This window comes from Podarcis liolepis (assembly GCF_965112155.1).
Source record: "Podarcis liolepis genome assembly, chromosome: Z".
Taxonomy (NCBI): Eukaryota; Metazoa; Chordata; class Lepidosauria; order Squamata; family Lacertidae; genus Podarcis; species Podarcis liolepis.
In genome coordinates, this window is record NC_139570.1 from 10,736,959 (window position 1) to 10,866,103 (window position 129,145).

Below are 129,145 nucleotides of genomic sequence, written 5' to 3' on the forward strand. Positions count from 1 at the left end.
TGAGCACTGCAGCATGCACAGATCTACACACATAAAACAAATTCACGCACAATGCCCCCTAACCCCCACCAATTGTAAAGAATTCAGCCCACACTTGATCAAAAGCCACCTCAACTCATATGAGCAAATAAAAGGGAATTCTAGAGGGAATTTCCCAGGGAGGACAGCAAAACCTTCATATGTTCTACTGGAGCTACACCCGGCCATGAGAAGTGTAAAAATCAACATCAATCAATTGTCCGTTTGTGTTCTACCACTGAACTACTGCCCTCGGTACATGACAGCTCTATATTAAAAACAGAGTGTAGTAATACTGAATAACCGTTATTTCAAATAAAACTATTCCTGGAGTGCTCCTTGCCTTGTTTTTATTTTCTACCTCTCCTATGTTTTTAGACTACAGGATTGGCAGCAAAGGAATGTACAGTATGTCTGTAAAAATTAAAAAGAGGCTGTTTTCTTTTTTGATTGCCCCTTGGTTTGGTCTCACGAGAGTTATATTCCTAATCATCTGGAAGTCACCAGGTTGGCAAAGGCTGCCCTCATGTATGGTTTTTGTTCATGCATGGAGCTGGGTTGTAGTTGTTTGGATGAGGGGAGTATTCTAATATGTAGCCCACCTCATCCCTACACTCCCAAAGTGGTACAAATTTTGCTGAGCACACCTGAGTCTCTGAGCGCTAAGAGATCTCAGGAGTCCCAGCAAATATATTGGGTTTCGTATCCTTGGAGTGAAGGTCACTGGAAGCCTGCCAGTATTGTTTTTTCTGTGATGTAAGGCTTAATTAGTCATATATATGGGCTGAGTGCAGCATGGGAGGCTCACAATATTAACACTGCTGTATTTGACTAACTTCGGCTTAGACTAGGCCCTTTGAAGTTAATGGACCTCAGTTGGTCATGGCCATTGACTTCAACTTACTACTCTGAGCAAAAGTGAGTTGAATGCAACCCCAGGTTTCTAGGAGCACCTGGGCCAGACTTCAGGGGGCTTCCAGCATGGTGCCCCCCCTCTGTGTGTGTGTGTGTGTGTGTGAGAGAGAGAGAGAGAGAGAGAGAGAGAGAGAGAGAGCTTATATTCCTTACTGAAAAATAAAAAGTACAAAATTACAAGTGTGCAGAGTAAGATAAGACACAAAAAAGAAGAAACAAGAAATAGTACCCATGTAGAAAACAAAACAGAACAACAAGAAGAAGATATTGCTTACATTACCCCCCCCCCAAAAAAGGGTGAGACTTGTTATTGTAGTCAACCAGACCTTTATCTAGTATGGTATTTATAAAAATGAATTCCAAATATCATTAAATTTGTCCATGGCAAGTTTACATTTGTACACAACTTGTTCATGTGTAGCGAGTTTGGTGCCTGTGATTAAATCTCACATGCTGAACACCTTGCCACTCACCATGCAGCAACCATACCAACGTGTCTCCTGACTGTGGGGGCTGGCAGCCATCTTAATTCCTCCAAGATGTAATGCCCTCGTCTATTGAAGGTTGGGCTCCCATTCAAAAGTAGTACTACTGTCCACCCAGTTCACCACTACAACAACCATCTGGGAGCCTGGCAGGGAGGGCAGGGAGCGGCAACACAGCCAGGTTGGACCAGTGAGGGACCTTTCTGAGCCCCACAGAGACACTTGGCCAATGCCCAGCCTGACCAGCTGCTACCTCACCTGACATAACACTCAGTAACAGTGAGTAGGGCCTCTGTGTCTCTTTTCAGCTCCAGTCCCAAGCCTGACTGCCCTCTTTCAGGCGGACACACCTTTCTGGCATTTCATCCAGCCAGATGTGGCAGAGGGGAGAAGGGAGGTCTTTCCCCTTCTGCTCATCTTCCACTAGAGTCTCCAGCTATTTCTTCCCATGACCACTCATTGTCCAGAGCTCACATTACAAAGCATATACTTAATAGACAAGGAACTGTCCCCTCTCCTTCCTGCACAGAAACCAATTTTGCAGGTATAAAACATGGGACTAGAGAGGACTCAGAAAAACATCCCGAATTCATTGCAGTGTAATTGGTCAGAGATTCAGGCAAAGAGTGACACCTCCCTGCTACCAGTGTATGTGTGGAAAAAATAGCTGAGCCTGTCAGAGACTGCAGATCAAGCATTCTGCAGCAACTGAATGAAGACTTTTGACTTCCACGGTTGTGAGAATGACCTTCAGCAGCAGAAAAGTGCTTATTTCCCCCTCCCCTTTCTCTTTTGCCCTTTAATTGTCACCTGACTGAAGGTCACCCATGGGCCATGACAGTGTCCCCTCCCTCCCTGCTGCTGCGTTTCCTTTTAAGGATATTCAAGATGCCAGGAAGTGTTTTTTACTTGATTAACTAAAGCTCCACCTTTGCTTATGTCATCATCAGAACGCCTGTCTGGGAAACTCTCTCTGAGGAGGCCTGCTGAGGCTTTTGCCAAGTGAAGGAGCTGGGAACCGCTCAGTGGCCACACTCTTAAGATTAACATCCAAACCATTTTCAAAAGCAGAGTTGCCTTGCATCCTAAACTTGCCAACGATTCCTAAAGCAGGCAACACAGCGCTGCATCAGTTTGCATACAAGCTAGCCACATGTTGCAGGACTAAAATTCCCATAATCTCTGACCGTTGGGTACGGGGAAGGGGCTGATGGGAGCTGAAGTCCAGCAATCTCTGAATGATCGCAATTGGCCCAGCCTGAAATAAATATTCAACCCAGTCTTTTGTTAAATGCCTGCAGTGACCTGGTTCCCTGGATTCAATGCTGTTTCTTTTCACCCAGAAGGCAGAGACCTGTTCTGACTCTAAACTACTGCCATTTGTTATGAATCCTCTGTAGCCCGCTAAAAGATAACCTATCTGCCAAAGCGTGTGTTAGAGAAGCTACTACAAATATTTTGCATTTAATTTCCTCTGCTGCGGTCTAATTTTCTTTGGTGTTTTGCTAGCAAGCCTTCTGTTTTGGTTAAACAAGGTGATATGTTCTAATTTGGAAGGCTCCTGACTGCTAGTATCTCCACACTGTTTTAACAACTCCCTTTGGCTTTGCTGCCGCAACAGCATAACAGTAGCGGAGCTGGATAGTTAAAGGACGGAAGGAGGCAGAATTGTAACAGGAGACCTGTTGGATCACTTCCCACTTCACAAGTGGGAGTCCTGCCCTTTTATCTCAGTAGGTGCGGGGCAGCAATGAATTATTTAGATATAATTAGGTTGAATCTTGTTCCAGCGATAAAGCTAGAGCAATTAGATGACCACAAAGTTTGTCTTATCAGGAGGGGGAGTAAGAATTTTACTAAAGAGTTTGGAACTAGAGGCTATTCCACTAGAATAAATGGAGCACTACCCCAACAGAAGTCCCTACCTGCCTATTCTCTTAGAATTGTAGAGTTGGAAAGGGCATGAGGGTCATCTAGTCCAACCCCCTGCAATGCAGGAGTCTTTTGCCCAATGTGAGGCTCGAACCCATGACCCTAAGATGAAGAGTCTCATGCTCTACCAACTGAGCCATCCCAGCTGGGAATTTATATCCAGTCCAGGTCTAGCAAGGGCTATTTTTCCTCTCTTCCTTAGTCTCAGTGTTGTCCCTTGCAGAACTCTGCACAGAAGTAGTTGGAGACAAAACCATTGGCTCTGGTTTCACCTTCTGTTGGGCTCTCAGCCCCATCAGTTGCATTTGGGTACCTGCCACCACTGCAGCTCAGAGACACTGACCCAGTCTGTTTCTCATCCTAAGCTTCCTTACAGGTCATTGCGAAGATAAAGGGGTGGAGGAGAACAACACACATCAACACCACAAACCCCCTGGAGGAACAGGTAGGTAGCCGTGTTGGTCTGCCATAGTCAAAACAATATTAAAAAATTCCTTCCATTAGCACCTTAGAGACCAACTAAGTTTGTTACTAGTATGAGCTTTCGTGTGCTGAAAAAGTGTGCATGCACACAAAAGCTCATACCAATAACAAAGTTAGTTGGTCTCTAAGGTGCTAATGGAAGGAATTTTTTAATTTTGTTTCCCCTGGAGGAAGGGTGGGATAAGACCACATTAGCCCTATTCTGGCATTGGAGTGTATGGGATGCTAGGGGAGGGGTAGTACTTCCGGCGAGTGTCACATCATGCAACTTATTGGGGAGTTTGTCTGCCTTTGATCCCCACCCTGCACTCAGCTCTCAACTGTGGCTATCAGCATGCAACAGCAGCCACCACTCAGAAAACTGCTTCAATTGGCTGGCTAAATCCAGGGAGGCTAGTCAATGGGTCTCAAACCTTCAGTGAGTTAGGTGTTTCCCCTGCATATGAAGACAGGCTCCAGAGGATTGAGCGGATGAGACCAGTAGTGGGTCCAACAGTCAAGAGGGAAGCTTCTGCATGTGATGGTGGAGAGAGGTGAGGGGCAGGTGGGGCTTGTCAACCTGGGAAGGTAGCCCATCTAGAAGGAAAACTCTGATCCTAAACCTCTGCTGCCTTGCAGCCATACAGTGGTACCTCTGGTTGCGAACGGGATCCGTTCCAGAGCCCTGTTCGCAATATGAGCAGAATGCTACCCGCGTCTGCGGGTCGTGATTCGCTGCCTCTGCGCGTGTGCATGATGTCATTTTGAGCATCTGAGCATGCAGGAGCGTCAGAACCTGGAAGTAACCCTTTCTGGTACTTCCAGATCGCCATGGGACACAACCTGAAAGGATGTAACCTGAACCGAACGTAACAAGAGGTATGACTGTACTCATTTGTGAGAAAGGCTTCAGGAGTAAACCTTGAGGCAAAATCTGTACCCACTGCATTGCAAGACATCTTTAGGGAAAGAAAAGTCTAAGTAGTATACCCTACACAAATTCAGAGTGGAGTCCCTAAACCGGTTGGGTGGCGCCTTGTACTCCTCCTTCCGGCAACTCCTGCAGCCAAACTGGTGCCAAATGTATTGATCTGCTTCCCTTTGGATCACAACAGCGATGCAAAAGGGGGAGTCTTTGTCATCTAAGCAGCCCAGGACCTCAACACACACTGCCCATGCTTGTGCCTCAGAGAGGAAGCTTACTCCATTGTTTCTTGAGGCATTGTTTCAGATGCCAACAACAATTTTGCCGCTGTATTCATAAATATGCAGAACACACAAGTGGGGACAATAACACTTGTCCCATCAGCAGCCCAGTGCCCTCCCTGAGTTGCGATGTCCTCACGCTTCCCACACCGTGTAGAACCAGTGTAAAAAACTGAGGCCCAGACTCACCCAGCCCTACTGAAGAGGCTCCTCATGAGGCCGGAGGAACATCACCCGGTTAGTGTTTTATTGACTTACTGGTTTAATATGCTGTAAACCACTTTGAGATTTTTATTAAAAATCTAAAGCAGTAAGTAAGTAAGTAAGTAAGTAAGTAAGTAAGTAAGTAAATAGAGGCACCTTAAACCTAGGTTATGGGTGCTGCAACGACATGTCTAGGCACACTTTTTTAATAACAAAAATATAAAGCTGAAAATAAATGAAGTGCAGCTGAAATATTATGTTCATTTTTCACATGGTCTAGTCCTTCCCCTGCCCACCCCCATAATATACCGTATTTTTCTCTCTATAACACGCACCAGACTATAACACGCACGTAGTTTTTAGAGGAAAACAAGAAAAAAAATATTCTAAACGAAATAGTAGATATATGATTTTTGTGGTTCATGCTGTGGCCACAGACATGTGATCTGACAGTGAGTTTGGAGTAGCCCAATGCAAAAATCCTGAGGATCCATGCTTTGTAACCACGGAGGAGGGAAGGAAGGGGAACCATGGATCCTCTGCTCACGACTGCAGCAGATCCCCCCCGCCACCTGCAGGCATTCGCTCCATAACACGCACAGACATTTCCCCTTACTTTCTAGGAGGAAAAAAGTGAGTGTTATGGTGCAAAAAATACGGTACTTAAGAGGGTCTCTTCTTTAGTCTTCAGAGAGTAGCTAGAAGTGGGGAGGCAGAAAAAGGTCCATCTTTCCTTCCATACACACTGCAGTTTTAATATGAAATCTTAGGTGCAGTACTGTTCCCAGAGCTCAGAAACTGCTTGCGCTAACGAAATTCCCTGTCGCAAAATGCGCCTACCAAACTCTTTGTAGAACCCCAATTTCTAATCAACTTGTAATCCTAACAGGAGCAGAGCTGGCTCCCAGCCACAGATGGCCACTTTCCAGGAGTGTTGGAGGGGGCAAAGCTTTCATGTTTGTTCCCATTCTCCCTGATCATATGATGGTCTCATGATAACAAAATCATTACTATTAATAACAATAAAAAACGTAAAGGACCCCTGACAGTTAAGTCCAGTCGCAAACAACTCTGGGGTTGCGGCACTCATCTCGCTTTACTGGCCGAGGGCACTGACGTTTGTCCACAGACAGTTCTTCCATGTGGCCAGCATAACTAAGCCGCTTCTGGCGAAACCAGAGCAGTGCACGGAAACGCCGTTTACCTTCCCGCCAGAGCGGTACCTATTTATCTACTTGCACTTTGGGGGGGGGGCTTTCGAACTGCTAGGTGGGCAGAAGCTGGGACTGAGCAATGGGAGCTCACCCCGCCGCAGGGATTTGGACTGCCGACCTTCCGACCGGCAAGCCCTAGGCTCAGTGGTTTAGACCACAGCGCCACCCATTTCCTTTGCAAGAAACTTACACAGGGCTTTTAAAAAAACAACCCTAGAGTCTATTCAGCAATCATTTTGATTTGTTTGCCCATTCACAGGAGCCCTCCCATGAGTGGGACTCTCCTTCCATTCATGGAACACACACTTTTGATTGCTCCCTAGTTAACAACCTAGGTGAACCCAATCACTTCCTGCTTGGCTTGGCTATTCGGTTTGAATTTTGCCAGCACTGTGCTATAGTTTCAGGCCAAGCATTGTTACTACAACAAAATCACTCTCTCTTGCTTAATGAAAACTTGGATTTTATACAAAAGCTCCAGAGAAACACTGCATCTCCACCTCTATTACACCAGGGTGCTGTTCCTAGACTACAACTCCCATCTTCCTTGACCACTAGCCATGCTGGTTGGGGCTGATGGAAATTGAGCTCCCAAAATCCGGAGGGCATCAGACCTGCACGGTTTCTCTTTTTCCCTCCCCTACAAAGGTAGATTGAATCAGCTATAGAGGGGAGGATCAAAGGAGGTACAGAGAAGGGCTTTTGTGCTTTTCTTCCACTATTGCAGCATTGCACTGTTATTTGCTTTGGGGTGAAAGGGGAATTCCCCATTTGCATGACAGGGAGATTTCCTCCAAAGCAAATATTGTGGTAACGGAGGGGAAATGGTTAAATTGCCTCCCCATGCATTTTTTAAAACCTGCACGATAAATGTTGAGTCACATTTGATGCCACCTTTAGTATGGCTTTTAGTGTGATCAATATCTGGGTGGAAGACAGGCAGAGAGCTCCAGATTACCCCCTCTGATCTCTCCAGGGAACGGTGGAATACACATGTGAAAAAGAAATTTAACTTTATGTCAAGAGACATGGGTGGGTGGGAAATGATAAGCCACATAAAAACAACCTGTTAGGGGTTTATTTCTCTGGACACATTGTTTCTGCCTTGGCAACACAATGTTTACAATATGTAAAATTTCTACATACATATGAAGATTATAAAAATTTTAAAAAACTGCACAACAGAGGCAAACTAATACCTCTCAGCTCTGCAGTGGAAGAAGTAAAATTCAATGGAAGTAAAATTCAATGGAAGTAAAATTCAATGGAAGTAAAATTCAATGGAAGTATAACTCAAAAAGTTTCCGAATACATTAAAAACATGGTGTGCAGAAGAAAATGCAAAATCCATAAAAACAATGGAGCAGTTCCATCTTCCATGGTAGAATCAACGAAGCAAATTAGTGATTTCATAGGGCGGATTAAAAAAGGACGAAGGGGTATTGTGTTTTCCCCTGTCCCTGCTTCCTAAATGACATTTCTTGGCTAGTCCTCTATATCGATGCTCCTTATTTGAACTGGTTATCAATAAGAGTTCCTTTCATTTTGGCCTTCTTCGCTTCCAGCTCAGCCTGATTAAAACAAAATTTTAAAAAAATTAAAGGGTAAAATTTTATTAAATATTCTTGGAATATCCCTAAATCCAGTATTAATTACTATGTTGGTGCTTCAGAAACACAGACAAAAGACTAGAGGAATGTTACCTCCTGCTTTGCTAGTTTTCAAATTGTATTCCAGGGAATAGCAAGTTTCTCAGCAGCTTAACCAAGTATCCCTTGTGTTCCTGAATATGCACTTCACTGGCCACTAATCACATTTCTTCACAATCTGACATACCGCCATGCCTGGATATACCACGAGCAATTCCAGACATTTCATGCCTCTCTATCTAGGTCTCAAGAGCTCCCTCCAGACACGCTCCCCCCACCCCCTCACTGGCCCTTGAGATGAAACATGTTTCCCTAAACCTGCTGTAATGGTCTGAATATTACCCAGCCCAGACAGCTAGCTGCAGGAAGGCACTATTCCAGACCTTTCTTGATAAAACAGTTCAGTGCTTTTCTAGAACAAATGCTTCACAACATACTGGTGGCACAAAAATATCTGTAGAGTTCATCATGCCTGTCTGCCTGTCTGCCCTTGTAAGATGTGCTGTTAAAAGAGGGGAAATGTGCTTATTTGGATGACTATATCTCAGCTTAATAAGCTTTGTGGGAGCACACACAGCTCCCTCACTCGTCCCTGTGCAGAAGGAGAGAATATATCAGGAAATATTCAATTAATCGCAGTTTCCCTTTTTTCTGCCTAGACTAGGAAAATGTCTTTGACAGCACTGGAACAGGACAACTTGCTAATGTGGAATTCTGTGCTGCAGCTGACCCCTGCTGGAAGCCAGTACCTATGAGCTGATTAGCAATGATTTCAAGCCCTGCTCAGATCAACAGGGAACTTCCTTTGTAGGAAGTGACTTCAACTCAAGCCACACTACAATAGAACACTGGGTCACCTGATGTCATTGTGACATGGAGGTGGTTACTCCAGGATCCAGTCTGCTGGTTGGAAATGTTTCCCCACCCCTGAGTCTGGACTGGGAGGGATTCTAACAGTTTTCTCACTTGTGCAGTCAGAAGGCTTGTTCCTGGCTTAGCTAACTAAGGGATTATCCCCTCTTACCTTTTGCCCTGCACTTTCCAGGCACATGTCCACGCTTTAACGCTCCGTGTCTGAGCATCTTATTTTTCCTTTTGCCCCAAGTTTCCCACAGAAAAATCTGCTCTTTAAAGCTGAATCGGAGCAAATGTCAATTTGGGTTTTCCACAGATTGACGTTTGCTCCAATTGAACTTTAAAGAGCAGTTTTTCACATGGAAAGTTCTGGATCAAAAAAAAACACCCCAAAGCAGGGTGTGTGTTTGCTTGCATGTGAAGCTTTAAATTGTGGATCATTACTGAGAAAAGCAGAGAAAGGTAAGTGTGGATAAGCCCTAAGCTAAAATGTGATTGTCTGAAAGTAGCCAGTGAGCTGAATCTTACTAGCATATAAAGAAAATGATTGCATCTAGCCCAGGGGTCTGCAACCCGCGGCTCCGGAGCCGCATGCGGCTCTTTTACATCTTTGCTGCGGCTCCGGGGTGGATACTAGCGAGGGGAGGAGGCGCATTGTGCGCCCCGACACTCCTCACTGTGGCGGGCACTGTACTGGCTGTGACGTCGCATGGGGGCAGTGCGTGCGTTAGTCACGCACCGTCCTGACGTCACCTTCCCACCCGCTGTCAGATCGTGGCTCCGGAGATATATTTGTTTTAAATATCGCAATGGTTTTGCGGCTCCCAGTTGTTGTTTTTTCTTCGGAAACGGGTCCAAGTGGCTCTTTTTGTCTTAAAGGTTGCAGACCCCTGATCTAGGCCATCCATGAAATGGGAAGGAAGGAAGGAGAGAGAGAGAGAGAGAGAGAGAGAGAGAGAGAGAGAGAGAGAGGGAGGGAGGGAGGAGACAACTCACCAGCTCCTGCAGCCTTCTCTTGCTCATGCCCTTCCGCTCCAGCTGCTTCTCAATCACCTTGGCGTTCTGTGCATACGAATCGGCAATTTCTCGCTGGAAAAACACACGAGAGTTAGGGAAGTTAACACAAAGTCCAACACTTAGTAGTACTCTGCACCAGAAAAAGTCATTAAAAAGACATTGCAAGTTAAGGAAGTGGCATTACACTTTTCTCCCTACCCCACCATCTATTTTGGGAAGGTATTTAAACTCCTCAACTGCTAACTCAACAATCCCTTTCTGGTGCCTTGATTTCCATTGGAAGCCGATACATATACCCTCAGGGTCCTTTCCAACTCCCTCCCTACCCCATAATAAAAAATGTTTACTCAGCAGTATAACGTGGTACAGCTTTTGTTTGGCTGTACCATTTGAGGCTACAGAGGATGAGACTTGAATGCTCAGCCTATGAGAAACCACCCTCTGCAGAGAGCAGCCCAAGATAGTGGAACAGTCTCCCTTGGGAGGTGGGTGGACTCTCCTTCCTTGGAGGTTTTTAAGCAGAGGTTGGACGGCCATCTGTTGTGGATGCTTTAGCTGAGATTCCTGCACTGCAGGGGGTTGGACTGGATGACCCTTGGGGTCCCTTCCAACTCTATGATTCAGTGATATCTATTTCTATTTTTTGCTCACTGATCTATATTAAGAATAGTTCCATGGGCTTGTGGCTCTTCAAGAGATGCTTCCTTACCCCTCCTCACCAGCTGCAAAGTGGCTTTCATGTGTATATACTATGACACCAGCCTTATATTAAACAGCTCGCCTCCTTGCCATAAGTGACCAAGAATTCTATGCATGAGAACGAGTGGGCTTCATGGTGGAGGGATTGTTCGCCTTGTTACTCTTCTGGCAGCCCACGCAGTAGAAGGCAGTTTCTTTCGCAAAAGATTACCATTAATTTATAGTGCTTATGTCACTCTTTCTATCCAAGACGCTCTCGGGGCAGATCGCATAAAGTTATCACAGCAAAAAGCTCAGTGGCATCAGGAAGAGAAACATCATGATGCACTTGGTATTTCCAGACCTCATCCTTGGCCTTCCCCTAGTGTTTCCTTTTGGTCTCCACCTACTAGGTGTTGGAAGCGCAAAGCAGGGTTCATTCAGTTTGCAACAAGGGTTAATTCTGTTATTGTTAAAGCAACCAGCCAAGGGGAGGACAGGTAAAGCCATTGCTTAGCAACCAGACAGAGTGGCATGATCTTCACAGGGATAGAAAGGGGCCTGATTGGCTGTGTAGTTCTGAGGGAGCTTTTCCTCTGCATGTTTAGTTGAATGTCTCCCAGCTATGTACAAAGCGTCAGCAAAGGAAAGACAAAACCTCCCTATTCCTTTCTCCTTGGAGTATGCACTGTTTTTGCTCAGTTTCCCCAGTAACGTGTTTATCAAGACTTTTTTCTCTGGAGGCCATCTGGGTTATTTAAGTCACTTTGCTAATGCCAGGCAACAGCTCCCACTGCTGTCCTCTGAGGCAAAGGAGTGGGGCTAGTACCTGGAATTCAGCCCACTTTGCTGGCAGTTGCACCTGCAACAGCTTCCCTTTCTCTGCAGCCAGCATGGAAACATAGGCTAGTAGTCTTTCAGGACACCATAAAAAAATTCCTTCCGGTAGCACCTTAAAGACCAACTAAGTTAGTTCTTGGTATGAGCTTTCGTGTGCATGCACACTTCTTCAGATGCATGCACACGAAAGCTCATACCAAGAACTAACTTAGTTGGTCTTTAAGGTGCTACTGGAAGGAATTTTTTTATTTTGACTATGGCAGACCAACACGGCTACCTATCTGTTTCAGGACACCAGTTACTGTTGCAGGCTTATTTGCAAGGGTGTATGACATGCACGTTATGTATTCATGGTGCCTCTTTTCTCTACCCCTCAAAGGCAGCTGAGACTAAGAGGCAGCAGCACATCCATGCCGACATGATAAGCTTTGTGGCAGAGTGGGAGGTTTCAAATGCAGTTCTCCCTGGCCAAAATCTTTGCTGAGGCGCTCCCTGCTGCTAGCTGCCAATGCTGGTGGGTGTACCAGAGACAGAAATGGCCAGTAAAAGGAGGCCAGCCTTGAATAAAGCCATCACCATGTGTGCAGGTGCAGCAACCAATTGGCGTGAACTTCTGGGAGATAGTCAGCAACAAGCACAGCATTGGCCCCACAGACAGCTACCACAGAGAAAGAAACCTGCAGCTGGAGAGGATCAGTGAATACTACAATGGGGGGCACTGTGGTCTAAACCACTTGGGCTTGCCGATCAGAAGGTTGGTGGTTCGGTTCCCTGCAACGGGATGAGCTCCTGTTGCTCTGCCCCAGCTCCTGCCAACCTAACACTACGAAAGCAGGTTAGTGCAAGTAGATAAATAGGTACTGCTCCAGCGGGAAGGTAAACGGCGTTTCCATGCACTCTGGCTTCCGTCATGGTGTACCGTTACACCAGAAGCGGTTTAGTCCTGCTGGCCACATGACCCGGAAAGCTGTCTGCGGACAAACGCCGGCTCCCTTGGCCTGAAAGCGAGATGAGCGCCACAACTCCATAGTTGCCTTTGACTGGACTAAACTGTCCAGGGGTCCTTTACCTTTTACCTTTACTACAATGAAGCATCTGGTAACAAGTACATCTCCCATGCAATCCTTGTTGACTTGAAACCTGGCGCAACAGACTCAAGTCAGGTCTGGACTTTTGGGCCAGATCTTCAGACCTTACATGTATGCACACAGACCTGTGTCTTTGGCCACAGTGGTGCTGTAAACAACTATGCCGAGGGCCACTGCACAGAGGGAGCCAAGCTAGTGGACTCTGTGTTTGATTTGGTAAGGAAGGAGTCCAAAAGCTGTGACTGCCTGGGCGGTGGCACTGACTCTGGGATGGGGATGAGCAACATCAGCAATATCAGTGTAGCATGAGTGTAGTGCGAGTGTTTTGGGGGACAGTCTGTTCCACTCTAGTGATATATGCATTTTCTGTTCTCCTTGGCTCTTTCCCTGTTGACTTTGCAACCAGATTTACTCATTGTGTCCTTGTAGTTGCAAATGACATATGAAGAAGTCCCTGTCTAAACATCTGATTCAAGCATAAAACACTTTTTTTGTGTTTCACAAATAATAATAATCCTACATTCTAACCAGTTAACCATACTGGAGCTCTTCCCAAAAGGGAAAAAGTCAATTTACAGGGCCAGCAACTGCAGAGGCCAGCTCACGCACCAATCTGAACTAGCTTGCCAAATAAGATGGCTACAGAAAGGCAGCCTAAATTTTGCCTACTACCACAGGGAAGGAGAGATAAAACTCACCGCTTCAATCTCCTCCTCCTCTTCATCAATGGTGGAGACTGTGACCGAACTGAATTTGCCCATGTCTTTCGTCCGTTTGGTCATCATCACCTTGAAAACAAAGGCATGTATATTTTTAATTAAGTGTGCATCAGCTTGGAGCTTAGAACAGTGGCAAGGAACCTGGAGCCTTCCCTATATTGCTGGACTCCAAGCTCCTATCTGCCCTAGCCAGCATGACTAGCACTCAGGGATTATGGTATTTGTAGTACAGCAGCATTTGAAGGGCCACATATTCCTCATCCATGGCTTAGAATATGGAGAAGCAACTGTGTTCACAGCACCAGAACAGCCTCTTCTAAAGTGTAGCAGTAACAGGAAGAGAAAATAATTCACTTTTGGTGGAACTAGAGCAGAACAAAGGGCTGCCTAGCCCAGGCATGGGTCATCCCTGGTCCTCCAGGTGCTTCTGTCTGGACCTTGGAATTCTCCCCAGGTTACACAGCCCTCCTTGAGCATTTTTGCTTCACTAGAAAGTATATTTGAACTCTGATCATACTTCTTGATTGCCTGGATAGAGAAAGAGGGGGATTTGCAAGTTTGCATAGAAATGAGCCTACTGTTCGCCTTTGTTGCCTCTGGCCCTGCCCACCACTAGTATGCTGTCCCCAGAAGGTGGCCAACCCTAAGCTTGAAGGCCACAGCCATCTCCTACTGTTCAAGCTGAGCAACAGCCAGGCAATCAGAGCCACAGTCTCAGTTTTGAGCTCCCAGCATGGAAGCAGCCATGATTCCACAGACTCCTCGTCCCTACCTTCTTGGGTGGCTCTTGCTTCTGGGTGTAGATGTTCGTTTTTCCAAAGCCCTGTCCAAATTTGACCACAGCACCATCAACAATGAATGTTACTGGGGCGTTCTTCTGCTGGTGGTGGTAGAAGAGAAGAAGTCCACACCTAACAAGTAGGGGGATGGGGAGAAAAATAAAATAAAAAGAATGAATGATCTGCTAATTCATTGGACATTAAATAGAATCACATTGGCTGGTCAAGTATTGCTCAAGTTGTGACAAAGTTATAAAAGCTTCTGAATGGAAGCTAAAATGTCGAGGTTTTTAGGGGGGGAAAGGGGGTTTACAGCTGTAAAAGATTAAGTAAAAGAAAAGAATAAGGGATAAATCTGATAAAATTAAGTGCTAGGATTTGCTGAAATAATTTTGGGAATTGGGATGTAGAAAGGGGAGGTTTGGGGGAGTCGACGAAGTAAGGTTTATGGAAAAAAAGCACATGAAATTATACATGTTTGTTTCTTTTTTTTGTTTGTGTTGTCTATAATTTTTTTTTGTAAAACCAATAAAAAATTCTATTAAAAAAACAACAACAAAGTTATAAAAGCTTGAATCTCTCTCTCCCTTTGTGTGTGTGAGAGAGAGAGTGAGAGTGTGAGAGAGAATGTACCTTTATGTGTGTGTGTACAAATAATATTTTAATTACTTATTTAGGAGTTTCATATAATGCTTAATCGAAGAACTTTCCAAGCAGTTTACAAATAAAATTGTAAATAAGACACTGCTAAAATTCCCAAAATACCTATGACGTCATACTCACTTTCCACACTTTTTTCTGTACTGCCGTTCAATGCCTTCCGGCCTGGGGGAGGAAGAGAGATAGTGTTGACTGTATGAACAGAAGACCCTAACCACACATACTCTGCGCTGAAGAACTGAACACAAAACCCTAACAATGGCAAGAAAGAAGATCACTGGCTTGGGGTGAAAAACATTCCTCTCTCCTGCTATATATTAACAGCGAACTGGTTTCTCCAGTGTCAATCTTTCTGTAATTATAATGGCCCCGTCTACACTAAATAAGGAGGTATCAGCAGCCAAGGGAGACCCCAAGGTTTATACAAGTAAGAAAACAAACCTTTAGCAAGGACACCCAACTTCTGAGTAAACCATTTTCAGTTCTGTTCTGTCCATATGCAGGCTAGTAGAGTAAAAAATGGCAGCCAAGGAACCACAAGGGTGATTAGGCGTTATGCTTGCACAGCGACTTTGTGGAAGAGGCTGGATTTTCCTACCTGCGGAGATAAACGTTTTCCTCCTCTTCGGTGTTGCAGAATTTGTGGGCGTGTTTGGCCGCATCAATCACCCGGGCCCTGTCTCGAGGTCTCATGGGCAGCTTCTCCAGCTGACAATCTGCAGAAACACAGAGACGAGGGGTAGTTTTTCACCACATAAGGACAAAATTCTGTCCTGTTAAAGGTCCCTGGGGTCATCTGTTTTTAGTAAACTAACTGGGAAGAAAATACAAATTTCCATATATTTAAAATGTACTTTCACCCTCACAGCATGTTATAAAGTAGGTCTTTATTATTCCTTTCCCCGCAATTTTATTATTATTATTTTTAAAAACATGCAAATGTTTACCCAACAGTGAAGGCAGAACATTGTTGCAGATGCTGTGGGTTGTTAGGAGGCCTTCCCAGAGCTACAATTCCCAAGTTCCCTGGGAAGAGGGATTCATTATTAAACCATTCTGGGAACTGTAGTACTGTAAATAGGGGAATAGGTGTCTTCTAACAACTCAGTACCTTTGGGAAACTACAGTTTCCAGGATTCCTTGGGGAAATACGACTGTTTAAAATGGCATGATACTGCTTTAAATATAAAGCTCCTAGGCGACCTAAGTCCCACTGAACTCAATGAACAATAAAAGAGAAGTGTATAAAATTGCTCGTGGTGTAGAAAATACAGATAGAAAGGTCCCCCCCCCTCTCATAGAACAAATAGGCCTGTTCACACCAAATGTGTGCAATGTTATCTCTGCAAATGTACAAGTGTTTGTATGACGTTTTTATTAGTTTTAAAAGTACACGTTTCTATTAGTTCAGCTGCTGAACTTTACATGTGAATAACTATAAATAAACAGACTGACTATTTGTAAACACAGGGACAGAGATTGAACACGCAGAACCCCTGAGTTGGAAGGGAGCCTGTGGGTCATCTAGTCCAACCCTCTGCAATTAGAAAATCTCAACTAAAGCATCCATGACAGACAACCACCCAGCCCCTGGGGCAGCTCAGTTGGTGGAGCATGAGACTCGTAACATCAGGGTTGTGGGTTCAAGCCCCATGTTGGGCGAAAGATTCCTGCATTGCAGGGGATTAGACTAGATTACCCTTGGGGGTCCAAGACTCTATGATTTATTGGGGCACGAAAGCAGAAAATAGGGTCTGCCTCCTGGTGGTGGGGTATATTTACCAAACCATTCCTTGGTCCATGTTTTGCATTTTTATGTCGTAAACCGCCCTGTGATCTTTGGATGAAGGGTGGTGTGAATGAGCTAAATAAATATATGATTATAGCACCAAGAGGGGAACGGGCCTCGTGAGATGTCTCAGCGGCGCCCAAATCAATCCAAATATTGAGGTTTTGCTCCCCGCACCCCCACCCGATGGCAGCGCCTTGAACAAACTGCAGTTCCCGGAACCCCTTGGTGGGGGTGGAGAAGAAGGAAGTCCGCGGCCGTTGACACAGCAGCATCGCTGAAATTTAAGCCTGCCTGCCTTTGCCTAGCCTACCTCGCAGGGTGGTCGTCGCGGGAAAGGACCGCGCCGGCTAAACCCAGAGCCCCGGGTAGGTGCAAGGCGTGGGATTGAAATGGAGGAAGCGGAGAAGGGAAGCGCTGCCTGCGGGATCGGGGCCGCCCCTACCCGGGTTCTCTATGCTCACCCAAAACCAGCACCATCTGCCCGCACAGGCAGTAATAGACGTGCAGGGGCTTCTCGCCGTCGTCGTACTCCTCCCGGTCGCGGGTGTCGGAGCAAACCACGGAGCGGGACACCACCTTGGGCATGGCAGCGGAGGAGGAGGGGATCGGGCCCCTGCTAACCTCCTATGCCAGCTGCTCTTGCTCGCGAGGAAGTGCGTTTAGGGTTTTACGACTTTTTTACAAAGGCCCATAGGGCTATCTTAGCTCTGAACGAAGCCTGCACCTACACTTCCGGTTCCCAATCGACGATACACGAGGGTGCCAGCAGGAATAAAATATATTGGCGGTGGGAGCGGGCTAGCGAAATAAGCCTCTCCCCACATGATCGAACTCATTACACATCATTTGAATAGTGAGGCCCATTAACTTGGGGTGGGGTGGCCCCTCAAATATGTTGGGGGCGGGGGGGAAATGAAGAGACCTCATCCCCTAGGAGTTGGCTCCTATACCGATGCAAAAGGCATGGGGGAGGAAACATTCTCTAGGAGAAGGGAGGCGCAGCGAAGCTCCCAAGCCCTCTTCGTATTGTCTTTCTGCCCCGCATTCTTCGGGCTTCGCATATGAACCGGAAGCGAGGGTTTTGTGCAATGCTTATAGGGATTCCCCATCCCCCTACTTTTAAACCTCTATAGCTTAGTGGCGTCACTGCGTTCTCTCTCCGCCAGGGGACTCTCCGCCTTCAAACCGATGGGAAGGGCTTCAAGCCAATCCCTCGTTCTGATTGGTTCTCCTCCCGGCCAATCCCAAAACGGCCCGAACGCCTTGTGCAGTTTTCGAGGGATGCTCCTAAAACATTGAAACTTTTTCCTGCTAAGTCATATCGGATGCTGGATGTTCCTGCGACTTCGTTGCCAGCCATGGTTGAGGCAGCATCCGCAGAGTTGTCAGTAGTCGGCATTTAAGGGCGTTTGGGAAACATTCTTCTAAGCATTTTCTTAAGTTGGTTATACACCATCTCCCAAAATTATTTTATTATTCTCCAAGACTTCCATGAATGATAAAATGTGCCTGTTTTTTCTTTGCACTTCCAGCATAGGTCATCTTTAGACCGTCCTGGGTGATGTATTGATATATTGTCCAGGCACATTTCTCTTTTAGTGCATAACTAGCTGTGATTTTAAAGTTTATTTTCCACAATTGTTCCCACAGGTTCAAATCAACATTATGACCCACATCTTGTGCCCATTTAATCATAGATTTCACAAATTCTTCTTTCGTTTCCCAATTGAGTAATATTCTGTACATTTTAGATTAATTTTTAACTCTAGATCTTAATATTTCTTCTTTGAATTGTGATGGTATACTTTTATGCAAATCCCAATTTCTTGTCTACCTTAAATTTTGAATTGATTTGGTTATAATATAGCCAGTGCAACACATATTCTTTAATCCCTTCAATTTATTTCATTTTTTTGTTCTTTTGAAAAGTCTTAACAATTCATTATAGGCACCCAAATTATTCCTTGTGTCAGCTTCTGTTGGGGATAACCATGTTGGTGTTTTGTTATCTAATAAATTTTTGTATTTTCCCCATACCCTAATTAAGTTTTTTTTTTATAATAACATGGTTGGCAAAGCTTTTATGTATTCCAGCTTTTCCATACCGAATACAAGTGTGCCAACAGTATTTGATGACATGGCCCTCCAAGTCTAGCAACTGTGTATTTTCTAGCAGCAGTACCCAATATTGTATCCAGCACAGGGAAGCAGTTTCAAAATACAATTCTAAGTCAGGGAGTGCGAAAACTTCTCTATCTTTTATGTCAATAAGAATCCTAGGCTTTATCCTAGGCTTCTTCCCTGCCAAATAAACTTAAGACAGATCTTTTCGCCACTCTTTCAGACATTGTTTGGAAAAGAAATAGCATTTTTTGGGAGAGTATTCATTTTTATTGCCAAGATTCTCCCCAATAATGATAATTGCATTTTGCCCAATATATCTAAATCTTTTTAAACTTCTTTCCAAGTCCTTGCATTGTATCTTTATAGATGTTATTTATTAATAGCGACACTCCTATGTACTTAACTTTATCTTCCATCTGGTAATTTCCCCTGATTGGGTTGGTTATCCATGTTCTTAACTAACATTTTGGTATTATCTTTATTTTGAAGCCCACCAATTTTCCAAATTTGATTATCTCCTTTAATAGTTCTAGTACACTTTCTAAGGGTTGTTCCAGAGTTAAGACAATATCATCCATGAAAGCTTTTATTTTGTAGTTTGCCCACTCTTATTCCTCTAATTTTATCATTATTCCTTATATTTTGCAATAAAACTTCTAGGGTGAGAATAATAGCGGAGAGAGTGGGCACCTTTGTCTTGTTCCTTTCATGGTACTGCATTTTTCTGAGATGATGTTGTTTACTATAATATTTGCCAATTATTCCTTATGTAAAGTGTTGATACCTCTTAAGAAGGCATCACCTGGTTCCATTTTTTCAAACACTTCTTTCATAAATAACCAGATGATGTCATGCTTTTTCTGCACTGAGAAAAATCAGGGCAGCCGTTTTTTCACTGTGTACCTTCAGATATTCTATTATGTTGTTAACTTTCCTTACGTTATTTTTCAGTTGCCTACCTTGGAGAAATCCCACTTGATCCATATGGATCAACTCATTCAACACTTTTTAAAGCAATCCCACCCCGCAAATAGTTTTGGAGCCTTCTTGCCTCTAGCCTAGCCCTCACCCCTTTTCCTGTTCCCACTGGAGTCTTCTTTTGCTTGCCACGCCTGCGGGCTCTCTTCCGGCCAATGCTGCCAATGACAGATCTTAAAAACTTGGGGTCGGTGAGATTCGGTTGTGTCTTGCTCCTCGTGAAGTAGGGTGAAATGTGAGGAGTGTTGCAAGCCGGTGCAGAGGCAGAAGGTCTGGCCGAGATGGTAGAGAACGGCTTCTCTGTCAGGGGCTTCTTCCTAACCCAGTGGAACACCAGTATCATACGCCTCTTGGACATGCTGAAGAAGGTGCTGGAGGCCCAAAGACCAGGGTGACTTCAAAGCGGAGGACGCAGCAGTCAGTTCCCTATCAATGGTGCCAAATCCAAGCAAATGTTAGCTCCAGTCCTGTTAAATCAATCCAGCAATTATGAACGTTAAATAAGGGATTAATTCCTCAGGCAGCATGAAAAGACTTTCTGTGGCTTTTGAATAGATGGGAGCCCCCAACTACTGCCACTGTTGACAGCCTGTTGCCCCTTATATCTGCTTGAATGGGTTATGTCACAATGGTTCCTTCATCAGGTGTTTGTGAGCATGAAAATGCTGTTGGGAGTTTCAGCAATGAAGGCTCAGGCATAACATACTGTTTGAAAGTCTGAACATTTCCTCTTTTTTATTTAACAAAATTTATATACCACTTTTATAATTTATATACAAATTATTAGGAGAGTAAGTTAAAAATATACTGTAGTTTATTCACTTATAGGCTAGTTAACATACTTTATTCCTTCTTATACTTCTATCCCACCTTTCCTCCACAGAGCATACACACTTCAGCCTCCACCTTCTCCATTTTATCCGGACAGCAATATTGTGAGCTAGGGCCATAGCTCAGTGGTAGAACAGCTGCTTAGCATGCAGAAGGCATCAGGTTCAGTCCCCAGCATCTCCTGGTGGGACTGGGAGCGCTCTCTCTGCGCTTCGGAGGCTTTGCGTTGCTATTGCTGAAGCCAAGGAGCCTGCATTCGCTCCATAGGAACATTTCCCTTTAATTTGGGAGGGAGAAAAGTGCGTCCTATAGAGCGAAAAATACGGTAACTCTACAGAATAGGCACCTGAATGTAGAAGCAAATCCAAAGGGGTGTGTATGTGGAAATAGTAACTGGGATCTGTAAGTCCTTGGCGAGACCTTGAAGTGCTTGCCAGTCAACTAATAAAAGAGTTCACTGCTTCCAGGCCCTTCTTCCCAGGGCTCGCCTGGCATTGTCCAAACAATAAAGTCTCTACCCGGAACTTCAGTCCTGCAGCAGGAATCCCTGAAGTTCTCTGCTCCAGTCCCTAGTTTCCCTTTACCAGCTTACCACCAGCCTGTTTCTCCTCCGCCTGTTCTTCCTGCAAACCACATCAGTTAACAAACATGGCTACATACGCTATAATGTTATTGTACTAGTTAAATACATTGTTTAAATTGTTATTAAGGAAGTGAATATTTTTCTCCTTCCAATAAAGTACAGGAGAAAAGTTGTCCAAATATAAACTGTTAACTTATTAAACCTCACAATAATTTCATAATTATCCGTCTATGTATGTATGTGCTTTGCTTTTATTTAGTTTATGGGAAATGTTACTGAATATTGCCGTTGCATTTTTATTGTGCATTGTTCCATTATTGTTTTTTATTGTTTATATTGTTAAACAGTGGGTTTTATTTCAGTTGGGCGGGTGGGGCAGCCAACATGATACCCTGCAGGTGATTGTTGGAATAAAGCTCCCATTAGCCCCAGCAGCATGACCAGTGGGCATGCATGATGGAAGTTATAGTGGAACATCATCCAGAGGGCACGAGTGAGAACACAGAGTGAGCTGAACCATTGCAACACCTGTGTGTAGGTACCAGTGGCACGATGTTATCTCAGATAGCCTCTTGCCATTGTTATAGCTTCTCTCAATTCCGGAAGGAATATTGGAAGTCAGCCCGTATAAACTGGGCAGAAAGCCTTACCACAGTTTCTTTCAGTGTTACATACACCAGCATTCATCTCAGAGCGGTCTAAAGGCATGTGATGCTGCCACGTTATTGTTGTTTTAATTGGGTTTTGTTTTGTTTTTTAAATGCTGCAACATTGTTAAAGCTACATAAGGGTCAGACTCATCATCACTTCAATAGTAGATTGCCTGGGAATTCTCTATAAATGGTTGAGCTTCCTGAAGGAAGAACGCAGAACACAGCATGTTAAATAAAAGAAGCCACAAGCAACAAACTCTTCTCCCCCCCCCCGTGTTGTTGGTTCTCCTCCCCCCCAGAGTAAATCCCTTCTGGTTGGCATGACTGAATGCAGCTGAATGGGAGCCAAGCAAGAGATAGAGTAGGGGGCCAAATGACTAAACTGCTAATATTAGCCTTACTCTGTCATTTCACCTGGAGCTTAAATGCACATGCAAGGAAGTGAGAGGATGCACAGGTGTGCCAGGTCTGAGTCATACACACATAAACATATCCCTGTCACCCTTAGTGTGTTCATCGCCTGCAGTGGGGATGTCAAATTCAGATTCATTAATAAGGCAACAAAATACAGGTTGCAGTCAAAGTTTATACATAAGAATTATACAAAATGATAAAAATGGAAATCTATGCAATAATAAAAAGTACCTAAAAACCAGAACTGACCTCCTTTGAGGTACATGCCAAAGTTTCTCTCTGTCCCCACTGCTCTTTGCAGTGTTTATAGAGGCACTTTCCTTAAAACTTTGTGGGAACACTTAGTAAAAGAGATTAGGGAGAGATGCGTAGAACACAGCATGAAAATGTTTGTGGATGACACTCTCTTGATGCTCCAGAACCCCCAGGTGGGCTTCCCCTATATATTAGAGCAACTCAATAAATTCCACAAAGTGACATGTTTGCAAAGTAATTACAGTATTCAAAATCCACCATCCTTTTGGTCGACCTGAACACAGAGGATCACAACTGGCTTCTCTCTAACTCATGGTTTCTCTAACTTGAGTCTTCAGCTGTTTTTTTTGAACTACAACTCCCATCATCCCTGACTGCTAGTCCGGCTACCCAGGGATGATGGGAGTTGTAGTCCACAAACAGTCGAAGACGCAAGTTAGGGAAACCCTGCTCTAAACCTCCTGCCATAGTCCTGTGCACGATTAGGAAATGTTATGCTCCTGCAATTTGATTAGGTAAATGACAAAGTAAGTTATAACAGAGGAAAATAAGACAATTTGAAACAAATATATTATGTTTATTATAAAGGTACTAAAATTGAACTACAATTTTCTTTTGAAAGTGGTTACATAATAATTGAAAGGTACAGTAAGTTGTGAACTAAGGTAACAAATTGCTGACAATGTGAGTTCAAAGAATGCAATGTTGGGAGGACGTGAGGAGGTCCACAGGAGAGTAACTTTTGGAAAGATAATATGAAAGATCTTTAATTCTTTCTTTCTTTCTTTCTTTCTTTCTTTCTTCTTTTTTCTTATCTCTGTCTACTTATAAAATTTGTTTCTTGCTCACTGTTTTGTAACTGATGCTGTGAACTAATGGAAAGAAACACAATAAAAAATTTTAAAAAAATAAATAAACCTCCTGCCATAGTCCTAAGAATAGCTCTCACACCTGATATTAAACAGTTCCCTGAAGGAACTACAGGGAACTACCATTTTGCACATGGCCAAGGCATGATAATGTTGGTAGTAAGCAAGTGAGAGCCCAAGAGACAAATGGCAGCACCATTCTTTATTACGCACACCTATTTTACAGCACATGCCCCTTGATCACTTGTGTGGCTTACCTCCCAGCAGCACTGCACAGGATCAGGCCCTTAATGCTGTAATCTTAAGCAAGGGCCCTGCCCAGAGGAGAAGCTCCCAGTCCCTTGCACACCAATGAGAGGAAGCAAAGCATAGCATTATAGCATAGCATAGCATAGCATAGCATAGCATAGCATAGCATAGCATAGCATAGCATAGCATTCAATCATATATCATTCTCTCATAACATTGGAAGTAATGGGCATGGTTAACTTGGGCCCGCTAGGTCTACCACACCCTGGGAACAGCTTCAACTGGCTGGCTAAACCAAGAGAGGTAGCCAATGGGTCTCAAACCTTTGGTGAGTTAGGGACTTCCTCTGCATGTTGAAAAGAACCAAAATGCTCACCAGCTGGTCTCCAGTTCTTAGGGGATTCCGTGAGCCCACTAGGTGAAAGGATTCCCTGCGGTCGGAGGGTTTCAAGAAAACAGGCAAGACCCAGGCAAAACTTAAAGCAGAGTGGCTAAGAAGCCTGACCTTTATTTGTAAGCAAAACTGCTATAGCAGGATCTGCACTCCCCTTGCAAAGAGAAGAGTCAAACCACACCCAGAAGGTGCTCCCAACTTTTATTAGTTCCCCCATTTCCAGCTTTCATCATCACTACATCATTTCTACATCATCAGAAGGGGAGGTGCATGGGCAGAGCCTGGGTGTCAGGTAGCTATCCTTCGCGCCTTTTACCCATCACCTGACACCCAATAAAAACAAGATAATAAAACTACACTTCCTGACCCAACTGGTCAAGTTGCTCACTATCCTCTGTTCTCTGGAGTCAGAATCCATTCCTGGGCTGCAGCTCTTTGTGATCTTGATGGCTACCTGTCTGGCACTTGGGTTAGGTAAATGGCCATCTAGAGTCTCTTTTTCCTTATGCCAAACAGGACTAACCAGATACTTTGAGTGGATTCCATTTGGCTGCAGTAACTGTGTTACATGCTCTAGGTGGCACTGTTTGATAACATTCATTTGCTGGAGCTCGACAAGTCATTAAATACAGACAATTCTAAACACTCAGTTCTTTCATGTAATAGTGCCGTTCTCTCGTTCTTTTTTTTAGCTGTCTTTATTTACAGAGGCTGTCCACTTTATTTGGGGGCTTTAGGTAAGTACACACTGTTATGTAGTGTAGTTTCACCCTGGGCCAACAGGGGGATACTGTATATAGTTTTCACTCAGGTCTGTAGATAGTTTTCACTCAGGTCCGCGGCAGTTATTTTAGGCGGGAACTCTGGGCTGTGGTGGTTACAATGTTGACAGCCGGCTGCCTATAAATACAGGCCGGCTGAGCTGTTCTCAGCCAGTTCTATTCCAGCTTACCACAATAAAGAGCTACTTGAAGAAATCGCTGTGCCGGCTGCTATGTCAACCCACGACTTAACACTGGCGACGAGGATGGGATTGATGGACATCAGAGCACAGCCAGATGCGGCCAGCCTCTGAACTGAGCTGAATCACTGAGCTGAATCACAGAGCGAAATCACTGAGCGAAATCACTGGGCAGAACCAATTCAGAGCTGACTGTTCTGGCTAGAGCACTGGGTTCCATCCATCGCCCTTCACGCCGGCATCGGAATCATGGCTTCACTTGTGCCTCTACCGCCGTTTGCGCCAGCCTCTGAATCATGGGACTCCTACCTCGCTCGGTTCGACTGCTACCTCCAAGCCAACGAGCTGACAGCAGTATCAAAGGATCGGAAGCGGGGCCTATTCCTCAGCCTCTGTGGGCCTGAGGTGTTTGAGACGGCCCGAGCGTTGGTTGCGCCTGAAGCAGTCCAGGCAACACCATGGGACACGATCCAAGAGAAGCTCCGCAACCACTACGCACCAAAGCCGTCCAAGATTGCTGCCCGCCATGCGTTCTACCACCGGAACCAGGCAGAGGGGGAGTCAATCAACAACTACACCACCGCCCTGCGACAGGCTGCAATGCACTGTGAGTTCCGAGACTTAGACGATGCCCTGATGGATCGAATCGTCTGCGGGGTCCGGGACATCCATCTGCAACGGCGCCTCCTAGCCAAGCCAGACCTCACGCTACAGAAAGCCATTGAGGAGGCTGTGGCCTCAGAAGCTGCTGAACGCTCCGCCCAGGAGATCCGCAAGTCCAGCAGCCCGCGTCTTGCTAGGGAGCCAGTTCCGGTGCATCATGAAGAGGCCAGCAGTGAGGAGGCATCCTCCAGTGAAGACGATGACGTGCACCAGACAAAGCGGGAGCGCAGGAAGTTCCAACAGAAGTCCAAGGGCCAACCGGAATGTGCTGGCTGCGGAGGCAACCATTCCCGTGCCAAGTGTCGATTCAGAGACGCCATCTGTAGGAAGTGTTCCAGAAGGGGCCACATCGCTAAGGTCTGCCGATCGGCTCCGTCTGACACCCCCCCTTCATCGACTCGCAAGTCCAAGTCTTCACTCCAGTCTGCCAAGGAAAGTTGTTTCGCTCTCACCAACTGCCGCTGCCCGTCTGGAACCACGATTGGCCAAACCGACTCGACTACGCGACGCAAGCTGAACGTCACGGTGCTCATTGAAGGAGCTCCATGTGACATGGAGATCGACACCGGGTCTGCCCTGTCCATCGTGTCATGGAGCACCATCAAAAGACTGGTACCCAGAGTGTCCAAAAGGCAACTCGACTCTCACCGCGTACACCTGAGAGACTACCAGGGAAACGACATTCCCGTGGTAGGCGTTGGCCGGTTCCGGATCGCCTTCAAGGATTTTTCGGGCCTGCTCCGGTTGGTGGTGGTCGAAGGTCAGCGGCCAAGCCTCCTAGGGCTAGACTGGTTTGATGCCCTCGGCCTGGAAGTCACCGGCATCAACTGCATCTCTAACGCAGAGACTGAGGGTCTGGTCAAAGACTTTGCCGAGGTTTTTGACGGCACCTTGGGCCAATATACAGGTACGCCCATCTCCTTTAGCCTTGATCCACAAGTCGCCCCCATCAAGCTAAAGCCACGCCGGGTTCCCTTTGCTCTCAAGGCTAAGGTGGACGAACAACTGGACAAACTGATTGCCCAAGGAGTTTTGGAGCCGGTTGACCACGCAAAGTGGGAAACCCCCATCGTCACGCCTGTCAAGCCAGATGGGTCGGTGAGAATCTGCGCTGACTACAAGTGCACGATCAACAAGGCACTTCAGCAGCATGCTTATCCGGTTCCTGTTGTCCAACACCTGCTGCATTCCCTGGGTGAGGGTAAGGTCTTCGCTAAGCTGGACCTTGCCCAAGCCTATCAACAACTGCCAGTCGATGATGCCACTGCTGAAGCCCAGACGATCGTCACCCACCGGGGGGCATTCCGTTGCCGCCGGTTGCAGTTCGGGGTGAGTGTGGCTCCTGGCATCTTCCAAAGCCTTATGGAGCGTCTCCTGCAAGGGCTTCCGGGCGTGGTACCATATTTTGATGACGTCTTGGTGTCTGCAGACTCACACCAGCAGCTGTTCGAGCGCCTCCGTGCCGTGCTGACCAGGTTCCAGGAGGCCGGGCTCAAGGTAAAGAGGGAGAAGTGCCAGATCGCCGTTCCACAGGTAGAGTTCCTGGGCTATCTTATTGATGCCTCCGGTCTTCGTCCAACCACATCCAAGATCCGCGCTATCCAGCAGGCCCCCACCCCAAAGAACAAAACGGAGTTGCAGGCATTCCTGGGGCTGCTGAACTTTTATAACATGTTCCTGCCCCACAAAGCCACAGTGGCTGAGCCTCTTCACCGACTCCTTAGCACTAAGACGCCTTGGGCCTGGGGTCATCGGGAGACGGCGGCCTTCAACGCAGTCAAGGCTCTCCTTTCTTCAGACAGTGTGCTGGTACAGTACAGTGAATCCAGGCCGCTGGTCCTTGCCTGCGACGCCTCACCTTTTGGCATCGGTGCTGTCCTTAGTCACCGTTTTCCAGATGGAAGAGAAGCACCGCTCGCCTACTTTTCCAGGACACTATCTCCGACGGAACGGAATTACAGCCAGCTCGACAAGGAGGCATTGGCACTTGTGGCTGGAGTGAAGAGGTTCCATGAATACCTCTATGGCAGGACTTTTGACCTCATCACTGACCACAAGCCACTCCTGGGCCTCCTCGCCGGTGATCGTCCAACTCCACCGGTCCTCTCACCACGCATGCTGCGATGGACTGTTTTCCTGGCTGCCTACCACTACCGGCTCATCCATCGCCCGGGGAAATCGATGGGCCATGCCGACGCCCTCAGCCGTTGCCCTCTTCCAGCATTTGTGGAAGACCCGGCTCCAGCTTCATCGCTCCTTCTGATTGAGGATCTTCCGGCAGCGCCTGTATCGGCTGCCACTGTGGCCTCCGCATCTGCCCAGGATCGCACCATCAGCCGGGTGCTCAACTGGGTGTGGAGGGGGTGGCCACAAGGGCCTTTTGCATCGGAGTTCCAGCCCTTCGCAACCAGACAACATGAACTCTCAGCTCATCGCGGCTGCCTGCTGTGGGGAGACCGCGTCGTGATTCCCCAGGGACTCCGTCAGCGCGTCCTGGAGGCTCTGCACGTTGGCCACCCGGGAATTGTCAAAATGAAGGCGTTGGCTCGGTGTTACGTCTGGTGGCCTAATATGGACGATGCCATCACTGCCTGGGTGTCCGCCTGTCAAGCGTGCCAGGAGTCGAGGCCTGCACCACCGGCAGCTAAGGGACACACCTGGGAGACGCCAAAGACACCCTGGTCGAGGGTGCACATCGATCTGGCTGGCCCCTTTCACGGCCGGACCTTTATGGTAGTGGTGGACGCCTATTCCAAATGGCTGGAGGTCGCCCTAATGCCCTCCACCACTACCGAAGCTGTCATCCGGGTGCTGCGAGGCCTGTTTGCAACGCATGGGTGTCCTGATGTCCTTGTCTCTGACAACGGACCGCAGTTCACGTCAGGCACGTTTGAGCGGTATCTTTTGGGACTGGGCATCCGCCATGCCCTAACGGCACCCTTTCATCCATCCAGCAACGGGCAAGCGGAAAGAATGGTGCGCTCGACAAAAGAGGCACTGGCGCGCCTGGACCGGGGAGACTGGCATGAGCGGGTCGCCGAATACTTGTTCGTGCAACACATCACCCCTCATGCGGCCACAGGGAGGAGTCCTGCTGAACTGCTTATGGGCCGCCGCCTCAGGTCACCGCTCGACCGGCTACACCCAGACTTTGCCGTGGCTGAACCCCCAGGCTGTGCCAACGCACCACGGTCATTTGTCCCAGGAAACCAGGTCTTTGCCCGGAACTATGTGGGGGACATCCCTTGGGTGCCAGCCACAGTAGTGGGAGTCACTGGACCTCGCTCGTACCAGGTGGCACTCGAAGACGGACGCTTGTGGCGACGGCACATAGACCAGCTTAGGCGCAGGGTTGGGGACTTGGACACTACCGAGGTGCCCCCAACTGCGCTTGCGGCTCCAGAAGAGACACGTACAGATGGCGAGGCCCCACCTACACCTCCCTCGCAAACTGCCAGCGTGGAGCCGAACCAAGCCGTTTCAGAACAGACTCAGACCACTCCACTTGCGGAGGCTCCACCCACAGCAGCGGATCCAGGGGAGTTGGTTCCAACGCCACCTAGGGTCGCACCACAGCCTCAGCGAGAACTGTGTGGCCCTCCGGACTTGGCTACCAGTCCCCGGCGGTCTGGCAGAGTTTCCAAGCGCCCAACGTATTTAAAGGACTATGTTGTTGGACAGGTATCACTGTTGGTCTAAGTATGGGAAATGTAACCGATATGCTTTTGTGCTTATTTGAACCATTACGCGTAGTGCTGTATATAAGGAAACCATTACGATTGTAACTAACGCCTTATCTCGGTGGGGAGGGGTGTTATGTAGTGTAGTTTCACCCTGGGCCAACAGGGGGATACTGTATATGGTTTTCACTCAGGTCTGTAGATAGTTTTCACTCAGGTCCGCGGCAGTTATTTTAGGCGGGAACTCTGGGCTGTGGTGGTTACAATGTTGACAGCCGGCTGCCTATAAATACAGGCCGGCTGAGCTGTTCTCAGCCAGTTCTATTCCAGCTTACCACAATAAAGAGCTACTTGAAGAAATCGCTGTGCCGGCTGCTATGTCAACCCACGACTTAACACACACGATATAATCAAGAACAAAAAAACTGTTCTTGTTTTTTCTGTTGTTCAGATCTGCCCCCAGCCATGGGGGTCTTCTGGAGTTTGGGCATATGCATAATTGCTGGCTAATCTGTCTGCTTCCCTCTCCCCCACAGGAATAGCTTTGCAAAAAGAATGTAACAGCTACTTGACTCAGGACATCTATGGATATCTGCTGGAAGGTTTGTGGCCCCCCCATGCACATTTCCTAGTAGTCTCAGTGTCTGCATCTAATGAATAAACTGTGAATCTATTGTCAGTTACCCTGCCTGGTGTAATTTGTTTCACTGAATGTGCGAAGTATGTCAGTGTAGTGTATCAGAAGGCTTGTGGAGTAACCTTTCTGCAATTGTGGTGTTTCCCCCCCTCAGGAATAAAGTACAGTTTATGATGCACAGGATTCCTTCATAGTAACATTTCATATAAACATACAAGGTTGCCCCCCCCCCTTCACTGCGTTTAGCACAATGTGAAGCCAGGCTCCAGTAGATTGCAAGGACAAGACCAACAGTGTGGGTCCAGTGGTCAAGAAGGTGGTTTCTGCACATGCTGCGGGAAGGGAGCCCATCTAGGAGAAGGAAAACTCTGGTCCTAACCCTCCATTGCAGGAGATCTTCAGGAGAAGAAAAGGCGAAGGAGTAAACCCTACACAAATCCAGAGTGGAGTCCCTAAGGCGGTTGGATGGTGCCTTGTATGCCACCGTTTGGCAATTTTGGCAAACTGGTGCTGAACGTATTGCTTGGATTTACTTTGGACCACATCAGCAAGGCCGGGGGGGGGGGGGGCAATCTTTATGTTTGGGCAACCGAGGACCTCCATACACATTGCCCAGTATTGCACCCCAAAACAGCGGTTTGACTTCATCCCAGTAAGCACACTCCATTGTCACTCGAGGCAGACGGATGCCAACAACAATTGTTCCTGCACTGCAAGGGATTGGATTAGCTTTTGGGGATCCCTTCCAACTCCACAAATCTGTCCTGAACCTTCCAATATTCAGCTTCACTGGATGTCTACAAGTTCTAGTTAGGGTGGGGAGAAGCGGGTGGCAGTGGCGTAGCGTGGGTTGTCAGCACCCGGGGCAAGGCAAGTAATTTGGGCCCCTAACCCGTGGATTTGCGCCCCCTAACCCGTGGATTTGCACCCCCTAACCCCCAGATGTTGCGCCCGGTGCGGCCGGCCCCCCCTGCACCCCCCACGCTACGCCACTGGCGGGTGGCATTTTTCTATCCACTTTCCCCATGGCAATGCATCATTTTATCAACTTCTATCATGTCCCCTCTTTTTAGTGCAGAGAAAAGGTGAGCAGAAGGTGGCATGACCGAAGTACCTTCTTCATAAGGGAGTTGCTCCATCCCCTTGATCATTTCGATTGCCCTTTTCTGGACATTTCCCCAGCTTGCGTTGTTTATTAAATAGGCTGTGTTATTTCTTTGGAAGGCCCGCTGCAGGGAAACTGCATACACACCCTAAGAAATTTAAAGCACATGACTTCCACTCCCGAGGGAATCTTTGAAAGGAGTCTGTAAAGGGTGCTGTGAACAGTTTCCCATCGTTTGGTCGAGATATCCAACTCTTTATTCCATTCCTCCTTTAAGAACTGTGCATCAAACTGGTTTGCTACTAATAAACATTTATATAAGGTTATAGTGGGTTGTTTGTTGTAGTTACATAAGAGTTAATCAGCTGTTTTAATATCTCTGAGGTCTCTTGAGCCTGTAAAAGCTGCTGGAGGAGGAGAAGAGGACTCTTGTGCCCAGAGCCTGTCTGAAGGTTTCCCCACGTTGTCACCCCTGAGAACGGGGCACTGGACTAGAAAGGTTCCTTTTCACCTGACCCAGCAGGCTCTTCTTAATGCTTCTTCTGACCATAGTGACAGTGGTGACAATGAGCTAGTGAGAACCCGAGCCACCAGTGGCGTAGCGTGGGTTGTCAGCACCCGGGGCAAGGCAAGTAATTTGCGCCCCCTAACCAGTGGATTTGCGCCCCCTAACCCGTGGATTTGCGCCCCCTAACCCCCAGATGTTGCGCGCGGTGCGGCCGGCCCCCCTGCACCCCCCACGCTACGCCACTGCGAGCGACATATGGCAGCACAAATGCTCCATTCCTTAGTCACCTTTCCTTATTCGAGAACATGTTCCCTCGAACAATTGTGGCGCTTACATCCCAGCGGCCGTGTGCAGGATCAGACCCCCTAATGCTGTAATCCTAAACAACTGCCCCGCCCAGAGGCGCGGCTCCCAGTCCCTTGCGCACCAATGAGGAAGAGAGGGAGCCTACACAGGTTGGCTTATGCTGCACACCGGGGCGGCTTCCACCCCCGCCTGCCTCTTCCATTTGGTATCGCCCAGAATCCTTCGCTTTACGTCACCGCCCACTCTTTCTTTCATCCTCCCTCTGGTGGTATCGCCCCCGCGCCACAAGCCGCAGCATCCCAGCTCAACCCCTCGCTCCCCCTGTTGCCGGCGCAGTGGTACAGCCCGAGCTGACTCGGCCCCGCGGAGCGCCGCCCCTCGCAACGGCAGTGGTGCTGCCCGGTATTGCCCGGCAGCCTCCGCCGCCGTAGTTAGGGCCGCGCTGTTTGTGTGTGTCTCTCTCTCCCCCCTGCGCTTTGTTGAAGTGGTAGAGGCGGCTACCGCTCGGAGTCTCGCCAGCCGCCGCCCTCGCCCCGCTCTCTCGCCTCCGCCGTCCCGCCTTCCCTGGGGGGCCGGTGGGGCTGGTGTGTATGAGTGATTTATAACCGCGACCCCGCGATGTCCACGCCCGCCCGGAGGCGCCTCATGCGGGACTTCAAGAGGTAAGCGCGGCGGAGGGACGGTTTCCCGAAGTGGGGGAGCGGGCAGGAGAGCGAGGAAGGTGGTGAGGTGATCAAACATGGCGGCGGCGGAGGGAGCGCTGCGCCGCTAGCGTAGTGGGCAGTGTTGCGCTACTTGCGCAAGGCGGGCAGGCGAGCGAAGGGCGCCCGTAGAACGGGGGGGGGGGGAGCGCTACGCAGTTTGCGCAGGCTGGGTGGGAAGGCGGCGCTGTCACTCCTGCCACTTAGCTACTGTTGTCCCTTTCGCTCCGAAAACAGGCTTCAGGAGGACCCCCCGGCGGGAGTCAGCGGGGCTCCCTCTGAGAACAACATCATGGTGTGGAACGCGGTTATTTTCGGGTGAGTAGGCAGACCCTCTCCTCCCACCTGCAAGTGGCCTCCCCCCCCCCCTTTCAGGGTAAACATTGGGGAGAGGGACCAGGACGGGCAGAAGAAGAAAAAATAGAGCTAGAAATTTAACCTGTCCTCCCTTTCTCTGAAGATGGTTTCTGAAGACAGCTGGTGCAGAATTCAAGGGCCAGGTTGCAAAAGGGTTTGAGCCTATGACACCGATCCTGGTCTGACTCTTCGCTGCCAGTTGGTTTCATTCAAATTGCTGGTTTTGACCTATAGAACCTTAAAATGGTTCAGGACCACAATATCCCTGTAAGGGGCAGGTGCATATTCCTGCATTGCATAGCGTTGGACTACATGGTCCTCAAGGTTCCTCCCAACTCTTATTATTCTGTGAGATAACTGAGATACTTCCAGTTCTGCCTCTCCCCATGTGAACTGATCTGGACTCTGCAGTCATCCATCACCTGAGGTCCTTCTTCATGTGCCCACCTCTAGGAAAAGTCCGGAGGGTGGAAACATGCGAACGAGCCTTTTCTGTGGTGGCCTCACTTTTGTGGATTGCTCTCTCTAGGGAGGCTTGCCTGGCGCTTTTGTTCCACATCTTTAGGTGCCAGGCAAAAATATTCCTCTTTTCCCAGCCCTTTGGATAATTAAGCAGTCTGTGGCCTTTTAAATTGCTTATGTGAGTGGGTTTTTTGGGAGGTGTGTGTTATTGTTATTGTTTGTCGCTATGTTATTATGTTTATATTTTATATTGTAAACAGCTCTGTGTGCCTCAGATGATGGATGATATAGAAATTGAATAAATAAATACTAATAATACAGTTTACTACTAGTAGTACTTATTCATGTTAACTCCCAAGCCTTGCTGCACCTTCAAGGGATCAAGATGTCACTGATCTGTTTTTCACAAACATAGGCATATGCATAAATTTATTCCCAAACATAGGAATAATAGCTGTAATTATTATTATATTAGAACACAACAGCTTGTATCCCATGAAGAAGAGAAAGATGATGATGATGATGATAGTATCATCATCATCTCCTTCTTTATACCCCACCCATTTGGCTGGATTTCCACAGCCACTCTGGGCGGCTTACAGCATAAATCAAAATGCAAGTGTAGGAATTGTAATTGCTATTATTGTGCTGGTAGTTGCATCTTGCTCCTCTCCTTCCAATATGCTGAGGGTGGGGTGTTTGTGTTGCTATAGTTATTGCTTTAATGATTATCATTGTCATATCTTGCTCTTTTTCCAAGGAGGTTAGGGTTCTGTGTGGTTCTGCAGGGATGACAATTTAGCGGCTATTTTTCTTAATCGTATTTTGCTCTTTGTACAAGGAGGGCAGGTGGTGTTGGTTTTTAATCTGCACAACAGTGCTAAAAGGCTATATATCCAGGCTGAGAGGTATGTGAGAGAGTTTCCAAATACTAGATCTGGCGTTAGCCATATTTTTTTAAAAAAATCTCTTCCTGTAAGGCAGTGATCACCAACCTTTCTGGGCCTGTGGACAAATAGACTTGAAAAAAGCATTCCGTTCTGCCCAATAGAATAGGCTGTGATGTGTGTGGTGCTCACAACCATTTCATCCATTTGCACAATTTCTGCTGGAGGCAGAAGAGGACCTTGTGGGCTCCAGTGGAGGCCTCTGCAGGCACATGTGTGCTCATGAGCACCATGTTGGCACCCCCTGCTCTAAGGAGCTTTAGAATGTACACATGGTTGTCATTCCATCGCTCTCCCTATTATCCTTGTGACAGACCTGTAAGTAGATTACTTGGGGTTGGTGTGGAAATATTGTTGCCAGTGGTAACCAGGAATCTTAATTTTGTTGACAAGCAAAGCAAAACTCCCTATATACCCCACCAGGCGCAATGTTTTTATTTTTAAAAAGCTGCTGGCAGTGCAGGGTCACAAGACTGCAGGTTTCATGTTTATATTGGAGCACTTTCAGTGCCTTGGTCTGGGAAAGGAATGGGAAACCTGTGCTCCTCTAGCCAGTGTTAGAAACGAAATATGAAAGCTGGGAGCTAAATGGCACCTTAAACCTAGGTTATAGGTGCTGCAATGGAACTTCTAGGTGTGCATTTTTATAACAAAAATACAAAGCTGAAAATGAATGAACTGCAACTAAAATAATATGTTCATTTCCCCATGGTCTAGTCCTTCCTCTGCCCACCCCCTTAATATTCTTAAGAGGGTCTTTTCTCCAGTCTTCGGAGAGTAGCTGGAAGTGGGAAGGCAGTTTTAATCTGCAGTTTTAATCTGAAATCTTAGGCGCAGTTCTGCTCCCAGAGCTCAGAAACTGCTAGCGCTAATGAAGTTCCCTGTCGCAAAATGTGCTTAGAATAATGGGAGTTTCGAACACTGCCTCTAGCTGTTGCTGGACTACAACTCCCATCATACCTGAATATGGGCCACGTTGGCTGGGGCTAATGGAGTCTCACAACATCTGGAGGGATGTTCCCACCTTGGTATAGAAATAAAGGGTTGTTAAAAGCATGCAGTAGAAACATTGCTCCTCCCTATAGCCCTATTTTCTGTTATACAATTCCAATCTGTTACCCCCGAGGATGTGGACAGGCTGCTTGGACGAGTGAAACCAACCACTTGTCTCCTTGATCCTTGCCCATCCTGGCTTATAAAAGCTAGCCTGGGCGATGGGCTTCGTGGGGTGGTGAATGCTTCCCTCCGTGAGGGAGCCTTCCCAGACTCACTGAAAGAGGCGGTTATTAAACCGCTTCTTAAAAAACCATCTTTAGATGCGGCCACAATAGCCAACTATCGCCCAGTCTCAAATCTTCCATTCTTGGGCAAGGTGATTGAGCGAGTGGTTGCTGAACAACTCCAGGCACGCCTGGAAGAAGCGGACCATTTGGATTCCTTCCAGTCAGGATTCAGGCCTCATCATGGGACTGAAACTGCCTTGGTCGCACTGGTTGATGATCTCCGGCGGGCTAGGGACAAAGGTGAGAGCTGTTTCCTAGTTCTGCTGGATCTCTCAGCAGCGTTTGATACCATCGACCATAATATCCTTCTGGACCGTCTTGAGGGGCTGGGAGCTGGGGGCACTGTTATACAGTGGTTCCGCTCCTTCCTCCTGGGCCGTGTTCAGAAAGTGGTGCTGGGGGATGAGTGTTCAGACCCCTGAGCCCTCACTTGTGGGGTGCCTCAGGGTTCTGTCCTCTCCCCCATGCTTTTTAACATCTACATGAAGCCTCTGGGAGAGATCATCAGGGGATTTGGGCTGGGTGTTCATCAGTATGCGGATGATACCCAGCTCTACCTCTCTTTCAAATCAGAACCAGTGAAGGCAGTGAAGGTCCTGTGTGAGTGCCTGGAGGCGGTTGGAGGTTGGATGGCGGCTAACAGATTGAGGTTGAATCCTGACAAGACAGAAGTACTGTTTTTGGGGGACAGGAGGCGGGCAGGTGTAGAGGATTCCCTGGTCCTGAATGGGGTAACTGCCCCTGAAGGACCAGGTGTGCAGCCTGGGAGTCATTTTGGACTCACAGCTGTCCATGGAGGCACAGGTCAAATCTGTATCCAGGGCAGCTGTTTACCAGCTCCATCTGGTACGCAGGCTGAGACCCTATCTGCCCGCGGACTGCCTCGCCAGAGTGGTGCATGCTCTGGTTATCTCCCGCTTGGATTACTGCAATGCGCTCTACGTGGGGCTACCTTTGAAGGTGACCCGGAAACTACAACTAATCCAGAACGCGGCAGCTAGACTGGTGACTGGGAGCGGCCGCAGAGACCACATAACACCGGTCTTGAAAGACCTACATTGGCTCCCAGTACGTTTCCGAGCACAATTCAAAATGTTGGTGCTGACCTTTAAAGCCCTAAACGGCTTTGGTCCAGTATATCTGAAAGAGCGTCTCCACCCCCATCGTTCTACCCGGACACTGAGGTCCAGCACCGAGGGCCTTCTGGCGGTTCCCTCACTGCGAGAAGCCAAGTTACAGGGAACCAGGCAGAGGGCCTTCTCGGTAGTGGCGCCTTCCCTGTGGAACACCCTCCCACCAGATGTCAAAGAGAACAACAACTACTAGGCTTTTAGAAGACATCTGAAGGCAGCCCTGTTTCGGGAAGCTTTTAATGTTTGATGTATTATAGTATTTTAATATTCTTTTGGAAGCCGCCCAGAGTAGCTGGGGAAGCCCAGCCAGATGGGCGGGGTATAAATAATAAATTATTATTATTATTATTATTATTATTATTATTATTATTATTATTATTATACAAGGGATATACATTACTTTTTGTGGTGCAGAAAGCAAGCAAGCCAGGCTACTAGAAACAACTGTTGGCTATCATGTCTTGCTAGCTTGTAGTGAACTTTTGTAAGTTAGGGTGAGAGTAGCTGTAACTGGCCTAAGAAATATGGGGTGGTGGTTGTTATTTTTGTTTGTTTCTGTGTAGGCATTTTATATTGTAAACCACCCAGTGATCCTCGGATGAAGGGTGGTATAGAAATTTAATAAATAAAATTAGTAAACATCCTCTGTGAGTTTTGTGGCTGAGGAACAATTTGACATCTAGTTCAGGTCCTTGCCCCCAGCAGCATTCAGAGGGATACTTTTCTGCTAAGGAACTGCTGTTCACTGTAGAGGATTCTAGAGTTTGCTTTAGGTTGGAGACTCAAATCAACAAAGCACTGACTGAACTTTACTGTTCCCATATACTGAGAGTAAACTGAGGAGTGTAATGAATGTGCTTCCTTGGCTGCACTTTGCAGGGAAAAGTCAGTAGTGCTGGGCAAACCTTCTGAGCGCAGTTTCTATGTCATTACTGATCTTTTAATTGAGAAACTCCACAACAAGCTTCTGAGGAATTGTTCCCTCTGCTAGATAAAAAAACACTGCCACCTCTGTATCCAACCCTATTATGCAAGTTTGCAAAGCTGCAGTGAAACTCTCCCCCTTCAGCCTGTTTTTGTGGTGGTGGAGCTGATTCCTGCCCCAAATTTTCAGCAAGTATTCTTTTCTTCTCATATCCAGGGAACTTCCTTGCTCACTCACTCCTATTTAGCAACCACCACATGCTGTAAGATTGTCCAAGGAGTAGGTGCTGTTTCTGCCTTCTGAAGTAACAAAGCCACTTAGGTAGAGCCTGTGCCAAAGCTCCTCAAGTGACCTCCATCGAGGGTAGTCAAGAGCTGGTTGAATGATTTCCTCCCCCCCTCCAATACACATCCTTATTTTCTGCATGGGATACTAAGCTTGCCTTGCCTTAAAGGCTAGGGAAACACTTTATTGGGGTAGGAAGTATCTTTCATGCCTTTGGAAGTATTGTTCTTTCATTTTATTCCCTGCAGAAACTATGCTTCAGTAGTGCATAGCTCAGTTGGTTAGAGCATGGTGCTGATAATGTGAGGGTTGCAGGTTCAATCCCCACAAGGGAAAGCTGCATATTCCTGCATTGCAGGGGGTAGAACTAGATGATACTCAGGGTCCCTTCCAGCTCTACAATTTTGTGATTCTATGTGGGACTGTTTTGTTCATATTCTTCTCGTTTCATTTATCTCTGCCTTCCCCAAAAGAATTTAGGCTGCATTCCTCAGGGCAGGGATCTTTCTCTTTTATGTTGCTCTGTAATGTGTTATATATATTAACAATAGCTAGAAATCTTCAGGTTGGTCAGCAAATTGAGCAAAAACCCAAAATCCACTGAGCATTGTGTTCTTTTATTCAGGGGAGGAAGTATTTTCTGAGTATATGTCCAGTTACCTGTGGCAAATTGGTTGCCATCAGCTCCGAGCCATGCACAACCCTTGCGCTGCTGCTATATTGAATTTAAAAATACCAGCAAAACTGGAGTTGGGGACAGTGAGCAGCGGCAAGCGTGCAGCATCCTTAGCTCTGCCATTTTAAAATGAAACAGTGCTATGGAGACTTTGGGTATGGCACCCCCACAATTTGTCCTGGATAGTTTCTAGGTTGAGAATAGAATTAGAGGTGGCAGCAGCATGGGAATGGGTGTCAGTTTTACTTTACACAAGTAAAACTACCCAGGTGTAGAAATTGTGAAACTGCTAAAACTTTGTTTCTTGTTCTAAAGCCCTTAAGCCTTGCTCATTCTGACTCCTGTTTCTGTTCTGGGCACGGATTAAACTACATGTCATTTTGTAAAGGCTGAGTGCCAGTTTAATAATGAACTAACTTCACTAAGCCAAATGTAAGGTGCTGACATTCTCTCTCCTCTTTCAGGCCTGAGGGAACCCCATTTGAAGATGGTAAGTATTAAAACAAAACAAAACATTTTCAGTGGGCAGAAGGGTGATGTGATCAAATTGTTAATCAGTTTTAGGATTGAACATCAGAATTTCATGGATCAGTGTAGCTCAGAAGCCAAGATTCAACTGTTTGCAATCTCTCCCTGGCCTCTCAGTATGATTTAAATGTTTCAGAGAGAGAATGATGCCAAGTCCTCCTCCTCCCCCCCATCAACCACCCTTTCTAGAAAGGGGATAGGTGTGTGGGAGAAGAAAAACTTTGGTTGGAAGATAAGACAGCTGCAGTTAAGCACTTTGCTTTGAAGTGGTGACTAGGCTTACTGTGTAAATAGTACCCTTTACTTAAGAACATTCTTGAAGCTACTCGTATAAACAAAGTCTTTTTAGGGTACATGTTCAGAAGCATCATATCTTTCATAACCCGTGTATTGGGGTACATGAAAGATGGCTGTCTCCATAAATAGGGAATGTTACAAATATATCCCTTGGATGAAAACTGTATCATGCCTTTTCACCTTGACTATTGTGGCCTTCTCAGTCCTCTTTCTAGCACTTTTCTACCAGCAGCATTCACATCCCTAGTTATTCTGATCACATAGTGGTCTTTCTTAAATTTGCACATTGTTTTCTTGCCCTTCCCTTGATCCAACATACCTTCCACATCGGAACCCTTCATGGCCTTGCCTTCTCTTAACACCCCAACATATTCCTGCTCTTTTCTACTCCACCTCCCTGCTCTCAGCCATCTCAAGATCTGTAGCTTCCTTTGACCCACTCTATCCTTGGTGCCGCTTATGCTTAGAATTGCCATCTAGAACTCCTGTCTTCCTTCAAATCCCTCAGAACCCACCTTTTCCTTGATGGCTTTGGCACAACTCCTTAGGTCCCATGTCTTACTGTAACTAGGCCTGTGTACACTTAACTGAAATAAACAAAATCTTCCTCTTTTTAGCGCTGCTGCTTTCTCCGTGTCAGATCATATAAGCCGTGGGGCAGGAGCCTTTCTAATTGTATTCTGTAATGTGCTGTTCACATTTGCGGTGGTACATAAACAGTAACGCTTTGGCTGTGAGCTTCCTAAAGCCATTTGGCTGAGGAAAGGTGGACTAATCTTTGAATCTCATGTACCAAGAGAATTCTGTGAAATGGTTGGTGCTTCTGCACTTGAGATCAATGGGAACAGGGAGTTTCCATTTGTGAACAAGATACTTATAACTTGCCTCTCCCCATTGCAGGAACTTTCAAGCTTACCATAGAATTCACAGAAGAATATCCAAACAAGCCACCTACTGTTAGATTTGTGTCTAAAATGTTTCATCCAAATGGTATGTACCACCTAAAATGAAGTGATTTGTTTCTTAACTGCAGTAGTGGTCACAGAGGTGGACCTGATACTGATAGTTGCAGGGAATTTTGGACTGTGTGTGTGTGTGTGTGTGTGTGTCCATATGCTAATTGTTGCTGAGTTCAATCCTACCTGGCCTCTCAAGTTTCTAGTGCAATCAGATTATTTCCCTCAGTGACTTCCTTGATCACAAAGGTGTAGGGTTCTTTAATTTTTAAAGGCAAGGGTAACATATTTAAATAAAACCAGATCTACTTCATAGCAATACTTGCTCAGTTTTAGGATTCCTTATAATCCTAGTTCTTGTCTGCTGATTCTGTTTTGGTTATATGACTTCTGATGGAAGCATGAAGAAACTTTTCTTGTGGTCACTAACCAAGTGCACCCAATTTAAATTTGTAGCACTCCTACAGCTGCTGATGCTTTTGTAAATGAGTTTTAATGGCTTTTTTTAACATGATTTTGTCATCTTGCATTTATATCTTCCCCACTTTATGAAGAATTTTAAATCCTACGTTGGAAAGTTCACATTAGGCAATGGGGTACATGCTGTCACTAGGGTGACTTGCATAGATCTTTGAAAGGAGACACATTACTGCTCTTTAAATCTTTTCTTGAAATGCCATGCTGTGAACTTTTTAATAATCAGAGTTGTGAGGTTATAAAGGAGGAAGTGTTGGTGGAAACAAGGTGAACTTTAAAAATTCATTTCACCAGGGGCCTGTTCCATAACTTGTTGAAATCAGGTATTTGAGGCACAAGCTGCCAGATGCTTGTTCTATGGGCAGCTTAAGATAGTTATGCAGGAAATGTTGATAATTAGCTGGGAGTGACAACATAGCAAGAGAAACTTGAAGGCACTGAATCTTGTTATGAAACTCATTAATTTCCTTTTGCAGTCTATGCAGATGGTAGTATATGTCTGGATATTCTTCAGAACCGTTGGAGTCCTACCTATGATGTGTCATCCATCTTAACATCCATACAGGTAACATCAGGGCTACTGATGACCTTGCTAATACAGTTTGAAGAAGTGTAATAACTAAGGTGGAAACCTCTATCTGCCATGGGATTCCATCATCATTATTTATGACCCATCTTTTTATTTCTGTAAATTGGTTTGTGAAAGTATGGAAATGCGTATTTATTTCTCAGTGATTATTATCCACTGTATTCACAAGTGTACTTAAAAAGATCAATAAAATGGTTTCACAAACTGAAACAGCTATACATTTAAAAAGCATTGCATCTTTTTCTAGTGGTGGTAATTATATTTAGTCTATTTTTGTACCATTGTGTTTTTAGGTGTATTTGGTGTAGCAGAGCTGTATTATTACAGTTCAGAACGTACTTTCTTCTCCCTTTGCTTTTTACACTTCTGTCATTCACCATCAAAGTCTTGCCTGAAGCCAATGCAAGATGACTGCTGGCAGACCAAAAGCCCTGTCCCCCCATTCTCCATTAGAATGATGGAAGAGCAGTCCATCGGAGTTGATTCTGAGTCTAGTCCTGCTTAAAGAAGTGGCTCGCTGTGCACATTAAGCTTTGCTGTTGAAACAAAGATAATTGTTAATCATGCAAGTAGTACCTGTGCAGAGTCCATGTTATTGTGTTAAAAGCAATGGGATAGGTGCAAGCTAAGCAGCGGGCTTGAAATAGTCAAGAGATGTTCCTAATATGCACGGCATCTTTTGCTACATTGATCACTTTGCTTGCATTGTGTGAAACCTCATTATGACGCCTGATTCATCTTTTCTTTTCTCTCCCCCCACAAACAGTCTTTACTGGATGAGCCTAATCCAAACAGTCCAGCAAACAGCCAGGCAGCTCAACTATACCAAGAGAATAAGCGGGAATATGAAAAACGGGTTTCTGCAATAGTAGAACAAAGTTGGCGTGACTGTTGACCCTGGATGATGCAAATGAACACTCTGATGAGGAAAATATATGTATGAAGTGTCTGAGTCATCCTCCTCCTCCTCCTAGCATCACTGCATTTACTTTGAAAAGCAAAATAGCTGTTGTGCTGTTGCCACCCACCCTTGCTGAAGCTTCTTTCTCCTTGGACATCAGAAAGCACCCCCTCCCCTCCCTCTTGAGGTCAAATGTACCGTACTTGGGTTACTTGTGAAAGAATTACTTAAGGCTGAATTCCACTGTCTGTGATCTACCATCTCCAGTCTTAGGGCAGCATTGTGCATTTCTGTAGTGGACACTAAGCTTTTAAGTGTAATTGTGTTATACACAGTGATGCTTACGTGTAGCTTGATTTAAAAAAAGGGATATTTATATACAGTATACATTTTTAAGTATGATTCAAGTGCTAGCATTTTAACTGCTGCTATCAGCTTCAGTGCATCTGTAAGTACTGTGTGAAGAACTAGATTTCCCTGCTGCTTTATCTTCCCCCTGGGTTTTTTTTTTCCCATTTAGCAATGTGATGAAAGTATTTGGAATTGAGATGAAATTGAGAAATGGACTATTATGTCAAGCTCGGGAGCGGGAGGAGAGAAGGGGATTGCAGTCTGCTCTATGGGTCATGTGCAAAGCGATCTATCATTGTGTGTGGTAACATATTCAAGGTTAAGTGCTAGGTATCCTTTCTGTAGGGCTCTGTTTAGTTGTTTTTCGAAGCTTTTGAACATGGTTATGGAACAGGGGCGGACAATAACTTTACTAATGGTAAAAGCGGACAGAGAATGAGGAAAAACCAAAGTGCTTCAAAAAAACTTTTATTTCCCTTAAATAATTTTCATTCAAACTGCTCTTGAGAAGATATCAAGAAGCTACTGTTGTTGTTGAAAAAAGTAGCAAGGTCAAAAGTGCTACTACTGTATGCTTCATTTTTTCTTTCCCCACCCCTGTGCAGTTTTACAAGTTCTGCCTTTGCAAATCATTTTTGTAAAGCAAAGCTCAAATCAAACATTTTGGCTACCCTAGGCAGCAGTGTGGGAGGAGGCTGTCAGTGTGCTTGTCTGCTCTACCAGTGTCTTCTGTGTACATTGATCTGTTCAACTTTGCACAAGTAACCCATGTAAGAAACTGTACATTTTTCAATTACTTGTAAATAAATTATTGAAGGGAAGATACCTATCACTATTTTTATTATGGCAAATTCTTCTGGGGGTAGTTAATCCTCCTCAATCAAGCTGTCTTAATCCACTGTGGATGGTTACATCTTGTAGAAACAGTCTTGGAACACTAACCTCATCTTCCTATCAGCAGTGGGGAGCCTATATTCCTGGGTGTTGAGATACGACAGCTCCCATTTTCTCTGACCTTGCTGGCTGGGGTGGAAGGATTTTTGCCTTACATGGTATCTTGATGGTAAATTAGTATTATATACAGTTGTCATAAGGCATCCCTCTTTGTTAATGTCTACATGAAGGGAGAGCTCATCGCACTTCTGCCACAAGTGGTACCCCACATGCTATTTTATAAAGTAAAGCAGTTTAAAACCCAATGGACAGTATAAGGTTTCTGGCAAAGTGTTTCTCACGACTTAACTTGCTACCCTTCCCTGAAACTTGCAGGGGCCAGTTGTCAGCTGTCGCATTCCATTTACACTCACATTGGTTTCTGAGAGCATTCTGTGTCATATTCAGCAGCTGCCTGGGGGCTGTGCATTTCCCAGCATCCTTTTTGTAAACACCACAGTTACTTTTTGTATTGGCGACTGATAAGCAAAACAGAAAACCAAGAGCAGGTAAGCTTGCATGCTAGGGAACAGCTTGCAGCATAGGAATAAGCTACTCTTAAATGGAGGCTGGTAAGCTAGCATACCAAACCAACTCTATAGAGCCCCCCTTTTGTTTTCAATTAGCTTTGCTATCACTGCTTTAATTTGGTTTCCTCACTTAGGTCATGGGTACATTCTTTTCATATAAGCCAGCCTTGTCTGGAGAAGTTTATCCCCACCAAGTAAATCTTATGTTTTCTTTCTTGGATGCTCATGCTGTGTTTCAGGAGTGGTTACCATTTTTGGTCGAAGGGGTGCATTTACCCTTGGAGAGGGGGGTGGAGCATTGCCAGTGGTGGGTGTATCACCGCACACATATAGGCACTGAGCTTCCCCTCTCAGCTGATCTGTGCACTTAATGGTCCCTCTGTGCTTCTCAAACCAGCCATCAGTATGGGGAAGCTGGTAATTTGTACAGCCATCCGGTTGCCGGGCTGGACAGTGACATTTTAACTTTTCTGCCTCCCTTATTGCTGCCTACTTCCTTTTTGCCACTACTACCAAAATTATTGGGAGGCTTGGAGCAGCCTGAAAAATATGGGGGTTTGGATCAGGTCTCTGGGTTGGGGGCTACCCATCCACCCCTGCTCTATCATTGATTGATTGATTGATGGATTGATTGATTGTATATACTCCCCTATACCCGGAGGTCTCAGGGCAGTTCACAGAATAAAATCAAAACAAGCCAATAGCCACCCCCCAAATTTTAAAAGGACATGGGATGTCAATCAAATCAACTACCATTTGTAGTAGTAGCAGTACTATTTCTGTTCCCTTCTGAGCTAGGAAAGAGATTTTGCTGGCACACAGTAGCTAGCTATCTCCAGTATTACCTCTCTTTTTTTAGTTCTCATGATTGGCAAGAGAAGCTATGGGTTGTTACATGCTTCAGTACCTTTCCTAGGTGGCAAAGGTCCAAGAGAGTAACCATTAAATAATTAGTTAATTCTTCAAGGTGGTCCCAGGTAGCCCAAGTAATATCTAATTTATTAATTTTGAAAGCCTTCCTGTTGATGGAAATGGTGCTTCTGATTAAATTTGGGCAATGGGTTAAAACTCTCGGTACAAGTCTCAGAAGAGGTATTCCACCTTACCTCATCCATTAAGGGTGCCTCTTCTTGGTTGGAACCTGCAATGATCTGTGTGCATAAGCTAAACTTGTTTTTATGCATAAAACAAAGTTACACAGGCTTAGTAAATCAACCAGATTTACTCATGGCATCCTCTACTTATTGTTTCTAGCTATGGATGACGGTTCCCAGAAAGACAAGTAGATTGAAAAGGTAGTTGATTTTTGCATCCTTAACAAGGCTGCATTTTCTTTAAAGGCTCCTGGAACTGGGAGGGAGGTGTGCCTTCAAAAAAGCTTAGTTTTTGCATAGGAAATAAGGGGAAGTAAGAGAATTACGCACACACTAATCAAACGCCCTACAGAGAGAACCTTTTACTTGTTTCTCTCCATATTTTATACGAGCACATGTACACAAAAAATGCAGTGGAAGGAAATGAAAAGTGGAAGCAGCACACATAGAAACAAATGGACCTGAACCAAGAGTGTTTATTTTTTTAAAAATACTTCACTGAACAATAGTTGTAGGAGAAATCCACTCCACCAGAGTTCATCTTTCTGTTAAGGTGATAGAAAACGCTTTAATTTATTCACTAACATCATCAGATTTGGAAAGCAAAAGCATGGCCACTTGAGGCAAAACCCAGAACCTTGTATGTTCTGCAGCATGCACAATAAATCAATTTTATGTCAAAGAATTACAGATTCTGGCTCTTATGACGGAGGGGGGGAACCTGTGGCCTTGAACCAGATTTTGCAAGGCAACAATTCTCATCGCCCAAGGACTCTTGGGAATTGAAGTCTAACAACATCTGGGTTCCCTATCCCCTGCTCTATGAAATAACAAAAATTAGACCAAGCTTGCGTGTGTTTACATAATCTCACACATACAGAACTGTGACATACTCCTCAGGCGTCCTCCCCAAGAGGAAGCAGAAGGCATTGCCTCAAACTCTGAAAGCTATCTTAGAAACCGTATGCAACTTGCCACAGTTGAACGCACTTAAGGCCCACTGATTTCAGTGGGAGTTTTATGCCTTTGTGCTCCTACTAAAATCAAAACAACTCAAAATTAAAACAACTCCCACCCACTTATGAACTTTGGCTTATAAATATAGATTTTAAATAAAAATCTGAGACTTGGGCTTTTGTGACTATCCCCCATTCTGGGTTTATATCAGGGATGGAGAACCTGTGGACCAGATGGTGACAGGCTCCTAATTCCCCTCAGCCCCAGCCAGCATGACCAATGGCCAGGGATTGTGGTAGTTGTAATTCTGCAGCATCTGAAGAGCCACAGCTTCCTCATCCTTGGCTTTTAGGGTACAAATGAAGAAGGCAGTCTTGGGTAAACCAAATCACTAATTACGGTAATGATGCTGCATTTTGAATAAACTGAAAAGCAAGTTCCCCATCCTTCCCACAATAAAATCCAACATTTTAAATACAAAACATGCAATTCTTTGCATGTCCAGAAATAAAAATCTATTTATTATTAATACCAACTTTACATAGTTTTCTACATATTGCCACCTTCTTTATTTTTGTATTTTTTATTTTTTTTAAGTCAAAAAATAGAGAAGGAAATCATCCTACCCTTTTGCTTTAAAGTGGTGTGCAAACTTTCCCTGTCACACAAAGTGTTCCTGCTATTACAAAACTAGGAAAATGTGAAGGAAACAAGCCTTTTCCAAGAGATTTCATAAAACAGTTAAACTGCTTATATAAAGCTCTTATTTTTTCCCCTAAGAAAGTTTTAGAAAATTAATGAACAAGTAAAACAGGTTTCAATCATTCCCACATCCATGTGCAACTTTCGCTCGGTTTAATGGAGAATTCAGCCTCATCTGAACATCCCCAGAAGAAATGGATGGCCCTCAAGCCTTATTTATCCTGTGGCATAATGAGTTCATAATGGCCAACCTGACCATCTTGCTTTAGCTGGTGTAACAAGTCTTCTTTACGCCTCTTTCGGCTAACCACTAAGTATCTATCACGGCCCTGTCCATGGGATTTACTCTTAAGCCCGTATTGTTGGGCTATCTGATGAATCTGTTTGCGCTCATCGTTGGTCAGTTCCGTTGAGAACGTCAGATCAACTTTGCTGTCTGAGAAGGCATAATTCTGGATGATCTGTTCAACATCTTTCTTTGCAATTTTTGACCCCCTTTCATTGTCCAACCCAAGCCCTTCCCTTTTGAACTGTTCCTTCACGGCAATCGGTTCTCGGATCCCTTCCCCACTTTTCCCCAAGCCACCGCCTGTCCAGCCCATTTTCCTTAGAATCTGATTCCCAATGTTGTCTTCCTTGATCTGCTGCTTCGTTGCTTCTTCTGCTGAACGCCCGCAGATCTCGTTCCTTGAGATGACGTCTTCGACGGTGCCTTTTTTCAGGTTGTTGATGACTGTTGGTTGGGTTCTTTTCAGGACTCTGACAGCCTCTTCTGCCGCTGCGTGCTTGACACTCTTCTTGACCCCAATTGCTTCAGCGATTAATTCCTTTTCCAGCATCACCTTGCACTTCCACCGGATCCCCATCACCCTTTCAAAGATGTACTCCACTGTCATCTTGTTGAACTGAGCAGTGTCGTTCAGAGTGCACACAGGGTTCATGGAGTTCTCATACACAACAAGTTCCTTCAGACTCTTCTTCTTGGGGGGAATACGAGTGGCCCCGCTAAATTTGCGAACCTGGACTGCTTTGGTGGGCCCAGTACTGGACTGGGTCTTCTGGAGAACTTTCAGCGCTTCGTCTGCTGCAGCATGCTTGCTTGTTTTTTTCGTGCCATACCCTTCGGCTAAAAAGTGGTCCTGCAAATAGACACGGCAGCGCCACAATCTATTTGGCATCATGGCATATTTGTATTCAATTGTCATTTTGTTAAAGGAGGCTGAATTGTTCAAAATCCCAATGGCATCACTGGCGTTTTCTGTGAGGACAAAGTTAGTCCAATGTTTAGCTGAACTGGAGCCCTGCTGGGGGTTAAAGGTCAGCTGTCCAGGTGACCATTCTTTCGTGGAAGTGACAGTGTCATCCAAATGCTTGAGCACTGGAGGGAATTCAGGAGGAGATTTGCCCTTCTGACACAGCACTAAATCCTCCAGGGTGGTGTTCTTGTACTTTCGCTGGGCAACCTTAACCTCCACAGGCTTTTGCAGCAGAATCATTGCCAGTTCCGTCGCTCGGTCCCTCGATCCATTTTTGCTGCCGGCATAACCTGTGGCCAAATATATATCCTGACACCTCACCTCACAAGCAAAACCATCTTTTAGGAGCTTCTTGTTATCGGGAAGGTCCTCAGGGGAAAAATATTTCAAGTGGGAATAAATATACTCAGGGTTTGTCCTGCAAGCCTGTATGGATCGTGTCAACAGAAAAGTGTAGTTAATTTTGTCTGGCTCGCAACTAGCTTCAGGGCTAGCAAGATTATTGCGGACTGCCACTGCAAGTTTGTTAATGAAATACTGCTTGGCTACTACAACCGATTTGGGAAATGTTTCAGAGGCAGCCTGGAGAAGAGAAGGCCCCCACAAATCTGCTGCAACACCACTGGCAGAAGAATCTTCGTTTTTGGAAACCACTTCAGCTTCCATCTGGTTTCCCTGGGTACTTCCATAACCTAAACCTACTGTTCTGGAAAACTGTGTGTCCTCATCCTGGGTACTGAAGCTGCTGAAAACCCGATCAGCGTAGTTTTGGATTTGCTGGCTTATGTTCTCACTGGCCTCCTCTGCTTCATTTTCTGAAGCAGGCTTTTTTCCTTCATCTGGAGTATTGCTGGCTACAAAGTGTATAGGTTCAAAACGAGGCCTGACATGGTATTTGGCAGTCTGCTTCCTTGGAGGTTCGAGACCTATGCAATGTAAGAAGTTAAAAGAGGATTTTTAAAATGAAAAATGAAACATGGGTGAAATATAACTTTTCTCTGCAGGCATGAGAAATTGTAACTTTGGGCCGGGGGGGGGGGGGCAGAAGTGGAAGGCAGATTTTCAAAATATTATATTCCATAGCTGTGTGATTAAAGCTATGGCTGAAAACGCATACAGTCCTCGGAAGATCCACTTATTTAATGGAACTTATTCTCAATTAAGCATACATAGGACTGCAACTTCAATATTCCAGTGTCAGTCAGTTTTATTTAGTGTCTTGGGGGGGGATTGTAAAGTGGCAAGACTTTGCAATTTGAAAGAGGAAGCACTTTTGCTTTGGGAACTACAACTATATGTTGCAGTGTGGAGGTGTATCTGAGGATCAATTTAATAATCCAACAATGGGGCAACAAAGAACTGCTGTTGCCTATATTAGGTTCTGGTAGTGATGAACCTTCCACAGAAATCCTGTTTTGCTGTTGACAGTAGGAGGCGGAAGAGTTACAGAGAGGTGAATTAAAGGGGCAGAGGAGGTGAAATGAAGTGAGCAGAGTTAAAAAAAGGAAAGTGAAGGAGACATAGAAAGGTAATACCAGCAGATAAAAAGGAAGCAAAAGAAGGTGAGAGAGAAAGAAATAAATTTTTGAGAAGGTAAAGAAAATGTGGAAGACATGAGCTGAGAGAAAGAGGAGATAGGCAGAGACCTAGTGATAGAGAAAGAAGGTAAGACAAAAGTAAATGACAAGAGATAAAGGACTGAGAGGGTGCAAGGAGGAGGCAAAGAGAGGGAGGGAGGTGTAGAGGAGAACAACAGAGGCAAGACGGGTGATGTGAGTCCAAAAGTGCAAGGTAGGCAGAGAAAAAGGCACCAGCAGTTGACAGAGAAAAGTTATGGAAAGCTAAAAAAAGTGACAGAAAGCCTTTTGGAGGGGAATATAACACAAATATGACTTGCCCTCTTGCTCAGTGTTAACCATGGAGTAAAGATAAAATATAAAAGAGGACACATCTACTAAAAGCGTACAAAATTTGACCGACGATATATTAAATATTGGCTCACATGCTTTTTTAAAAAATAGTGTGCGACGTGTGCTGAGATGTCAGCACAATTAAGTATAAATCAAAAGTGAAAATCTGAATGTGGGTCCCATGTTGCTGGTTGGGATTTAGAGGTGGGTCTCAGGTCTAGATTGGCTGAAGACCACCGTGCTGGTGCAACTGTTGTAGCGCTGGATTTCTCAGCTGCACAACATTTAAAACTCACTCGTCCACTAGTGCATGAGGCCTTGGGCTAGTGGACAAAGAATATTAGATACAGCCCTTGGTCTTTTCATGCCTGACATTGCTGATTCATTAAAGAGCCAATTCTGCTGTGAATGGAATGGAGGGAAATGGAGACACTCACTACGAGATGGAGAATAGTCCGGCGGGGAGCGTGGCCTTTTAGTTGCCTTGGCATCAGGCACCAATTCAAATGACGGCATCTCGCCAATGTCAATCCCTTCGGCCATATGGAGGACTTTCTCCATAACTTCAGGGCTATACCTGCATTTAAACAAAGGAAGCTTTAAGTTATAGACTGCCATTACACCCCCCCCCTTGCAGCTCTACTCCTACCTCTGCCCACCAGAGGACTACCTAAGTGGGTGTCCTGTTGGACCAAGAGATGTGTGGTTACAACACCTTTTCACACTTTTGCCCAGCGAAACATAATACAAGATACAGGAACACAGGAAGCTGTTTTATTCAGAGTCAGGCCACAGATCCAGGTAACTCAGTACTGTTTATGCTTGGAATAGTCCATGTGGCTCCCTCCATATATTGTTGGACACTAGCTCCATCATCCTTGCCAAGTTGTATCCTGGCTGGGGCTCATGAGAGCTGGGAGTCCAGTAACATCTGGGGGTTACAGGTTGGGGTAAGCTGCTTTTGGCAAAAGGAAAACTTTCTGGAAACTCACAGCTATACTAAAGAAAACTGTGGATGCAAAACTTTCCATCATGATATCTAACTGGCAACTATCTCCAGTTCAAATGTAAACAATGGACAAGATAAAGGAATATGCTGGCGTTGATCTTTGGCACAAGGGGTGCTATGGAGAGACACATGGCATTTCCAGCAGCAGGGTATGAGAAAAGAACCCAAACATTGTGAGGGCAACTGTTGTGACAGAACAGACAACGCTGAGTTCGAAGGACTAATAGTCTGGCCTGGTACAAGACTCTTTCCTATGTTCCTAAACCTTGTTGATTTCTGACCCAGTTAAGTGAATGGAGAAGGCAGCCACTGGTCAAGGACAGCTTGATTCTTAGCATGTGCAATCTCTCTTTTTTTAAGGCTGGTAGCCAAAACAGGGAATACTGCACTGAATACTTGAAGGTCTGTTTTCAGTGGCTGCTATGTCATAATGGCGAAGGCCACACCATACATTTAAAGCACTACTGTACCACTTTAGACAGTCATGGCTTCCCCAAAGCATCCTGGGAATTGTCATTTGTTAAGGGGGCTGAGAGATGTTAGGAGAATCCTTTTTCCCTTTGAGAGCTACAAACAACCCCTCTTCCCATAGAACTATGTAAACTTTGGCTCTCAGAGGGAAATAGGGGCCTCCTATCAACTCTCAGAACCCTGAATAAACTACAGTTCCCGGGATTCTTTGAGGGAACCCATGGCTGTTTAAAGTGACACAATGTATGGTGCAAGTGTGGCCCCAGTGGTAAAAAAAGACAGGGCTTCCATGCCCTCTGATCTGCCTATAACTTTCTTGTTTTGGGGGGAAAGAGAGAAGAATGGGTGATAGTTATTCTGGGGAGAAATAAAGGTATTTGGCTCAAAATGAAGTAAAGTTAAGGAAATGAGGGCTGCCTACCAGAGCAAACCCAAACAGGGTACAACAGTGAACATGGCAGACTGTTAAAGATCCCCACAAATATACAAGGCCTTAAAATATTTGGAGAAATATTGCTTATGAAATAGAAGATTTGTCAAGGACTGGTTTTGACCCACGACAGTGATGCCAAGCCAATAAGCAAAGTTCTTTTGAAGAAGACCTGTACAGTCTCAAGGGTGTTGGGAACTTGCAATTGTTTTGTGAGTCAATAAAGAAGCTAAACAGAAATGTTAATATTCTGCCTTCCACTGGCATTGCTCTCAGCCTCTGTTGCTGCTCTATAATGGCAATCAGACAGATATCAATGAGGTGCTCCCATGAGGGCTGGGGAGATGGAGGCTAGCACCACCACCTATTGTTGTACTACCCCTTCCTTATTCCTGATGAACCCTTATACGGAGAACAGGGCGAATAGGGGGCTTTGCAAATTGCCCTTGCAAAAAGAAACTTTGGAATATTCTTCCTGCAGAGATTTGTCCAGTTTCCTCTCTGTTGCCTTTTGAACCACATGTGAAAGAGTTTTTATTCAGTAAGTCTTTTCATGGTTAGTTCTACTGCTGTTTTCCCAAAATATTTTATTTACTGTGCAGTTGATGTTTTTAAATGGGTGGTTTTAGTGCAGCATGCCCTTGTTAATTGCACTGCTACTGGTTTTCTGTTTGCAAACTGTCCGTAGTATTTACCGTATTTTTCGCTCTATAACATGCACCCAACCATAACACGCACATAGTTTTTAGAGGAGCAAAATCCGTAGGCATGCCACCCGTAGGCATTTCCTCCATAACACGCACAGACTTTTCCCCTTACTTTCTAGGAGGAAAAAAGTGAGTGTTATGGTGCAAAAAATACGGTAATTGCTAGAAGAGCATGACTAAAATATTACATACCAAACACTAATAATCACTGCATGGAAAGGAAAATGAGTTGTGAACAGAGAGTAATGGGAAGAGAAAGGGGAAGGGTCAAAGGTGAGTGGTAGAGCATGCATCTGCTTGGCATGGAGGTCACAGGTTTATTTCTTGACATCTCCAGACAGGGCTGGGAGAGATCCCTGCCAGATATTCTTGAGAGCCACTGCCAGTCGTTGTACAGGATGGGGAGTGGGCAGCGGCGTAGCTATTTATTAACAATTAATTAATTAATTAATTAATTAATAATACCTAGGGATGGAGAGCCAGTGGGCCTTTAGACCTTGTTGGAGTCCAGCTCCCATCACCCCTGGTTAATAATAACAGCACTGGCCAAGCTTAGTGGAGCTGGTGGAAGTTGCAGGCACAAATTCCCCACTGCTCTTGTGAATTAGAAGAAAATCTTCCTCTTGTGAACTTCTGAACTAGGCACACCAGTGGCTGGCGCTGGACAAGGCAGCGTTTTGTACCTAAAACCACTGTAGGGAAGGGCTGAAAATCAGTGGCAGAGCAGCTACTTTGTTGGCAGGAGATCTCCCAGGTTTATTTTCCTTGAAACCCTGGACAGCCGCAGCCGGTTAGTACAGAAGACAGCACGGAGCTGCATGGACCGGTATAATAGTTGCGCTGAGTCCCTAAGCAAAACAACCGGAAACAGCTTAACGGCTGAATCAGTGAAAGTATGCTCAAGGCCAGGCGTGCGTGGGTGGGTGGGATCACAGAGTTGTAGAGTTGGAAAGGATCCTGAGGGTTGTCTAGCCCAACCCCTTGCAAATAAGGAATCTTTTGTCCCGCACAAGGGCTCGAACCCACAACCCTGAGATGAACAGTCTCATGCTCTACCGGCTGACTTATCCCAGCAGCTCAACAGACCTCTATTAACAACTCAAGCCCCCTCCTCCTCCTCCGTTAACTGCGATACGCACCCAACGTGTCACCAGGGCTGTACACACCACCAGTTTACCCCCCCAAACACGTGTCATTGCGCGCGCGATCGATCGCTGAAGTGGGGAAAAGAAGCAGAGAAGCGCCCCGCGCCTTACCTGCACCCCATGAAGACATGGTTGGCCCAGGCGTGGGAGAGCGCCAGGAGCTTCTGGAAGGAGACGTCTCCCGGGTAGTCCGGCAAGTTGCGGAGAAGGAACTGCCTTCGCACCGCCCAGTGCCGGTCGCTCTCCTGCTTCTCGCGCCAAGGCTCCAGGTCGGGCTCCTCGGGGGGAGTAGCGGCTGACCCCTCGGCAGGAGGCTGCGGCGGCTGAGGAGGAACCGGCTGGGCAGAGGAAGGCGGCCGCGGCGACAAGAAATCCCCGCCGGGCAACGTCCACCCTCCGCCGGCCATGGGCTGGCCTTGTCCGGGCACCAAAGCCAACCGGCGCCGGCGTAAGGCGAGCGGGAAGGGGGGCAGCACTCAGGACGGGGCTCCCCGGCGGACCGATCCCGCCTAACCCCGATCCGGGTGCGGAAAGGAGAGCCAAGAGCAACCGTGTCCGTTCACACGTGCGTGAGACCCCGCTCCTTCTCTCCCTTCAAGTGCGCTCCCCTTTACCCCTCCTCTGTCTTCTTTCCTTCTCGTGAGCATGCGCGAGCGCTTCTTCCTAGCTCCTCCCCCCAGTCCAGCCCGCTGCTTTCTATCTCTTCTTTTTCCGCTTGTTAGACGCTGCTCGCGTGGGCGGGATGGAACGTTCGAGCCGCGCGAGATCTCCGGAGGAGGCGGGGGAGCCTAAGGGAGAGCGAGTGAGGGGGGGCCGGCAAGGAGCGCGCTCCGCTTCTCCCACAGCGCCATCTGGAGGTGGGGAGGAAAAGAGCCCAGGCAAGCGAGCGAGAGCGCTTCGGCCGGCAAGGGGAGGAGGATGGAATCATTATTTGAGTCTGGGGTTCGAGTCCCACGTTGGGTGAGAGTTTCCTGAATTATAAAGGGTTGGACTGGGTGACCCTCGTGACCCCTTCCAACTCTACAATTCTATTAAGACGACAGATGTTTGCTGTTGAGGAAGTTCTGTGAATGCGTTTAATGTTATGGTCCTTCTCTAAAATCTATGCATATTTGGAATCAAGAATATGTTTACCCCCAAGTCATATGAGCACAATGGTTGACATAGATTTTATTCTGAGCTAGAATCACACAACTGTAGTTTTGGGAGGGATTCCAATGATCATCTAGTCCACCCCCTGCAATGCAAGAATCACAGTTAAAGAATCATTGGTGGATGGCTTTCCAATCCATTTAAAAACCTCCGGTGAAGGGGAGTCCACTACCTTTCAATGTAGTTCCTTCCACTGTTGAACAGCTCTTAACATCAGAAAGTTCTCCTAATGTTGAGTCAAAATCTCCTTTATGGTAATCTGAATCCATTGCTTCAAGGTTTCTTACCCCTGGAGTAGCACAAAACAAGCTTTCAATAATCTTAGCTTCAGCAGTTCTTTAGCATCAGGAGGGAGGAGCATAAACACAGATGAGCACAGTAAGCACAGATACAGCATGTTCTTTGCTTGTAAAGGTAAAGGGACCCCTGACCATTAGGTCCAGTCATGACCGACTCTGGGGTTGCGACGCTCATCTTGCTTTATTGGCTGAGGGAGCCAGCGTACAGCTTCCAGGTTATGTGGCCAGCATGACTAAGCCGCTTTTGGCGAACCAGAGCAGCGCACGGAAACGCCATTTACCTTCCTGCCGGAACGGTACCTATTTATCTACTTGCACTTTGATGTGCTTTCGAACTGCTAGGTTGGCAGGAGCAGGGACCGAGCAACAGGAACTCACCCCATTGCGGGGATTCGAACCGCTGACCTTCCGATCAGCAAGTCCTAGTTTAACCCACAGCGCTACCCGCGTCTCTCTTTGCTTGTACAGTATGTTGATTTAATCTCTGGGTTGGGGTGTGTTGTTTGTTATGGATAAAAGCTACCTTGCAACAGCTTTAATAAAGGTATTTCTACATCAGTTTCAAGCCCCATGATGCTATTCAGTGTGTTTATTTCAAATCTGCAATCCATCAACTGACTTAGATTTATAGGAAATGCTGAAAGCTTGAGATAGGTAACAAAATCATACTCACCCCTGTTTTTGTCAAATTCCACCGAAGTATCACCCTCCCTTCCCAACTAAACCCTGATCTGCCCCATCCTAGATTGGCAGAACTTGCTACACTTCTGAAATATGATCTGTCTTGAAGCGTGGGTGGTGGGTTTGTAGAGGGAGTACCAAAACTGGGAGGCAAGCACTGAGAACAGCTCTCTTCACACCTTTGATATTGGAACATGATACACAGATAGTGTTAATCACAGGTGGCTCTTGGTGAATTTCAGATTATAACAAGGCACATGATCAAAGGAGACTATCTCCAAGACACCTTGGGCTTATGTTATTCCTAATTACTGCTGCCAACCATACTTCTGAGTGTGTGTGTAGGTGAATGTGTTGGTGGGGAACAGTTGTATAGTTTCTGTATAAAATTACAGAATAAATTGTAGGCAAGTCAAATGGTTTGTTATGATGAATAATGATGTCATTCAACTTAAATAAATCTTGCACTACAACCTTAGGCATGTTTACTAAGAGATAAGTCTTACAGAACTTAATAGACCATACCCTCTTAAGTTAGCATGTTTAGGGATTGCACTGCAAGACAAGTAGACTTTGAAGCTGATCACGCAATAAAAAGTATTTTCAAACAGGAGTTCTGAAGATGACAAGCATGCTTCTTTTTAAGATGTTGTATGTATATGTCAAAATTATCTTAGAAGAGGCATTCCCTTCTGCATGAGTGAAGGAGAAGGGAATGCCTCTCTAAGATTGTGCCTATCACCTGCTGTTACTATAACCATGCCTATTAAAATTAACATTTTAAATATGTTTTTTTTAAATGTGGAATGCCTTTTTGGTCAATTAAAAAGGGTTGTTTTATTTTTTTAAAAAATCAGCTAATCTAGCTGATGAAACAAATAAATAGTTCTAATAGTTCTAAATAGCTCTAATAGTTTCCAGAGCAGTAATCATGCTTGTGGCAGCCAAAACAACACCTGTACCAAGTTTTACATTGAGCAACCAGCTGAAATCAATGGCCTCAAGTTACTCATGCCCATTAATTTCAATAGGTCTACTCTAAATATGACTGACACTGAAAGAGTTTGGACTTGATATCCTGCCTTTCACTCCCTTTAAGGAGTCTCAAAGTGACTAACAAGCTCCCGTGCTTCCCCACAACAAACACTCTGTGAGGTGAGTAGAGCTGAGAAACTTCAAAGAAGTGTGACTAGCCCAAGGTCATCCAGCAGCTGCATGTGGAGGATCAGGGAAGCAAACAACCCATTGAGTTTTTTTAGCACTTTAAAAAACTAACCAATTTACAGTAGTACCTCGGTTTTTGAACGTCTCTGTTGAACAGTTTGGATTTCAAACACCGTAAGAGCTTCAGTTTTCAAACAAGCCTTGGAAGTCAAACATGCCACGCAGCTTCTGTATCGAGTTTTCTGTACTGAGTTTTCTGTTTTGAGGCTTCCGTTTTGAGATTTTGGTTTTCGAATGTTTCAGAACTCGAAGTCTTGTGGAATGGATTACGTTTGAAAACCGAAGTGCCACTGTATTATGGAACATGATTTCATGGACTAAATCTGCTGAAATGAACTAGAATTCACAAAACATTATAGCAGGAGTACCTGGAGTACCCTTCAGATGCTGTTGGACTGCAGCTGAGATGAGTCCCTGCTTGGCATAGCCAATGGTGAGGGATGCGAACAGTCTTCATCCAGCAACATCTGAAGGGCCACAGCTTCTCCATCTTTGACAACAAGCCATACTGCATTTGCAAGTATTTTAAAACAACAAAGTCTTTGCTGTTTTAGTCCCAATAACATTTGACATACAAATACAATGTAGACTGATCCCACATGTGATGTAATCTATGTGTGCATCAAAAACTACAGCATAATGATATAAAATTAAGCTCAGTGAACACAATTCATTCAATGGATTCCAGAAATAATTACCAGGGGAAAATGTTTCTCTTTTTTGGGAGGGTTACTTTTTATTGAAAATTGACAACATTAGAAAGGTATCAAGCTCAACAGTGCTGGTTCTTTCGTGTGGGTCATGTAAATAGATACTGAGTGCAGCTGTCAAATCACAATTCTTGTTTGTAGAGAGACCAAAAACAAAAAATAGAGAGAAAAGACAAGAGAACAAGGTATTGGGAAACAGACCCCCATGCAGTGAACGTTCCAGAAAAGTTCCAAGAGTGCTCAGAAAATGCATTATTAAGGGCAGTTAACACTTGACTTGCATGATAACTTTTAAAGAAACAGATGACCAATTACAGACAAATTTCTCCACAACCTTGATATCGACAATAGAAAAGTCAGTTTGTAACCCAGAAGACATCTGGGAAGGGCTGAACTACGGGGATTAAATTAATCATGGTTAATAATACTTAAGTTTTTATTAAAATGCTTCCCCCTCCCCCAGTGTTCAGAAAACACTTCACATATTTTACCGTGGTAATCCTTACAACATGACTGCAAGGTGGGCAAGCTTGATTATTTTCAGACTGGAGGAGGGTGGACAGCTGAGGCTGGAAGAATAAGTAGTTTGCTTAAGGCTATCCTTGTAGTGAAAATGTATAAATGGTGTGCTTTCTGGCTCACAGTCCTTCCTCAGCCACTAGGGTCTGTGGAAACTTTAGTGGACCTTTTTAATTTTAAAAAAAAAGTTAAATGAGAAATATTATTCAATCAACCTGATTATTATTTTTTTCCGAAATGGCAGAGGTTATCTATGACCCCAATGAAAAATATACTTCCCCCCAAACCCTCCCGTACTGTCCTTTGCTTCAGTGTTAAAATTAAATATTCCTCAAGAGGTAGCAAAGTCGCGTGTTTCTCTGTTTGCTGTTCATTGCATAAAACTTGTATTTTTAAAGTTTTTGTTTAGTTTTTAATCCAAGCAAACCAACGAATTAGCACATTTTTTTCCACAGATACTTATAAACCACCCATCATATTTATATTGAGGCAAAATAGAAAGGAAATACTTTGCTTTAAAAAAAAAAAGAATCTGTCTCAGTGTCACTTGGCTACATCAATAATTTGCCTGCCACCTTTAGGTTGCTCCTCAAAGCTTTTAACTGATACACAGATGTTTGCCTTTCCAATATTCTCCCTGTCTTGCAGCGAAAACCACAAGACACCCCAGCTTTAAACACACCCCATGCACATCAGAAAAAAACGGGAAAACAAAACCAAGTCTTTCCAGATATCCAAAGACTTATTCATTCCTCCCCCTCCCAAACAGGATGGGAATTCCTAAACTCTTCCTCAAGTGGAAATCTTCTCCATCAGACATAGAGCAGCGGGTGGAGACAGATCAGAAAAAGCTAGAGAAAGAAAGCAAGAGAGAGAGGCGGGGGGGGGAGGAGAAAAAAACACAGATCATCAATTAAATGCAAGGAGGGGTGGAAGAAGCATTCAAAGAACAAGCAGAGAAAAAACAGATCCCACACACAATTAAATTGAGAGACAGAGCAAGACGACAGATGAATGGATCAATGCTTGTGCTACCATTGGGGCCCCAGACAGAGCAGCATTGATGCATCAGAAGAGTTCAAGCATGTTAAATATTTGGGCGCAATGCACGATACACCTTATAGTAGAGTTAGACTGTAACACACTTTTAACAAAATGCGTGGAAGCACAATAAAGTATATATGGAAAGAGAGGGTTTGCTTTTCAGTACAGTGCAAACATTTATAGGATGGTTAAGAAACAGCACAACAGCAGTCCTGTTGGCTCAGGGCACCTAATGCGACTTTCTCTTCCCAAGAGGCACCAACCAGATGCCTCTGAGGTGAAGCCTACAAGCAGGGGCATAAAGCCAAGAGGGCTCCACTGTTTCTTTGTCACTTTCTCCCGCTGCCACAGTCAGTGGCACCCTGCACTTGAACATGGATTCATGGAGGAAGAAATCGTAAACCGCTCCCCCACCATGACATCTCCGTTCTGAAAGGATACCTGGCTTCTGTGGTTGCCTGACCTACCTCACAAGGCTGTCATGAGGGTAAAATGAGTAGGTTGCTTTGAGCTTTTTTGGGAAGAAGAGGTCAATATGTAACTAAAATCAATGGACACAGCCCTTGCTTGTTTTTGTGGAGCAGCAAAAGAGCACCCTCCTACAGCAGGGAAGAGGAACCTGTGACCACAACTATCAGCCTGTACAGGCATGGCTAATAGTAAAAATAGAAATAGAAGTTGAAGTTCAACAATAAATATCTGGAATCCTCCCTAAACTTGGTTGTGACCCATGGATCAAGATCGGCCTACCTTTGACCCTGACTGTGGGGGTTACATCACTTCTCAAGTCAGCCACTTGTAGCTGCAGGTTAATTTTTTGTTTTGTTTAACCTAACCAGGGGAACAACTGATGCTGTTAAGAGTGTTCTCTTGATTTCAACACTTCCATCCATCTGAGGCCACCAGAAAGAGGCCTCACCATGTCACAATATGGGTCTTTTGTTAAGAGTTGCACCCTTCTGTTGCATTTAAATCTCCTAACAAATTTGAAGAATATCAAACATATTTCAACAACTGGCTTAAGGGTAATAATTGTAACTTTGCAACTCCTGTGATTGGCCAATGACAAAAGGAACCTTCTTTCAAATATTAATTGATATTCTAAGAGGTCATCTGCACATCCATACAGAACTTCTCTAAAATGCTTATTGTTCAAAATCTTGTGGAACTTCTGATCTTGCTAGGTGCCTGCCCCATAAATATATAGCTATGTGTGAGCAACACACTTGTGTCTCTGAGTACACAGCAGTTGAGGATCACATCTCAATAAGCTAACCACATCAGGCTAACCACATCAGGTTCTACCTTACCTGTTTTTCCAGGTGGTGGGACCAGCTAAATGTCCCCAAAAATATTGACACATATAATGACGATACCATTACTGTATATAAACAATGTTTAACTGCTCTCCCCACTCCAAACTTTAACTAAAGTTAGTGATGTTGTCCTGAAACAAACAACCCACCAGTCAAAAACCAGCACTGTATTTTTGCTAGGAGAAATCAAAAGTCATTAAAAGAACAGACCAAAGAACTACTATTTTGTTTGCCAGATGGAAAGTGTGTGTGTGTGTGTGTGTGTGTGTGTGTGTGTGTGTGTATATATATATATATATATATATATATATATATATATATACACACACACACACACACACACACACACATATATATCTCAGGCCCTTTAATTTAACAGGCCCTTTAGCATGCCCTTCTCTTTTCCCCTTCCTCTTTACACATTCACCAACAGCAAACCCTGAAATAGCATGCTGAAGAAATGGCACAGGCTCCTCCACCATTCAGAAGACATCTCATGTGAATCATGACATTCACATGTGCAGCTGATCACAGGTGCTCTTTATGGGGCTTTTCTTAACCCCCAGAAAAAGGGTATTGGCATAAGGGCTGTCTGCACAACTGGCTCCAATTTGCATGGAACACTCTCCTCCATTGGTGCAATGGAGGGGGTCTGGTGCCACCCAATCACCACATTAGTTCAGAGCTGGCCCCTGGCAAATGCATGAATTGGGTCTCAAGTCCCACAGTAAGGCAGGGAATGGGGTCTGGCAACACACTTGACTAATATGGGGGCAGCCAACCTTGTGCCTTCCAGATGCTTTGGACCGTAACCCCCCATCAGCTCCAGCCAGCACAGCCAATGATCAGGGATGATGGAAGCTGGAGTCAAAAACATTTGGAAGGTACTACATCCAAAGGACTTTTGTTAAGAACATAGGGGGTCACCTGCTGGATTCAGACATTTACAAATAGGGCCTTTGCAACATCTTGACAACAGGACAAGGTCCAGCTGAGGTGTAATGAGTTAAATAAGCATAGTGTGGCATAACAAGGGCCTTGATCCATGCATACAAAGGCAAGGACGACCAAGGTTCACATTGGCAGACTTTGGGGGAGAGCCAAGACTAGCAGGTCAAAACTTGGATGATCACAGGATGCAAAGGCCCCTGGTTTGATGGACAATGCTGCCTTTAAACAGAAGGCATTTTCTGACAGATGCAGGATATTGTCCCTTCCCTCTTCTTCAGACTCCAGTTCCCACAATTCCCCAAGCTGCCTTGGGCATGGCTTCTATTACTTTGGTTTTCTCACCTTTGGAAAGAAGCACACTCAGGATGGTTCAAGGCAGTTTTCTGATATGATCAGCCAAGAAAAACAGTAAGACACATTCCAGCAGGTCTGTTTACAAACATTTGTGCAGAATGTGGAGTTTCAGGGCTCATGTTTGGGGAAGCTTGGGGAAAGCCTTGCTTCAGAGATCTTAAGCTAATTTCTAATTTCAGTGGAACCAAGGAAAGTATACTTTTGCAGGGGAGATGCTGGAATCCCTTCACACAATTGTGGGGTTGCAGTAATTCTACAGTACTGGTGCTACTTCTTGGACCCAGCAAAGTCAGAGGCATTCCTTCAATCCCAGCATAGGCTCAAATGGATCTGTAATGAGAAAAAAGAACTACCAAAAGGGACAGTAGTCCTATGTTGGAGTTTTTCATCTCTTGCAGCAAAAAAAGTTGCCCTGTGTATTGACATCACACTGCTATGAATTTTCCTGCCTTGCACTGCTGGCAGATAAGGGTACAACAGGGTGACGTTAGGGGAAAACCATACAGGCTCCATAGTAGAGAACAGGCTTTTAATGCAAAAGGTCCCAGGTTCAGCTCCTAGTATATCTAGCTTGGAAGGTGATTAGCACAGCCTTTCTCTGACTCAGACTTACTAGCCTGAGCAAATAAGGAAGGGTACAACCTGGTACTGAAAAGACACTGAGATTCAGCACCATGTGTACCCTCCCTGTAAACAGGATTCCAAATACTGGGGTTGAGAAAGGAGCCACAATCAGAAAGGCCCTACCCTTTAGCTAACCTTTGATGGTGGGGCCCAAAGAAGCGCTTTAGAAGATAATCTTAATAGTCAGGTGGGTTCAAGTGGGAGTAGGTAGTCCTTGTGGTCCCTACCCTGCAAATTCTCTTTTCATTGGGATGTGAAAACTGTGGTCCGCCAGAAGTTGTTGAACTGCAACTCCCATCATTCCTAACCATTGGCCATTATGGCTGGGCTGATGGGAATGGGAGTCCAGCAACATCTGGAGGCTGCCCAGGTTCTCCATCCCTGCCCTACATGACTATGAGCACAAGCGAGTTAGAGGACAGTTGTGCATAGGGAATCCACCACTGCTGTATTACTGAGCCTGGAACAGCCTTGCATTTAAGCACTAGCCTGCTAGCCACAGGTGATAAGAAACTGCAATCAGATGAGTGGATGGCCTGGCAAAGAAAGGTAGAATACTTTTTCCTCAGCACAGAGGCCAAGCCAGCTGCCAGAGGATGGAAGCTAGCCTCCAACATGCTAGTAAAAATGTGTTTTTAATAGGCTAGTACCTTTGGGGTGGGGGCTTATCAACAAGGTTGGTATCCTAAAAATTCCACAGCATCTTCAAACTCTATAGTGTTACTTTACATGGTATACAAACACACACCATTATACAGTCAAAAATAAAATAAAAATAAATCAGATACTGATTAATGTAGAATATGCATCTAGATTAACACAATGGTGGAAGCATCATGAGAAGACCATGGCTGAAGGGAAGCGTATTAAATAAGTGAAGGTCCAATTCCAGCCCCATGTACTCAAGGGAAATTACTCAGTACACAGCCATGGGTTACTGTAAAAGAAGGGCAAAAGAACAAAACAAAAACAAAAAAAGTATTAACCAGAATTATTGTACGAAAGAAGTTTATTCTTTTAAAAAAAGTTTTCCATAAAAAATATAGACTGTAACAAAGCAACACAAAGATAGACATTTTGTTACATTTAAGGGGACCTGAAGATTTCAGTGCAAAGATTTCACTTCTGCATAAGTACTTTGTAATCCAAGACTAATACTCTGATTCTAAGTGTACATGTTTGTCTAGAAATCCAATTAAGGATAATGGGGTCGTGCATGCAAGTTTCCAGGAGAAGGGGAGTCTACACAGAAACACTGTAATCAGATTATAGCTTCTTTTAGCTGTTTGTCTCAGGGATAGGCAACTTTTGCATCCTGAGGTGGGGGGGGGGGCAGTTTATTCCTAAGGGAGAAAGCTAAGGGACACAAGTGTATTTTACTGCTAAAGGGCTTCACCCTCCCTCACAAGTAGTCTGATTCCATTGCTGAAACTGAAACTGATGCCATCAAATAGAAACAGGTGCTCAGGCAGCTGGGGTTGCTGCAAATCCATAACAGAGATGAAATGCTGTCATGAAAGCTTCCTCACGTGTGCATTTAAGGAAGACAACCTGCTCTTTTTGGTGTTGAAGGTGACATATATGAAGTCACATCTACACTATCAGCTTACATCAGTTGCACACCACCTAATCCAAAATGGCTTTCCCCTCCAAATACCTCTATTCCATGTAGAACTATGGTTTCCAGGATTATTATTATTTTTTTGGGGGGGGGAGAATGAATATTAAGCCAGACCATAATTTTTCTCAGTATTCTTATGCTATATTTTCCTGCTTCATTAGCTCATTTTATATTTCTTTAAACTAGGCAAATTTTAGTATTTCACAATTATCTGAACCCTTTGAACTCTCACTTTAAAAATGTAACTCTGCCCACCAAATTGTAGTGAAATACATGTAAAAGACTGAAGGCTCTGAAAAAACAAATCAGATTTCCTTTTCCCAAAGGGTGAAACTTCTAAACAAAACCTTCCAGTATAAAAATAAAGCTTTCAATAAATTTTAGTAAAAATGAAGGATTTTTTTTTAAAAAAAATTGAATATATGGTTCTTTTCAACTTTTGGGAAGGAAAAATACTTACTATTTTCCAGACTAATCATAAAGCATGAGAAGAAGTCACATTTCTAAAATATAGTCGATGTTTAAGGCGAAATACTACAAGGCGAAATACTTAAATTTAATCAGATTTAAGGGGATAGTCCTGCAATACCAGATTTGAAGCAAGCTTTATTGAAATGAAAGGGTTGCCAGTGAACAGGTTTAGGATATGGTCTGATGTCGTATAAAGGGCCTCCCACGTCCCTAGAAAGAAAGCTGTGGGAATTCTGTTCAGATAAAATAAATCTATCCAAACCATGCTTACTAAAAAGCTGAGTTCCACTGAATTCAGCAGGACTTCTTAGTAAACATGTTATAGGATCAGTCTAGTTACCTGGCCTAGGTCTCGATGTGAACAACAGGCCCAAGGACAGAACCTTAAAGCATCCCGCGGGTCACATTTTTCTAGGATGATGATGAACTCTTTGGGTTCCATCAGACAACCCATTTAAAGTCATATGATACTGATTAAAATGTATAGTGCAGATGGGACTCACATCCCTGAGGCTTTTTTTTTTCATCAGGCCTTTGTGACAATTTCTGCAACTGTCAAAATGCAGCTAAAAAGGTGATGTGTGGGAGAAGGAATCTTTTGCACACAACTTTTTTTTTTTGCCTTTCTTAGAGAGTGTGCAACAGGGCTCAGGCATTGCAGAACAAGTAGTAAGTGAACATGCTGCCCTATCATGCAGAAGCACGCATCAATGCATTAATGAGATGCCGAAAAAGAAAGTCTTAGGACATCGGTCCTGCAAGCTTCTGACTAAGACAGAAAAGTACTTAGAGCCTTTCTTATCAGCTCCACAGAAGTGACTGCCAAAGAGTTCTTCACCAAAACAGCCTCTTGTGTTTAGGAAAAAAGCAAAACAAAAGCAAAATGGGGTTTGTGTGCAGTGGGGAGGAGATGGGAAGGTGGGTACAGAAATGTACTGCATGTTAATTCAAAATGCGGGGTGGTCGTTTCTGGAGCAAAAGAATAGGATCTACAGGAAACCTGAACTGAAAATGAAAAAAAAAGAAAAAGGATTAATGTTTATCTGGATTAAAAGGAAGTTAATAAAATATATATGGTTGTAACAGGGGTGGGCAACATACCGTACTTTGGCCACAATGGAAACAAATAAGACATAGAGGTCGTTTGCATGGATATTACATGCAATTTGCTCATTATTACACCAGCATGGTGAATTTCAATGATTGCTATATAAATTGTGATACTTCTGTTCTGAAACTGAACATGAATAATCTAAACAAGATTGTATGTTAAATAATTGTCTTTGGAAATAAAGAAACAGCTTCAATAACAGGCAGAGATCAACAGAAAAGAATGAATTTGAGTCAGTATTTAACTGCCTGGTTCCTGAGCCATTGAGCTCATAAAAATTGACATCACATTGTCAAGTGGACTAGATATTTAAAACTGATGTTTAAATCTGGGGTTCCAAATATGCAAGCAAAAGAACACCAAAGAATCTGGGTGCCTACATTTATGTAGCCTGTGACTGTGCACTGCCCACCCCGGTCCCTCATTTACAGAAGGGAGGGGGAAAACACACACATTAATATGGTTTTTAATTTTACTTAAACATGCTTGAAGACACAGTAGCATGAATGCAGCCTTTGAGTTCTCAGCCGATTGCAGCGGGGTTGTTCACTTAGATGCAAATTGTTTATGCTCTGGCAAAAATGAGGAAGCCACGCAAGGCTTTTCAGGCCAAATCAATACTGGAAAGTGTTTTGTGAATCGTTGAACAGGATTTTTGGCTATTGCACTTGGCAAGGACAAATGCTCCCATTCAGAAAGGGCATGTTTGCAAATTGTCTTAGGAGCAAAAGAAAGAAAGAAGAAGGCCTATTTGAGCCACTGACCAGCACGCCACAGTCTTGCATATGGCGGCCTGCCAAAAACAATCCAGAACTAACAAGAACACACAATGTTTACTCCTGCTACTCTCCAGTCCCTAGATATGTTCTCAGGCCCCATATAAAACACTCCTATTGTTTGAGCTTATTTTTTCAAGTCTTGAAGACCAAACCATTGTTTTCCCATCTCACCACTTGCGTCCCTCCCTTTTGTTCTGTATGCTTATTGTTCAGGAGAAAGCACATTTAACCCAGAATAATTCCCATTCAAATTACATACCAGGCCAGACAGGGGAAACAAAACAAACAGCGGCACGAAGGCAGCTTGGATTCAAACAAGATGCCATACTGAACACAGGCACTGTTAAGAGTGCATGCTTCCTTGCTAGCAGATTGGCTGGCAGGAGGGTAAATTATTGTGGGACCCTAATGTTGACCTCTACCCAGCAACTAGTTGTGTTTTTTTAACGGGGTCACAACTCTGAAGCAGAGCAAGAGGGAAAAGGCAGGAAATGCTGGTTCCACGGATTGTTATATGGGCAATAGGCTTATTAATCCTTTCCTATGTGAAAAAGAGACATGTTGAAATCCCCACCGTCACCACACCACTGCACCTTAGGCTATGAAGAAGTCAAGCAAAGACAAAAAAAAAATGTGTAAGTAACAGGAGTACATATAAGAAATTAAAAAATAGGTTTTGTGGCTGGTTCATGCTGGACAGGAGGGGATTAAAAAGCCCTTTGCTTCTTGGAAAAAAGTGGCAGAGGAACATTATTATTATTATTATTATTATTATTATTATTATTATTATTATTTGTATATTGCCCTTCATCAGAAGATCTGAGGGCAGTTCACATAACTGGAGAGTGTGTATGTGCTGGGATTGCTGGATCGACTAGAGGCCAAACTGCTGGTTCAGAATACATTGTGTCTGTTTGCACAAAGTGCCCATTCGGATCCCACTGCAATGGCTATTTCATTTAGTCAAGCTTACCAGCACAACGTGCCCTCATGCACCATGCAGCAAACGGCAGGGTTAACTGTAAAAATAGCATACAAATGGCAACTAAGGAAGATGAAGGCAACTGAGTGCACCAAAAACGAAAATGAAAGTGGGGTGGTAGTGATCAGATCTTGATTTTACACCCTGTATTTTTTAAAAAGAAAACAAAAAACCTGACATAAAAGCAACTTGCAGGGCTTGTTCATGATCTACATGTGTAAACTGCTCCAAATTTAAAATATGACAACTCGAACAATGTTCAAATTAGGGGGAGGAATGATCCCTCTTAACTTCTGGCACCATTTAGAAGACTAAGAGGATAGATTTTACCAGGCAAGGTTGGAGACTCTGTGGCCCTCCACATGTTGCTGGACTCTTAACTTCCATCAGCCCTGGTCAGCATGGCCAGTGGTAAAGGAATGATATGTACTGCAATCCATCAACATCTGGAGGGCCACAGGTTCCCCTGCTCTTTTTTAAAGGCTCCCTACCTTTGTCCCTGTAATTCAAGCACTGGAATGGAGCAACGTACCTAAGCCTAAAGTTCTGAAGTTGAAGGCTAGATGATGAAGTGTTGCTCTATCCCTCCACGTCTGTGATGAAAGCCCTATATGCCTGCCATTGGTGATGACGAGCGGCAACCAGTTCAATTTGATACAAAAGTGAAAATAAAGGATATGCCAAAAAGGTTACGATCCCTGCCAGTGGGGTGAGCTGATTAAGGTGCAGACACTGCTGCCCCATGGAATAATTAAAATGTGGCCTCTGTACAGCGGTCAGCATATAAAAAAACAACTTGTTGTCAGGCGATTCCTGCCTGCTAGCACAGGCCTAGATGTGCTATAGGAATAGGTTTTCCTGATAGGCCTTTCATTTGCCTAGCTTTTGCCAGCATGAAATCAAGGTGGGCCAAAGACTTGTGGGGCAGGGGAAACACTTTTAGCGACAACTGTTTGAGGTAGAACATTGTAGTCTCCCACCATACTGTCCCAAGCCCTTGCCTGTACTCAGTCTGAGCAAAGGGCTTACAAAAGCCAAGGCAAGGGTGGTGGTGGGAGAAAATGATGAGGCAAAATGCGACCCAACTGAAAGCCAACTTACTTCTTCCTCTCCTTGTCCCTTTTCAGAGTTTGCGAGCCTCCTGCCTGCTGAGCCTGAGACTGGAGTAATTCGGCCGCCGTCTTCCTCTGCTTAAATGCGTTGACTTCGTCATCCAGGGATTTCTTCTTGTCCTCCACTTTCTTCTTTTCGTCCTGGTGCAGCTTCTTCAGACGGTCAAATTTCTCATGCAACTGGAATGGAAGCCCAGGGTAAAAATATGCATGAGTGCAAAAACAGGGCGCTGGGGAATAGATGCCTGGCATAAGAGATTTCAAAGCTATGGTGCAGGGAGCCTTCAGGCTCCTCATAAACCTACCATAGGGATCCTCAAAAAGGAAATCAGTGATGATGTGCAATTGTCCCTAAAAGACAGCTTGCCCACCGCTATTGCTTTCCCTACAGAATGCAAAGCCACAATGGAGTGCTGAGGGTGTTTCTAGGATATACTCTGCACAAGGCAACCACAAGACCTAGTAATTCTGCAACCACTGCTATTCATGAAGAGACTGTACACCCAAGAACATGCTCCCAAAGCCAATGCACTGCTTGCAGGAGTTTGGAGAAGCAAGTCAATGCCTATGTTCACACATTGCAGTAAGCCATAAGCTGGGGTGTGGGATCTTTTGGGCCTGGTGGATCATATCATTATCTGGCCCCACCCCTGCAGGCCAACTTAGGCAGGTGGGTGAGAGGACAAACCAATCAGCTGACAGGTGCATTGTCCTGCCCACCTGTCAAAGTCCCTTTTGCTATGCTAAATGGCTGTTGGGTGCTTGGGAACCACAGAAGAAGGGACTTTGCCAACCCTATGCTCAACAAAGCACCAAGCAGAGGGCTGGCACAGCTGCTTTCTGCAGGGATTGGCTTCATGGTTGAGTTCTCCATGGAGAACTCAGTCATGCAGCCAATCCAGCAGTGTGAACGACTATACTGTGATACGCTGTGCAACTGAGACTCTGTTGGGCAGCCAGCCCATACATGTTCCAACCTGCTCCATAACTGATGTCACATACGATATTAGGTGGGTTATTTGGGAGAAGTGGTTTTGTGGACCAAGCTGTGACCCATAGTGGGCCAAATTTGGCCCACAAGGAAGAGATTCCCCACTTCTGTCACAACCATGGCTTGCTTACTATGCACAAGTGAAGTCATGCCTGCTTTGCTGCTCTCAGCTCATACCGAGAGGAAACAATTCACAAACCCTAACTTAGTTACATCTGAACTAGGAATCATGGTTTGTTTCATCCCCAGCCAACCACAATCTGTAGCTGAGGATTGTTCTTAGATTGCAGACTGTGATTTCTTGGGAGCAAAAGCACGTACCACATGATCACAAGTTCAAACAAAATGCTATGCCAGAGACTAGGGTATGTTTCTTTCCAGTACAAGCCAGGAAAAGCAAAGCAGGTAGACAATGAGAAAAGGGTTTTGTAGCAAGATCGAGAGGAAAATCAGGAGAAGATGCATGTACTATTATAAGAATGTGAGAGGGTGAGCAAATAGGCCTGCTTTCTAAATCAGAATTTATTCAACCCATTGAATACCTATTTCTTCCTATTGCTGCCACTGATATAGTGTTTATTTTTTCCTTTGCTTACTCTCTGCCCCTCTCCCCCACACAAACTAAATTAGACATAACTGAAGACACAACATATTTATAGTGGGGGGTAGTCTTCCAGGAGTCTGCTGCTAGATCCTTGCCTGGGAGACTCCCAAAACACTGGTTACATGGATAAATTTTCAGTTGTTAACTTTAAAATACACAAGCTTGCCATGGTGTGGAAGTGAACCAACAAATGGGAGATGATAAAATAGTGCTAGTTTTATTACACCAATAAAAAAATTATGTGATTGATATAGAATACATTTTATATTAATTTTGTTTGATTTGTATATTTTATAATAATAAGAAAAATTTAGCACTAGTTAGCCTTGATTAATCTGCAGAAATAAACCTCCCTGGTTATAGTTAACCTGAACAACACACACAGTTTAAGCCAAAAATCAGAGAACACAGTCAATAAAAGTTATCATGTTAACCTCTTTTTCAGCCTCTTTCAATTCCGCTTCTTTCTCCTTAACTCTCTGCACAAACATTTGCCGCATTTCCTCCTCCTTTTTCTGCAGCTCTCCCAGGAACTCATTCCTTTTGGCCTCGTAAGTTTCTTGTAAACTAAGGTGACAGGATGGAAGATGAGGAGATAAAAGAAACATTTCAGAGAGATACAGAACAAGGAAAGCAAAAGGATCAAATTTTGTTTCCCACTCACACAACCAGAAACCTACTAATGCCGTGAGAGTTTACAAATATGCATTGCAGTGATAATGCTGAACTGTGTGAAACAGGACCTCAAATCTCAAAACGCCATGTCTTAGGTTTTTGTTAAAATTAAATGCTGCACGTTTCTAGACTTCAAGGTTGAAAAGGGGGAACTTTAAAAACCTTTGGTAAACTGAGGCTGGTAAATTTCTTCTCACTGCAACAAACCTCCTTGTGACAAGAATGAAATAATCTTTCAATAATCAAATTCCCTCTGAGGGAATCTAAAATTCTGTGTTCAGAAAGGAAGATTGAGTAACTCTCTTGCCTATTTGCTGTGCACAATTTATTATCCTTCAATTGTTTGCAGCTTCAAATTATTTTAAGGTGTTTTTAAGATCGAGACAGCATAGATGGAAGAGATTTTAAGGACGTGGAGAGATCAGAAACCATGAAAGGAATGGCACATGACACTGACGCTTTTTTCTACACACTGTCCATATATGTTTCCAAACACTTCACTAAAGCCATGAGGACTAGAAACTAAATTTTCAAAAACATGACACAAGATTCTTTGAATGTCAAAATTTGTTACAGGGCATGGGTTCCAGACACACACTACTAGCCCCAAAATTTAGTGTTCCTCACTGTGTTCCATGGCCAATTAACAAAGCGTTGGCACTGTTCATTTAATATTTTCTAAGTGGACAAGTGTTCCTTTCAAGTCATGTCTCACCAATGCCTAGTAATAATATTCTGGTGAAATACAGGCGTCCCCCCACTTACGCGGGGGTTACGTTCCCAGATGCTGTGCGTATATGTGAAATAGCGTAAAGTGGGGAGGTCGCTGTTGAGAGAGGCTGGGAAGTGGCTCTCTCAGCAAATCCCATCCATCACACCCACCTTCCCTGGGTGGCGATGCGCCCTTGCACATGCATGTGTGCGACCTGCCTCCAGTGACCGGAAGATTGAGCTAGAGGTCAGTGAGTCCAATGGGCCATTGGCTGGGTGGCTCCCGGTGCCCAGTGCCACTGCAGGGCCTCTCGGCACTCTCCCTGTTAAGTCTTGGAAGCTGCTGGAGATAGTTTGTTTTTATTTATTTCTCTGCCGTCCCCCACCCAAGAAATAACGTTGCTGCTTGCTTTTGGGGCAGCAGCGATCGGAGGGCAGAGGGTCTCTCAGCTCCTGCCCAATGAATAAAACTGATAAAAGAGAACAAGCAAAGGGATGGGCAGGTTGGGTAGAGAGTGATGGCTCTGCAGGCCAAGGAAGAAGAAAGTCAAGGAGGATGAATGAGTGAGGGCAATGAGACACTCTGAGCAGCCATGCAAGCTGTCCCCCCTCCCCACACTCTCCAGCTCTGTCCTGCTCTTTTCACACTGTTTTGAAACCATTTTCTGGTTCAAGTTATTTATTTATTTATTTCGTCGCTGCGCATAAACGCGGTTGCACACGAGTGGAATGGCCGTAAGTGGGGGGATGCCTGTATACCTGAATGGCTTGCTGTCTGGATCAGTGTCCTTAAATCCCATTTCCTCCAGTTTACATCGCCGGTACAACTCGTAATGGCGCGTGTGTGTCTGTTCACGGAGATCCTCCATGTTGACACGGATCAACATCTCTCTTAGCTTCACAAAGTCACAGTGCGCTTCGTTTTCCACTGTTCATGGTAAAAAGAGGAAGGGCCACTTGAATGCAGGCGGCTCTAAGTATGTGTTACACAGAGTCCTCCATAGTTAAGGAAACAAGAAGTTTGAACCTTCCCTTGAGGGAAAAAAGAACTGGCACAATGAAGCCTATACAGTGCTCCAAAAAAACCAAAAACAAAACAAAAACCCAAGCCATGAACTTGGAGAAAACACGGAAAGGTGGTAAAAGTTGGATAGAGGAACAGGGAGGAAATGGTATATAATGGCCGTAATATTTCAAAACATTCTTAGACATAAACAGATTATTACTCCAGACAAGTCTACCCACCCACAGTAAACCCCAGAAAAGTTTTCTCTCTCAGTTCAGCTCTTACTGGCACTTATTTTCAGCAGTATTCACTATGGGTGTTCTCCAGAACATCACCTACATTAGCAATACCCTGTAAGACAGCTAGATGGATTTAGCTTAAGGTAAGTACAACTAAAACATTGGCAATGACTAGGTGGCTGCTAGTACGTCATCAGAAAATGAGAAGGGGGAGCACGTATGTATTGATAATTTATATGTGCAAATTTAGAAAGAATTGTCATAATTCAAATAGAAATACATTTCACAGCAACCTAGTGACCTGTGTCTGCTAACTACTGGTGAGCAACTTCAAGGTCTCTCCTGCTCATCTTTCTTATAGCTATTTATCTTTAAACTGAGGGCTGCAAAGCAGCTCCCACTGCTACCTAGCAACGGCTCCCAAATATTTGGGAAACCAAGGATGAACCAGAACCACGTCAGGAGAGGATTTCATCTTGGCTAAGACTGGTGCAGCAGTTGCTCTGCTCTGTTATTCATCCAAATGTAAAAAGAGAATTCTGGCTTCCCAGTTTTGTACTGTGCTTGGCCAGCATGTTGCCACCCAATCACAAGGGTTAATGGTGTGGAAATGCTATATATAAGTCCTTGTAGTTTACTAGATGCTGCAGCTCTGGCCTGGAGTAATTTCTCATCGTTGCCAGATGTGTAGGGCCTGGCTGTGGTAGCCATGCTTAGGGAAATCATTGTTAGTTAGGGAATGGCATACTCTAACATGCTAGGCCCGGCCCCGTATTTCCAGGGTTAGCCGCAGAAATAAAGGTTGAAGTGACATGCTACAACACTTTATTCCCATCTGATACTGAACTGGTTTTCCACACCATCTTCCAATGCAAAGAATAAACCATTTTCACCCAAAGGGTTGCCATGGGGATAAAGCAATGCTATTTTGTTCCCACACAGACTTGCGGGCCGGTGGGTGCTTTCATTTTTTTATGGGAAAGTACAGCTGGCTGCCAGTCATCTATTCATATAGGCATTTACGCAGTACACATAAAAACACTCCGATCTTTTCCATTTGCGTATTTCGAACCTTTTCCTATCTCTGTGGAGTGAGGCTTAGATAACATATAAGGGGATAAGGCCTGTATGTAGCATTGTGGGGAATTACCCACCAGAGGTTCAAGAAACATTGCATCGCTTTTGTGAGGCCGGAATCCAGAAGTGAGGCCCAGGGGAAAAAAATAAGCATCCACTTGATCAGGATTTTCCCATTTATTCCATACTCGAGTATTGAGGTGCAGCAAACAAGCAATCTGGGAACCTAGCAAGAAAATGGCTGGACTACAAAGGGCTCTGGGGTTTTCTATATTCATTTTAAAACAAACAGAATTTTACTGTTTGTAAACAGGAGGGGCTACCTGTCTGCCTCGTGAACATCATCTCACCAACTACAATTCTGGCTGGACCTGTTTTTTTTCCAGATGTCTCTAATTCCTGCTACTTTTACTTAGGTTCATTGTTCTGCACACATCAATAGCAACTCTGGTCTGGGTAAAAACGTCACCACAGCCAGAGCCATCACTTACCCTGCACCGTCCCCCAGGGATACTGCCGGGCCTTCATCATTTTGTTCCCTATCTTGATTTCTTCTGTGCTGCCAATCACGGCAAAAGGTAAATGGGCCTAAAACGGAAGCAATTCAAACAATGATCATAAGGAACACGGCATACCTTTTAATTTCTTTTTTATTTTCTTTTAGAACTTGTAAAGGTGGTTTCATTGCTTTTAGAGTTTGTTGAAACGATTTTGTTGGGATTTCCCCACCCCACCCCTGAACTGGATGGCGGTTGTTTTAAATCTTGTACTCCTTGCAGGTAAATATGTTAAATAACAAGGGTGGTATTCAAGGCTAGCCCTACTCATAGAAGACCCACTGAAGTTAGTGGGCATGACTAGCTTAGGTTCGTTAATTTCAGTGAGCTTGCTCTGAGTAGGACTTGGATGAATACCACCCCCTTATCTACAGCCGTTTTCCAGAATGCTCAAAGCGTTTGACAATAAACCTGAAAAGGCAAAGAGAGCACACTAGGATCCTGTTGTGATCCTTCCCAGTCTTTCTCATGAAGGATTTGGATAATTACTAAACCGCACACAACCCAAAATGTTTTATGGTTTGTTATTTATATGGTGCTATTAGCCAGGAGGGTACGTTTTACAAAGCACAGTAGCATTAGGTCCCTTCCCCCAAGGAGCTTACAATCTAAAATTCTCTACGGCAGGACCAACAGAAGGAAGGAAGTGGACAGCAGGGGAAGAATGTGTGATTGATTCTGTTACAAGTGCTTAGGCACAGTTACCACAGATTATGAGAGGAGGGGTTCTGCCTAAAGCATAGTGGAAAACAGGAGTTTTTAGATTACCCCTTGTTCTTTCATTTAAAGTACAGACACATGATCATTTTATACTCTGAAGCCATCAATGGGACATAAAGGCAAGAAAAATTCATAGGAAGCTGCTTTATACTGAGTCAGTTACTAGTTGGGTCCATCTAGTTCAGCATTGCCTGCACTGACTGGCAGCATCTCTCCAGATGCTCTAGACCTGAGCTCCAGCCCTTCATCCACTAGTGCTGCTTCTTAGGGACGCAGGTGGCGCTGTGGGTTAAACCACAGAGCCTAGGACTTGCAGATCAGAAGGTCAGCGGTTCGAATCCCCGTGACGGGGTGAGCTCCCGCTGCTCAGTCCCTGCTCCTGCCAACCTAGCAGTTTGAAAGCACCTCAAAGTGCAAGTAGATAAATAGGTACCACTCCGGCGGGAAGGTAAACGGCGTTTCCGTGCGCTGCTCTGGTTAACCAGAAGTGGTTTAGTCATGCTGGCCACATGACCCGGAAGCTGTACGCCAGCTCCCTCGGCCGATAAAGCGAGATGAGCGCCGCAACCTCAGAGTTGTCCACGACTAGACCTAATGGTCAGGGGTCCCTTTGCCTTTTTAGTGCTGCTTCTTACTGCGGCAGGTGCCTCTCTCCCAGAAAACCTGACAGGTGAAAAGCAGCATTGCACCTTATGCACTCAAATTCCTGACCCGTTAAATACTAGAAATCCTGCCATGCGTCTTCTCCAGCTGCAGGTTTTGATACAGCAAGTCTGGCAACGTCAGCCCAGACATACTCAGGAACAACGGACCTTTCCATGTATGGCAAGATTTACATTAAACAAAAACAACCCTGAATGTGTTAGAATCATAGAATCATAGAGTTGGAATAGACCACAAGGGCCATCGAGTCCAACCCCCTGCCAAGCAGGAAACACCATCAGAGCACTGACATATGGTTGTCAAGCCTCTGCTTAAAGACCTCCAAAGAAGGAGACGCCACCACACTCCTTGGCAGCAAATTCCACTGTCGAACAGCTCTTACTGTCAGGAAGTTCTTCCTAATGTTTAGGTGGAATCTTCTTTCTTGTAGTTTGGGTCCATTGCTCCGTGTCCGCTTCTCTGGAGCAGCAGAAAACAACCTTTCTCCCTCCTCTATGTGACATCCTTTTATCTATTTGAACATGGCTATCATATCAACCCTGAACCTCCTCTTCTCCAGGCTAAACATGCCCAGCTCCATTAGCCGTTCCTCATAAGGCATCGTTATAGACGACCTTTTCGTTCTTTCATTTCAAAATCATCCTTACACACAAGCGGGATCACGCGTTAGCTATTTATACACAAGCAGATCACAATTCTAGGTTTGGAAAAGAAAAAAGCGCCAAGCACAGGAACAGCATGGCTCCCCAGCCACGAGAAACACACGCCTCCACCCTACAGGAAATGAATGGGAAATGCTATTACTTGCAGCACTGCACAGCAAGAGCCAGGGATGGCTGCCAGAAAAAGAAACACATTTCGAAAAGCAGCAGGGGTGGTAGGGGATATAAGGTTGTGTTAGTGACTGAAAAAGTGATCCCTTGAGAAAATATCTACAAGGCTGGGTTTTGTGCATAGCTACACACTTGCTGAATGCAACTGTGACAATAATACTACAGCTACACATAGCTATTATAATAAAAAATTGTTTCTATGCTATTTTGGTGAGACTCAGCATAATGCATGTGGGCAGGGCTGCAAAGCACTTAATACTTTTCTCATTCATCCCCTCAACCTACTCCCTGTATATCAATTTATAAAACGGGAAGTTTGAGCACAGAATAAAGGTAAAGGGACCCCTGACCATTAGGTTCAGTCGTGGATGACTCTGGGGTTGCGGCGCTCATCTCGCTTTATTGGCCGAGGGAGCCGGCGTACAGCTTCCGGGTCATGTGGCCAGCATGACTAAGCTGCTTCTGGCGAACCAGAGCAGTGCACGGAAACACTGTTTACCTTCCTGCCGGAGTGGTACCTATTTATCTACTTTCACTTTGACGTGCTTTTGAACTGCTAGGTGGGCAGGAGCAGGGACTGAGCAATGGGAGCTCACCCCGCTGCAGGGATTCAAACCGCCAACCTTCTGATCGGCAAGTCCTAGGCTCTATGGTTTAACCCACAGCGCCACCCGCGTCCCTTGTGCAGAGAATAGGAGGGTGCTAAATTGGGCAGCTCAGGTGGGGTAAGAGCAACTCCACCCCCACCCGCAATAGTTGTGTTCAGGCCCCTCCCTTCCAACTGGTATGCAGATGAGAGATGCAACCTCAAGTCTCCTAAAATCAGTGGTAGCAGAGAGAGACATGCAGGCACCAGCTCTCACCCACTCCAGCAGTAAATTGGGGGGGGGGCTGCCCTTTGCCAACCAAAAGCATTGTGAGGGGAGAGTGAATTGGGCTAATTTGAAGAACTAAATTCAGGAGAGAATGTGTCAGCTTCTAACTGACACACTAATTCCAAAAGAATGTGAATTTTCACAGGTCCCTGACTTGTAATTCTTATTTCAGCCATGCATATCCAAGTTATCAATGTGCTACTCAGCGTGTTTTGTGGTTGATGTGTCAGGCCACAGTTCAAACACTCCTCTCACCAGATCAGGGTTTTCCAAACTTGGGTTTCCAGCTTTTTTTTGGACTACAATTCCCATCATCCGTGACCACTGGTCCTACTAGCTAGAGATGGTGGGAGTTGTAGTCCAAAAACAGCTGGAGACCCAAGTTTGGGGAAAGCCTGCACTAGGGTTATACTTATGTGTGGACTACATGCTATCTATGGAATAGGATATACAGAACTCTAGTGTTGTCAGGGTGGTTTTGGTTTTTTGTGTAAGAAGGTAGCAAGCTGCTAGTCCCTATGGCTTAAAGGGTGCCAAAGTGGTTTTGGATAAGCTTAACCATGAACAAGGAGCACTTCTTCCATGCAGTACCTTAGCGAAAAACCCTGATGTGCTCTCAGCTTCAGGGCAAGTTTTTTTCAGCTAATGTATCTTGTGGACTTTGCTGGACTCCCTGCACTTCATTCCACCAGGGTTCATCTGACTGAGGCAATAGCCATGTTCGAACATGCCCAAAATCCTGGTTTAATATGCCAGGGTATGTACTTAAATTTTGGGCTAAATGTTGCATGAGAATACAGCTGGTGCCTATGAAAGTACAGTGGTACCTCGCAAGACGAATGCCTCGCAAGACAAAAAACTCGCTAGACGAAAGGTTTTTCCGTTTTCAATTTGCCTCGCAAGACGAATTTCCCTATGGGCTTGCTTCGCAAGACGAAAACGTCTTGCGACTTTGTTAAACCGTTAAAACCGTGCTTCGCAAGACGAAAAATTCGCTAGACGGCAAAACTTGCGGAACGAATTAATTTCGTCTTGCGAGGCACCACTGTAAAGCCAACAAATCTCTCACACTGCAGTAAAGAAAAATGTTCTGCCCTCCAGGTTATTTCAGCTGCTGAAAGATTTGTTTTTCACTATCACATCACTCTTGGCTGAGACAATATGGGTGCACTTTCATAAAATGCACTCCACACTCTATACGTAAAAATAACAATGGCAGCATTTATATTGTGCTTTTTGAACATTCGAAGTGCTTAGTGTACATCATCAAGGAAATCATAACAACAGCCCTATAAAATGGCAGGCTGGTATTTTTACCCCTGTTTTGCAAACGTAAGAGACAGAAGGAAATTTGCCCAGAATATACTATAGCATCTGGCATTATTGCCTTACATTCATAGTCCCGTTTATCTCTGCCACGGACTCGTCATCTGTAGGGAACTGATAGATCTGCACCCCGTTGCTGACAAGCTCACTTGTGATCTTAATCTTGAATTTCGTCAGCTCGCTTTTGGAAATGGCATCGGATTTGGCAATAATAGGAATGATATTTACCTGTGGAGAAACCAAGAAACAAAAAGGGGGAGGGGAGGGCTTTGAATGTTTAAAGTTGCCCTAAGTTTCTCATTGAACATATGAAACGACCTTGCACTGAACAACCTTACACTTAGCCCATTAATGTCCACTCTGAAAATAAGTAGCTATGGTCTCAGGTAGGGAGACGATATTTGCATTACCTGCTGCCTGATCTTTCTTAACTGGTGATGGCAGGGACCTGGGACCTTCAGCATGCAGAGCACCTGGTCTGCCACTGAGCTTTGGCCCATCCCCAAAGTATAGGAAACAACGTGGTAGATGCAAAATAGAAGGAAGCAATTTGTAGTTGAGCTGAGACGAGAATAACGACCAATGACATTTCCCCTCTGGGTGTCAACCTGACTCCTACCTTGCTATCGAGCTTCTTCATTGTTACCAAATCCAGGGATTTCAAAGAGTGGCCTGTGGGGGCAATGAAGTATAAGCAGGCATGGATGCGGGAGTCATGGTAGTTATGTAGCACCCGCTTGATCTTCAGTTCCTCTTGCAGGTAAGATTCGAACTGGGCATCAATGAATTCCACAATAGATTTATAGCTTTATAAGAAAGAAAGAGGGAGAAAACATGGAACATGTTGTAATAAGTGAAATCGTCCAATGCTTCAAGCATTAAAGAAGCAAAAGTTTCTTCCTAATTTATGTAACCACACAAAGCCTTTCATGAAAAGCAATGTCTTCCCCTCAAAGCCATCCTTGAGTCAACCAGGATCATTCCGATGAGCAAACACATCTCCACAGAGTCAATTCAGACAATACAATGGAGGTCAACTTGCAAAGTAAAGTAAAGTAAAGCAAAGCAAAGTGAAACAAAACAAAACAAAACTATCATGCTCATAACACTACTAGTACTACTACAGGGTGAGTCTTTTAAAGGAGACCCCATGGAACATGTGTACTCTGTATCCAGAGGGCTCTTTTAAAGGACTCACCCTGTAACAGTGGTCTGCTCCATCTGAGCAATGTAGAACCACAAAAAAACCTAATGGAAGAAGATCGCAACTGTGTATTTTGCAAGCTGGGAAAAGTTGGTGACTTTGGGGCAGTTCATAGACATGAAGTTGTATCATACAAACAAACAGACTGGTTCATTTAGCCCAGCGTTCACTAACCTGGCGCTCATTCTGGTTGGGGCTGATGGGAGCTGTAGTCCCAAAACATCTGGAGAGAACCAGGTTGGTGAAGCCTGATCTAGCCAACTTGTCTGATATAACACAGATTCCTAGATCTTTCCCCCAATTGGCTACTAACCTATATTCAGAGCTGACAATCATTGACTGTTAGACAGGCAATAAAGTGGGGGTGGGGGTGGGAGGACGACCTGATTTCCATTTAATCAAGAACAAACTTTTGCTTACCTGTCCTCTTTGTTAATCTGATCTCCAAAGCCCACTGTGCTAACAATGGTCAATTTCAGATGGACATTGCTTTCCTGGAGATCGTAAGTACTGGATTTCAGCTGAACTCCTGGCTGCGAATGAGAGGCTGGCTCACCTTCAAACTTGGTATTGAAAAGGGTATCCATCAACGTTGATTTCCCAAGCCCTGTTTCTCCTTTGGGGAAGGGGGGAGGGAAGCAACATGTTTTACAAGACATTAAAAATACACAGCGCCTCATTTTGGGCCTGTAGTTAGTTAAGAAAGTTGAACATTAAACAACAGAGTCATAACAGTGCTGATGAAAATTGTTTATTTTTGTCTTAAGTATTTAGAACCCTACTTTCCCATTGTCTGTATTCAAAGCAAATAACAAATAACAATTAAAAATCATCATCAAACAAATCAAAGACCCATAAAATCCACTGGAAAGCAGCAGAAAACATAAATCCTCAAACTGCTCAAACAGTGAAGCACACACACACAGCTTTTCAAAAGAATTCAGACTAGGCAGTAGGAGATAATAGAATAGTTTGCTCAGGGTTGTTTCTAAAAATACAAAGATAAAAATAAAGTACCATAAAAATACAGTATACATTAATTTTAAAAGATTCTGGAAAGAATGAATGTTTTTATCATGTTAGTCCTGCACATTTCAGCTCAGGTGAGCCTTCTTTAGAGTCATAAATCACTAGTTGTTTTATCTACGGCTCAAAGACCATCCATTACTACAGGCAGAATATCTCCGCCTGGAAGGACAAGAATATTTTCACAGCCCAGTTAAACCCATAAGAGAAAAGGCCAACTTTCTCTAAGAAAGAAGTAACATGACACCCATTTATATAATGTGTGATATTCGCCCACCAACTGCTCATCTGTCTTTTTAGACAGGCATCATTCTCTGAACTGAGGTAAATTATCCTCAACATGTAATTGTTTAACACTGCCTACACATGTGAAATATCTTCTTCTTCTTTTTTAACATTATGCCTTCATTTACGACGATTTCATCAAACGGGATGTTTTATAGCTCGTCTCACATGGATATAACTTGTTTAGTATTTCTCTTGAAATTCAAAATTAATTAAAACATTAGTAATAAAAGGGAAAGAGGGCCAACTGGTCAGAATTGGAGCAGTAGAACAATCCAATTGAAAAGCTGATACTTCAAGTGTATGGTGGTTTAAAAAATAAAAGTCTTGCTGTATATTTTCTCATCCTTTATTTTATCTAGCTGCGGTTCCATTTCAGGTGTTGTTTTTTTAAAAAAGCATTTGGATTTTACAAAGGTGTATCTAAGCATCATTTGTAGCAGCAATCTAAATGTGTGTATAAGGCTCTCCATCAAAATCTAGCAACATCAACCAAGTGCAATGTTACAACTCACTGCTGATCTGTCTCCAGCCTTTTTTTCCTTTTAGTAGTACATTAATGCACTGACACACATTTCCTGCATCACAGACTAGGAAAGCATTTGCCCTTAGGGGGTGGGGGAAGGCAGGGAAACCTAAGCCATTACAAGAGAAAATGCCTTTTAGTCCATTAAAAAAAAATCCATCCACTTTTAGCAGGCAGGTCTTTTTTTTTTTTTAAGGAGAGCGAATTCCCAGATTCCCTGCTTTCATTTTAAAAAAACCAATACGTTTTTTAGCATTTGTATAACCTGAGATAACAGGCAAAGCGTTCAGACCCTGTTCTTCTCATTTGCTTGTGTGTGATAAACCAGCCCACTCCCTTCTTTCAGTGATTTATTTTGCTTGCTCCTTGGTAAAATTTTTGCAGATACCCATGGTTGTGCACCTCTTTAGTTTTGGGTTACTGCTGCAGTGTGAGTACTGCCTTGAAATCACTACCTTGGAGCCAAATGTCATGTTGCCGTGGTAACCTAGATAGTATCAGGTAGGGCTGGATGGGGAACTGTTTTTCAGTGAAAGGCCATATTCCCTCAAAAGGGGGGGGGGAATCTGTTGAGGGCTGTATGCTGGGGGTGGTGTGGCTGAAGAATGGTGAACCTACCTCACTATTACTTCAGGTAGTTGAGGACGATTCTCAGGACATTATCGAAACTATAAAACCTGCAATTTTTTGGTACCACTTTTGACGGCCATGGCTTCATACAACGCATTCTGAGAATTATACCTTCAATAAGGGGCACTGATGATGGGGGTGGTACCACTTTTGACGGCCATGGCTTCATACAACACATTCTGAGAATTATACCTTCAATAAGGGGCACTGATGATGGGGGTAGTGTGGCTGAAGGCCTTGGAGCCAGAACCAAAAGTAAACAGGACATCCATTTTTCTCACTTTCTGCCACCCTACTTTCTCTCTTGACACTTCCTTCCACCCGTTTTCCCCACCCTCCAGAAACTAGGCTGCAGGGACTCAGGTAGACCTGAGGCTGTAGGTTTCCACCACTGATGCAAGTCACAAGTTAGTCCACTGAGCTACTCCAAAGGAGGTATGGTCCTGGTGAGGGAAGCAGCAGTGTGTCCTGTGCAAGGCCCATACAATCTGGCGCTTCCATAGATTGCCATGTCAGCATGATCACATGTATGAACTGGGGCCAAGTTCTTTACCACACAAGAGCCACCCCACTGAAAAGTGGAGCTCATCCTGACATAATTACCAGCGCTCACCACATGATGGCACATTCAGTTCACCATGGTGAACCTGGCTCACCATTACCTCCGATAGTTGAGGATGATTCTCAGGACATTATCGGAACTATAAAACTTGCATTGTTTTTGTACTACTTTTGACGGCCATGGCTTCACACAACACATTCTGAGAATTATACCTTCAGTATAAGGGGCACTGTTAATAGATCCCTACAGTCTAGCTCGCTGGCATTTCCTAGGGCAAAGCAAGTGAGCATCCAACGAAAATTTTCCTCTCTTACCACCTAAAGCAAGAGTGTGGAGCCAATGGGCACTACCTATGGGCCCTCCCAATTTAGGCCTGCCATAAAAGACTTGGCTGTCCCACCCCTAGCTCATCTTTGTCGCCAGCATCCATTATTCTGAGGTATACTGCATGCTCCCAGGTTTGAGACAACGTGGCTGTAAAGACAGCATTTGCGAGTAGTATCTGTATGAAGTGCAATGGAAGATGTCTACCATCTTTCTCTGTGAACATGGATAGGAAAGCTTTCTGCCCAAATGCTAGGTATTTCCCAGTCAGCGGTAACAATTCTGGGCTAGACAGGACATTGACCCAGCAATTTAAGTGGCTTTCCTGCTCCCTTTCTGAGCTAAGCATTCCCCCCCTGTAAAAGCACCTTGCATTAAAGGACCAGAGACTGCCAATTATTGTCCATTTGGAGGCATAATTATCTAACTACAACCAAGGCTGAAGCCGTCTCCAAGTAGTAATGGCAGAAAAGGAGAAGGGTGCCGCCACGGCATTTAAAATGCTCTGGGTCAAGGAAACCTTTGCAGGCCTGCCCCCCCCCCCAAGCCCCATATCAAAATATGTTTACTTTCAGAGGTAAATATTTCATGGCCCACAGCACATGATCAGTCCAGACCAAAGTACCACCATTTGATGAGGAGCAACATGGGAGGTACTTTCTGGAATGGAAGACTAGACGTAATTTCTATAACACATGCAGGGCCTCCAGATACAAATCCAGACTTGCAAATAACTAGCTTGACCACTGACCCAGCACTGGTACTGTGTAAGTGGCTAAGAGACTGGACCCAGTTCAAACATGACCTCTTCAGTTCATATATTCAGTTGAAAGCCATCCAATGAACGGTAATCAAGCATTGCACATGGATGTGTAAACCAGCTCCAGGAAGCTGTTCTTCCTAATGTCTGTGAAAATGCTAGCTGTAGTTTCCACCCCACACCAATGAGCACTCTGTGTGTGGTCAAGGGCACTATCCTTTTCGTGACTGCATATGCTTTGGGGCTAAAGCCCTGGGTTAACCCCATATTGGGCCTCTTAACAGTGCTGGGAACACAACAGCAGCATAGATGGCATGGATGCCTGCCATCAGTCTCAGGAGATACACCATGTGCCTGACTATGCCAATCCTAAATTAGAATCTCTTTCTGCCTTTTAAAGAAAAGTATCAGCTGGCTCAGACATCCTTTCCCACCAACTATAGTGAACCTTGTCTCTTTGGGCCAGATTTAATTCAGGGATATATCTAGCTATAAATAAGTATTTTTATTGTTTAAGAGAACAGCCCACGCTGTGCTAAAAAAACCACCCCTGTCATCACTAAAGGCCATTAAAAACACAGTTTAATTAAAACTGGCATCATGTGAGTTGGGGACACACACACATAAACAGCAAACATTTAAACTACAAGAAATGAAGCAAATCACGATTCCTATGTACAGTACTGCTTAGAATTGCTAATGATTGCGCCCTATAGAAAAGCCTCAAATAAATAAATCTTTAAAACATTTCAGGGAAACAGTTAAATGGACATTCCATAAAGAGCCTGAAGTTATGATCACAGCACTAAGAACCGAAACACTACAAGTGGGTGACATCTGTGCAAACATGGAAAGAGACAATATCCCGCCATCCAGTGTGACACTTGGACTAGATCAGTCTTCTCAACCTGGAGCTCTTTGGGATGTTTTGGACCACAGTTCCCATCAGCTTCAGGACCATATGGCTGGGCTGGCTGGGCTGAAAGGAGATGTGGTCCAAAATATCCTAAAGGGCACCAGGTTGGAGAAAGTTGATGGTTTGTTTTTCTTGGCCCCAGACTGGAACCATAGTATGTGGGGTCGGATTTGACTACACCCCTGTGCAGTTTTCATGCTGAAATTCCTCTCCCCAAAACTAACCACACTTAGAATCATAGAATCATAGAATCATAGAGTTGGAAGAGACCACAAGGGCCATCGAGTCCAACCCCCTGCCAAGCAGGAAACACCATCAGAGCACTCCTGACATATGGTTGTCAAGCCTCTGCTTAAAGACCTCCAAAGAAGGAGACGCCACCACACTCCTTGGCAGCAAATTCCACTGTCAAACAGCTCTTACTGTCAGGAAGTTCTTCCTAATGTTTAGGTGGAATCTTCTTTCTTGTAGTTTGGGTCCATTGCTCCGTGTCCGCTTTTCTGGAGCAGCAGAAAACAACCTTTCTCCCTCCTCTATGTGACATCCTTTTATATATTTGAACATAGCTATCATATCACCCCTTAACCTCCTCTTCTCCAGGCTAAACATGCCCAGCTCCCTTAGTCGTTCCTCATAAGGCATCGTTTCCAGGCCTTTGACCATTTTGGTTGCCCTCCTCTGGACACGTTCCAGTTTGTCAGTGTCCTTCTTGAATTGTGGTGCCCAGAACTGGACACAGTACTCCAGGTGAGGTCTGAACAGGGGCACTATTACTTCCCTTGATCTAGATGCTATACTCCTATTGATGCAGCCCAGAATTGCATTGGCTTTTTTAGCTGCCGTGTCACACTGTTGGCTCATGTCAAGTTTGTGGTCAACCAAGACTCCTAGATCCTTTTCACATGTACTGCTCTCAAGCCAGGTGTCACCCATCTTGTGCCAACTGCAGCGAATGATACCTGCAGGGCAAAGAGCAGCAGGAAAATGGCACAGAAGGTAGGAGAAAGCCGCCAATACCTTGTGTCTTCCTGCACACTATTCTCATGAAACTAAAGCACCTTGCATTTTCAGTATTCTTAAATGCTTAGCCCTGGAGCATACAGTCGCTAAAAAGCTCCCCTTTTCCACTGTTAGGGTGACTCTTGGACACTGTACACAGGGACCCCACTTCAGAAATAGTAACGAGTCTTCGACCCCCTGCTACCCCAGACACTACTGGGAGCCATTGCTTCTTTGTCCTTGGTGCAACTAAAACAGTGAGGCACAATCTGAGCTAATTTGTCTGCAAAGAGCTTCACTAAATGCCATTTTAAGACTGAAATAGACTGCAGTCTGGGCTTTCATCTCATCTGCTACCAGCCTTCCTACCCAGAACTCCACCCTGTCACTTCCTTTTCTTTCTTTTTAACAATTGAGCATGAGGAAGAGTTTTCTGGAATTCACAAACCAGTTCTCTACATTTTGCTCTTTTTTTCCAGCCAGCTCTAATAAAGATATTGGGTGCTACTGCCTTACCAGGGATATTGCCAAGAAACAGTAACGGATATTTAATGAGCAACGGATTTCCTGGAACAGAACCCAAAAGAATGGGCCCTCATCAGAAGGAGGTGCAAACTGCATCACATTTCTGGGAGGAAAGTGTATGGATTTATTGCGTTTGAATTCAAGAGTTTCCTGGAATGGGACATTACAGACCAATCTCAACTCTCAATGAGACTCCATCCTGGAGCTGTGCCCAGGCAGCGCTTCCTGACAGAGAGGTCATCGAGTTTTGAACATGCAATCTTTCACAGCTTGCCAAGGCTAGGAAGTCTTTGCCAGACCCAACTTTTAAAAGAAGAGGGACAGAGCTCTGTGTGTGTGTATCAGACCATGAGTTCCTGATGATCAAGCAGAAAGCATCTAATTCCTGCATTCTTAAAACATTTTTATACAGAAAAATAGCATCTAACTACCCCATTGGCATGATCTGGCATAGCCAAGTTGGGTAAAGACTGAATACATCCACTAATTGAGGTCACACATCATCATATATATCATTGAAACAAAAGCAATTTGGTAAGGTGGCCTGTACAAAAACCCAGTTTTTAAAGAAGACAAAGTCTGATGCAGCCATGGTAAGAGTTCAAGCTGGCGTTCATTGCTGCCCCCTTTGGTGTACAACAAGTCTGTAGAGATTGGTTAGGCTGAGAGAGATGGTCTGTCCCAATGTTATATTCATGGCAGAGTTGGAATTTGAACTCTGATCAGTTTTAACCTTGCACTCTAACTACGACACCACTAGAGCTTTCAAAAAGTCATTACATGGCCTTAGGCCACCCTCCATCGCTCTCCCTGAGCCAGTCTCCCTTTTGCAATATAGGTATAATAAACATTGCCCAACATTTCAGGGCTGCAGCAGTAAGGCTTATCTATGCAAAATGCTTTTCAACACTTTAGCGCCAAATAAATGCTAAGGTATTCATATTAGTAATACGCTGAGGTATGTGGTTTCCTCCTGCTTATAAATGACTCGTAAGATCAGGTTAGTGCTTTGAGGGCCATGACAGGTCCTCACTGGTTTTTAAAACAAAGTATCAGAATGGACAACCTTGTATTTACTAAATCCCCTGGGGGGACACCACTGTTAGCCTGTAACAGAATTCCAGGCTAATGGGAAAGTGGGTTGCTCTCCTGTCCACCGAAGGTAATAGCTGAAGCGCAGCTGTCAACTCCCTTCAGATTTCTTTCCAACTAAACAGGGCAGACAGCACATTAAAAACTGCACAAGGCAGTCAAATTTTATGTGCATAATTCACTCAACAGGAAAGCAGTGAGTCTCGTTTACCAAAACTGTATCACCGGTGCCATATGACCTGGAATGCTGAACCTTGGTTAGTGCTAACCGTAGTTTGTTGCTTTAACCCTGGTTAAGATCACAAGTGGACAATGAAACCAAGGTTTAGTTTACTGGACAAAGCCCTGCCCTGGAGGATGTGTACAGAAAGACACCAGCAAGACTAGCCACCTTATAAACAGAAAGGATGGAAAGGCAGGGTAACAAGAGAACCAGCCCTATCAATACTGGCATTCTCCTTGTGGAATGCTCTCTCCAAATACGCTCACCTGGTACCATCATTACATATCTTTAGGCACCAGGCAAAAGTATTCCTCTTCCATCAGGCCTTTAACTTTTAACTACCTATAGACTTTTTGCATGGGTGAGATGTAGTTGTTTTTAAATTTATATATAATTGTATTTTAGATTTTCTAAAATGCTGGTTTTAATGTATGAATGCGTTTGTTTTTTGTTTAAAATACTATAAGTTGCTTTGAGCTGCCATGGCAAAAAGAGCAAGTAATACATTTAATAAATAAACAAACAATTTAACCAGGATATGTTCAGTGCAGATGAAATACTTAACCCCCAATCTTAGTTTGCAAACCTTTTACAAGTCATAGTATCACAGCCTGGTTGGCAACCAATATCTAAACAGAAGTAAAGTGTTCAGAGGCAATGCCTAACTTTTTTTATTAATGCACTGAGCCTCAGAGAACACTCTGCTTTCTGCCAAGCTCTACATTTTCTGCATTTCCTATCAAGTACAGAAATATTTTTCTGCTACGAAATCTAGAAAGCAGCTACTTTAAGCTCTCCGATATGATTTCAAAGACTTTTGTTTGTAATGTAACTGGAACAAAATGTAATCAAAAGAGCAGGCTTGCATCCAATTGGGTTCAGAAGGGAGGGGGGAAATGCAGAAGAGAAAGAATTTATGTTTCTCCAATTTCCATCAAAGGTGACTTGCGGCTTCCAAAAATAAAACTTGCTTAAATGCCTTTTTTGTACCACTTTCAATTGCTTCACTATATATTGCTCGCTTTCTTAGTGGAAGCTATCAATAATAATCAACTAAATTTCAACAACTGCTTGACCATAACAGGTTCTGAAGAAGGATCTGAAAAATATCAGTGAAGGGCAGTAGCTCAGTAGTAGAGCACCTGCTTTGAATGCAGAAGGTCCCAAGCTTAATCCCCAACACCTTCAGGTAGGGCTGGGGAAAACCTTGTCTGAAACCTTAGAAAGCCGGTTGTCAGGCAGTGCAGACAACAGCAAGCTGGGTGGTTTGACTCAGCGCAAGGCAACTCTCAACTCCCAAAGCTGACAGAGACTGTGCTGCACTGTTCTCCAGCAGTCAAGAGAGAGAACTGGAATGAGCCCAGGAAAGTGCCTTATACTAAGTCAGGCAATTGGTCTATCAAGCTCAATACTGTCCTCACTGACAGGCAGTCTCTCTCTAACATTTCAGGCAGGAGACCTTCCCAGTCCTATCTCAATATGCAAGGGGCTGAACCTGGGACTTGCATGTAAAGCAGGTGTTCTAGGACTTTCCTGAAAACATTAATGGTGTCAATTCATGCCCCTTAGCTAATCGGGATTGAAATCTAGGCGTGCTACTGGCATCCAGCTGCTGAGTTTAGAACAGGGATGGGGCACCTGTGGCCCTTCAGATATTGTTGGGAGTATAAATCTGAAGCTCCCTTTCACTCTCAAGGAGTGAACAAGGACATATCTTTGATCTTAGTGCTGTGGGACCTCAGTGCTTTGATTGGAGATCTCTGCTCCTAATGTCATATGGCATCAGGTGTCTGACCACTGGCCGTGCTGGCTAGAGCTGATGGGAGTGTCCAGCAGCATCTATCATCTTCCCCACCCCAAGGTTCACCATCCCCGATCTAGAAGGTCTGGCAGCAGCTGCAGCAAGAAGCATTTGACAACAATTTGGTTTGGAAACTGCAGCCTCTCCTAGATCAAAGGGCTCCGTGCCTGCAAGCATGCATCCTCAAAGGCCATCTACTGCAATGTGCTCTGTGTGGTTCAGAAGCTACAGTTGGTGCGGAAATAACAGCTCACTTCCTGGCAGAGGAGAAGCCACAAAAGCCATGTTCACAGGCAGATTTCTAGCTCAAAGTCCTGCTTCTAGTTCGAAAGCCTTGATCATCTGAGTCCATTAATACCTTAGGGAAGGAAAGGCTTCTCTCAATGTCAGCCCTCATGTCCTCTGCTGTTATCAGAAGAGGCCATGACAAATTGAATGGCTGAAGTGGGGCCTTTCTAGCTGTGGCCCCAACACTGCAGGGCATGTTACCCAACGAGTACTGGAATCAGCTTAAATCTATTCTCTAGAATGTCTTCCTTTCTATAAAAAAACCCACAACTCTTATTGTTTGAATCCTTAACAGTGGGTACTTACCATTATTATTTTTCTTTCTAACTGAGCTTATTGTTGATTTTAAAGAAGTGTAATCTTTTTTTAAAAAAGAGAGAGAGAGAGGAGCCTTAAAACAGAAAAGAGGGTGTTGGGGGGCAATGCTTTAAACAGGATCCACAGGGATGGTAGATCTGGCTTCCAAGGAATCCATCACCTGCTGCTGCTGCTGCAATGCCACTGGTGGCTGCAACATACTCCTTGGAGGCTGGATCTCCCCCCCCCTCCATGTGACTTCTACCATGGTCTCTTGGTGAATAGGAGGCACTGCTGGTCTCCTCCCACCCTTGTTCCCAATGTTAGATCATTATTCCTGCCCCCACCCCCTTGTAGAACTTCACTCACCCCTTATTCCCTGGCGAGAGGCACCATTTCGTGGTTTGCCTCAAGTGTCAAAATGTATTGGACTGGTCTTGCATGGATCAATACAGCTGCCTGTGTTTTTGGACTCCTTGGGGTAGTGGCATGGTTGGTGGAGGAGGACTGTCTTGAGCTGCTCCCCAACTTCGAAATGTACCACAACAGCACTGCTTCCTGAACTATGGAATTTTCCTTCTAGCACACCTGCCATTGTCTATTAGCATTACCTTGAAACTAGAGCACCGTCAAGAGAGCGTGTCACGTAGTTACATATAGCAACTCGGCAGCTTCCTACAAAGGCAATCAGCAAGTCGAGCTCAACCTTTCAACATGCAGGGTTTATGCACAACACCCCATCCCAGAAATACACACACACACAATAAATGTGTTACAGCAAACACGGTGCAGAAGATCCATTATCAGCTCTCCTAACTTGATTTACTTTAAAGCAGCTTCAGTTTTCATCAGAGCAGAAGGAGGTATTTAACTACCCCCCCCCCAAAAAAAATGCTGTTTTACGAATGTAAATCCGAATCCCTCAAAGCTGCTGAAAGCCCTTCTGTAGGGAGGAATATAGGCATAATACAAGGATCTGCAGTATTTCCCTCAGCAGGGCTAACAGCAGCTGTCAGTTGGTGGCAGTTTCGATCAGGAAAAAAGCAGGCGGAAGATATTTAATTAGGAGCAGAAAGAAGGGAGTTCCCCCCAGGCCACAAGGATGCTAAGATCTACCTGCTGCTTAAGGGGTCCTCCCTGAACCCAGAAGTGGTAAACTACTAAAGCCCAGTCACCAACATCCCCCTTTTTTTGTCAAGCTGCTCAAGAAGGTGCATAGTCAGAAACAGATCATTTAGACCCAATTCAACCAGGGTTTTCAGCTGTGCAACTTCCCCACCAATAACTGATGCTGTGCAGTCCAGAATCAGTTCTCTCTCTCTTCATCTGCTGTTTTAACTAGGGGTGGCATATCTGCAGAGAAAGCCTGCTCTGTGAACTTCAGCTCCCGCTGTGATGTGGAACCCTGATCAGAGAGGAAGGCAACACATGTAGAGCAAGCTCCCCTTTGCAGACGAACTCATCCAACGCACAGTTCCACAGATCAAAAAGCAGGGTGTGTTTTTTTTAATCCATGTCTGGATACAACGGAATGCCAGCTTGGTTCAAAATGGTGTCCAATTGTGTCCCAACATAGATAAAGAACCTCTCCTTCATCTCTGGAACCATCTTGCAAAACTTGATTAAAATTGGTACAGCTCTGAAAGGTTCAGTCTGCCACCTTGATATAAAAGAGCACCCAATTGTATCCAAAACACAGGTGACTAGCTGCTCCTCAGGAGCTATCATGCAAAATTTGGTTACACAGGGAGACCATCTAACACAGCCTTGTTCTCACTCTTCCATGTGATAACTAATCATGTGGTGGGGGATGCCCAAATCAAACTTAAATGAAGGTACATCACTGGAGCTAGCAAACTCACAGCAACAGCATTACATTTGGAAGAACCTCTGTGTGTCTGTTCTTTCTAGCAACAACGGGCTTAAAAACAAGCCACCCAGCTGATTTTCCATCAAAGAACATCACATCCCAAGTCAACAAATCCTACACGCCTTGTGTAAACCTCTGTGCTTTTGCTCATTTGTCCCAGCAAAACACAACACATCCCACCTCATCATCTTCAGACCACCCAAAGAGGCAGTGATACTTGTTTATCTGTTGTTAAAAACTGGATCAGATGACAACACATAATGTGTGTTCTGGATAAGTCAAAGGATTACTTTGTTAGGCAAGTTTACCTTCATTCAGCAACAGAATTTTCCAAAAATGGAAAGGGGGGGGGGAGAAGTGTTGTACTCACCCACACACAAGATGTTGAAACAGAAACCATGGCTAACCGATTTATTAACCAGCTGGTCAGGAAGGCTGTCAAATCCTACATGGCCAGAGAGAGGGACAGTACGGCAGCCTTCGCCCTAAGGAAGTTTGAAAGAAAGATATGTTAAAATTAGATCTAAAAGAACATCACATTCTATTCCTGGTGGCCTTTTGAAAATTCTCCCTTCCAAAGAAAGTACACCATGGGTACTATCCAATGCTAGTCCAAGAGTAGACCCATTGGGTGGCATTCAAGTACTTGGAGCATGCCCATTGAAATGAATGGCTATGGCTTAAGTAAGGTCCACCCATTTCAATGGGTCTGCTCTGAGGAAAACTTGGTTGAATGCCACCCACTGAAATTAACGAACCCAAGTTAGTCATGTTCATTAATTTCAGGGGGTCTGCTAAGACTAGCATTAGATACAACCCCACTTCTTTGTTTTGCCATCCAAATCTCAAAACAGGTTTTTGCAAACTTTTCGAAATCTTTTTTTCTTGACTGCCAGTATCCCTGACTGCTAATCTGATAAGGAGTCAACTAAGAAAGCAAAACACAACTGCAATGTGACATTCACATATCACAAAGGCTGTTTTGCACTCATAAAAATTGTGTTTCCAACAGCGCAAGCAATGCACACACCATTTATAACTGTTAGCATTTTAAAACACAAAGCAATTCAAAAGAAGAGGCACACCCAATGACTTTTTCTCTTTATAAAATGCAAGAAGGGTGGAGTAGGGAAAAAAATAAAAAGTTGTCCTGAGTCCAGAAGCAATAGTTAAAAATGGAAGCTGTGACTGCATTATGACACAATTTGAAAGCCTAGCCAAAAAGGAGCAACATCTGGAAGCTCTGCTCATATGGCTATTTGATCAGTTTGAACAATAAGGCTCCAAGACATAAAACACTGCAAGATAGAATTTCCCTAAGTGGATTGGCCAAAGCTGTAATGGACAGCAAAGTAACGTGGGATTTCTGCAAAATTTTGAACTGGAAATTTTGAATGGGAATTTAGGGTAATCTTCACAGGGTAATAGTACTGGAAACAATTCAAGTTTTATCTGAAAACGTTCTGATACCCTAGTGAATCAAGTGGGAACCACATCCAGAACTGGACCATCTTCTGTGGGCCATTTTTGACAGGTGGCTGGGGCCACTCACCTGTAAATCACCTGACATCAAACCTCAAGCCACAGAACAGAGACAGACTTATGTCCGATCTTAGCACTCCAGTGACATCCCACAGGGCTAAGTTCAGATATAAGCTTCTGCTCCTCCCTTTTACTATCAAGGAGCAAGCAGGGGCATATCTACAACCTTAGTGCCATGGGACCTCAGCACTTTGCTGGAGATCTCTGGTGTCAGGTGACTGAAAGTCACAGGCAGCTGTAGTTTGTCCAAAATGGCCTCATTGGCTAAATCCAGAGACTACTTAGACCAAACTAGGACTGTGGGCCAGAGATTCTGCCCTCGTAAGTGATCCACCTCAGCACGTTTATTTTATTTGCATTTAGTAAATGAAAGTGGGGGGGGGGGGAGTACTCCACGTTCATTTTCAAACGGTTTTGTTTGTTGTCTATTACAGTGGCACCTCGGGTTAAGAACTTAATTTGTTCTCAAGGTACGTTCTTAACCTGAAACAGTTCTTAACCTGAGGTACCACTTTAGCTAATGGGGCCTTCCACTGCCACTGCACCGCCACCGCGCGATTTCTGTTCTCATCCTGAAGCAAAATTCTTAACCCGGGGTACTATTTCTGGGTTAGCGCAGTCTGTAACCTGAAGCGTCTGTAACCCTGAGGTACCACTGTAAGTTGCTTTGAGACGTTTGTATAAAGCAACTGACAAATATAAATATATGATTAACTACAACAACAACAACAACATTTTCTGCCCCAATATACCACAAGTATTTGATCTGAAATGTCTGAGGCAAAAATTAAAGCACACATGGGGCAATCATCTGGGGTGGGGAAAACCACATTAACTGCGACTTTGAAACTGCCAAGCTTGCTTCCTATTGTATCTACAATTGGCATCCGTTCATCCTTACTAATTAACTTATGAAACATACTTTCTTCCACCTCAAATCACTACAGCTGAGGACCCAGGGACGAATTCGCAAAGATGGCTCTATGTATGTATGCATGTATGTATGCATGTATGTTTGTGTACACATATCCTGGTAAACTGCCTCAGATTCAGGAAAGGCGCAAAGGTGCAGAGAGAAATTTAAAACAAACATTTGGAACACTTTTAAGTGGGAGCTGCCTACTTCACAAAAGAAACATTAGAACAGTTCTGCTTGATCAGACACAATATCTAGTCCAGAATTCTACCTCTTTGGAAGTCTACAATGAGATCTACAAATCCACACACCAGCAACTTCTAACCAGAGGCATGCTCACTTTGAAACAGTACCTAAATGTTGGGCTGCCAGCTCCCAAAAAACAAAAACAAAAATCCTGACCCTTAGGCAAAGCCAAAGAGCAAAGCCTAACATTCTGTTGACAAGTCCAGAGACATAGACCAACACCAAAGCTAATGTGTTCAGCCACATTGGGTTGCCAGACTGGTGTCCTCCAGAAGTTATAGACAACAACTCCCATCTGCCACTGCTAGCTTGCCCAATGGTCAGGGATGATGGGAATCAAAACCCAGCAGCATACGGAGGGCACCATGTTGGCTCCGCCTGAGCTACATACATGATGATTCCTTATACTAGGAATATAGTATGTAGCATATTTCTTAAGCTATCATTATACTATTAGTCCATCCAGTCCAATATTTTCTATCCTTTTGGTGCAGAATTTGGTGGCTAGGTAGCTCACCGGGGCAAGACGGCTTGAGCACTGAAAACCAATCCTGGCCCAACTGCTCTGGCTGCCAACCACTTTCCGAGTCCAGTTCAAAAGCACCCTTCTCGACTGCAGTAATGCAGTAATGCTGGAGATGCGTCACAGAACAACAAAGTGGAATGACATGCAGACAGTCCAGTATAAATCCACCACTAACGAGCTATTACTGCATCAAAGGCATGTTGCAGAATCTACCCACACACAAACCACCAATCCGGAGGGGCCCTTTATGTCTCAGGTGCTGAATACATGTGCTTCTCCATCTGCCCCACTGCGTGCATTTCGATTGCTTCTCTCTTGCCAACATGCTCACCAAGTATGGTATCATTACACATTCCAAAATGCCCTGCCACAGAGTCATATATTTCGTAGAGGAATGCATTTCTGCTCATGCAAAGGTTCTCCTCCCAAGGCCTTACAAAGCTACTTGCCCCAAGCTACAATCCTTCAAAAAGTATGTCTTTATATAGAGCAAATAGCTCTATAAATAGCTGTAGTACAGAATCAGAAGACCAAACTATAAAGTTTTTTTGGGGGTGGGTGGGAGGGTTTAAACAAACAGAACTGAGAAAAGGAATGAGAAGAATCAGTAGTAATCAGATCAATCTTCCCATTTATTGGGTAAGGAAAAGAGAAAGCAAGAAAAACAGCAACATGAAGGGAGTCGCATCAATTACATTTTTCAATAGTGGGTCAAATGAGCATTTCAGAAATGTTTATGCTGTAAGCCATTTGTTGCAAAAGAGTAAGCAGGTGTCTAATTCTCCTGTTGCAGCTCCTCTCTGTACTTTATCCACAAAACATAAAAGCAATGCAGGTGCAACACGTTAAAAAAAAGAAAAGTCTGGCTGAACCATCTATCAAGAGGACATTCTTTTCACTACAGTCATTTGCCGTCATTTCATCTACACTGAACTTGCTACATTGAAATTTCTGTTAGTTTTCAAAATCACAGATGACTTTAGAAGTACCGAACTGCACAGCATACTTGCTGCAAGATGCAGCAGCAAACTGTCACACCTTGGGGGTGCTGCAGAGGTAACTAAGGTGGAGGATCTTCTTTGGAAGCAAGCACACCCACCCTCTAATCCCTTGCCATTCTTGCTCCTTGCATGCAGAACAAGATGCTTAGCATTTTAAACAACTGAAAAAGTAAGTAAAATGAGTCCATGTTGCTTCCGTTCCTTTCCAGGAGGTGCGTTGCAAGATGCACTTACTGGAAAATACATCCAATTACAGCAGTCCAATTATAGATGCTCCTGCTGAGGAAGCTAATAACCTCATTGTGTTTTCGATCTTTAGAGCAGCACCAGCAACCTGGGCTTTGCCCTTGCCACACCATACAGAAATGCAGCATCTTCAAGAGTCACTTGTTTAAAGCACAAAGCAGGGGTGATTTATGGTGACCAATAAATGCCACCATGTATATGGTAACCAACATCTGGCCAGCAGAGCTTCCCTAAAGCAGGTTTTCCCAAACTTGGGTCTTCAACTGTTTTCGACTACAGCTCCCATCATCCATGGCTAGCAGGATCAGTGGTCAAGGATGATGTGAACTGCAGTCCAAAACAGCTAGAGACTCAAGTTTCCGAAACTCTACCCTAGAGATTTGTGAGGGCAGAACAAGGCAGCTCCCCCATCAACACTGTGTTCCTCTTGCTATGCAAGCTGCAGCTTTCAGCTGAGAACCAGACGTTCAGGATGCCATGCGTCACTCCAGCCTCCTCTTGGCTCTACCTCTAGGACTAGAGGAGAAACATAGGAAGAGACCTGCTGGATCACACCAAAAGCCCATTCTAGGACAGCATCCTGTTTCCAGAGGTGGCCAGCCAGCTGCTTCCTGAAAGCCCACAAAAGCCTGAAGGCAACCCCCAACCCCTGCTGTCTGCCCCCAACATCCTCAAACAGGCTCTCAAGGGTGAGACTTCCTGGTGGAACTAAGTTGCTGTTATCTCTCTTTTGAAATAGGCTTGCACTGATGGGGACTCTTCCAAAAACAGAGTGCTGCAAATTCCAGGAATGAAACAGCCTAGATGTTACAAGATGGGTAGCTGCAAGAGCCTTGGGAAATTAGCAAATGCAAAACTCCCCTCCCATGGGCATGTATGTGTGATTCTACTCTTGGTTCAGAATGTGGTCAGTCTTCAAATACATTTCTCGACTGCCTCTTGATCTGCAGAAAGGGGAAATGCCAATTATGCAATGGCAGGAATCCTTGTTGGAATATGCATGTGTCATTTTGCTTTGCTGCTATTGCACACACATTGCAAACATGCAGGAGGAGGAGCTCTGAATTTCTCTCTCTCTCTCTCTCTCTCTCTCTCTCTCTCTCTGGTGTTAGTAAAGCCAGTAAACTGTGTACAGTGGTACCTCTGGATGTGAACAGTATCCATTCCGGAGCCTGGTTCGCATCCTGAACAGAACGCAACCCGCGTCTGCACGTGCATGTGCGCAGGTCGCGATTCACCACTTCTGCGCATGTGCGTGATGTCATTTTGAGCGTCTGCGCATGCGAAAGTAGTGAAACCCGGAAATAACCCATTCCGTTACTTCCGGGTCACTGGAACACAACCTGAAAATGCTCAACCTGAAGCGACTTTAACCCAAGGTATGACTGTATAAGGCAGAAGACATTACATGTAGTTTCAAAATGCACTGAGCTCTTTGGCCAACCTGAATTCACAGTTTCTGACTGCTTTTTGACTAGAAACTACAGTAATGACAAACTATCTGGATATTTTAACGGTTCAATTTTCTTCACTGAGTCAATCAGGAAGGGGAGGATAAAAAGATACCAGCCACTACTTTGTTATTACAGGGAGAATTTGGCAGAAATTCACACAAATGGGGGAAAGCACTTCCTTCCAGCTCTTGTAAGGAGGAGCTGGAGTTCACGAGAAGGGCAGGGAAGCATGCAGAGGCTAGGATGGCACAGAGTCCCCAGAGTCCCCCGTAGCAGAAGGACATGACTGTAAACCATTGCACAGCTGGGTGGGGTTCTTCCTGAATGGGCAGGAGACTGTTTTTCAGCCACTCTTGCTCTGGTGACCTTGCATGTCACAATTCTATCATGTCAGAAGCAAGCAGCAATTTCAATCGCTAAACAGGCAGGACAAACATAACATCACCCCTTCTCATAAACAACAGCTGCAGCCCTACCTTGACCCATTTCTCTTGCCAACCTCTATCCCATGAAAGAGCCATAATTCAGTGGAAGAGCAATACGCTTTGCAGGCATAAGGTCCCAGGTTCAATCCTTTGCATCTCTAAGTTGTTGGTGTTGGCATCTGTATGTTTTGAGAAGCAATGGAGTGCACCTCCTCTAACACCCCACTGGTCCACATGGCTCAGAATTATCTACACTGACTGGCAGCAGGTATCCGGGGTTTGAGACAATGGCCTCTTCCAGCCCCACCTGAAGATGCCAGGGTCTGAACATGGGACCAAATGCACACTGTGCAAATGGCTTCTACTGAGTGATGGTTTGATTTGGCTTAAGACAGCTTCCTAAATTGTTCCCCCCACATTGCAAACTCCGTAGGGTCCGGACCACATAAAGAAAGCCTAATGCTTTTTAAATTGTGTATTAAAGGGCCAGATCCCCAATTTCCCATAATCTGAACTATAAACTTTTGATTATATATATATATATAGAGAGAGAGAGAGAGAGAGAGAGGGTAAACTATTTCCTTTGTGCACCCACACATCCTAGGTGTGTGTGTTTCTTGGGAAAGATCCATCAAGTTTGTTGCAGGATCAGGGCCATAATTCTGCAAAAGGTAGCAATATCAACCTTTTCCCTCTACTTTGCACTGCAAGAAAATTACCGTATTTTTCGCCCCATAGGACGCACCTAGTGTTTTTTTGGGGGGGGAATAAAGAAAAAAAATTATTTCCCCCCCCAGGCATGGGGCTGGCGCAGGAGAAGCCCGAGCTTCCCCCGACCCCAGCCCCCAGAACAGCCTGCTATCCGCAAGCCTCGGAATGCTTCGGAATGCAGGCAGCTCTGCGCAACCTTTGGGAGCCCGGCGTGGCTTCCCGACCCCTCTCGCTCTCCAGGCTTCAGCGAAAGCCTGTATTCGCCCCATAGGACGCACACACATTTCCCCTTCATTTTGGGAGGGGAAAAAGTGCGTCCTATAGGGCAAAAAATACGGCACCTTGTAATAATGTCACAAATAGGAAAAGTGTTAAGAAATCATTGCACTGCAGAGAAACTGGTATTTCTGCACAGCTCAGTACATAATGCATTAAGGTCAAGCAGAAGTCATCTCCCCAAAAACTGAAAAGAAGAGGAAGGAATTGGGCTACCTGAGGCCTTCCAGATATTGTTGGACTCCAATTCCAATCACCCCCAGCCACAATGGCAGATGGTCAGGAATGATGTGATTCATAGTCCAACAACATCATGCAGAGAGCAGCTAGGTTCCCTTCCATTGGCCTAGGCCAGGGATGGCAAACTTGGCCCTCCAGCTGTTTTGGGACTACAATTCCCATCATCCCTGACCACTGGTCCTGTTAGCTAGGGATGATGGGAATTGTAGTCCCAAAACAGCTGGAGGGCCAAGTTTGGCCATGCCTGATGTATGGCAATTTCAGTGGTCTAGGTACATAATCATCAGTGGGAATTTGGTTTTTTTGCTGTGTTTGATCAGGTTCAGTAATTTCCTGATGGACGCTGGCTGTCTTGGGCTTGGGTTAGCGGTGCTTCCACCACATGAAACATAAACTAGTCAAGGTAAGAGTTGAGGCACACATTATGGTTGCCTTAAAGCCTTTGATTGTTTATAATGGAAATACCTCTTAGCAGTATTGACCAACTTCCTACAAATCCTTAAACAAATTTACTCCCAAGCTTCACCAAAATGTAGGATCAATGGTATGAACTCTAATACCATAGCAATACAAAGAGGTACTAAACAAGGGTGCCCACTATCTCCCTTCCTATCCATCCTGGCCCTGGAACCCCTAGCAATCCAAATCTGGACAGCCCCACAAACATACTAAATATTACCACCCCAATCTCCTCTCTCCCTCTCCTCTTTCTTCTTCCCTCACCTTATTCTGTATAATGTCTTGCATCAAAAGTAAAAAAAGGACTCTACAACATGAAAAAAGACAATGCACATTTTCGTGAACCAATAAAATCTTTAATAAAAATATTATTTTTTAAAAAAAGACAGCCAGCGTGAGTCATGCACTAAAATGAAGACATTCGCCGTTTGTGGTAAATTCATTTCTTGCTTGTCAAAAAGCCACACACATTAAGACAACCCACTAACTCTCATTTGCCTGGAAGCATCAGCCAAGCCTTGTTACCATCCATGGCAGGTTGACATTGCATGTTAAATAGACCTATGCACGCTCAACACAGAAAACGCAGTTATGATTTTAAACATTCAGGTTTCTTTAGGTTCATTCAGGTTCCCTTCCTTATATATCTGCTCAGAAGACAGACTGCCAAGAAACATGAGGGTCACAACCCTGCTCATTTTGCTTGCTGTTTGACTGGAAACCAGAACAGCCTTTCTCACCTCTCCCACAGGTGTATTCTACCAGGCACTCTGCATTGTGTTAGGGAAAGAGAAGACCTCAGGGGTGTAATAATGACAATAAATTAAGATTAGTTTAGTTTAGAGGAAATGCAAGTAAGAGGAGACAAGACACAGGTGTGTAAAATTATGCATGGTGGAATGAAAGTAGATTAAGAGAACAGTTTATCTCCCTCTCTCTTAATACGGGAACTAGGGGCTACTAAACTGAATGCTAGAATATTCAAGCCAGACAAAAGAAGGTACTTAGTCACACAGCGCAGAGTTAAACTCTTGAATTCATTCCCAGAAGTAGTGATTGCCACCAAGTTGGGTGGCTTTGAAAAAGGATTAGATGAATTCAGGGAGGATAAGGCTGTCAGTGGCGACTATCCCTGATGGATGGCTATGTTCTATCTCCACTGTCAGAGGCAATGTGCCTCTGAAGGCCATCTGCTTGGAATCTCAGGTGGGGAGAGTGGTGTTGGACTCAGGTTCTGCTTTCAGGCTTCCTCTAGTCATCTGCCCAGCCAAGGTGAGGACAGGATGCAAGACTAGATGGGTCATTAGCCTGATTCAGCAGGTTCTTCTTAGGTTCTTAATGGATATCAAACCACCAAACCCTTGCTCAGGCACAACCGGTGCTATTTCTCCATGAGACAACTGTGTACATACACGCTACATGGTAGATTGCACCAGATGCTACCCACTCCCCAACCTTCTTCATGTTCAGTTGCACTGCACCAAGGCCACAGAATTCATTTCCCACATCCTGAAACGTTCAGCTTCTTAAATACTTCCTCAGTGCTCTAAGTTCAGGCCAATCTCAGCGGAAGAAGTAGCCCCTGTACAGAAGGATCTACAAAAGATGAATTCTGGCTGAATGCATCACAGAAAGGCAATGGAAGTGAATGCCTAAATATTATTGTTATTGTTATTATTAAATTTTGTATACCACTCTTCATCCATAGATCTCAGGGTGGTTCACAACATAAAATACAAGACGAGCAACACAAAATGCATAATAAAAACAGCTAGACTGGTGACTGCATGTGGCCGCCTAAAGGATCTTCACTGGCTCCTAGTACGTTTCTGAATACAGTTCAAAGTGTTGGTGCTGACCTTTAAAGCCCTAAATGGCCTCAGCCTAGTATACCTCAAGGAGTGTCTCCACACCCATCGCTCAGCCCAGACACTGAGGTCCTCCTCCAAGGGTCTTCTGTGGTTCCTTCACTGCGAGAAGTGACATTTCAGGGAAACAGGCAGAGGGCCTCCTCGGTAGTGGTGCCCTCCCCGTGAAACCCCTCCCTTCAACATCAAGGAGATAAAGAACTACACAACTTTTAGAAGACATCTGAAGGCAGCCCTGTATTGGGAGGTTTTTAACGCTTGATGTTTATAAAATTATATCATGGGCGGGGTATAAATCATAAAAGTATTATCATCATCAACAACAACAACAAACCAATAAACCCCTTCCCACACCCACACTAGAGGCAAGGAGCACCACTCTCACCACTGGGACACATGGAAGGGGAGGGGTAGACCTGTCAGTGCCAAGAATACTGAGCTAGATGGACCAATGATCTGACTTGGGATAAGGTAGTTTGCTATGAACCTGTGTCCACACTAGGCTCCAGTCTCTTCTATCCTTAGGCAGAGTGACACACACACACCCTAGAGTACAAGTGAGCAACATCCACAAATAATTCACATGTCTTGCTGTAAGAAAAACAGGTTATTCCTACCTCAATAATCTTCCTTCAGTTATGTTTTGAAGCATCAGTGTTGGATTTAGAATAGGGGCAGGGAACATGTGGTCCTCCAGATGTTGTTGTTGGGCTCCAACACCCATCATCCCTAGCCAACATGGCCAGTGATCAGGAATAATGTAAGCTGGGAAGAGCCAAAACATTCTCCACCCCTGATTTAGGGCTCTTCTTGCACTGCCTCTCAAGTCTACATGAGGCTAGGTAGGCAACTGCCTTGGGCAGCAGATCCAGCACCCAAAGAATGCATCGCCTGCTGCCACCACCATGGTAACAGCAATAGCTGTGGTGTGCTCTTTGGAGGCTGGATCCAGCGCCACCTTGGCATTTCCCACCCCCACTCCTGAATACTGTCTCTTGGCAAACAGAAGGCATTGCTGGTTTCCTCCCACTCCCAAGGAAGTAATTGCAGGAGCTGCCCTCTGGGGGTCTCCTGGACTCTGCACCCACCTGGCCTGATTCAGAGTGGGTCACTTTTCCCTCCATGGCAGCCTCTGATCCCCATTTCAGCTGTTGGGTAAGGTTGCTTTGCTTCCTCCCCTTGTTCCCAATGTAGATCTTCACTCACCCATCTTGTGGTTTGCCTCGGGTGTCTAAATGTCTTGAGCCAGCCCTTTGCATGTCATGTGGCAGAAGGGTGTCTGGGGATCTTGCGTTTGTTATGGCTGTGGACAGAACGGCTTGAGTATGTAGGGATTGCTGCGTTTCCCTAGGCTAGCAGCTAAGTTAATTCAAAAGAAGCTGCAGCTTTCTTTTAAAATTCAAACCAGCTGAGCAGATGAATTGCTGTTGTTTTTATTTTATTTTTTTTTAAAAAGATGAACTTAAAAGCAAATATTAGTTGGTGGTGCTTTGGAAATCAGGCAATCTGGGTAAGAAGCTGCCTTAAGAACATAAGAAGACTCCTGCTGGGTCAGGCAAATGGCCCATCTAATCCAGCAACCTCTTCTGTCTGAGGCCACCCAGATGCCAGGCATTAGCCATGTGGATTGGCAGTAGCATGTTCTGCAGTCCCAAGAAGCCTTCTCACTGTGGTCTTCCGCTTAAGTGCCTTTACATGTGACACACACACACACACACACACACACACACACACCATGTCACAACAATTTTCTCTGGCTATCAGTCTGTTTTCAGTCTCTTTGCTGGTTCTGACCTACAAAGCATCGCACAGAATGGAACAGGTTGTCTGAAACAGTGCATTTCCTCATACAAGCTTTTCCAGATCCTTGGGAAGGGCCCGTCTTCCTGTCCTGCCAACCGGACGCACATTTGAAGGGAAGGTCCACAGCTCAGTGGCAGAGCATCTGTTTCACTTGCAGAAGGTCTCAGGTTCAAACCCTGACATCTCCAGGTAGAGCTGGGAATGTCCCTGGTCTGAAATCCTGGAAAACCATCTACCAATCAGAGTAAGCAATCTGGAGCTCTCTGTGAAAATGTTCTGACCTGATATAAGGCAACTTCCTTGTAAGAGGGCATTTTTGGGCTTCCCACATGCATCTGTGCCAATGTGGTATAGTGGCTGGAGTATTGGGCTAGAACTTGGGAGCAGTGGCGTAGCGTGGGTTGTCAGCACCCGGGGCAAGGCAAGTAATTTGCGCCCCCTAACCCGTGGATTTGTGCCCCCTAACCCTAACCCCCAGGTGTTGCGCCCGGTGCGGCCGGCACCCCCTGCACCCCCCACGCTACGCCACTGCTTAGGAGACCAGAGTTCAAATCCCCACTCAGTCATAAAGCTCACTTGGTGACCTTGGGCCAATCACCATCTCTCAGCCTAACCTACCTCACAGGGTTATTGAGAAGGTAAAACAGGGACAGGAGAACCATCCATACCACTACTTTGAGCTCTTTGGGAGGAAAGGTAGGGCAGAAATGTCGTTGTTGTTGTTAAAGAATCCACTATGAGGACAGGATGCTGGACTAGACAGGTGGGCCATTGACTTGATCCAGCAGCCTCCTGTGATGTTCACCAGGTTGGCTGGCGCTGACTGCCAGCTGTAGCCCAAAACAACTGGGAGCCACCAGGTTGGCAAAGTGTAGTGTAGCACATTTATTTTTAACTTTTTATCACACTGGCATTCCAAACCTCAGTCAAGATGTTTATTAGGGCAGCATAAATGAGGTCATCACATTTTGTCTTCAGAGCTCTTTTGAGGGGAAATAGATTACAAGTGACCTGCAAAGGCCTCACAGTGAGCTTCATGGATCCAAGCAGGGATCTGTACCTACTCTCACCATGCCAAACCAAATATATGTCACTCGGTGATATACACTTGGAACGAACTGTGGATACCACCCAACTGAACAAACTGAAATATTGCACTCTGAAGGTCAGATTCATGAAATGTAGGGCTATAAGGAGCTGTCTAATATAAGCTAGTTGTCCATCTAGCCCCAAACTGCTTGCTCTGACTGGCAGCAGTCCTCTAGAACCTCAACTAGGGGTCTTCCATTCACTTGCTCCCCATTATTTGTTTTAACTAGAGATGCCAGAGATTAAGATCTGGGACCTTCTGCATACAAGGCAAATGTTCACTAACCGAGTTATGGTTGCTTCTCTTTAAATATTTGAAACTGGAGAAACTGGATTCATTCCAGCCCTAGAACATCATGCAGTACAACACATTATTTTAACACACAAAGATGATCCATTTAAAATTGGGCGTGGAACCTCTAGCCATCCAGCTATTGTTGGACTCCAACTCTAATAATCCCCAGCCAAGATGGCCAATGGTGAGGGATGATGGGAGATGTAGTCCAGTATCTGGAGGGACAGAGAATCCCCATCCCCAATTGCTGTACTGCACTGCATGCTCCTTCTTCTAAACATCCTGGCAGGTTAGAAATTCCAGGAGCTCCTGTGGTCCTTTCCCTAGTTAAAATGAACAGGGAATTGCAAACAAATTAAACCCATCTACAAGCCAAAGATGTTCAATTAATTTGGTTTGCAAAGGGCTCCATCTCCTGCCTCAGGAGTGCCTCTGTGCTCCCTTTCATCACAGCAGAGACAAAAGGGCAGGTGAGCTCTGGACATTATAGAGTTTGTGCAGAGACAAAAATCCCCCACCCTTCCAACTAAAAAAAATAAAGAATTCTTTGTCATATTGGGAGATGCCAGGCATTGCGATGTGAGTGATGCACCCAAAAGAAAAAAGCCAATATATAGGAATCTAAATGGAGCCAGAAAGAGAAATGAACACTTTATGGAAAATGATCACAATGAAAATTAAGCTGCTTGAAGATGAAACAATTTACGATCAAACCCAAAGCACTTTATTTATGGAGGTGCCTGCTGTGACCCCTGGCAGTTGCAACCCCACAGCCTGCAAAAGAAATAAATATAAATAATCCCTCGTCTGCAAAATGCACACATGCACCACAGCTCCAGTTTAGCGTAGCCCAGAAATGAAGAAGGCTCCACAACTGAGCAACCCAAACCTAGTTAAAATCTGCCCCCAACTATCCCACGCTAATGCAAGAAGAGGTCACACCCACCGCATCATTCAACCCACATCTCCCCGTTTCATCAGGCCAAGCCTTTAAGACAGTCATCTGCAAAGCACCGCTTCCTTCGTCCTATGCAACACGCTCCTCAATAAATCCGGCCCGTCACGGCCAGTCAGATCACACACAATCAAGCCAACCCTCTTTTGTTTAATACAAAGGCTCTCCCTCAAAAAAACCCCCCCAAACCCATCACCTTTAGCCAGTAACATCCTCTTGTCCTCCTGTCTTCCCACCCGCCCCCGCACACACGCCTATAAAATCCAGCCTGCAAAAAAGACAAAAAGCAGCAGCAGTCCAAAGCCTCCCCGCATTCGCCATCACCCGAACCTATAACGGGAAAGTCACCGCCAAGAGCATCACCCCAGCGGCTTCTCTTATATCACCAGCCCGCTCCACATCCCTCTGCGCTGACAGTAACAGCTATTTGTAAAAATAAGGCCGAGATTTAAGAATTCACATCTCTGATCATTTACAAAAGACGGTTTCGGAATCCCCCAGCACCTCTCCCGCTGTGTTAACGCCCAGTTCTTAATTTGGAACCATGGGAATATCTCGGGCTGGGGAGTGTATATGCAGCTCGCGCCCGCTTTCCTGAAGTGGCCATCCGGGTATCCACCCAGCATTCATTCATTAGCCAAGCTGCCTCTTTCCTCTCTGGCCCGTTGTCGGCATCACCACCTAGCCGCGGCTTCTCTCGCCAAAGAAGCGCGCGCAAACCTTGCCCGTCCCCGAGAGCCGGAGTTCTAGCGGCAGGCAAGGCAAGCTAGCCAGCTAGCCGGCCGGCCGGTCAGCCATGCTCAGGGAGGCCCACCCCAGTCCGGAGCGCGGTGCGCCCTCCACGCCAGTCGCCGCGCACTCACCACCTGGCGCGCTATCTCGGTGGCCGCCATGGCCCCTTCGCCTCGCCTCCTCGGAAGCCGAGCCCGCTGCAAACTCTACCTCAGTCCAGGAGACACTGTTACACTGACTGAGCGGGTGGAGGAAGGACCCGGCTACTGCGGCATGGGGGGGGGGAGAGAAATGGGGCGTGGACACGACCGAATCCTCTGCCACTCGTTTGGAGCTAGAAAGCCGGCTAGGGCGCAGAGAAGAAGGGCGCTGGCGGGATCCTTCCTTTCTGAAGCAGTCAGCTCCTCCCGCGCGCTTCGAGGAGTCTCCACAGGCGACTCCACAGCATTCCTCCCCCCGACGCCTCCCCCGGGCGAAATGGTGCAGTCCGAGACGCGCGCAAGGCTAGGGTCCGTGCGGCTATGATGTGACTGTGCGCTTGCCTGGGTGGATTGAATGAGACCGGGGAGGAAGGAAGCCAAAGAAAGGGGAGGGAGGGACGGAGACCGCGAACTAGAGCGGAGGAGGAGGGCGCTCCAGCCTTACTACTAGCGGTGCCCTCAGGGCAGGACTTCAGGGCCCCCACGCAACAGAATTAGCAGGAGAGGCCTCCAAGTGCAGCAGTGCTGGCTGACCTCAGCTGGAAATAAGTGATGCATGGCACCTTAGCATCTAAAGAGCTAAAACTACCTAACCATAGCTGTCAACGTTTCCCTTGCTTTAAGGGAAATCCCCTTATTCCGAATAGGATTCCTCGCAAGAAAACCGAAACGATGACAGCTATGTACCTAACTTAAGCCTAGCATTACCTCTAAGGCTCTAACTGCACCGTTGCTTACTAAGCTGGCCCTGCAATCCCCTTGAGCCAAGCCAGCAGCTCTCCTGTTTGGGCTGGATCAGGGCTAGGCAACCCTTTTCTCTCAGAGGGCCACATTCCTTTCTAGGGAACCTCTCTCAGGGGCCACATGCCAGTGTGGGCAGGGCCAGAAGCAAAAGTGGGTGGAGCAATAAATGCTAATTTACTTGCACACCTCTCTTTGTCCGCTGCCTAGGGCAGACAGGATAAATCACAGAATCAAAAGAGTTGGAAGGGACCACAAGAGTCATCAAATACAATGCCCTGCAATGCAGGAATCTTGTGCTCTATGTGAGCCCAACAACCCGAAAAGCTCCAATTTCTACTTTTTGTTAAGTATGCATTTTTATTTGGGGTGGGCATCTCCCCCCCACCCCCCGCTACGCCCCTGTACACAGCCAAAGGAAACTGGAAGCAGCATCAACATCAAAGAGTCTTGTGGCATCTAAAAGCCTAACAGGCTTTATGATAGAATGTTGAGTCCATTTCAACAGATGCATTAAATGTAAGTCTCAGTTGGCAGCTGCAGATGCGTTTGCTCTGTTGAGATAGAAAATGTTGCAAACAGCAGGGCCCCATAGCCATGAAATACAAGAAGTACAATCTGTGACAATTTCTTTGTAAAGCTTAAAGATAAGCCAAGTGACCATTCATTAACAGCTTATCTTAAGCTTTACATAAAAAAACCCACATACTGTATTTGTTGCATTTTGCGGCCATGTGTTTCCCCTATTTACAATTTGTTTTTCTCTTTAGTCATGCACATGTGATGATACTGAACATTTATAGAGGCTCTTTCAAGCATTAAAGCATTCCACATTCCAGCCCTTACAAAGTAAATCAGTATACTATCCTCTGTGTTGCAAAGGCACCAAGAGAGTAGTTTGCCAAAGTCCACCTGGTGAGTTTGGGAGGAGGTGACATTCAAACCAAGGACTTGCCAGTTTGTAGTTGTTGTGAAACTGTGTTGTATTTTTGCACACATGTCCTGCATGCAAGCTTCCCACAAGCATTCTGGTTGGCTACTCTGAGAACAGGACCAGACTGGACACTGACCTGAAATATCTCAAAACAGTGAGCAACCTTCAGTTCTCCAGAACCCTTCATGAGGCAGGATGTTAAGCAAAGTGAGAGCAGAGGTTAAGGGAAGACAGAGGAAAGCTGGCTTGAGGTAGCCACAAATCTTCATTTGGTCACAGTCTTACAGTGGAGCATAGGAAGAGATCAGAACTGGATCAGCCTCAACTAGGTGTTCTGAGAATAACACTCTCCACCTATTAACTGTAGACACAGGACTGCACTGTACATACATATGTGACACAGGCACCATATGTGAAGGGCACTCATATTGGAATCCACAAACAACAGCACAATGGTGTTGACCTTTAAAGCCCTAAATGGCTTCAGTGCTTTATACCTAAAGGAGTATCTCCACTCCTATTGTTCAGCCTGGACACTGTGGTCCTTCTGGCAGTGCAAGAAGTGAAGTTACAGGGAACCAGGCAGTGGACCTTCTTGATAGTGGTGCCCATCATGTGGAACACCCTCCCATCAGATTTCAAAGAGATGAACAACTATATGACCTCCCGTAGACATCTAAAGGCAGCCCTGTATCAGGATGCTTTTAATTTGTGATTTTCTGCTGTGTTCTTTTTATATCTTTTGTTGAAGCTGCCCAGAGTGGCTGGGACAACCCAGACAGATGGGAAGGGTACAAAAAAATAAATCTATCATCATCATTAAACTTATTCTCATGGAACTCTCCATGTAGGCACACTCCCTTTCCACCTTTCACAAAAAATTAAAGCCTTAAAAAAAAGAAGCTGGCCAAGGAACGGGAGCTCACCCCGTTCTGGGGATTTGGACCGCCAACCTTCTGATCAGCAAGTCCTAGGCTCTGTGGTTTAACCCACAGCACCACCCACGTCCCTTTGTATCCATTGTATCCCTTTGTGCCCATTTGTATCTGGGACCAATTCAAGGTGCTCACATTATTGCTTAAAGCCCAAAATGACCAAAGTCCCAAATATCTGAAAGGCCATTTCCATCCCTACTGACCTTCTCAGGTGTTGGGGAGTTGTGTCCTAGGAGAGGGTTTTCTCTGTGGCAGCCACCAAATTGTGGAATGCCTTCCCTACAGAGGTGTGACTAGCACCTTCACCAAACAGCTTCACCCAAGATGCACATCTTTATCCTAGTCTTGGACCACTAAGGTACTTTTTTCCTGGGACTCATCTCTATAAGCTGAAGTTATATAGACCCCAACCCATTGGAGCAGTTTCATGTGTTTTACCTTGGTAGTGGTTTTATTTTTATTTTATTTTTTAAATAAGTGCACATTCTATTGCTATAACCTACCCAGGGACCTTATGGTGAGGGGCAGGTAATAAATCTTATAAAATAAATAGGAATTAGCTAAGTGCTAATGGGTTCAGCACAATAAGCAACTCCTTAGCAGTGCATGCTTCCTTGGAAGTAAGTCCCATTAAGTCAAATTAGACTTACTGTACTACTTACCTTTGCAAGTGATGTGTTTAGGATTGCAACATCAGTTTCATTTAGGAATAAACGGATCACACACTACCCCTAGTGGATATCTCAAGAAATGCTTAGGAGAAGATGCAGACTGGAAAAGATACTGCTTTTATCTTCCCTATAATTAATGAGAAGCAGATTTTTAAAGTTGACATCTGCCTATCGGGCAGCATAAGGGAAAACTGAATGCTTGTATTCTGTTTGGTCAGCCTAAACTGGCCTAAAAATCATTGATTTTAACATACTTTATGTCTCTCATTTGCAATAACCAATATGGTAATAATATTCTAGACCACAGTGTTGCAACTTCCATTGAGAAAGCTGTGTTGGCTGGTTGCTGCAGAACCTAAGATTCTTGTGATATCGGAAAGCTGCAGTCTTATAAAGCTTAATAATAATAATAATTTATTATTTATACCCTGCCCATCTGGCTGGGTTTCCCCAGCCACTCTGGGCGGCTTCCAACAAAATATTAAAATACAATAGTTTGTTAAACATTAAAAGCTTTCCTAAACAGGACTGCCTTCAGGTGTCTTCTAAAAGTGTGGTTCGGTAGTTGTTTCTCTCTTTGACATCTGGTGGGAGGGCGTTCCACAGGACGGGTGCCACTACTGAGAAGGCCCTCTGCCTAGTTCCCTGTAACTTGGCTTCTCACAGTGAGGGAACCGCCAGAAGGCCCTCAGCGCTGGACCTTAGTGTCCGGGCAGTACGATGGGGGTGGAGACGCTCCTTCAGGTATACTGGACCGAGGCCATTTAGGGCTTTAAAGGTCAGCACCAACACTTTGAAGTGTGCTTGGAAGCGTACTGGGAACCAATGAAGGTCTTTCAAGACCCATGTTATGTGGTCTCGCTGCCGCATTCTAGATTCGCTGCAGTTTCCAGGTCACCTTCAAAGATAGCCCCACATAGAGCGCATTGCAGTAGTCCAAGCGAGAGGTAACTCGAGCATGCACCATTCTGGCAAGACAGTCCATGGGCAGATAGGGTCTCAGCATGTGTACCAGGTGGAGCTGGTAAACAGCTGTCCTGGACGCAGAATTGACCTGCGCCTCCATGGACAGCTGTGAGTCCAAAATGACTCCCAGGATGCGCACCTGGTCCTTCAGGGGCACAGTTACCCCATTCAGGACCAGGGAGTCCTCTACACCTGCCCGCCTCCTATCCCCCCAAAACAGTACAGTGGTACCTCTGGATACAAACGGAATCCGTTCAGGAGCCCTGTTTGCATCCAGAAGCGAACACAACCCACGTCTGCACAGGTCACAATTCGACGCTTCTGCACATGTGCTTGTCGTCATTTTGACCATCCGTGCATGCGCGAGCGGTGAAACCCAGAAGTAATGCATTCTGTTACTTCTGGGTCACCGTACAGCGCAACCCAAAAGCACTCAACCTGAAGCAACTTCAACCTTAGGTATGACTGTACTTCTGTCTTGCCAGGATTCAACCTCAATCCATTAACCGCCATCCATCCTCCAACCGCCTCCAGACACACAGGACCTTCACCACCTTCACTGGTTCTGATTTGAAAGAGAGGTAGAGCTGGGTATCATCTGCATACTGATGAACACCTAGCCCAAACCCCCTGATGATCTCTCCCAGCAGCTGATGTAGATGTTGAAAAGCATGGGGGAGAGGACAGAACCCTGAGGCACCCCAGAAGTGAGAGCCCAGGGGTCTGAACACTCATCCCCCACCACCACTTTCTGAACACGGCCCAGGAGGAAGGAGCGGAACCACTGTATGACAGTGCCCCCAGCTCCCGGCCCCTCTAGACAGTCCAGAAGGATGTTATGGTTGATGGTATCAAAAGCCGCTGAGAGATCCAGCAGAACTAGAAAACAGCTCTCACCTTTGTCCCTAACCCGCCAGAGATCATCGACCAGTGCAACCAAGGCAGTTTCAGTCCCATGATGAGGCCTGAATCCCGACTGGAAGGGATCCAAATGGTCTGCTTCTTCCAGGCATGCCTGGAGTTGTTCAGCAACCACTCGCTCAATCACCTTGCCCAAGAATGGAAGATTTGAGACTGGGTGATAGTTGGCCATATTGGCCACATCTAAAGATTGTTTTTTAAGAAGCGTTTGGATGACCGCCTCTTTCTGCAGGTCTGGGAAGACTCCCTCACAGAGAGAAGCATTCACCACCCTGCAAAGCCCATCACCCAGCCCTTCCCGGCTAGCTTTTATAAACCAGGATAGGCAAGGATCAAGGAAACAGGTGGTTGGTTTCACTCATCCAAGCAGCCTGTCCACATCCTCAGAGGTAACAGATTAGAATTGATACCATATTAACTACTGGGATAGCTCAGTTGGCAGAGCATGAGATTCTTAAGCTGAGAATCACGGGTATGAACCCCACATTGGGCAAAAAAAAAATCCTATTGCAATGTGTTGGATTACATGACCCTCATAGTCCCTTCTAACTCTAAAATTCCATGATTCTATGTTAAGTATATTGTTGTTATTAGTTTAGCAATCCCCATTACATGCATTACACATCCTCCTCAAGCAGAACTGGTTTACTGCATTAACAGCAGGCAGAATTGATTTGCAGTGGTGCAAAAACTCTGCCCCACCAGACCTACCTAAGCCCAGCATGGGGCCTAACTTGGTGCACAAGGCAGTCTCCCTCCGAAATATACCCACCAGCCTCACACCTAAAACCAGGTAAGCACCATGGCTCAGTGGTAGAGCACATGTCTCACATGCAGCTGGCCCAAGGCTCAGTCCTCCAGCATCTCCAGGTAGGCCTGGGACTGTTCCCTGACTGAAGCCCCTGACAGCAGCTGCCGGTCAGTGTAGATAATACTGAGCTTGGTGGACCAATGTTCTGACTTGGTATATAAAGCAGCTTTCTATGTGTCACGTGTGGTGCCAGGTGTGGAGCAGGTAAAGACATGTCTGCCAAAGGACACTCCTGATTGTTCTTTGTTTGGCCACTGTCAAACAGCTGATCAGGAAGGGATTAGCAGCGCTAGGAAGTCCCCCACTGAGAATCGCTGGCCCCCATCTGCGCTATATAGTTTAAAGTAGTGTGATAAAGTAGGGTGCTCACTGGAAGGACAGATCGTGAAGCTGAGGCTCCAATACTTTGGCCACCTCATGAGAAGAGAAGACTCCCTGGAAAAGACCCTGATGTTGGGAAGGATGGAAGGCACAAGGAGAAGGGGATGACAGAGGACGAGATGGTTGGACAGTGTTCTTGAAGCTACCAGCATGAGTTTGACCAAGCTGCAGGAGGCAGTGGAAGACAGGAGGGCCTGGCGTGCTCTGGTCCAGGGGGTCATGAAGAGTCGGACACGACTGAACAACAACAGTGTGATAAAAGTAGGCTTCCTCCAAAGAATTATGGGAGCTGAAGTTTAGGACGTGGTGTACTGCTGAGAGTTGCTAGGAGACCCCCTGTTGCTAGGAGACCCACTCATTCACAGAGTGGTTTCACAACCCTTCTTTCCCAGGGAACTCTGGGATTTGCAGCTCTGGGAGGGGAATTGCCTCCCAGCAACTCTCAGCACCCTGAGCAAAATGCAGTATCCATGATTCTTTTTCGGAAGCCCGTGACTGCTTAAAGTGGTACCACGCTGCTTTAAAAATGCATAGTGCAGATCGACTCTCCGGAACCATAGAACGAATCGGCCCCGGACTGTAGACTAGATAGGTAAGCAACCCCTAAACGGTTTTTAAGGTGCCAGTCCATTTGGGGATCGTTGTCCCTGGATAGGGACAGGCTTTGGTCATATTTGGTTTCCAGCGAGAAGTCAAAATTTGGCGCCCCCAAACGGATCTTCTCAGTTATGGGTCTGTTCAATTTTGCGGGAGAACCATCCGCACCGCCCTAAATCCGACTTCTGCAACTCCGCAGAAGGGGAGATGTACAGCTGCGTCCGGAGACCACCACCCTTTTGCTTCTCCCAGAATAAAAGATCGCTGGCTGTTTAAGTTTCTCGCCATGCGGAAGAACGCAGTCAGCATCACATGCGGCGGCTTAATCTATCCCAGCCAATAGGTCGAGAGCAAAGGTCACGCTGTTGCTTTTCTGCAGCGCTTCGAAACTCACCGATGGCAAACTTTGCACAAAGGAACTCCGGAGAGGCGCTGGCTGGAGACTGCGCTGAGACGCGGAAGGAACACTAGGCTCAGAAGGGGAGGAGGAGCCCCGAGGGCGGCTGCGCCTCTGCAAGGTGCCCCAGCGGCTTCCAAGCTGGGAAAGGCCTGGGGAGCACCTGGTCCGAGCCGCTGCCCCCCCCCCCGCCACCCTGCAGGTACGCTTGGAAAAGGTAAAATGAAAAGCGTTGGGAACTTCCCCGCCCTTCCCAAACTGCTTCCTCATCCTTTACTGGAATAGCTAGGACTTCCTAGGGGGGTTTCTTTTTCAGAAGCCCCCAAAAGATAGTGTACAGGTGTCTAAACGTCAGCACCCAGGGAAGGTAGTTCGAAGGCTAAGTGGAACATGTGACGGTGGTTTTTCATGCAAGACGCCGGATCATTCTCGCGCTACGCTGAAGTCAGGGCTTTCGTGGCAGCGTCTCAGAGTTCGTTTTACAGACGGTCGCGTCAGGGTATGAACTTCAGAAAGTTGCCCCTTGGGATTCCCCAGAGAAACTCAGGAAAAGCCATCGTTCCCCATCTTTGGGAAATGCTACTACTATTGGCAAGGGTCATAATAAGGGCAGCGCCGATTCGGGGTATGCAAGCGGGTACCCCGCACAGGGCACGAGCCGAGGAGGTGCGTGCGTGCCCCGAGATCTACCTGCGGGGGAGGCATCCTCATGGTCTGAGCTGCTGCAGCTGCGGGCGTCTTTGCTTCCTCCTCCCTTCCCCTCTCTTGGTCCCTGCTGCAGATAGGAGATTCGCTATCCCCGACGAGGCGCAGGTGGCACTTGGGGGAGGGAAGCTGCAGCCAGTTCACAATCCTGCGGGCGCTTCCCGAATCGAGGGTCAACGGTGGAGACGAGCTGGCTCATGCACCCTGAGTGCGCAGTGGTGTGTGTGTGGGGGGGGTGGATTTTGTCCTCGCTCATGGTGCCATATTACCCAAGTTCACCTCTGATAAGGGTTGCCAAGCATTTTGAACACAAGGATAACTACTATTAATATAAATGCTACATATCAGTTCATCCACGTGTAATTCCTACTTCAGAAGTACAGTAGATTCAGTTTAAAGCATGGCTTTCTCCCACTTTTTATCCTGCAGTCACGACATTCCTAGGTAGAAATGAACAGCTTGAGGGTATCAAAAGCATTATGTTGTATGTTCATTACATGGGTGAACATTGCAAACTGCTCTGCCTGCATGTTGTTGAATCCACACCTAAGACATTCAAGCTCAATTTGTGTGTTGGGGTCATGCCCAGAGCATATGAAATAAGAACAAAGGATGGTGCCCTTGAGTAGGTGCAGAGAGCATTTCTTTCACCACTGAATCATAATAGCTTGTGTTTGGACTGTGTTGGTGTGCCACTATGCATTAGCACAGTGCAGCAAGAGAGAGCCGAGAGGTCTGAATTTAGACCATTTACACATAAGTAGCCATAGGCAAACCAATATACTTAAGCTTAAAAGGTAAAGGGACCCCTGACCATTAGGTCCAGTTGTGGACGACTCTGGGGTTGCAGTGCTCATCTCACTTTATTGGCTATGGGTCATGTGGCCAGCATGACTAAACCGCTTCTGGCAAACCAGAGCAGCGCACGGAAACACCGTTTACCTTCCCGCCAGAGAGGTACCTATTTATCTACTTGCACTTTGACGTACTTTCGAACTGCTAGGTTGGCAGGAGCAGGGACCGAGCAACGGGAGCTCACCCCGTTGCGGGGATTCGAACCACCAACCTTCTGATCGGCAAGCCCTAGGCTCAGTGCTTAACTAAGCCCTTAGTTAGCTGTAATATGGAAACAATTAAAGCAGGCAATCTGGTTCTGTCTCTTGGGTGTTATGTTGGAGGAGTAAGACAAGTGGGAGGCTATAAGGGCTGCTTTTCTTAGCTACCATAAAGTTATGTCTGTGTGAGTTATTACTGATTAGGAGGAGCTGCTTTAAAAGAACAGCAGCCTACTTTACAGGGCTGTTGCAAGGACAGCTAAAATAAGAAGGGCTGCCCAAACAGAGGGCATTTGCATGGAGACTTGAGTTCCAGAATCTTTCTGATGCCCCCCAACAGAAAAATAACCCTGAAAGTTGCTATCTTGGCTGAGGAAAAAAGTCACAGATCAATAATCCCTGTTTATCCAAACTAGAGTGGAAAGGGAACAAAGGAGAGACAACTGTGTTTGCATTTTGGAGCTTATTTAACACTTTTGACAATTGGAAAAGAAGTGTCAGAAGCCCATTTTAAAAAATATTTTAAAATCAGACCAGAATTTGCCAAAGTGTTTGCCAGAGGGTGCTGGTGCTGCCAGGTCTTTTTCATCTGCTGAAATAGGTCTGAAATCAATAGAACAGGTGGGAGGGTGTGGGGTGTGTGTGTGTGCAGATGTGCCCAGGGCCCAAAACATTGGGCAACCCCTTGAAAAAGATGTTTGTTTCACATTGAATGCCTGTGTACCTCTCAAAATGTTTCTCAACAGCACCAAGCAAAAGGAAACTTCAATTCATCTCTGGAGGAAAAGAAGTGGGTGTTGTTCTTTTTGGCTCTGGAATATTTAACCTGTGTATGTCTCTGACAAACAGGTTTTAGATTCCCCAGAGTTCCCTGGGAGGAGGAATTGATTATTGAACCACTCTGGAATTCTAGCTCTGCGAGGGGGAATAGAGGTTCTCCTACGCACTCCCACAGCCCTTAATGAACATACACCTTCCATCATTCTTTGGGGGAAATCCATGGGTGTTAAAAGTGGTACGATAATGCTTTCAATGTATAGTGCAGAGTCAACCAATGACAGTGTCTTACCAGTATGACAATATTTCACGGTGTTTGACTTACAGAAACAGTCAAATTTCAAATTATATATGATGAATAAGCACACATCCCACCAGGGAATGGCGTAATAAAATCTGAGCCATCCTAACTCAGTTCAGAATTATGTCTCTAAACACCCTGATCATTTATTGGAGAAATAGTTCTCATTGTTAGCATACTTGGACTCTTTCTTGAAAGTGGTCTCCAGAACCACCAGAGTCTATTTTATGCTCCATTGAAAAGAAACAGTGTATATCTAACAGCAAGCACTCATCTATACAATGCACAGTATATGAGATATTTTCACTACCAAGTATTGAATGCTCTGCAAATGCACACCCGCCCATGAACATATTATAAAGTAAAAAGCAAAATGGAACGAAAAGTTCAAAAATGTGAAGTAGAGAAAGCTTTACTTTGCCAAAGGCTGCATTCCTATGCGCACTTATTCAGAGGGTCTTTTGAATAAGGTCATTCAGTGAGACTTACTTCTGAAAAGACATGCACTGGATTTCACTGTTAATTAGATCTGGCTGTGATAAATTTTGCACTTTGTCTTGCACTTAGCACAGTCTAATCTAATTAATTCCTAATCTTAATTAAGTACATCCAGTGCCTCCTGCACTCTATCTTAATACAAACTGCGGGTTTGCAGCACAACTCCCCTCTATCTCCTGTTTGTCTTACAGACCAGCCTAAAGAGGAGTTCTGGAGTCTGGACTCCATGCAATTTTGCTCACTAATCTGTCACACTTTAGTTGGTTCTAATGAATGAAGAACTTCCTGTGCTACTGGGTTGTTTTTCTTCAAATGACCCAATCTTGCCGCCAACCATTGTTGTGAGTTTCAAAAACCTTATTGTGTAGAGGCGACAGTGGAGCAATAGAAATCTGCACTATACATTTAAAGCAGTGGCACTTTAAATAGTCATGCTCCCCCCCCCAAGGAATCCTGGGAAATGTAGTTTGTTAAGTGTGCTGAAAGTTGTTAGGTGACTCACTTAATTCCTTCACAGAAGTACAGTTCTCAGAGTGGTTTAACAGTCAATCCCTCTTCCCAGCTAACTATACAAATTGTAGGAATAGGGGTCTCCTATCAACCTTCAGTACCCATAACAAACTATCTCTCTGTGCTGCAGGTATGCATACAACCTTAAAGACCATTGCTTAACAATGGCAGTGTAGACTTGCAGTGGAACCCTATCCTTCTCTGGCCAGATGGTTGCTGCTTGCAGTTGTCAGTTTCGCAATAAGTGTTTTCTTCCTCCTTTGTAACAAAACTAAAGTTTCTGTTCCCCTTTGCATGCAGAATCAGGAAGCCCTGCAGCACTGAGACCTCAGGAGGAGCTTCCTTCTTATCTACACAGGAAAGCAACACATTGAACATGTGGCTCTTCCAGAAACTGACAGTGACTTAACGGGAGAGTCAGGAAAAACCCAGGGACTTTGGGGGATCGGTGCACTCTGGAGGAGACGACATGGCAGAAAAACAAAGGGAAGATGGCTTGGAAGAGGGACAACAGGTGCTTCCAGGTTTTAAGCCATGCATACAGGAAGACGCCACCTGTGCTCGGCCACAGACTGCTGTTGGCAGCCAGTCTCCCAGGCCCAGCAGCCGGGCTGAAAGCTTAATTCTCCGACGAGGACAGTTGTTGTCCAACTTCAGCAGAAGCATGAACAGGTCAAGCAGGCGTTCGGGGAACTGGGCAACGGGGGTGGACACAGCCAGACTATCAATGGGTTATGGAAGCACGAGAAGGAAAGGACTGAAGGATAAGCTCTTCCAAAGCAGCCAGGCCAAACCTATGTGGGTGACAGCTTCCCATCAGGAGAGCGTTGTGCTGGACACCCAACCAGATCAGGAACCTCTCATGGATGGGAACACTGATGACTTGTCCTTAGCTCTGGATCCAGTGGAGCACGAGTGGATGTTGACTGTCGCCCAAGGAGACGCAGAGAGCATCCTCAACTTACTGGCCAAGGACCCCAGCCTGCTCTCCAGGAGAGACTTTGTGACGGGCTTCTCTGTCCTCCACTGGTTGGCCAAACATGGCCGCCATGAAGACTTGATTGAGGTGATTTCTTTTGCGGAAAGGAATTGCTACCCATTTGATGTCAACATGCCCTCAGCCAGTGGCAGACTAACCCCTTTGCACCTGGCTGCCCTCCAAGGCCATGAGATGGTCATCAAAGTGCTGGTGGGAGCCTACGGAGCCAATACAAGCCTTCGGGACCACAATGGCCGCAAGGCGTGGCAGTACCTCCGAGCAGATGCTTCCAGAGAGTTAAAGGAGCTCTCGGGGGCTTGTGAGGAAGACCTGGCCCAGCAAGGAACTGGAAACGCCAACAACAACTGTGCTCCATCAGCACGAGGTGGAATTGGCATGTTCAAGGGGGACAGCAAGGAAGCCAAGGGCAGAGGACACAGCCAGAGGGCCACGCCCAGACTGTCTTATTTCAGGAACAAGTTCAGACAAGCCATTGCGTTCTTCCAAGAGCGTTAGATGCCTGCTCTGTGGTTGAGGCAGTTGGACCTGTTGGCTGTGAGTGGACTGTAATCAAAGCCATTAAATGAGAGGGTGGGACTGTAGAAGGAGGAAGCACTGGAGGTGGCTGTTGTGAGATTGAGATATGTCGCCAGAGGGGGATAGCTTCAGCAAACCTGCCTGCGTTTGCTTTTTGGCCTCAGGTATGAGATCCAAGGCCTGAAATTCGGAAGGAAGGGGAGGGAGTGACAAAGGGGATTGGTGTGACAAAGTGGGTAAGGCTAAGTTTGGGGAAACCCCTATTTGTCTCCTTGTTCCCCAGAAAGGAACCTGCAGATAGGGGAGGGGGTGACACAGGGGATTGGTGTGACAAAGTGGGTAAGACTAAGTTTGGCAACGCCCCTATTGGTCTCCTTGTTTCCCAGAAAGGAACCTGCAGATAGGGGTGTGCATGCAGTGTGCTTAAAGCAACTGTAATTCTGCACTAAGAAAAATAAATTCTGCAACCTGTGCAAGGCAAGGTTTGCTCCTGTGGAAAAAAACCTGCGTATTTTTCTCTTCTTTCTTTCATATTCCCAGAAAGAGAATAGGGTTTGCTAACAACTCTTAACACCCTCAGGACCATAGCTTATTCCCACATTGCAGGGGGGTTGGACTAGAGCAGGGGTCAGCAAACTTTTTCAGCAGGGGGCCTGTCCACTGTCCCTCAGACCTTGTGGGGAGCTGGACTATATTTTGGGGAAAAAATGAATGAATTCCTATGCCCCACAAATAACCCAGAGATGCATTTTGAATGAAAGGACACATTCTACTCATGTAAAAACACACTGATTCCCAGACCGTCCATGGGCCGCCTTTAGAAGGCGATTGGGCCGGATGCGGCCCCCAGGCCTTAGTTTGCCTACCCATGGGCTAGATCCCTGGAGCCCTTTCCAGATCTACTGTTCTGATTCCCCACCCCCGGTGTAGTTCTAGCTTAACCAACAGTAAGTGGGAATAACTTTCAGGGTGACTCCAGAGGATCATTCTCTGTTTCAAATAAAGGACTGGGGTGTTGGAGTCGGGGAATCCTAGCCAATTTGAAGGCTGTTTGTCTCCATCAGATACAAGGGGGCACATAGACTTCCTCTCAGAACTTGACAAGAACCAACTCTGAGATGTTTACATGTGTATGTAAAAAAAAAAGGACCATTCAGACTTCTAGCACTACACAGCTTATGAAGGGGGTGATGGATAGAGCAGTGTTTCCCAACCTTTTTTGGGCAAAGGCACACTTGTTTCATGAAAAAAATCTTGAGGCACACCACCATGCCAGATGGGGAAAGGTTACTTTTTACTTATGTAAAAAAAAATAAAAAAATAGTAACAGCATAGAAGGTAATGGTTAGGCTAGCATCCCTCTTCCAAATATGCTAGGTTTTTATTTGCAGGGACTGTTCTACATGGGAAAGCATTCAGCACTGTCATTCTCCCATCTGCCATCTGAATTGGTACTATTCTGGGTCAACTTACTCTGCTGCATGTGTAGATGAAAATGGCACCAAGTGTGGGGGAGGGGGCAGAACAGGTTTCAGATACAGGATATTAAGCATACACGTACTTCAGATTGAACTGGTTGCTTGCTTTGCAAATTTTCATTTCCCAAATGACTGCCTTGGCAAGCGCAATACCTACCAGGCTCAACGCCGGTCTCGCGCTGCCGCTTCCCGCGCTCTCAAGGACCCGGGAGGAGGAAGGCGTGAAGGGAATCCCGAAGGCGCGAAAACCTCGCGCATGCGCAGGCCTTCCGCCTGCGACAGCCCAGTAGGCCGGCCGAAGCGAGCGGCGATGGGATTTGGGAGGGAGCTCGCTCGCCGCCCCGCATGTGCCTATGTGGGGCACGTTACAGCCCCGTGACGTCAGCGCCACGCAGGCAGCCAGGCAGGCAGACGGCGAGAGCCCCACGCTGGGCGGCCTCTCCTCGCCGCCGCCGCCCCGCCTCTCACCGCCCGACTCGCCCGCCTCCCTCCCACGGCACACCAGGCAACGTCTCGCGGCACACTAGTGTGCCGCGGAACACCGGTTGGGAAACACTGGGATAGAGAACCAAACTAGGGAGACCTGCAACAAAATGCAGTATGATGTGCTCCTATGTGCATCTGCAGCCAGCCACACCCACTTTCAGTATACTCCCTTACAGTCCCTACTTCCCAACACTTTCTCTACATTGTGGCCACAGAGCTCTGTCACTATTAGGAAATTGGGCTTCATTCTGGAGCTCAGTTGGCCCAGCTCTGTGATGTCTGAAGCATCGGCTGCATCATCTTCAAGTACTACATGGTCTTCACTTTGTTCCAGGTGAGTACTCCTCACAAGGTGAAGAATTGTCTGTAGCAACAGTTCTCAAAACACCTTCCCTCCCCAGCATGGACCACTTGAAAATTGTTTGGGAGTCTTCCTTAATAGGGACGTGGGTGGCGCTGTGAGTTAAACCACAGAGCCTAGGACTTGCCAATCAGAAGGTCAGCGGTTCAAATCCCCGCAACAGGGTGAGCTCCCGTTACTTGGTCTCAGCTCCTGCCAACCTAGCAGTTCAAAAGCACGTCAAAGTGCAAGTAGATAAATAGGTACCACTCTGGTAGGAAGGTAAACGGCGTTTCCGTGCGCTGCTCTGGATCCCCAGAAGCGGCTTAGTCATGCTGGCCACATGACCCGGAAGCTGTACGCTGGCTTCCTTGGCCAATAAAGCGAGATGAGCGCTGCAACCCCAGAGTCGGCCACGACTGGACCTAATGGTCAGAGGTCCCTTTACCTTTACCTTCCTTAATAATCTTCATAATTAAGAGCATGAGACTCTTAATCTCAGGGTTGTGAGTTCGAGCCCCACGTTGGGCAAGAAGATCCCTGCATTGCAGATGACCCTCATGGTCCCTTCCAACTCTGATTCTATAAGCAACTTCAGTTGAGCGTATCCCTCCCGCTTTGAGTGCCGTTTTGGCTACATAAGGATATGAACTCATAGATGAGTTTGCTAATACATAGGAAATTGCAGCAATTTGCTGTGCTCACGATGGCTGCAGCTGAAGGGAGTCTTAACAACATCAACCCCTCCTTAGTTGCCCTTACCTTAAATCCTAGCAGAATGCTAGGAGCTGGGCACATCCAAGCAGCTCAACAAGAAAGGAGAACTAATTTAACAATGAAAGGAACTTAACCCCTCACCTCAGGCAAATGTAACAGAATCAGGAAAAGTAATGGCAAGGGCACTAGACTGCTGCTGCTGACACACCCACTCACATTAAAAGGAAATAGTCCTTCACACAGCATATAGTTCAGCTATGGGAATTCGCTCCCACAGGAGGCAGTAAGGTAAAGGATCCAAGGACAGTTAAGTCCAGTCAAAGGTGACTATGGGGTTGCGGCGCTCATTCAGGCCAAGGGAGCCGGTGTTTGTCCACAGACAGCTTTCTGGGTCATGTGGCCAGCATGACTAAACCGCTTCTGGTGCAATGGACCACCATGACAAGTGCCAGAGCACACGGAAATGCCGTTTACCTTCCAGCCTATTTATCTACTTGCACTGGTGGGCTTTTGAACTGTTAGGTTGGCAGGAGCTGGGGCAGAGCAATGGGAGCTCACCCCATTGTGGGGATTCGAACTGCCGACCTTCTGATCAGCAAGCCCAAGAGGCTCAGTGGTTTAGACCACAGCGCCATCTGCAGGAGGCAGTGGTGACCACCAACTTGGGTGGTTGACCACTGTGAGAACAGGATACTGGACCTAGGTGAACTAGGTCAGTTTTTCCCTAACTTGGGTCCCCAGCTGTTTTTGGTCTGCAATCCCCATCACCCCTGCTAGACAGGGATGATAGGAGTTGCAGTCCAAAAACAGCTGGAAACCCAAGTTTGGGAAACACTGGACTAGATGATCCAACATGACTCTTCTTAAATAATAATAATAATAATAATAATAATAATAATAATAATAATAATTTATTATTTATACCCCGCCCATCTGGCTGGGCTTCCCCAGCCACTCTGGGCGGCTTCCAAAAGAATATTAAAATACTGTGATACATCAAACATTAAAAGCTTCCCGAACAGGGCTGCCTTCAGGTGTCTTCTAAAAGCCTGGAAGTTGTTGTCCTCTTTGACATCTGGTGCGAGGGTGTTCCACAGGGAAGGTGCCACTACCGAGAAGGCCCTCTGCCGGGTTCCCTGTAACTTAGCTTCTCGCAGTGAGGGAACCACCAGAAGGCCCTCGGTGCTGGACCTCAGTGTCCGGGTAGAACGATGGGGGTGGAGACGTTCCTTCAGATATACTGGACCAAGGCCGTTTAGGGCTTTAAAGGTCAGCACCAACACTTTGAATTGTGCTCGGAAACGTACTGGGAGCCAATGTAGGTCTTTCAAGACCGGTGTTATGTGGTCTCTGCGGCCGCTCCCAGTTACCAGTCTAGCTGCCGCGTTCTGGATTAGTTGTAGTTTCCGGGTCACCTTCAAAGGTAGCCCCACGTAGAGCGCATTGCAGTAATCCAAGCGGGAGATAACCAGAGCATGTACCACTCTGGCGAGGCAGTTCGCAGGCAGTTAGGGTCTCAGCCTGCGTACCAGATGGAGCTGGTAAACGGCTGCCCTGGACACAGATTTGACCTGTGCCTCCATGGACAGCTGTGAGTCCAAAATGACTCCCAGGCTGCGCACCTGGTCCTTCAGGGGCACAGTTACCCCATTCAGGACCAGGGAATCCTCTACACCTGCCCGCCTCCTGTTCCCCCAAAACAGTACTTCTGTCTTGTCAGAATTCAACCTCAATCTGTTAGACGCCATCCAACCTCCAACCGCCTCCAGGCACTCACACAGGACCTTCACTGCCTTCACTGGTTCTGATTTGAAAGAGAGGTAGAGCTGGGTATCATCCGCATACTGATGAACACCCAGCCCAAATCCCCTGATGATCTCTCCCAGAGGCTTCATGTAGATGTTAAAAAGCATGGGGGAGAGGACAGAACCCTGAGGCACCCCACAAGTGAGGGCCCAGGGGTATGAACACTCATCCCCCACCAACACTTTCTGAACACGGCCCAGGAGGAAGGAGCGGAACCACTGTATAACAGTGCCCCCAGCTCCCAGCCCCTCAAGACGGTCCAGAAGGATGTTATGGTCGATGGTATCAAACGCCGCTGAGAGATCCAGCAGAACTAGGAAACAGCTCTCACCTTTGTCCCTAGCCCGCCGGAGATCATCAACCAGTGCGACCAAGGCAGTTTCAGTCCCATGATGAGGCCTGAATCCCGACTGGAAGGGATCCAAATGGTCCGCTTCTTCCAGGCGTGCCTGGAGTTGTTCAGCAACCACTCGCTCAATCACCTTGCCCAAGAATGGAAGATTTGAGACTGGGCGATAGTTGGCTATCATGGCCGCATCTAAAAATGGTTTTTTAATAAGCGGTTTAATAACCGCCTCTTTCAGCGAGTCTGGGAAGGCTCCCTCACGGAGGGAAGCATTCACCACCCCACGAAGCCCATCGCCCAGTCCTTCCCGGCTAGCTTTTATAAGCCAGGATGGGCAAGGATCAAGGAGACAAGTGGTTGGTTTAACTCGTCCAAGCAGCCTGTCCACATCCTCGGGGGTAACAGATTGGAATTGATCCCACACAACTTGACTAGACAGGACTCTAGCACTCTCCCGCCCCGGCCCTGCTCCCACAGTGGAGTCTACATCTTCTCGAATCTGAGCGACTTTATCTGCAAAAAACTTTGCAAAGTCATTGCAGGAGGTCATGTGGCCCCTACTGGGCCCTGATGGAGCAGGTGGTTCCGCTAAATTGCGAACCACCTGAAAGAGTCTCCTGCTGCTGTTTTCCGCAGATGCAATAGAGGCGGTGAAGAAAGTCTTCTTTGCCGTCGCTATCGCCACTTGGTAGGCTCGACATTGAGCTCTAACCCGTGTCCGGTCAGATTCAGAATGGGTTATCCGCTACCGGCACTCTAGCCGTCTCAACGATTGTTTCATTGCCCTCAGATCCGTGGAAAACCACAGGGCTGTCCGGGCTCCATGCAATCGGAGAGGGCGCTTTGGAGCCAAACAGTCAATAGCCCTGGTTAACTCCACATTCCAGCGGGCCACCAGGGAATCAGCTGAAAGGCCATCAACATGGGATAAAACATCCCCTACCACTCTCTGGAAACCATTTGGATCCATTAAGTGGCGGGAGCGGACCATCTGAATCATACATACTTATCCAAATGAACTAATAGCAATGTACACACCAGCTTGTTGTGTGGTTTAGTTGTTTTGGGAGCTGCATTCTTCCCAAAAGGATGTACCAGACAAACAAACCTTTGAGGGGCAGAAGGAAACAAGAGACTTGCCTCCAGTACCTATTTTCAATGTAAGCACACTTCATCTGGAAGGCTCTCTAGGTCAGTGTTTCCCAACCTTTTTTGGGCAAAGGCACACTTGTTTGATGAAAAAAATCTCGAGGCACACCACCATTACAGCCCCGTGACGTCAGCACGCAGCGTCACGCCGGGAGGGACGCACGAAAGTGTAACTTTCAATTTTTTCCCCTCCCCCTTGCCGGGGAACCTCCAAGCTTTGGGGGTGGGGGGGGAGGCAGCAAAGCGAGGGACTGAGGGACTCCTCCAACGACAAGGGTTGGGGAAGAAGAGAAAGGGCTATTCCGCTCCAGTCACGGGAGGGGAATATGTACTGGCCCAACTGGTGTGCGGTCTTCGGAAAGCGGGGTGTGGGAAGGAAGCCTAGGCTCGGGGTCCACCGACCTCGGCGGAGAAAGGCAACAACCGGAGCCGATGACGAGCCGGCGCGTGCGTGCAGCGGCTGGCCTCGAGCTCGGGAAGCTTCACGCGGCGATGTTGACGCGGGGCGCGCGAGAGCTTGGGGGCGGGGCGGGAGAGAGAGAGAAAGAGTTGGCAGCACCAGGCGCTGTTACTTATTGCGCTGCGGACGCTGCCAGCAACTGCGGTGGTTGTGCGGCGGCCGCTGCCACAGAACGTCCTCGTCAGTCAGCTGAGCTGCCTGGCGGCGTAGGGAGCCGAGGGGCGGGGCTTCCTTTCTGAAGGAGCTGAGGGTGGGGGTCCTCCGGCGCCTTCGGTGAAACGGCGCCGCCCCAGAGCGCTTCTAGGAGGCTGCCTTTGTGCGCGACGTAAAGCCCTCTTTCCCTCCCTCCAGCCCCGTGTCACATGTGGAAAGGGGGGCTGTATCCAGTGACGCAACTCGGAAAACTGTTAGGGAAGCCAGAGCAGGAAAGTGAGTGGGAGGCGGCGGCGCCGCTTTAACCCACGTTTCCTTTTTGAAAGAGAAACCAGTGTTTCCCAACCTTTTTTGGACTTGCCCGCCTCCCTCCAGGCAACATCTCGCGGCACACCAGGCAACATCTCGCGGCACACTAGTGTGCCACGGAACACCAGTTGGGAAACACTGCTCTAGGTCATACATTAATGCACTCTTAAATTTGCCCATTTTCCTGTTCTTCCGATCCAATAAGCTAGCACACATCTTTACAAACTGGAACTGGCTAACATCAGACTTAACTCCAAAGTCGGCTAGGAGATCTAGGCTGAAGAGGGAGCACATCATTATTTATCATTCTTCATCTTTAACTACCCATTTAATTCTGTCAGAATTTAATTTATACATTTCCACCTACAATATGGCATATGTGATTTATAAAGATCAAGGGTCAGCAAACTTACCGCACCTCGGGCCAGTGTCTCCAGCGCTGAGCATGCGTTGGGCTGGAGGGCAGGGGAGCATGTGTCCTTACACATGCGCACACGCTATTTCTGGGTCGAAGGAGCACCAGAAATAGCTTGTGCGCACGTGCATGGGCCTCCTCTGACATGGATGTGCACCGGAAATAACGCTTGCACGTGCGCAAATAATGCTTGCACATGCGCACAAACTATTTTCGGTGCTCCTCCGACCCGGAAGTAGGCAGCCGCGCAGCGCAGTGCTGATAAGAGCGGGCGGCGGCAGCAGGGGTCGCTGCGGGCCAGATAAACGAGTCCCTCAGGCCTTAACTGGCCTGTGGACCTTAGTTTGGGGACCCCTGATTTAGGTCCATCACGTTTGGCATGTGGTGTTCCATGCTGTGTCTCAAAGACCTTGTGTTTTGTTCCTTTGTTGTCGTCATTGCTTTCTTTATACAGTTAAATCTCCTGGCACTGAAAATACAAAACTTACAAGCTCAACAGAAACCAGAAAGCTATTTCCTTGTACAGCAGCCTCTCCACTGTTTACTCTGCTTAACAGTATTGACAAGATGCATTGATTGCCTTCTGAGAACCTACAGAGTTCAACCAGCCTTTTTATTCTTTCTTCCCCTAAATGCTATTTGAGAAATACAAAATAAGTTTTAATAGAATCAGGTTATGTTTTCTTTTAAAATATATTGAGCCAATCCAGGCAGGGTGGGGAGAGCTAATTCCAGGGGTCTGCAAACTACGGTCCGGGGGCCAGATGCAGCCCCCCTGGCTTGTAATTCTGCCCACGGACTCTGCCACCTGCTTGATCAGTCCCTGCCCACTGTGGACACCTCGCTGCATGGGGACTGACTTCCGTGACGCTGGCACAGCTTCTGGGCGGGCAGTGATGCTGGCATGGCTTCAGAATCTGAAGCCGCGTTGTTTGGATTTGCATGCAGGAGAGGTGACGGCACGGAGCAGAATGGAGGCTGTGCTCCCGCTTCCAGCACCTGAATGGGGCTTTCCCCATGGCGACAGTGTGCACTTGGCAAGGGCCCCTGGCTTCCCTTGGCCTCCTCCTCCTCTTCTGCCATTGCTGCTCCTGCTGCTTCTCCTCCTCCCCGATGTCACTGCACCGGCCACAACCCCTTTCTGGGCAGGTGGGATATGCGGAAGAGGCACTGCCGCCATTGCAGGTAACTGGGCTTAGGCCTCAGGTGCGGGACTGCTCAGTCTCCCCACAGCAAAGCGGAGGGGATGATTGTTGCAAGATTTTGTGTGGTGCTTGCACAGAGCCAGCGATTATGCATGCAGAGACCTGTCACAATATTGTGACTGTTGCGTGGTGCGCACTTACCCAGGAGTTGTTGCGCTTTGGTGGGACGTGATGGCAACTTAACTTTTATGCAGAGGGCAGGCCTGCTGGAATGAATGGACCTGGGTTAGGCATGGCCACTCATGTCAACGGGTTTACTCTGAGTAAAAAATAGGGGAGCGACTTCCGCAT

At 45.7% G+C, this 129,145-nt stretch overlaps 5 protein-coding genes across 17 annotated transcripts; 2 read left to right on the forward strand and 3 right to left on the reverse strand.

The window, feature by feature from the left end:
* Positions 1 to 7,499: 7,499 nt before the first annotated feature.
* Positions 7,500 to 17,228, reverse strand: STEEP1 (STING1 ER exit protein 1). The gene is made up of 7 exons (XM_083486620.1): positions 16,975 to 17,228; positions 15,320 to 15,437; positions 14,845 to 14,886; positions 14,055 to 14,193; positions 13,262 to 13,351; positions 9,937 to 10,029; positions 7,500 to 8,007 (listed from the first exon to the last, which is right to left on the reverse strand). Exons 1-7 carry the CDS (start codon positions 17,096 to 17,098, stop codon positions 7,945 to 7,947), a joined length of 669 nt encoding a protein of 222 aa, XP_083342746.1. The 5' UTR covers positions 17,099 to 17,228; the 3' UTR covers positions 7,500 to 7,944.
* A 14,753-nt stretch (positions 17,229 to 31,981) lies between these two features.
* Positions 31,982 to 43,412, forward strand: UBE2A (ubiquitin conjugating enzyme E2 A). Its single transcript, XM_083486651.1, has 6 exons — positions 31,982 to 32,385; positions 32,662 to 32,742; positions 38,957 to 38,982; positions 40,218 to 40,307; positions 41,227 to 41,315; positions 42,106 to 43,412. Exons 1-6 carry the CDS (start codon positions 32,342 to 32,344, stop codon positions 42,232 to 42,234), a joined length of 459 nt encoding a protein of 152 aa, XP_083342777.1. The 5' UTR covers positions 31,982 to 32,341; the 3' UTR covers positions 42,235 to 43,412.
* A 2,194-nt stretch (positions 43,413 to 45,606) lies between these two features.
* NKRF (NFKB repressing factor) lies at positions 45,607 to 54,465 on the reverse strand. Of its 2 annotated transcripts, none has more exons than XM_083486400.1 (3): positions 53,847 to 54,465; positions 50,411 to 50,550; positions 45,607 to 48,989 (listed from the first exon to the last, which is right to left on the reverse strand). In XM_083486400.1, the coding sequence occupies exons 1-3, from the start codon at positions 54,140 to 54,142 to the stop codon at positions 47,020 to 47,022; spliced, it is 2,406 nt and encodes an 801-aa protein (XP_083342526.1). In that variant the 5' UTR covers positions 54,143 to 54,465; the 3' UTR covers positions 45,607 to 47,019. The 2 variants fall into 2 exon arrangements, with proteins under 2 accessions (XP_083342526.1, XP_083342527.1); XM_083486401.1 differs by lacking the exon at positions 53,847 to 54,465 and adding an exon at positions 51,264 to 51,381.
* A 3,336-nt stretch (positions 54,466 to 57,801) lies between these two features.
* Positions 57,802 to 114,676, reverse strand: SEPTIN6 (septin 6). 11 transcript variants are annotated; one of them, XM_083486505.1, is made up of 11 exons: positions 107,206 to 107,594; positions 92,661 to 92,775; positions 80,587 to 80,782; positions 79,582 to 79,768; positions 79,029 to 79,190; positions 74,480 to 74,576; positions 72,426 to 72,594; positions 70,715 to 70,847; positions 68,675 to 68,865; positions 68,106 to 68,188; positions 63,601 to 65,706 (listed from the first exon to the last, which is right to left on the reverse strand). In XM_083486505.1, the coding sequence occupies exons 1-11, from the start codon at positions 107,233 to 107,235 to the stop codon at positions 65,558 to 65,560; spliced, it is 1,512 nt and encodes a 503-aa protein (XP_083342631.1). In that variant the 5' UTR covers positions 107,236 to 107,594; the 3' UTR covers positions 63,601 to 65,557. The 11 variants fall into 11 exon arrangements, with proteins under 11 accessions (XP_083342636.1, XP_083342635.1, XP_083342632.1 ...); XM_083486512.1 differs by lacking the exon at positions 68,106 to 68,188 and adding an exon at positions 67,565 to 67,610 and having other exon boundaries at positions 65,613 to 65,706; positions 107,206 to 107,590; XM_083486511.1 differs by lacking the exons at positions 68,106 to 68,188; positions 107,206 to 107,594 and adding exons at positions 67,565 to 67,610; positions 103,289 to 103,339 and having other exon boundaries at positions 65,613 to 65,706.
* Positions 114,677 to 114,715: 39 nt separating this feature from the next.
* SOWAHD (sosondowah ankyrin repeat domain family member D) lies at positions 114,716 to 120,493 on the forward strand. 2 transcript variants are annotated; one of them, XM_083486571.1, is made up of 2 exons: positions 114,716 to 114,830; positions 118,775 to 120,493. In XM_083486571.1, the coding sequence occupies exon 2, from the start codon at positions 118,944 to 118,946 to the stop codon at positions 119,967 to 119,969; it is 1,026 nt and encodes a 341-aa protein (XP_083342697.1). In that variant the 5' UTR covers positions 114,716 to 114,830; positions 118,775 to 118,943; the 3' UTR covers positions 119,970 to 120,493. The 2 variants fall into 2 exon arrangements, with proteins under 2 accessions (XP_083342697.1, XP_083342696.1); XM_083486570.1 differs by having other exon boundaries at positions 114,718 to 114,845.
* The last annotated feature ends 8,652 nt before the right edge of the window (positions 120,494 to 129,145 follow it).

Bases quoted from the DNA above. Each gene is read 5' to 3' on its own strand.
- STEEP1 (XM_083486620.1), bottom strand. From the start codon at position 17,098: ATGCCCAAGGTGGTGTCCCGCTCCGTGGTTTGCTCCGACACCCGCGAC. The intron at 14,194-14,844 runs GTGAGTATGACG...CCTACTTGTTAG, and splicing joins TACAGAAAAAAGTGTGGAAA to GTGTGGACTTCTTCTCTTCT. The intron at 10,030-13,261 runs GTGAGTTTTATC...GTGTTTTTCCAG, and splicing joins AGGAGGAGGAGATTGAAGCG to CGAGAAATTGCCGATTCGTA.
- UBE2A (XM_083486651.1), top strand. From the start codon at position 32,342: ATGTCCACGCCCGCCCGGAGGCGCCTCATGCGGGACTTCAAGAG. The intron at 38,983-40,217 runs GTAAGTATTAAA...TCCCCATTGCAG, and splicing joins GGGAACCCCATTTGAAGATG to GAACTTTCAAGCTTACCATA. The intron at 41,316-42,105 runs GTAACATCAGGG...CCCCACAAACAG, and splicing joins CCATCTTAACATCCATACAG to TCTTTACTGGATGAGCCTAA.
- NKRF (XM_083486400.1), bottom strand. From the start codon at position 54,142: ATGGCCGGCGGAGGGTGGACGTTGCCCGGCGGGGATTTCTTGTCGCCG. The intron at 50,551-53,846 runs GTAAGGCGCGGG...GTTTAAATGCAG, and splicing joins CATGTCTTCATGGGGTGCAG to GTATAGCCCTGAAGTTATGG. The intron at 48,990-50,410 runs GTGAGTGTCTCC...TACATTGCATAG, and splicing joins GGACTATTCTCCATCTCGTA to GTCTCGAACCTCCAAGGAAG.
- SEPTIN6 (XM_083486505.1), bottom strand. From the start codon at position 107,235: ATGGCGGCCACCGAGATAGCGCGCCAGGTG. The intron at 80,783-92,660 runs GTGAGTACAACA...CCTTCCCCAAAG, and splicing joins TTTCAACATCTTGTGTGTGG to GAGAAACAGGGCTTGGGAAA. The intron at 65,707-68,105 runs GTACGTTGCTCC...TTTCATTTTCAG, and splicing joins CTTCAGAACTTTAGGCTTAG to TTCAGGTTTCCTGTAGATCC.
- SOWAHD (XM_083486571.1), top strand. From the start codon at position 118,944: ATGGCAGAAAAACAAAGGGAAGATGGCTTGGAAGAGGGACAACAGGTG.